Source organism: Hyalella azteca, unplaced genomic scaffold (assembly GCF_000764305.2).
Source record: "Hyalella azteca isolate HAZT.00-mixed unplaced genomic scaffold, Hazt_2.0.2 contig4315, whole genome shotgun sequence".
NCBI classification, from domain to species: Eukaryota; Metazoa; Arthropoda; class Malacostraca; order Amphipoda; family Hyalellidae; genus Hyalella; species Hyalella azteca.
In genome coordinates, this window is record NW_025934535.1 from 90062 (window position 1) to 234240 (window position 144179).

At 36.9% G+C, this 144179-nt stretch overlaps 2 protein-coding genes across 3 annotated transcripts; one reads left to right on the plus strand and one right to left on the minus strand.

Annotated features, from left to right (window-relative positions):
• Positions 1-1049: 1049 nt before the first annotated feature.
• Positions 1050-10540, minus strand: LOC108678091. Of its 2 annotated transcripts, XM_018166434.1 has the most exons (5): positions 10486-10540; positions 5278-5339; positions 2549-3896; positions 2036-2157; positions 1050-1847 (listed from the first exon to the last, which is right to left on the minus strand). In XM_018166434.1, the coding sequence occupies exons 3-5, from the start codon at positions 3884-3886 to the stop codon at positions 1526-1528; spliced, it is 1782 nt and encodes a 593-aa protein (XP_018021923.1). In that variant the 5' UTR covers positions 3887-3896; positions 5278-5339; positions 10486-10540; the 3' UTR covers positions 1050-1525. The 2 variants fall into 2 exon arrangements, with proteins under 2 accessions (XP_018021923.1, XP_018021924.1); XM_018166435.2 differs by lacking the exon at positions 10486-10540 and having other exon boundaries at positions 5278-5574.
• A 29354-nt stretch (positions 10541-39894) lies between these two features.
• On the plus strand, positions 39895-120281 carry LOC108678093 (agrin). The gene is made up of 32 exons (XM_047879959.1): positions 39895-41044; positions 41546-41581; positions 50316-50552; positions 52869-52977; positions 58351-58430; positions 59939-60154; positions 63002-63214; positions 64504-64598; positions 66011-66125; positions 66526-66747; positions 69183-69557; positions 71812-71970; positions 75028-75155; positions 76462-76603; positions 78413-78556; positions 78941-79198; positions 85332-85561; positions 86007-86195; positions 86427-86565; positions 87052-87187; positions 88375-88628; positions 89390-89524; positions 89824-90067; positions 90448-90612; positions 93707-93838; positions 96244-96362; positions 97052-97133; positions 105110-106186; positions 108171-108354; positions 113443-113590; positions 116889-116965; positions 118232-120281. Exons 1-32 carry the CDS (start codon positions 40201-40203, stop codon positions 118304-118306), a joined length of 6759 nt encoding a protein of 2252 aa, XP_047735915.1. The 5' UTR covers positions 39895-40200; the 3' UTR covers positions 118307-120281.
• Positions 120282-144179: the final 23898 nt, after the last annotated feature.

Below are 144179 nucleotides of genomic sequence, written 5' to 3' on the forward strand. Positions count from 1 at the left end.
ATTCAGTGTTTGGAAGGGAGAGTTCCCGCACGCTGATATGTTGCTCAGCTAACAACTCAAGCTTTGAAGAACTTCCAGCGTAGCTAATTAGTGCTATCAATTCACGAAGAAGTATTTGCATGCTTCTGAAAGGATTTTTTGCACAGCTCTTTCCCGGTTTCCTTTGTCATTATTAAAAAAAGAGCTGAAGATGCCCAGCTAAATATATAAAAAAAACGTTAATTTTCCGGCTCGAAGAACCTTGCAAAGATTACTTCGATACAAGATATAAAAAAGCACGATTGCAATGATCGGTTTTCCTCATATCAAAACTTGACGAGTTATCGGAACTGCACTACGCAGGCGGTAACTATTGCGGTAACTATCTCTTGTCACTCACTTAAGAATAGGATGAAGAACACTTAAGAAATGTTATAAGAACACTGAACAACTTTCTAAAGATCAAATGCTTGATAGGTGTAATAGCGGCTGGTCCCTCAGGCAAGGTCGGCCATTGCAAAAGTTGCGCAAAACTTTCGCCTTTGAGGGTCATCGTCGTTAAGTCTTTGTGCAGCATATCTTCGTGCCTCAACAGATATCAGAAGAGAAAATTTTACTTGGAAAAATATAAATTCCTCGAGTTAGCGATCGTTCATAACACTCGTATGCTAATTACTGGAATAATACAAAAATCTTATCAAAGAACGGAATAGGAAAAAAAATAAAAAAATGACTTCAACCGAAAATAAAAGCACCATTAATCACACCGTAAGGGACAATTGCTAACAGAATTCAAAAGAATTAATATACTCACTTAAAGGCATCGCTAATCTTAGACGGACGACCCGAGGAGATCCTTCAAAAGTTTCAAAATCAAAAAGTTTTGAAGATTAATGCAATCAAGTTGTTAGAATTTCTTGAAGTTGTAGAAATATGCAATAAAAATAGATCATTTCGTGATAAAAGAGTTAAATATCTTAATTATTCTACACTGTTAGTTCACAGGTGTTTGCTAGAAATATTGCCAGATGGAGGTAATTGAAGAGAACATATAATAGATGGACTTTTTATTGCCAAGTGTAATAAAAATAAACAAGACAGAATAAACACATCGCTGAATAAATAAAGAGCAGAAGCAAATAACAAAGGGCTTAGAAGTATTCAACAACAGAGAGGTCAAATAAGCTTTTGCGCATATGAGGATAAATTTTTAAAATAACACAGGCGACTTACGCAGAAGTGTCCTGAGTACTGAAAATGAAGTTACGTATATGCTTCCAAGAGAACAAAAAATTTTTAGAAACAAGACGATTTGGCTTCAAGATATTCAGTCGAGGGTGGTATAATTCGAAATAAAGAGATTTGCTATGATTTTTCTCATCGCGGATGTTCAGGAAAATACCTAATAAATAACATAAATTTAATTAGATCCAAGTCTCTAGTTTTATTGGCAAGGTATGTGCGATTATTTCGAAAGGAATATGATAGAATGCACAGTTTTATAAATCCATGGAAATAAATTCGGCAAAATTTATTACATGCGCAACTATGAGTGGCGATCTGGCGCGTCGCGACCTCCGATGCAATGATTGAGTTTGGCCGCGAGCGCGTCGGAGTGAGGATCTGGCACCACGGCCAGCCATGCCAGGATGTTGGCTATGGTGCGGGCGAGGCACATCCAGCCGTACCAGCCTACACCCCCCGCCTGGTGAACGTCGGGCAGTGGGGCATGGCGGTGAACCAGCAGCGCTGAAGCCCGAGTGGTGGCCAGCGTGACACTTAGCGATGTGAGGTACAGGGCGGCGCTCCATGGCACATGAACGCCGTGCTGCTTAATCAGGCTGCCGGACCCGCTGCACAGGTCGCCTCTGAGGTAAACACGACGGTGAATACTTTAGCGAAATAATAACTAACCGTCTTCACAAGGCTGGTAGTTATGGATAAAGGCAATTCAACAAAGCGACCTCGAATGCAGACAAAGATAAAAAATATTATGAAAAGTTTCACCACACAAATCTCATGACACGCCAGTGGAGGGCAGAGGTAACACGCTTACCGGTCACACGAAGCTACGAAGCAAATGAGAGTTAGGAAGACGATGAGCGAATAAAAGACGTGCGTGAGACGAGGTAGTAATGCCGACGTAACGTCCTGCCATGACTCAGCGATTAGGAATACCTGCAATACATAGGAATACCTGTACTATTAATGAACCTGCATTTATGGCATTAAAAATGCAACTTAGACGTCAGAAAACATGAATGCACGGTAAAAACAGAGGCGGTAGATTAATATAGAATTGAAAAAAATAATGTTTATTGCAATATAAATTCTTTCATGAATGGTTGAGATATGACATCAAGATTAAACTGGTTGACATATGACATCAAGATTAAATTGGTCGACATATGACATCAAGATTAAATTGGTCGACATATGACATCAAGATTAAACTGCATGACTTATGACATCAAGATTAAATTGGTTGACATATGACATTAGATAAAAGACTTAACAAGCGTACACAACATTTGTTCCGTAGTTTTCGGTCGGAGCATTGTAATCTTACCAGGACGCAGTGCGCCAAGCTCACTCCCGCTAGGAGACCTTGCGAGAAAACAGAGAAAGTACGGAAGCTGGTCTGAAGCCTCGCTGCTAAGCTGGCGCGACTTGAGGGCCAATTTGGGTGTAAGCGTTCACAGTGGCCGCTTTCCACAGTAAGACCTGCTTCTGCAGCATACCTCTGCCAGTCCTTGGCGAGGGCAAACCCGCGAACTTTTTCGCAGTAAATTGCACGCACAGTTGATTCAAATTTTTGATTATCCCCCAAGTCTTTTTCAGCGCGTGTATTAGGAAGGACTAAGCTCGGCAGCGGCAATAGGCTGGGGTTTTCTGCCCCAAATTGTCCGTTATCGCACACCTGGTGTCGGATTTCAGAACTGGAATCGACAATATCATCCCTGAGTTTCTGCAGCTGCTCACTGATGTACGAATCAGGAACAGGTCTCACACTGTCTCTTTTTCTAGATTTTCGTCGTTTTTTCTTGGTTTCGCTGCTGGACGGAGAACTCGAGGAAGATTTCGTCGGGGTTTTAGAGAAAATGTCTCTACTACTATTTTTCCGAGAAGTATTACTGTGCTTATTGTTAGGTATTTTTTCAAGAGGGGGAGCGCTAGCCTGAGTGTACGTCTCGTGAGTTTTACCCTCTTCCTTTTCATGGCTAGTAACGTGCTTCACTCTACGGAACTTATGATCATCAGTTTCGTAGCCTTCTTCCCGCGAAACGCTGTCTTCAGTGTAGGCTGTTTCTTGCGAGGACGGGCGGGAACGTTTAGTCATATTAGCAGCACTCAGAATAGAGAAATGTTTAGCCGCGAGAGCATCAGCCAGGATGTTGTCATGTTTGGGGGGTTTGGTTAACAGTTCATCAGGCCGTGCCATATCGGAACTGGAGACATCTTCTGATGACAAATGCTTAGAATTCCTTGAAGAGCTCCTTGTTGTGGGTGCTGGCACTTTACCCGGTTTGGTAGATTTATTCTCTTTGAAAATCTTAGCGTCATTATTAGCACTAGCTCCACGAGCTCGTCTGCCTTCAGCCATTTTCTGCGCGTGTCGTATTTCTGCGCTGGTTTCACGGCTCAGGGCGCTGTTCTTGCGAGCGGCTGACTTAACACGTGACTTGTTATCAGCCGCTCCTACCATTTTATTACCATAAGCGGCTAGAGGTAGTTCACTAGATGAGTTCTTTGCACTAAGTACATTCCTAATGTTTCTCGGAGCTGGAGATGGGGTTTCAACGGCCAAGGTTGTCTCAAAAGACTCCTTAGAGTGCATTTCCCAACGCCGTCTACCAGAGCTGCTGTGAGACGTCGGCCTGGAGTGGTCGTCGTCATCATCAGCCATGATCTAAAACCTGGAACACCAAAACCATTTCAATTGATCTGATCAAATATAAATACTTCTCAAAAGAAAAAAAATGTTATAATAATGCATAGATTGGGCAGGAAAAGAGAAACAATTTTTCAGGTCAATTACAATGCTTAAATAATTTAGGTTTACCTACAAATAATTTAATCATTTTTTGAGGTTCAACAAATTCAGGGAGGAAAATTCACAGTATCATACTTGTTTGATATATGCAAAATCTGGAAGGAACTTAATTCAATTCAAATATTATTCTTCATTCAGTTAGTACCAATTTCAAATTGCCAAAGTGAACCGTTTCTTTATGTTGGACAGTTTCAAATGTTCTGGCCATCCTAGATACTTATTGGTATAATCTGACTCAACAATTTAATGAAAACATCAGAAAAACTGACAATTTTAGATGTAGGGAACACATTCATGTAACAATTTTTTCGTTACTTGAACAGAGTTCCAGTGTGTAAGAACAAAATAATAATCAATCAATGATGAACGAAATAACCAATGATGGCAAAAGAATGATTCTAAAGAAGGACAATTTTCAAGTTTTTGTGTACAAAGGCGCAACTGAGATGATATTAGATAAAAAATAATTGCTAAAATAATGCTAGAAATTTTGTAGTGATGGTCATGGAAAAGTTGCAAGGCTAGAAATTTCTAGGTGCACTCTTGAAAATAACAATGATAGAATAAGCACTACAACATGAGGAGAAATTAGGAAGATAATCAATTATTTCCCTTTAAGGTGAATATAGTAATGGAAATTTTTCAAGCATGGGTTTATGTTATTTATAATTAAATATGTTAATCATAATATAATACTAGTAAATTAATATTTAAAAGACATTCCAAATTCATATTTATGACTTTTTATCAATATTCTTGCTGCACAAAAAAATTAATTACCTACACATAAATTGCCACTGCACCAAGATGCAGCTATAAGGAAGCTTTACAATTCTTTTGTCTTAACTCTAACACAACTGAACCCTATTGATACTTTTACTATGAATATATTCATTTATGTTTATAACATATTGCTGTAATCTATATTCTATAATCTATGACTCATGTCCCATTGATGGCACACTAGTGACTTTCAAGTGCAGGTATTTCCAAAGGCTAATTTTAAGACTCAAGTATCATTTTTCAGTGATCCCTGCTAATTTTATCAACTCATTCATATCAAGTGACATTAAGATTGAAAATTATTTAGAGATTATCACATCCAGGGAATAGGCGACATTATCACATCGGCAACAGGCCACATCAGGCCTACACTGCAACGCCGACATCACTATGTTATGTTAATAGCAATCAAATCCTAAGTTCTTGAAGACCTTTCCTCAATAGCTTGTATAACTAACTACCTTGAACTGCTTGAAGTATAATTGGAATTAATTTTCAATCAGCTCCATCTTCAAGATGTTTTCTGAAATAACAAGGAAGATTAGAATTTCTTCTTCATGAAAAATCTTCTATCCAAAAGCTACATATATATAAGCCTTACTACATTTCACAATTTGCTCAATATAATGGACATTTCTGAGACTATTTTAGAATCCTACTAACTCTTTTAAACTTTTGTTATGTCAACCAAATGTTCTTCAATACTAGAGACTACTTGAAATATTTTGAATAAATTTACTGTAAACTTCTGTATAGTTTTATCTAAAGAACTAGAATTTTAGAGGAGCTTATGCAGCATGCAAGTTGTCTAGGTAGAAATATCCTGCTCTTGTAGCCCAACCCTCTGGCCAATGATTTGTAAATTGTAGTAAATGATTTTGTACCAGTGATGTGCAATGCACATCACTGGAAAAATGGAAAAATTCAGCAAGTTTATTTTAAAATATTTAGAGTTTTGCTTGTTTATTTTTCACTGATAAAAAGCTACCAGTGTAGTGCTGGCCTTTAATCATAGTTTGCAAATGGGGGTTTAGTTTAAGTTTAAGTTAAAGTTTAATTTAGCTAGTAAAAAAATGGCATCATTTATAAAAAAAAGTGGTCTAAGTTACCCCATTTTACGGTACTAATTAAAATTTTGATCAAATTTTCCAGGAAATAATAGGAAAAACAATAGTTTCATGGATGGTTTTTAAACAAATAATGCAAGTGAAATTTAATGAAACTCCTCCATTTCCTATAGATATAAGGCAAAGGACAAGGATAGGACAAATTGTGCATGGCAATAGTCAATGGATAGGGAAAATTCAGCAAGTTTATTCTAAAATATTTAGAGTTTTGCTTGTTTGTTTTTCACTGATAAAAAGCTACCAGTGTAGTGCTGGCCTTTAAAAACAACCTATGCCTATTTGAGTTGTAGAAGGAGCCCACACATTAAAATTTTTTATAAAAGTCACTTGGTCCTGTAACTTTGCCTTAAAGTCATTTGGGAGCTATCACAATGACATGAAATCAAAACATTTACCGCCAGATATCTCTTTCATGTCATAAAACATTTAGAGAGTTTTGAAATTTTTATCTACCTAAATTCTCAGGCATTGTTTTAGCAATTTTTGTTATAATTGCTAGGGAAATGAGCTTTGCCAATTTTTAGAACTATTTTATGTTAGCCCTACATAAACTTTATGTCTAACATTAATTTAAACTATTTTGGCAGTTTAAATCATCAAGACTGTAGCTGGACATGGAAACAAATGCTGAATGTGGTCAGAAGGACAGAAGGAGTACCTTCAAATGGGGTAATAATGGACAGGCAGGGTAATAAGGGACAGTCCAACATATTGTAGAAATGTTGTAGCAGCTAAACTAATCAAAATATTGCAAAACTAAAAATAGTGGCGTAAAGTTCAACATTTTTACTATCTAAGCAGCATAAAGCAAGTTGAGATATCATACATTTATTACCTCTAAAAAATCCCTGTAACAAAGTGTGAAAAGTGAAATTTTGGAAAACTACCTCTGCTGTCTGCAGCAGAAAAAATATTTGTCATATTGAAAAATTTTACTTACATAAAAGTTGCATACTGGTGTTGGCTTGAAAACGTGATTGACAGAATTTGCATATCTCATTCCAAGAAAAAATGGCAGCCATTTTTGCAAAACGGTGTAATAGGGGACATCCCCCGGGGTAATAAGGGACACCACTAAAATTGCATTTACCGTAGAACCTTGGTTAGGAAAGGCTCCAGTTAATGAAAAAATCAATTAACAACAAAAAATTTTTGATTACATTTGCCTTGCTCAGTAAAAAAAATTTCACTTAACAAAAAATTACTGCATCAGTCATCACAAAATTGTGCATAGAATGTCATAGATAGAATTGAGCACTGGGCAACAAAGAATGAAAAGTGAATAACCTAAACAATTATTTATTTCTCCAAAAAATATGATGGTTCTCACTAAAATATTCCTTTCTGTTTCAGGTATGTTTTTTTTATCAATCATTTATGTTATAGTGAAATCACTTGACTCAATAAAAATTGTGTGAAGTTACAAGCCATCCTGTAAGCTTACAGATTTAGAAGAATGCTACATGGCTGCTGATATGAAGCTTGCAGTGGACAAGGTCATTGTCAATGCTCAATGGCATGTCCATGGATACAGTAATATCACATTAATAATACCTACAATAATGTATGGATAAGGTAATATCATATCAATAAAGATAAAAATCACAGTAAAATCAATAAAGTAAAATCACAGGAAATGTCATTTATTCTCCATTTATATCATCTACAAAGGAAGAGGAGGACTTCAGAGTACTGTTAGTAATAGATGAGTACACTCTGCATGCTTCAAACGTTTTAAAATTGTGTTTTATTTCAAGTGTCGCTTATTACCTTTTTTCTAGATTAATTCAGGAGCCTTTTATATTGCATCTAGCACCTTACAAATAGCATATGGAATATTTTTGGAGATGCCATACAATAGCCCTCGCAAAGACCTTTAAAATAAGCCCAAACTCGTTTATGAAATGTTTCATGGTAAGAAGTTATTAACAAAAAACGCTCAAAACCATCCCTTATTAACCTGTTTGATGGTACTAGGTAGGTAACATTTAAAAAGGCATGAAACATGGAAAACTCTAAACAATTTACTAAAACAAGACACAAAACACAAAATGTCACATACAACAATAATTGAAAGGTGATCTGAATCAAAAACTAGCAGTGGTTTCAGTTCAGCACAATTGGTGGCCTGAGTGATAAGCTCTTGGTAAACTTGAAATAAACCTTAATTTTAAAATGTTTGAAGCATGCAGAGGGTACTCGTCCATGAAGAGTACTGTACAAGCATGAAGAGTGTACAGTACTCTGAAGACCTCCTCTTCCTTTGTAGATGATGTAGATGTGGAATAAATGACATTTTCTGTGATTTTTACTTGTTACCACGTTTTTCTTATCTTCATTTTGTGTCTGTCTGTAATCACCTTTGTGTCTGTCTGTCATAAAAAATTCAAACCTTATTTTAGAGCACTTCTGAAGATCCTAGAAACTTAAAATTTGGCATGCATGCTTATGCTGCCTAACAATTTAAGATTTGGTCATCAGAAGTAATAAGTTTTAAAAAAATGGAAAAAATAAAAAAACCTAAAAATTCACGGTTGGGAATTGTATTTTTTTTTTTGTCGAACATCCAGAGTTGCCAACCCTGGAAAATGATTTGAATTGCTAAATTTTTTAAACTAAAAAGTAGAAAATAAATAAATATAAAAACCTTTTTAAAACCATGTTTTTCTGGTGGTTACAAAACTAAAAACAATAAAATAAAACAAATAAAAAAACTTTTAAAAACCACATTTTCTTAATGGACAAAAAGAAAAACATTAACTTTTATATAGCATTACATAACATTCTACATAACTTTAATGTTATGTAAGAGTTAATGTTTTGTTTTTCCGTTAAGAAAACGTGGTTTTTAAAAGTTCATTTGTTTTATTTTTCCTTTATCGATGATATTACCATATCCATACATTACCATATTATTAATGTAATGTTAGTACTGTATCCATGGACATGCCATTGAGCATTCACAATGATCTTGTCCGCTGCAAGCTTTATATAAGCAGCCATATAGCTGTTCTTCTGTACCTATAAGCTTACAGAATGGCTTGTAATTTTGCATCATTTTCATTAAGTCAAGTGAATTCACCATAACAAAAAAATTTAACTTGGTATTCACTCCAAAGAGTGACATAGAGCGCATTTTCTCATCAATGAAAACGTGAAGTCATGGACGGACAGACAGACAAACAGAAGGACATGGCTAGCACAATGGTGCATTTTTTCCATAAATGCAAAAATGCCCTAAAAAGATAGTAAAAAAACATACCTATGTGAAACAGAAAGGAATATTTGAGTAACAACCATAATTTTTTTCAAATAAATCATAGTTTAGGTTAATTACTTTTCATTCTATGTTGGCCAGTGCACAATTCCATATATGACATTCAATGCACAATTTTGTAATGACCAATGAAGCATTAATTTTGTTAAGTTAATTTTTTTTGAGCCAGGTAAATGAAATCAAAATTTTTTGTTGTCAATTGATTTTTTGTCAACTGGAGCCTTTTCTAACCAAGGTTCTACTGTAAAAGCATTTTTAGGGTTGTCCCTTATTGCCCCATTGTACAGAAATGGCTACCATTTTTTTTGGAATGAGCTATGCAAATTCTATCAATCACATTTTTAAGCCAACTCCTATGTTCAACTTTTAAGTCTTTTATTTAAGTAAAAACATATAATACGGCAAATATTTTATTTGCTGCAGACCTTGATAGAGGTATACTTTCAAAATCTCACATTCACATTTTTTATTCAGCCTAATTCAGGGATTTTTTAGAGGTAGTACATGTATGATTTCTTAATTTGCTTTATGATACATAGATAGGAAAAATGTCAAACTTTATGCCACTATTTTTAGTTTTGCAATATTCCAATTAGTTTAGTTGCTACAACATTTCTATGAAATATTGGAGGACTGTCTCCATTTACCCAGCCCCTCTCTTGTTGTCATGTTTGTTGATAATAGCTAAACCAGATATCACAGAAGATTCCTTACAATTTGCATTTTTTGGATACATTGAGAACAGAAGGAAATTTGATAATTTTAATTAGCATTCAAAAAGATATTTGCTTAGTAATCAAACTTTTCTCTGCTACAAACCTACAATGCATTTCTTGCCTAGTTCAAAGATTAATAAATTAAAGTAACTCACATCACTGATCAGTGTGATCACTCAAATGCAACAGGTTCATATAATAAGCACTTGTGATGATTGGACTACCAATTACCATCCATGGCATAACTTAAATAAAGACTTGCATCTTTTGAGTAGAGGGATTTCTTCTAAAGTTGCCTCAGAATGCCTCTCTAGTCGAATCTAAGAAATTTATATGATTTTCATTTGTCTAACAAAATAAAAGTGTGAAACATAGTCTGTCTGAATACAGACTTCTAAATGTCTAATAAGTGTCATGGATACAAAAAACTGAGTTTTTGTGACTGATAATACTATCAACAATTATTACTCCAAATTAAAACAATAAGAGCATCATATTTGTAACAACCTATGTCCTATAACAGTTTATCATTAATGAACTAGAACTCACCTGCCTACAAATCTACAATCGACTACACATTGCGGGTTTACAGCCAAACAAGTTTAAGGATGGTTGCTATGGAGACAAGGTAAACAAACCATTACTGAAGGTCCTGTCTAACTTCTGAATACGCGATAAATATTTTTGCTTTTGGCAATGGCCAATGCATCGATAAACAAGTGTTTAAAGATTAATTGGACATAAAACATAATAAATGATTCCAAATATGTTCTAAAGCATCATGGTAACTTTCAAAATCAAATAAGATTGAAAAAATATAACCAGTAATCATTAAATTCATGCAAAATTATTACTTTGTCCGTTTTTAGCCGATTTAATGGTAATCGCGCAAAAAAAGTTGTCTTTCCTTCTGTAAAAATTATCTGAAAATAAATCTCCAGAGTGGTCGGCAGCTCAAGTCAGGTCAATAAAATAAATATTCATTTGGGGCAAATTCAAACAAGAACCAACACCAGGGGCAACGGCTATAAACTACAGCCTCCCTGATAGCATCGTTGACGCTTCGAGCATGAACACCTTCAGGAACAGAGTAGACAAAGCTATGCAAGAGCATATGTTCAGTCTTGATATGCCTAGCACCTTACGAGCCTTGCAATAAGTCCAGCAGCTATCTCAATCAACCGTCAGTTATGGAAAGATCGAGTTCAAAAGGCCAGATCCCTTGTGAAATCAAGTCACGAAAAGTACAAGAATCGGTAGCAGACAACGGGCCTATTTCCTTAGTGCCGAAACTTCTATTCTATTTGAACTCCAGTCAACCTCCGTTTTAATTAAGCCTCGCACAATTTTACGGCCGGGCTCGCGGCCGGTTCCCAAATTCAATGCTCAATGAATATCTCCCAAACTAATGAACGCAGCTCGATGAAACTTGTTTCACGTTATTCATCAGGACCTAACGGTGATGTTTAGTTTGTAAAAATTTTTCCCATATTGCCTTCGTTCGCGAGTTTTCTTTCATTCGTGATTTAAACAGCCATAGGAGCTTAAATTTGCAGCGATCAAAAAATTTCTTCTGAACTACTGAATAGATATGAACGAAATTTTGTATATAAATACCTAACTTCTCAACAGTGATTTTTAGCTCGTGATAATTTTTTCGATTTTGCCTTCGTTTAATGCAATGCCTCTAATTTCGATTTTGCCTCTTGGTCAATGAAAATTTGAAAATCGACCTCAACCTTTCCAGTTCTCAAAAATAACTTCGAATCATACAACTTTTATGATTTAATCTTCACTCTAACGAAGATGTGATTAATAAGCAATCACATCGCGCCATCCGTTTGGTTTCATCAAAAATTAATATCGCTCATTTTTTGAGTTGAATACTTTAGAACAATATTGTTTGGTTAAATTTAAGAGCAGGTATGCATAAATTGATTAGCTTAAAACTGAGAAAATTAAGATCTTCTACGTACATAGTCTGAATGTACAGCCTGACACGTACATAGCCTGGATGTACAGCTCGCGAAGAGGCCCTGTCCTAGCGTGCGCTGCACCATTAGCAAAAATCATCATTCAAATAAAATGATGAAATAAATAGTGAGACATCGCGCTAATATATTTTGATGTTTATTCCTCAGTTTTGTGTCCACGAGCAAATGATGTTATTGGCATCATCCGTTGGCCATTGTGTTTGTATTCTCCAAAGAGTTCAGATAAAAATCATCCTTCAAATGTCGTTGCAGGTGTAGGATCTCATTTTTCATTGCTGCTAATGTTCCTGACATTTGTTTAGTTGTATTAAGCTCACAAATAGATTACATTTTCTGCACGTGATAACTAAACACAGGTGTTGCTGGTCATCAATTTAAAACAACTAGAGACAGTGAAAGATGACATTTGGCCAATATTACAGGTTGCCACTCGAAGCGAGAAGATGATAACATTAGTGAATCATACAATGTACAGAGTTAGTGGTATTCGTACGGAGGTCTAAAGTTAGAGTCATCAGCTTGTCATCTTCTTGTTGTCCAGCGGTGTAAATAAATAACATCTAGTCTTTGAAATTATTTAAAAATATTCGGGTCTGCTTTCTGGCACACACCAGCCATTGAGGTATACTGCGCTTACTAATGAGGTACGCTGCGCTTACTAATGAGGTATACTGCGTTTACTAATGAGGTATGCAGCGCTTTCTGAGGTATACTGCGCTTACTAATGAGGTATACTGCGCTTACTAATGAGGTATGCGGCGCTCTCTGAGGTAAACTGCGCTTACTAATGGGGTACACTGCGCTTACTAATGAGGCATACTGCGCTTACTAATGGAGGTATACTGTGCTTACTAATGAGGAACACTCCGCTTACTAATGAGGTATACTGTGCTTACTAATGAGATATACTGCGCATACTAATGAGGTATACTGCGCTTACTAATGAGGTATCCTGCGCTTGCTAATGAGGTATACTGCGCTTACTAATGAGGTATACTGCGCATACTAATGAGGTATACTGCGCTTACTAATGAGGTATACTGCGCTTACAAATGAGGTATACACTGCGCTTACCTATTTCTAATATACTATCATGGACATCTATTGTATATTTTAGAAACTTTGCGTGCCAGTTTGAAGCCTAATTCTGATGCAAATTTCATAGTTCAAGCGCTTCTCCAAAAACGTTATGTTGTGTTATTGTTATTTTGACATATCATGTTATTCTCAGTCGTCGGAATTAAGAAAAATCGTAGAGCAGGGTTAAAATTAGTTATTGAAAACAAATCAAATTTATAATTTGATCAAATTATATCATGTTAACAATATAAAATCAGATCATCAGCAACAAACAAAACAAAAGCATATGAAAAACTTGGATCTTTTTCAAGTAAGGGTTAAAGTGAAATTCGTTTCAATTCGTTGTAGTTATTTCGGAAACTAGTGTGTAATAGTGTTGAAAATTGGGCAAATAATTTTTAGAATTGCAATGTTGACGAGTAAGGTTGCCGAAATTTACTATGATCTATTTTATGTATGAGAACCCCAATAGTATGAGAACCCTCTGAGTATGAGAACCCTCTCATAGTATGAGAACCCCAAAATTTAAATTGTTAAATTTAAATGCATTATACATATTGAATTGTGGCTGTCTTGCGCGAGATGGCTTGCCACCATGAGACAACCTTATTGAGTTTACCTGACGAGATGGATATGATATAGTAATATGGATATGATGTAGTAATGTGGATATGATGTCGAAATTTGGACATGATGTAGTAATATGTTTTTCTGGCATTTCGGTGCGGCCAGTTCCCGTACCATTTGCTGTCCACTTTTGTCATTCTTGGCGGTGTATTAGGGCCCGTACCCCAACTCTCTGCGGCTGGTTGTTGGCATCTGGGCACGGCTAGTTCCCGTACCGTTTGCTGTCCATTTTTATCATTCGTGGCGGTGTATTAGGGCCCGTACCCCTACTCTCTGCGGCTGGTTGTTGGCATCTTGGTGAGGCTAGTTCCCGCGCCATTTTCCGTCCATTTTTGTTACTCTCAGTTGTGTATTAGGGCTCATACTCTAGTTTCTCGTTGCTGTTTGTACCCCTGAAGTTGCAATCCTTTTTCCGTGAAGTATTGGACTAAGACGAATAATAAGGACTAAGACGAATAATAAATTGTGCGTCCTTATATGAAAAATCTTTTAAATTACCTGAAGATCACCAGTATACTACGAAAAGTTCCTTGTGTTTATTCCTCCTCTCTCCAACGCAAGGGAATTTAGAACCGGACCAAAGGGCGACTCTTAAGCCCTTGTGTTTAGAATCAGTACGAAATTCTCCACCAAGTCGGTACGATACCCTAAATTACTTCAACTTTGCGGCGGTGTTTACGGTTACACATGGATATGACATATTAATATGGATATGATGTAGTAATATGAATATGATGTAGTAATATGGATATGATGTAGTAATATGGATAGGATGTAGTGATATGGATATGATGTAGTAATATGGATATGATGTAGTAATATGAATATGATGTAGTAATATGTATAGGGCAACATGAGGCAGCGCCCCCCCCCTTTTTTTAACTAAATTTTTGATGAAGTTTTAATTGATACGAGGTGGTTCTTTGTTTCGTTTAAAGGTACAACTAATGAGGAATGTATGATGTGAATTAGACGCCTATAGAATTATTCAATTTTTAATGAAACACTATTTTGTAAAAAGTGTCAAAATGGGCCCATTGCCCCACCCCTGGGGCAATGGGCCCATGGGCTTGGGCAAGGCGCCCACCCTTGGTTCCTTTACCACAACTGCATATTTTTCGTTTAAAAATGATAAAACAACACTTTACAGTTAAAAATAAGAAAAATGTAATAAAAAATATGGCATTCATTCATTTATTAACAACTCAAAATAAATCAAATCCTAAACTTGAAAAAATATACTCATGGCTTAAAAAATCTATCACTGACGTGAAAAAAATATTTCATTGATATAAAATATATATCCTTGACTTGAAAAATGTATCCATGCGAGAAAAAATTTAAAAATTTGTCCTTGACATGAAAAAATGTATCCTTGACTAGAAAAAAATATATGTATTTAGTTGATCAGAAAAAACTTCGTTCCAGTTTCGTCTATAATCCAGATATTATGTGCATAGAATTCGTATCTAATCATAATTTCAACCAACACCATAAAAACTCATCAACTTTTGGCTCATTGGTGTTGACTGAAATCAACTTTTGACAAGGCAAGAGTCAATAACTCGATAAGGGGTCATAAATACGCATAACTAGAAACTAAACCTGCTGCCTTGAGGCGGAAAATCAAAAAATCATGCAATATGAAGTGTAGTTTGTAATTCAAAAAGCTAGTCATAGATTTGAAAAGGTCATTGAGACAAATCTAATGATGTTTAACACAAGACTTCCCCATGGGCGCTTTGCTACGCGATACGCGTGGGCCCGAAGCCCCACTAGGTATCATTTCAATTTATATCGTGTCAACATTTTATTTTAGAAGCTAATAGTCTAAACTTGATCTCAAAATCATCCCTATAAATATTACTTTCAAAATATAATATACAGTAATTTCAAAATGTTCATCTACAGTAATCGAAAACAGTTTTATTTAGCTGCAAAAAAAATGTTATCTGGGCTTAAAACAGTTATTCACAAATAACTTAATAACGCAAACACTTAGCAAAACGTAAATCCGTACACTTCATCCCAGTGAAACTGTCGACCGGCGGTAGAGAACACGGCCCAATATCTGCCATACTTAGCGACAAACCCGCTATGGGCCCATGACCCGCAGTGGGCTCGCTGCCCCATATGTTACCCTATGATGTAGTAATATGGATATGATGTAGTAATATGGATATAATATAGTAACATATAGCGAGATCACGACGCAGCCGAGGACACGCTTGTCAAAGCATTGTATGGACGGGTTCAAGCTAAACGAAAGTTGAATCCAATCAAAAACCGAATAAAATTGTTGACGATATTTTAATGATGAAATATTCGACATAAGGATGACTACACTATCATCTTTCTCGTATATTGTGGCTCATACTACATACTACAGCTATGATTTGCATGAAAGCATGGACACAGGGTTCATTATTCGGTTGGTGATTGCTAGTGATTTTTTCAATGTCGATCGTTTCCTTCTTCCGGGAACTTTTTAGCATATACGTATTTGACTGTGTGCTTCTATATATCTGAAATTTAAAATGGAAATGAACCATCCTCTAGTTCTGCACGCCGAATTCGGTCCCACAATTTAAAGGACAAGTTAATACTGGTGTTCATTCATGTTGATTCCGAACAATGGAAAATTCTAAACAATTGCTTCTAAATGGTAAGAAAAAGTTGAAAATTGCATCACTTGTTTATTAGATAAACGAAAATTTAAACAAACTGCAAAAACGCAACATAACTGTTATATTCAGAACACTTCCGAATTGCTTCTGAAACAAAACATTAGTTTATGCGTCGTTGATCATCCAGTTTGAGGCTGCTGATTGACTAGTCCAATGCAGGAGCCTCGGCCTTCCCGTCATCGTCAGCCGCACCGGGCAATCAGTTAGTTGCGTCGATAAGGCAACCGAACAACCGGTTGTACTGTCAGATCGAAAATATGACATAAGCCTTTGGTTGCAGTTTTATTTATATACACCGAAGCACGGTATAATTTAATTCATGAAACCTATATAATTTTCAGTTATTCGGTACTTGAATGAGATCATTATTTCGCAACATTTCACGTCTGGAAATTGCACAACTTTTGACTGCATAAATTAATACAACACGGATAAGACATCACGGATGGCAGAACAAATTTCCTTATGTTACTCATCCTGATTTCATAGTCTGTGTCGCTTCACTACTACAGTTTTGTTTCAAGTATCGTTCGCCTCAAACTAGACACACCGGAGTTGGTAAAAAGTCAACGGCACTTACTTCACAATATTTCATTGTAGAAGCATAGCACTTAACGAAAGCGGCATCGAATTTAGGGTCATTGTCACAGTTGCCCCACAGCTTCTTCTTTTTGAAGGCAGCCAAGTTGAAATTGTGAGTTGGAAGAGCCAACTGTGGAACGAATGGTGTATTTAGGGCAGCAAATGCGGAACTGCAGAGCTAATTTTTTATGCCAGAACAATAGTATCAACTTGGAAGTAGATATGGACTTGAAGCAAGAAAACACCTTTCATTTTAACAAAATATCTGGGAAGAGTGAAGGAATGTCTTAAAGCGAACTGCAATATTGTTGCATTCGAAATTGTCGAAATAAAATAATGGAAAATAGCGATCTCAAAAAATTTCCTGAATACATTTTTTTAAATCAGTTGCACATTAACAAAAACATTCATGTGCTTATCACCCAGCTCAGTGGACAAATTTCTGCTGATGGCAACCCGTATGGTCGTGTTGTTCGCATGTAGAACATCTATTAATAAATAATATGGGAATGGAATCGCTAGATAGAGAGATTCAGATAGAATCACTGAATATTAACAGCATTGCATAATGAAATTACGAACTCACCAGACCGTTTTCGCGCATCAAGCACCTGCGATACTCGGTCGAGAAAGATGCACAAGTGTCTCTGTTGTACCTCGGAGAAGTCTTTTTGCACTCTGGAGCTGCGGAAAAACGGTGCGTGTTACTTTTTTATTTAAGGAACAACGCAATAAACATCAACAATAGGTATACGAGTAGATTTTTCCAGTAGGGAGAAAAGTTCATCTGGAACGGTTTCCAGATTACTTAGAAAAATTACCCGTGTTTACAATTTATTCACAAAATGTAGTCTTGGTATAGCGGTAGAGATGAGACATCAGAACAGCTACAAAAAAATTACAGCACAGAGTTGCAAGTTGAGCTTTTTTAAATAACATGCGTGTAGGTATTTTTGATGGTTTATACAAAGGGCGGTTCAGTAGCAACCTCCTCTGAAAATAAACCAAACTCGCCCAACAAGCAAATCCGTTGAAAAACTATTCTCCCGCAACATGCTTCTTAAAAATAAACCCAGTGTAGATTTTGTTGAAGTTAAATAAGGTGTTTATTTGACTGCCAAAAGAAGTGCGCTTCTTTTACATTTGAATAACATAATAATGTTAGAACGATCCATCATGCATGAGAACCATTGCTTCCTTTAGCTCTTCTCGAATTGAGCACGAATTCATATAAATATGGGCCGTAAAGGAAATGGTAGGTACATGTTCATAGGTACTTCTTGCTAATTCGATTTTTTTTAAATTCAACCCGAATTAACCGAGATTCTAGAGAGAAAAAACATGATTGATTTCGTTCTCGTCTTCAAATAAATTATAATTTTTATAATTCTTAACAAGGATTGCACAGGGAAATTTTTCGTCTTCGAAATGACGATAAGCTCCAAGAGAAGACGTCTTGCGGGACTCACCAGTTTTCTCGCTGGCCTTGCCGAATATTAAGTCGTTATTGCACTTAGGCTTGTACTCTTCTTGGACGCGGTAATTCTTCAAGGCTTCATTGCATGGGCTGCCACTGTCAATTGATGAATGAAGTTGCAATTAATAAACATAGCATTAGTTCATTTATATATTTCTAGATTCGCCAGACTTTAACGAAGGAGCAAATTCCTTGATAATAATCAAGACCAATGTTTCGTGATGTATCAAGCTTGCTACCGACATCAAATCATATTGTAATTAAATGATTCGATAGAAACAATTCAGTACTGTACACTTATGAAAAGGCAAATTCCCCATCAGCTGTAAATTTCAACGCCTGCGTTTTTGTTTATCGCCTGGAGTCTAAATCTAGAGTAATGGTCAAATAGAACTAATTATTATTACAATTGCACATTTCATGAGTGTCAACAACAAAAATAACTGCAGAACTATATCTACCTTCATATGAAATACTTACGCCAGCGCCGAAAGATGCCACAGCGGCCAGAGCGAGGAGGGCGAGGAAGATTTTTTATAAAAAAATCAAGTGATTTAATCACATGATTTAATCATTTTGATTTAATCATTGCCAACCCTGTATGGGAGTACACTCTGCATGCTTCAAATGTTTTAAAATTGTGTTTTATTTCAAGTGTCCCTTATTACCTTGTTTCCAGATTAATTCAGGAGCCTTTTATATTGCATCTAGCACCTTACAAATAGCATATGGAATATTTTTGGAGATGCCATACGATAGCCCTCGCAAAGACCTTTAAAATGAGCCCAAACTCGTTTATCAAATGTTTCATGGTAAGAAGTTATTAACAAAAAACGCTCAAAACCATCCCTTATTAACCCGTTTGATGGTACTAGGTAGGTAACATTTAGGAAGGCATGAAACATGGAAAACTCTAAACAATTTACTAAAACAAGACACAAAACACAAAATGTCACATAAAACAATAATTGAAAGGTGATCTGATTTAAAAGCTAGTGGTGGTTTTTGAAAGAAAACGTGGTTTTTCAAAGTTTTTTTTATTTGTTTTATTTTTACTTTATCGAAATGATATTACCATATCCATACTTGCCATATGAATATGGTAATTAATGCCGTATTATTAATGTGATATTAGTACTGTTACTAATGTATCCATGGACATGCCATTGAGCATTGACAATGATCTTGTCCGCTGCAAGCTTTATATCAGCAGCCATATAGCTTTTCTTCTGTACCTGTAAGCTTACAGAATGGCTTCTAATTTTGCACCATTTTCATTGGGTCAAGTGAATTCACACTAACAAAAAAAATGTAACTAGGTATTCACTCCAAAGAGTGACAGAGCGCATTTTCTTGTCGATTAAAACGTGAAGTCACAGACGGACAGACAGACAAACGGATGGACATGGCTACTGGCTAGCCAGTGTGGAATTCTAGAGGGATATTAAATTAACTAGTACACATAGCATATTGGAAAGCAGGACCTGAAAGCTTGGAAAGGCCAGGAACTTTACACTTTCAGTCAATTATTTACATAACCTATTCCAGAATTCCAGCTGTGATTGGTTGATGGGATTGTGATTTTTGCCCCTTTTAGCTTTCCAGCTGTGATTGGTTAAAGGAATTGTAGTGTTATCTGCTTTCTAGCTGTGATTGGTTGATGGGGATGCTTTCAAGCTGTGATTGGTTGATGGGGATGCTTTCAAGCTGTGATTGGTTGATGGGGATGCTTTCAAGCTGTGATTGGTTGATGGGGATGCTTTCAAGCTGTGATTGGTTGATGGGGATGCTTTCAAGCTGTGATTGGTTGATGGGGATGCTTTCAAGCTGTGATTGGTTGTGCCGATAAGCCCCGCCCCTAAATATGGTATATGTACTACAGTGCTGGTTTACTAAATACTTAACTTAAACTTGATCATTACAAACAAAAGGCCTGAAATATTTCAAAAAATCCATTAAATAAAATAAAAATGAAAAATATCCACCAAACAAGAGACATCCAAATAATTCTATAACAAACCTGAGGTACTATACAATTTGAAACAGTTTGTCCATTTTCGATCCACCTTTTCATTTATAGTTAGTCACCTGGCAGAGCACTGTATCAAAGGAAAGCTTTTCACCTTGGGTGGAAAGCTTTTTTATAAGTGAACTTCCATTCTTAGAATTCCAGCCTGTGGCTAGCAGTCTAGCACAATGGTCCATTTTTTCCATAAATGCAAAAAATGCGCTAAAAAGATAGTAAAAAACATACCTATGTGAAACAGAAAGAAATATTTGAGTGACAACCATAATTTTTTTAGAAATAAATCATAGTTTAGGTTAATTACTTTTCATTCTATGTTGCCCAGTGCACAATTCTATCTATGACATTCAATGCACAATTTTGTAATGACCAATGAAGCATTAATTTTGTCAAGTTAATTTTTTTTTGAGCAAGGTAAATGTAATCAAAATTTTATGTTGTCAATTGATTTTTTGTCAACTGAAGCCTTTGCTAACCAAGGTTCTACTGTAAATGCATTTTTAGGGGTGTCCCTTATTGCCCCATTGTACAGAAATGGCCACCATTTTTTTTTGGAATGAGCTATGCAAATTCTGTCAATCACATTTTTAAGCCAACTCCTGTGTGCAACTTTCAAGTCTTTTATTTAAGTAAAAACATATAATAAGGCAAATATTTTTTGCTGCAGACCTTGGTAGAGGTACACTTTCAAAATCTCACATTCACATGTTTTATTCAAGGATTTTTTAGAGGTAGTACAGTTACTACACTCAGCTACAGTACATGTATGATTTCTTAATTTACTTTATGAAACATAGATAGGAAAAATGTTGAACTTTATGCCACTATTTTTAGTTTGGCAATATTCCAATTAGTTTAGTTGCTACATTTCTATGAAATATTGGAGGACTGTCAGTGTCTCCATTTACCCAGCCTGTCTCTTATTGTTGTGTTTGTAGGTAATAGCTAAACATGATAACACAGAAGATTCCTTACAATTTGCATTTTTTGGATACATTGAGAACAGAAGGAAATTTGATAATTTTAATTAGCATTCAAAAAGATATTTGCTTAGTAATCAAACTTTTCTCTGCTACAAACCTACAATGCATTTCTTGCCTAGTTCAAAGATTAATAAATTAAAGTAACTCACATCACCCAAATGCAACAGGTTCATATAACAAGCACTTGTGATAATTGGATTTCCATAACTTGAATGAAGACTTGCATCTTTTGAGTAGAGGGATTTCTTCTAAAGTTGCCTCAGAATGCCTCTCTAGTCTAATCTAAGAAATTTATACGATTTCCATTTGTCTAACAAAATAAAAGTGTGAAACAAAGTCTGTCTAAACTCTAATAGGTGTCAGCAACTCATCATACAAAAAACTGAGTTTTTGTGACTGATAATACTATCAACAATTATTACTCCAAATTAAAACATTAAGAGCATCATATTTGTATCAACCTATGTCCTATAACACTAACAGTTTACCTATGCATTAATGAACTAGAACTGCTCTGCTTACAATCGACTACACATTGCGGGTTTACAGCCAAACAAGTTTAAGGATGGTTGCTATGGAGACAAGGTAAACAAACCATTACTGAAGGTCCTGTCTAACTTCTGAATACACGATAAATATTTTTGCTTTAGGCAATGGCCAATGCATCGATAAACAAGTGTTTAAAGATTAATTGGACATAAAACATAATAAATGATTCCAAATATGTTCTAAAGCATCATGGTAACTTTCAAAATCAAATAAGATTGAAAAAATATAACCAGTAATCATTAAATTCATGCAAAATTATTACTTTGTCCGTTTTTAGCCGATTTAATGGTAATCGCGCAAAAAAGTTGTCTTTCCTGCTGTAAAACTTATCTAAAAATAAATCTCCAGAGTGGTCGGCAGCTCAAGTCAGGTCAATAAAATAAATATTCATTTGGGGCAAATTCAAGCAAGAACCAACACCAGGGACCACGGCTATAAAGTACAGCCTCCCTGATAGCATCGTTGACGCTCCGAGTATGAACACCTTCAGGAACAGAGTGGACAAGGCTATGCAGGAGCATATGTTCAGTCTTGATATGCCTAGCACTTTACAAGCCATGCAATAAGCCCAGCAGCTATATCAAACAGCCGTCTGTTATGGAAAGATCGAGTTCGAAAGGCCAGATCCTTTGTGAAATCAAGTCACGAAAATTACAAGAATCGGTAGCAGACCACGGGCCTATTTCCTTAGTGCCGAAACTTCTATTTTATTCTATTTGAACTCCAGTCAACCTCCTTTTTAATTAAGGGGACCGACCTCCTCATACGAAAACTTCTACAGTTATTATCCGATTGTCGTGAAACTTCACATACATACGTAAAATGTAAAAAAAAACATTTTGCTCCTATGAATTTTTCGAAAAAATTTGATAGAAAACGTGAAATTCATAGAAAACGGCTAAAAAGCTAAAAAAAGGGGTACTTCAGAAAATCTATCTCCTCCCACAAATATCATCCCACAACATCGAGACACGTATCATTCGATTCGTAAAGACCATATCTATCGATACGTCATTAACGTAAATATTGGCGTACAGCGATGGCAGTGGTACCATTGGAAAGAGCAGAATTCCAGCTTTCAGATGAGTATAAAAACCGAAAAACGCCAAAATTGAAAATTTTAGGGAGGTCGGTCCCCTTAAGCCTCGCACAATTTTACGGCCGGGCTCGCGGCCGGTTTCCAAATTCAATGCTCAAGGAATATCTCCCAAACTAATGAACGCAGCTCGATGAAACTTGTTTCACGTTATTCATCAGAACCTAACGGTCATGTTCAGTTTGTAAAAAATTTTCCGATATTGCCTTTGTTCACGAGTTTTCTTTTATTCGTGATTTAAACAGCCATGCGAGCTTAAATTTGCAGTGATCAAGAAATTTCTTCTGAACTACTGAATAGATATGAACGAAAATTTGTATATACATACCTAACTTCTCAACAGTGATTTTTAGCTCGTGATAATTTTTTCGATTTTGCCTTCGTTTTATGCAATGACTCTAATTTCGATTTTGCCTCTTGGTCAATGGAAATTTAAAAATCGACCTCAGAAATGCCGGTCGGTTCTCGCGACCGGCATATAACTCGCGAACTAAGGCAAATCGAAAAATAGAGGATTACCAATTAAAGTGCGCTATGAATTCATCAAGACGACGCAATTTTACCTAAGAAATTGAAGTTAGAAACCTGCCCATTGTAGGTTTCCCATTTGTTAATGTTATTATTGTTGTTATTGATGTTGAACCAACAGCCTGATGCATTTCAAACATAATGTGCAATTTTCAATTCAATTCTCGTAATTCAAAATTTTAACTCGCAACTACTCGTAATTATAATTGATTAAATTAATACGGGACTTCAATCATCATTTTTTCNGCTAGCAATAGTGATTAAATTGATACGGGAATTCAACCGTCATTTCTTTCAGTAAATTATGTGTGCTTGATGATTTCAATAATTATTTTGCAATTGTATTTATGATAATTAATTTTAAAAATTAATTATTTTTTAAAATATATAAATAATCGTTGGTAGTCGTGTGAATTTATTGGAATATTTTTGTTAAGTAAAATGTAAAACACACCAAGTTTCCTTTTGAAGCAACCCTAAACTAATTTGATGTTTATGAATAACGCTTAAATACATTTTCAATTGAACATGCAGGACAGGGCTCTCCTAACCTAACCTTTTAAATACCATATTCTCGATCTCGATATTTTAGGCATCCAAATTCGCACAAATAACTTTTGAAAATTAATGCAAATTAACACAAACTAAGTATAGTTACTATATTAGTGTCTGTTGTCTGGAGTGTGAGCCGATATAAATTCAATCCATTCTCATAAACTACTCATGCTTATCAGTCGTTTGAATCTACCTTTCCAGTTCTCAAAAATAACTTCGAATCATACAACTTAATAATCCTTGAGATGTGAGAATCCCGTTTCATCTTGCACAATTTTCTAAAAATCTATTTCCGTCAATTTAGTTTCGTTTTATCTCGTTCCCTCTGATAGCGTTTCCTATGATCTCATTGATGTTCTTCAAATAACATTAATGTTAATTCTAAAAGGTCTCATTTTAACCCAAATTTAGCCTGGATATACTATTTATATCACAATAATTACACTTTGCGGGCGAGATAACCTTCATTTGCTTATAAAATTTACTGCAAACATAGTAAGAATAATATTACAGTTTTTTTGAGCCAACTCCACTCTATTACCCCCTCCCGTTTAGATACGACTGCTGTTCCCTAATTAAAATTAATTTCTTAATTAATTAAGTAATATAGTATTGAATAGTATCTATTCAATATTCAAGTATGTCGCTCATATCACCTATATGTGAATATCGTTACTAGTCAAACTTCCAGGCAATTTACTCGAGTATTGCATGAATATTAGAAAAAGTAATAGAGTTCCTGTGAACAAAATAAAGGATTTACAATTGAAATGCGCTCTGAATTCACCAAAACGACCGCAATTTTACCAAGAGATTAACATTATAAACCTGCCAATTATAGGGCACAGGGGTTTCAAACTGTTATTGATGATGTTATTATTGCTGTCTCTTATACACATCTAGATGTGTATAAGAGACAGCAAGTGTCCCTGTTGTATTGCGGACCACCCTGATTGCACTCGGGAGCTGCAACAAAACGGAGCCTGTTACTTTTTTTATTTATGANAAGATCTTCTACGTACATAGTCTGAATGTACAGCCTGACACGTACATAGCCTGGATGTACAGCTCGCGAAGAGGCCCTGTCCTAGCGTGCGCTGCACCATTAGCAAAAATCATCATTCAAATAAAATGATGAAATAAATAGTGAGACATCGCGCTAATATATTTTGATGTTTATTCCTCAGTTTTGTGTCCACGAGCAAATGATGTTATTGGCATCATCCGTTGGCCATTGTGTTTGTATTCTCCAAAGAGTTCAGATAAAAATCATCCTTCAAATGTCGTTGCAGGTGTAGGATCTCATTTTTCATTGCTGCTAATGTTCCTGACATTTGTTTAGTTGTATTAAGCTCACAAATAGATTACATTTTCTGCACGTGATAACTAAACACAGGTGTTGCTGGTCATCAATTTAAAACAACTAGAGACAGTGAAAGATGACATTTGGCCAAGATTACAGGCCACTCGAAGCGAGAAGATGATAACATTAGCGGATCATACAATGTACAGAGTTAGTGCTATTCGTACGGAGGTCTAAAGTTAGAGTCATAAACTTGTCATCCACTTGTTGTCCAGCGGTGTAAATAAATAACATCTAGTCGTTTAAATTATCTGAAAATAATCTGGTCAGGTTTCGGGCACACACCATACATTGAGGTATACTGCTCTTACTGGTCGTACTTGTTTCACTATAATTTTTAGTCCCATGAACTTATAATAATGTTACAGACAACAGATACCATACATAGTTGTTAGTACATCGAGGGTCTATCACAACCTCCGTCCATCTAGAACCATTCTTTATATGTTTTCACAATCTCATTAATTACAAATAAGTGAATGCTAGCATTGGTGGTAGGCAGAGGTTACGTAAGAAATGGATGGTATCGGAGATGGTAGATCCAGTTGGGCTCATAAATTATATTAGCAATAACTGGATGGTAGCCTTGCTGGTACGCCTAGTTGAGCTAATTAAATATATAAGACAGAAGCAATAAATGGTAGCGTCGGTGGTAGGCTCTGTGGTACTCTTCACGTAGTCCCTTTCTAACAACTATCAAGTTTGAGCTCACCGTATTGTCATACGTGATTATGACACTGGATCTTTGACACGATTTTTGTGTGTTCTTCTCTACTGAATTATCGATTAATAAAATACCACTAGTAGATAATGTGATGGGAATCTCATCGCAAAAGTCAATCGGGCTCGTTTCCAATGTTTGAAGCTCCAATATCCCAACATCCCAGCCCCGCGCTGTTAGAGATTGGTTTTCGAGAATCTATAATATGCGGCAAAGGCCGTAACTATAAGACGCATACGATTCAATTCCTCTATTTTATATTCCAATAATATGTTGTGGACAAGAAAAATTAAAGTTGTTGTTGGTCTGGACCTCGGCTCGTTAGGGCAACAGTCGTCAGCTTAAGCCCCCTGTTCCACTACTACATATTGTTTCGATGAATTTGAAAGGCATGACTTTCAGTCTCAGGTGTCCAAATGTCAGTCAGCCGATCAACAATTAATGCTTGAAAGTCTATATGAATAATTAAGATTTTACCTTAAAATAAAGCCTCCACCGACACTGGAATGTAATCAATCTTCCAGAAACCAAGTAATGTTAGCCCACCAGGAATGCACTTGTTGGCCGCCACAAAATATTATCCGACATTGGAGACCAGAGTAAACAATATTAGGAATTGAATTAAATTGTATACGTTGCTTCTAGACTCTAGATATTGTTTGGTACTGAGAACTTTGATGTTTACTATCAAATTTAGTAGGAACTTACAACATAATAATTCGGGGAAAATGCTCTGAGTTTAAATTATGGCACACCGATAACTGAAAAGCAAACATTGCTGAGTTGCATAAGGACTCACCATGTGCATAAAACCATATGAATTCTCACTTTGGTTGACATTTATCGAAATTCGGGAACCGCCTTGGCTTCGACCAATATATAGTCGGTAGTGTGCAAATTGATTCCGGGTGTACTTGGCTACCCATTCAAAATCAGCTTCTGATCAGAATATCTTTTCCGAATTTACAGTCGCATCAGAGAATGATAAGAGTTGGACGAGCTGAGCCATATGCGAGCCAGTAGTTAGCTGCTCAGAGGCTGATTTTATATTGGAAATTTCCGAACTTTTTGACTGTAAATTTTGATTTATTTTTCTTCATCCCTGTTGTTAGATATGGGCTGGAAAATAAGAGAGGGGGCATGGCAACTATATTGTAAACAGATCGCGTTTCGCCAGTCTGTATTTAAAGCCATACATTCTTTATTCTATATTTTTTGTTTGAGCGTTCCCTTTTAGTTTTCGTTATGTTTATGTACGTTTAATTTCATCTTTGTTTTTCATGTTCATTTCACTTTACTTAATAGGCAGACACCGAATTGAGCTTGGTCTTCGCCCTTCACTGCGTTTTTACTATATACCTTGGCCTCAGGCTTATTAACTTTGATTGAATACTTTAATATATATTCCTGCCTTGATAAGAAGAACCAAGTAGTCCTTTAAACTTATAGTTGCTGATTGCTACGGAAATTGCCTTTTTTCTACTTTCATTTTTGCCCTTCATTTGGCCTTTTGCCTAATAATTGCCTTTTCAAATTATAAACAGCTGGTCGCAAAAAATTTTAGGGTGGGTTAAAGAGCATGAAATTAATTGAAGAGACATTGTGGAATACATTTTTAGGTTCTTCCAACTTGATACTGAATTCAAATTTTGCTATACTTTTTGCTGTTTGTTTCTTTAAAATAGTTGTTTCTCTGGAGGCGACCGCCTGGATCTGTCTTGCTCGCGGACGAGACTACTTAATTTGTTAGCATCTACAGTAAATGTTTGAGGTGTGTTTTCTGATTGATTACTTGTCTATACATGGTTGTATCCATATTGTCGAACCTTAAAAGCTTGTTATAACCATATGGTTGGTGCTTATTTACTACTGGACGCTTTAGTTTTGTTTATTTCTTTTTTACCGTTGTTCTAGGCTGGGTATTCGTCTTATACGACGAAGCTGTACAACTCAAAGACCATGCTCTATTCCTCCCGATTTATGTATACGGAAACGCGTGTTCGAACTCTTCTCTCAAAACTACTACTTTGAGACGTAGTACGCGAATAAAAGTTTGATTTGTATATCGCCTGTGTTTTAAGCCTAACCCTTAAACCCAGAGCCGAAGCGGACATATATAGAGCGGCTGATTTATGTGCTCACCGACTCCTATAGGCGGTACGTAATGTAGAGTCCAGCCCGCCTCTTAACTTTTTAACGGACGGCCATACCTCTTCATCAACTGAATACTCATAATAATCAACTCAAGCAGTGTGCACCGCATTGGATCGACGCTTTCTTTCGTGCAGTTCAGTTAAGAGTCGTTGTTTTGGCAAGACTCGATCCTTTCGTCATAAAAGATCGATGATTATTTGATATATTTTGCTCCGACGCAAATGGAGTGCTGCTGTTCTACAGTGAGTATGGGAATTTAACAGTGGGGTTGCTGTTTAACAATGAGTGCTTAAGTTCAACCATAAGTGTTTGTTTTCTAAATCGCCAACATTAGTTCGTAACTGATTAAATAATGCAGTTCAATATAATGGTAATTTATAGGTTACATTTTCAGCGTAATCAATTTTACAACGTACATAGCTTATAAATCACAAGAAATTCCTTGCCACCGCATATATAGATTCATAATTCTAATCAGTGCTTACCTTCACCATGAGTAATTTATTTGATTGAATGTTGGATTTTTTATTACAATTTTTTGATCGTTTTATTTCGAGCAGCGACTGAACAATTTTATAAAGATGAACACATTAAATATCTATTTATCTCGGACCTTAATCATGATCAATAGAATACATATTACTAATGCATGTCGCAAATTATGTTCAGTCGGCCCTTTGCACCTAAAAATTTTCTGCAACGAGCCTCTTAAAACATTATTCGCTGAATTTTACTTGTAAAGCTCTGCAGAACACCGCAAGCAAACGATGCTTCGTACTTCGTTGTTTACTGAAGACGCTGAAATCTTCGTTGTTTTCACATGTGGCATCCGACAATGGAATGGGAGCGCTTGTGATGTCGGACGCCAGTTGCTAAAAGTCCCCAGCAATTGCTGAAAATGGCGGCTGAATTGCATTCTTTCTGCTATGCAGAGGTTTTATAATGTCATATCTCGTATCGTTTATGGGCCGTGCTTGGAAACTTTCTTCCTGTTTTATTATAATGTTTTTGCACGTAGAAAGAGTTCATAGTTAATTCGGCCTGAAGTATATAGATAGAAGGTTAAATTGATTCCAAACTGCATTGCCTGATGCAGTCTTACAATACTTGTTGATGAAGAGAGCGTGTCATGAATTTAATGCTACTTTGACCATGTCATAATTTGGGATGAATGCAAGCAATATTCCTTTAATTTTGGGGTGTGGTGAGTAAACCTTATTTTCAGGTTTAACAATATTATCATTTAGCTGCAGCCTTGATATCAAATGGTACCGAAGATATAATTTGATATCTTTAAACATCGTTCTACGTGGATTTCATTTCATTAGTTATATTTATTTCATCATTGTAACTCAGGTTGAGTACCTTAATTAATTGTAATCATACGTTCGAGCGTTGGTAACTAGTCTGGCAAACGTTCATCTTGCCAAATCCTTATTCTCTGATGGTTTTAATTTTATAACACCATAAATTTAAATCTTGTGATGTTTCACCACCTTGATGCGAGGAAACATCCATCACATACATCATATTTGTTTGTGTGAAACGCTCTGCATTTCACTCTCACCACGTTAGTTCGAACTCCCTGACACTACAGTTCGCAAGCTGTATAAGTAACAATAAAGCCAACTAACTTCTTAAAAATAGATGACATCTCGCAAGCTCATCTGCATGCAAGAATGCGGCAACGTGAAGCAAGCTTCCAGCTTCATTATGTTGCGGGGAGATCGTCTTAGTATTCAACCCGCAAACCCGTCGCAGAAGCACGCATTATGTAGCCTGGGCTGTGTCCGTTATACGACTCTCTATTCTCGACCGCCCTCACTATATACTGAGACTCAAGTACTTGTTTGGCAGTAATTTAGGCGGCTCTAATCTCGTTTCCAAACTAATATCGCCCTTGTTCCTCATCAGAGAAATTACCGGTCGACTTCAGTGTCATTTACATACTCTGACGCCGCCCCAGACTCAGTTATTAAAGGCAGCCGTGCTGGCTGGCGCTATTCCATTGTCGCAGTGTTTATTTCGTCAGGATTAGAGCATGGAATGCTTAACGGGAAGAGTGCATGAGATTCACAACAGCTAAGAACTAAAATTATTCTCATCTTCTGATGCTGATTCCTAAACTTTGCCCATAGGTATTTATGAGGGTAAGTTTTCTCACTTATGTTATTGTTATGACCTTCCGTAGATTTGTGAATGTCACGAGGGAGATAGAGTATAATGTACATATAAAAATTACGACTTGAATCTACGACTGAAATTAATAAATATTAGAAATTAAGCTATAACCTGTGTGATTAATCGATCCAGCTATTCTTGGGTTATGATTATGTCAGCGAACTGATGGTTAGTAAATAGCGTGTTTGCATGCCTGTGATTATAAGCTCTTGTGCGTAAATCTTTTGGTGGGAGGTGACCGTCACCATAAATTCTGATAAAATGCGACCTTATGGGATCTACTCATGCAAATACGTGCCATTTTCTACGTGAATCTGTGGGTACTATTTATTGTTGACGTGGAAGTTATAAGAAGGAAATGTGGAATGATTTTACGTTCATTGGTACATTGCAAATTAATATTCAATTCAATTAATTCACCGATTCATGGAGACTTAATAAGGTTTTTTTTTCAATCAGCTATAATTAAACCATTTTTGTTATCTCGCAATGATTCAATCAATCTTGATAGCTTATTCAATTCAAAACAGTATGTATATCATGTTTTCGTAGTCAATACAATATATATGTCATGAAATAACTTCAAAGTCATAGTAACTTGTCAAAACTAATAACTTACTATGTTGATTAATCTCTGTGGCAATATGCGATCAAAATTTTATAATCATCGCTTCTTTTATTTATTAAATTTAGCATTTGTTTGATTCGTGGAACATTTGCTGTGCGTCTGAGAGCTTCGGTGTTCTCAGCACAGCAGGATGACGGAGAATTACTGTATTCCCGCCACGTTTTAATGCGATTGTGTTGTCCTGGTTAATGCAACTCGGGGAGTGGTCGGTGTTTTTTTGCACACGTCGCTGGATTGTGATTGAGAAACTATATGATATTTTTTAGCAAATGTTTTGTTTGTGAATAAATACTTTAAATATAATAAAGGTATTATTTATCTTTGTTAGTGCGCTTTGCGAGCTTAAATTCCGAGATTTTTTTCACGATTTATATTCGTTTTGTTCTAATGATATTTTTCATTTAATTGTGCGTATTGGAATTATATAGAGCGTATCAAACTGCTGAACGGATGTAACTTAACTTACATTACAAACTTAACTTATTTTGCTCTGTCTAGACTTAAAAAATGTACTATTGTATGCATTCGATAAATTTACGCGTTCAGAACTATACCATGTCATTTTAATTTTATTCAAGTTTTTATAATATAATGAATACGAAGTTGGTATTTCTGATAGTCATTTTAAACTTTTTCCTCTTGTTACAGGTAAAAGGAAAACTATCAGGAGAGGTGGAGTGCAGATCGTAAGAACATGAGGTTTTGAATTCTTCGCTCTGTGAGTACACATGACTGCCTGAGGAAATAAGTTGTTCCATTGAAAATTCTAATATTCCATTATCCACAATTTTTACAGTGAAATTCCGTTGGAAACATTTCGTTCAAAATGTTTATCAGCAAGGACTTTTAAAAACTTATCGTCTCAAGTTACAAGAAAATTAAACTGAATTAACTTTGGCAACTATGGAATCTTTCGCATTTGGAATCGAAAATACATTTATCAGTTAAAATAAATACCATTTTCTAAATCTTAATTGATAGGTACGTAGACCAAAAATTTCAAATACTGTTTTAAAGAAGCTCAACTGAAGATGGACCAACACATACCAGCCTCGGGCACCAAGAATCATTTCGTCCTCGTCGAACATTTTTAGCCGCAAAACACAAGAGTTTCTGTTCTCCGCTGTTCACGAAGCCATCGCCCAAGTGCCCTCCAGAAATATATTTAGTAATTTAAGTGCAGCAAAATGTCTGCTGTAATTCACCCCACGTTGGCTGAAAAACTAAAATGCTTCTGGTAGTAAAAAGTTTCCTGAAGTGTGTTGTGGGACGAAAGTTTTAGGAATGGTGTTTTCTTGCCAGTTAGAATAGTTTAGCATGATAACATAGATAAAGCTTGAGTTGAAGAAGAGAAAAAGAAAGAGAAAACCAAGGCATCAGTGTTAGTAGAGGCTGTGAGTGAATGTAGGATCGAAACTGCTTCATTTAAGCAGAAATGAATATCTGAGTTGTTGCCCCAATTTAATTATAGCGAGAGATTGTCCGCCGCGTGACGCCACTATATAATAGAAGCAACTCATCAATAAAAAGAATACTCCCTCACCTGTTTTCATATCAGTGTTATTAACCTAAAAATCCGGTCATTTATAGTTTATTTGTCCTGTCTCTTCTGCAATTCTATAATAATTTGGTCTGCCCAGCACTTAATTCCAATTGAAGTTTCTATCCAATCTGGCAGAAGTAAAAACAGTCGCGATAAATCAATCGCGCAAAAATGATATTAAATTTAGCGATAATGAGCCTTCATGTAATACGATACTTCGTATAATTGCTTCATTAGAGTGTATATATGGAATAATTACGCCTGAATTGTGGTATCAGGCCGCGTCTCTGGGTGCCGTCGAGTCCAGCTCTCATTTCAGGCCACATTTTTATTGAGCGACAGAGAATCATTAGTTTCGCAATCAAAAGTCTTCAGGAAAAGGTTTTCAAGTTTATGAGACCTATTGGCTTGTTTTGAAGCGCAATCAGCCAGGTCTTTCTTAGTTTTTCCTCATGATAGGAGGAAGCCATATTAATGGAAGTGGCTGTTTTAATCGGTCTCTTTTTAAAATAAGTGCAAATTTCCATGTTAAATTTATAAGTTCACTTCAGAAATTGTAAGAAATGTGCAATTCAATTAGGTTTATAATCTCTTTGTTTATTGAGTTATAAAGTATCCATCTTCGTGGAAGCTTTGATAATGAACGTGTCTGGTATAGCGTTCACTCTAATTTGAATGTATTTGTTAAGGAACAAGTCTGGTAAATCGATCACTCTGCTACTGTTCGTTCTGATCAGAATTTGTTTGCTCAGAACGTCTGTCATATCGTTCACTCTGATTTGGTTTCGTTTATTAAGAAACTTGCCTGGGTTATCGTTCTCTCCCATTTAAATGTGTTTTTTTTTTTTTTTGTGTGATATATTGTTCCCTGTTTGGATGTCGTATTCACGTTTTCCTTCAGAGTGCTCGATTTTGTTATTGTAATCCCAGTTTCTCGCAAACTTTTCCTTCCAGGTCTTCATGAAGAGTATAGTGATTATTTTGAGGACAGAAACGTCGCTGTTATCGCGTGAATTTATCAACGCGTACAGTGAGGGAAAGTTCCCCTCTGTGCAGCGTTGAAGGAGATTTGAATCAATACGTGTGTCCATGCAGCGAAAGCGAATTTTTTTATTCTTAACTGAACGATTACGTCTTTTCACCCATTCCATTCTATCTTATTTACCGAACCCAACGAATCGTTTGTAGCACAATTGAGTGACATGAAATTACCGATGAGTTAGGCTCTTATGAAGAAGATATCTTTTCACCTTTCTTTCTGTCGTGTCTTCAAGAGTACATAGTTTACTAGATGTGGCACGGTATAATTGATGACATTATTATTTTTTTCTGCATGAGGAACATTAACTTCTGCATATTAACAAATAATTGCCCAATATCACCTTTTAACACTTTATATATTGTTGTATACTACAATAAAATTTTATTGTTCTATTAGTAATGAAGGTAAATATAATTGTCTGAATGATAACATGGAGGCGAACCTATTACCTTTAGCTGCGCTAATTTAAATGCTCATCAATTATACATTGGTGTTGAAAATTGTGATGAAGCGCAAGAAATAAGTTATTCTTTACAAAAACTGATTTAAAGAGACGAGCGTTTGCCCCTCAAGACGAGCTTTACTAGTCGTCAAAGTCAGATTTAAAGGGCTAATGAGCAGACTGATCTTCAAGCCTCATTAGGAAACTACGAAATCGCTTTGTTTTATTCTCTCTGTTGCCAGAGAAAAGCGATACCTCCAGGAGAAAATATTACACGATTTTTGCCGGAGCTGATAAACACTTCAAATAAGCAGTATTAATAACCTTGGCAATCGTGCCGTTCGTGGTTATTCAGCGCAAAGTTATTACGCGGATTTTTTTGTAACTTCCGGATGAAGAAATGAAGAAATGGAAGAGTTTTTTTTATTTCAAGTAGGCAAATCAGTTTCGTAATCGGGAAATTTTGCTGGACGTTTTCATACAGTTTCAATATTCTTAGAGATTGGCACGTAATTTCCAACTTTAATTTAATTCTTCTTATGGCTTTGCGCATGATATGCCAGATATGTAGACACGCATTAAATATCATACAGCAAATTTACCGTGATAATTGGAACAGATAGATAATTGGGACCTGAACATTCATTTGCAGTGACGAGCTGACAGCTGCGCATTGTATTTCCAATTACCTGCTTTATGCTCATCAAAAAATATTTGAACGATTCATTCAATGAAATTTATCAGAATAGTTGCATTGTATCCAATTATGTTTTTTCAATAATATCATCGATTTGCTGCAACAACAATTTAAAATAATATACGAAAAAATTGTTTATCTTTCTGTTATTACACACACGTCGGTGGACAGCAGCATCACTAATTGGGCTAAAAAGTGCGTAATCTTGCATCATAGCCTGACATTAGCGCTCATTTCACACGAAACTATGGATATTATTTAGTCACCCATGGCTCAGGAAACGATTGATCATGAGTAAGATAAGTGTGGTATCGCGTGACCGACGCTAAAGTTCAAAGATAATACATGGGGTAAAATAGCTTCTTAATTGATTACTGTCACGAAATTTATTATGACATGATAATATACTGATCATAAGACGTCTGCTGAGACGCAGTCTTCGTCACGGCATGTAAAAAAATGTCGGATTAAAACATTCGATTTTGAAGTCTGTTTAGACTTGAAAATTGAAGAATTTAATTCAAAAATTACCTTAAAGTATCAATACTAAATACCATTATAATCCAGCAACAAATAGTCATATCACTATTTACATTTCGCCATAAAATGCATTAGGCTTAATTCGAAGTGACAGAATTTTTCTAAATTCAAATTACCATTGCATTTGTAACCAATGACCGATGCATTCATGTTCCGGGCAATATAAAACGACGAAACATGGTCACGTCATACATATTATGGATCAATTCTATTTAATAACTCGTCAATTTCAGGAGCTGCTAGAAGCCTTCACAAACCCACGTCAGACGTTAGTTCCAGACAGCATTATTAGAGCTCATACTTACGCGCTCAGAACTCGTGGACTTACGCGCCCAGAACTCGTCGACTTACGCGCCCAGAACTCGTCGACTTACGCGCCCAGAACTCGTCGACTTACGCGCCCAGAACTCGTCGACTTACTTGCGTGTAGAGCTTTGTACTTGCGTGTAGACCTTTGTACTTGCGTGTAGACCTTTGTACTTGCGTGTAGACTTTTATACTTGCGTGTGAACTTCTGTACTTGCGTGTAGACCTTTGTACTTGCGTGTAGACCTTTGTACTTGCGTGTAGACCTATATACTTGCGTGTTAAATTTGGTACTTGCGTGTAGATCTTGTACTTGCGTGTAGACCTTTGTACTTGCGTGTAAACCTTTTTACTTGCGTGTAGACCTTTGTTTTTGCATGTAGACCTTTGTATTTGCGTGTAGACTTTTGTACTTGCGTGTAGACCTTTGTACTTGCGTGTAGACCTTTATACTTGCGGATGAACCTTTGTACTTGCGTGTAGACCTTTGTACTTGCGTGTAGACCTTTGTACTTGCGTGTAGACCTTTATACTTGCGTGTGAACCTTGGTACTTGCGTGTAGACCTTTGTACTTGCGTGTAGACCTTTGTACTTGCGTGTGAACCTTTGCACTTGCGTGTAGACCTTTGTACTTGCGTGTAGACCTTTAAACATGCGTGTAGACCTTTGTACTTGCGTGTAGACCTTTAAACTTGCGTGTAGACCTTTCTACTTGCGTGTAGACCTTTAAACTTGCGTGTAGACCTTTGTACTTGCGTGTAGACCTCTAAACTTGTGTGTAGACCTTGGCGTGAAGACATTTGCGTGAAGACATTTGCGTGTGCTGAAGTGCGTGTACCGTGGCTCCTCCAGTGCGTCGATTAAGGATAACTGTAATTCCATCATCATGTCATGTCAAGTTTTGCCATCAATTTAATCCCCGAAAATATTGTGTGAAGGCCGGTGAGTATGTCACGATTCCTTCAGTATCAATATTTTCAATTTTCTGATTCCTATTTTCTGTTATTTATTATTAAGTGCTCATTTATGTGTAATTTGTTCACAATTATGTAAGGTTTTTTGTACTCTACCTATATGAATAATTTAACTTTTGTCGTCATTATTTTTGAACAAATCCTAGAGAATAAATAAATAAGCAATTAAATGAAACTACGCAATGTTCAACATCGTTAACTTCTATCATTTACAGCACTAGCACCTGTTTATTGCAGTTGATTGATAGGTTCTTTCGTTCATTAATAATGCATAATCGAAAACTTTCTTCCTTGTTTATATTTCATAATTGCTAATTTAAATAAGTTTCAAATATATTGGCTGTTGTTATTTACGAATTATCTGCACAAGCGCTATATTTCACGGACTAGGATTCCTGCTTCCATTCTGCATTCCTTCATTAAAGAACCGTCGGCATAATATCAGTGCATAAATTTCCCAGGCGAAAAAGGTCAAGTTATGCATGATATGAACCATCTGTTGTGGCCGAGAAAAAGTCGCACCACCTGTAAAACCATTTACTTGTTCCTCCTAAACCCGACAAACTACGAGGTGGCAAGCGGCGTAAAAAGAACCTAACATACTGGGACTCCCGGAGTATGGCACTGAGTTAGGTCCCTGATATTTTGAAATATTATTTATATTTTTCCCAGTTATTTTAGTTACTGCACGAAGTTATATGCCAATCTCCGTCTATGCCTCTCAGGTTAAAATGATTTAACAACATAGAATAAAAAAGTTATTACATTTTTTCAGCTTGGAATAAAATGATCTGGGACAAAGACACATGTTTGAAGATTGTCATTCATTCATTGACGATCTTAAAATTCATAAATTTCTATTAATTCTTCTTTGAACAATGAATTTTATACTACTGTGCCATTTCTGAAATGCTTCCAACATTTCTGAGATGAACAAGCGGGGGTTTAATTATTCATTTGACATTTAATTTTAAAGAACGGCATTAGTTGTCCATTGACATTGCACGAATAAGACTTCCATGTGAGAGATTTTTAATTAGCCATTCATGAAGCAATTTTAATTAATCCTTTAAAAACGTGCCTGGAGACTTTTGATGTCATTAATGAAATATATCATCTCGGATTATACCAAAAATTCGTGAGCTACTGAACGCGCACTTAGAACTTTCTTCTTCGCGAAATGAATCTTTATGTGCTTATGTTTTATTCCCGTGCTTATGGTTGTTGCATATTATATGCAGATATCACTTCGAGCTAAAAGAATTTTTTGTTGTTGTATTTAGCGCATTACAGAAATTATCCGCTTCAGGGGCGAAGACTTTCAGCACTGGTAAATATCATCCTTTGAAATCCTCGTTCACTTTCAGTTTTAGTTAGTTTCAGAAATGATCACTTCGAGGATTATTTTCTAGACTTGCTATTACCTGCACTGTTTACCACTCCCTCAAACGAACACTTTCACAGGGTATAACTTTTATGTGAAAAAAATTAAATATTCGCAGGGGTGATTGTATCCATCAGTGATCACCCTCAATGGTGATAATTTAAATTGTGTGTCACTTTCAGGAATGAGCATTCGGAACAGTGAACACCTCAACGTTTATCATTTCCAATTATGATTACTACCAACGTTTGTAACTTTCTCGGGTAATATTTGATTACCCATTAAGTTCACTTTCATTTGATGTTCACTTTCAACAATAATCGCGTTTAGAAGTGATCACGCTCAACAGAAATCGTTTTATCACTTTCAGCATTGATCTGATCACGTTCACCAACGATCACTTCTTTGCAAAATCAGTGTCAACTACTTGAAAATGATTGCAATCATCAGTAATCACTCTCAGCAAATAACTATATCATTCTATATTTTATACGATACTATATATACCATTATTGATAGCTGTCACCTCTTATCATTCTCATCAATGCGTCGCATTTACATTCAGATTTGCATAGTCTTCTTTTGTGGGCGCCTCATTGAAGGCGTATTGCGCTTCAGGTCGAGATGTTCGTCCTCAAACGAACTCGTGTCTTCAGAATTCGAATAATCTGAGTACTTGAGAGCCACTTTGAGTACCTGGATAACTGAAGCCTGCATCTAATATGGCGTCCGTCTTCCAAATTTTCACAGCTGATAGAACTAGTCTAAATCCAATTTCACAAATTTTTTTTTGTTTTTGACATTTTTCAACGGCACATAAACTAATAAACACACCAGTTCATTTTGAAATCTATCAAAATCTGCCTAATGGCAGATTTTAATCTAATGGCAGATTTTTAATCAATTAATTGTATTGGCTTTTTTGCGTAACCACATAAATGCTGCGAATAAATCAATTGAATGGGGCTAAAGATTTTTGCTAACATTCAATATTATCGGGATGACTTCACGCAATCTTTATTCCAGGATCGCTGAGCATAAGGGCAGGAGTTGTAGGACCGGACATAGACTGCGTATTGCGCTTCAAGTCGAGATGTTCGTCGTCAAACGAACTCGCGCCTTCAGAATTTGAATAATCAGAGTACTTGAGTGCCACTTTGAGTACTGAAGCCTACATCTAATATGGCGTCTTTCAAATATTCACAGCTGATAGAACTAGTCTAAATCCAATTTCACAATTTTTATTGTTTTTGACATTTTTCAACCGCACATAAACTAGAAAGTTCATTTTGGGATCTATCAAAATCTGACTAATGGTAAACTCTCAATGAATTTTATTGGCTTTCTTACGTAACCACATAAATGCTGCGAAAAAATCAATTGAATGGGGCTAAAGATTGTTGCTAAGCATCAATATTAGTGATGTAGAGAAGGAAACTTTGGAATTTTCAGAAATCAGCAGAGAGTTCGTGAGGGTGGCCGTATTATGCACATATTATTGAGGGTGGGTCATACACACATTTATTGACAATTTATAATACTTTTAGTTTCAGCAGACGCTTCAACAACCAACACATTTAGGTATTGAAGGGAATTCATGAATTAAAGATCTAATTTTCTCATATTATATGTCATGTTGCATCTTGAATTTTTATAATCATNTATGAATTAAAGATCTAATTTTCTCATATTATGTCATGTTGCATCTTGAATTCTTATGATCATTTCTCGCATTCATCCAACAGGTATCTTTTTTGACTTGCAGGTTATAAAGCATAAATAGGGGCTAATAAACATATTCGAATATCTTTGAGCATCAGTCGTGATGACCCATGATAATCAACCTCATTTATAAAATGATTTCCATCAAGCCTCTATGGAAATTTAAAGTGTGAGATGGAAACAAACCCCTTATAGTTTTCCTTGTAAATCCTCACTATGCGACGTCCAGTGATCTCCCAGACGTCGTGTAATGTGCCAGGGTATTTCTGCCGCGTTGCAAACCATTATATTGATACCTCGACGACATCCAATAGAACTCCACCGGAAGAAACCCTGTGGATTTTAATGAAGACATCGTCCGTGCGCAACGGTCGTTGGTAGCATGTGTGATGTTTACAACTTGTACGGCCAAGCGCCCTCGAAAGATGCCGAGAGCACGCCTTTGACAATCATTTCCTCACACGTTCAGCTGGACCCGCAAGACTGCCAAGTTTCATTCACTTACCGCAGAAATGGATCGGTCGACTCGGGTCGTCTGTCTTTGCACAGTCAAGAGCAGGCGATTCATGCGTCCACGCTCAGGCCATCTTATGGGCGAAATGACATGCAGCCCATTAAAACGGACCCTAAATACCAGTCGCAGACTCTGGACACAAGGGCCCTCCAGAGGTGCATGGACCCAACAAATTCAGAAACAAAATACATTGATTCCCGGGCTAGGGATTCAAGAACTGTCGATTCAAGAGAAGAAGGCAATGGACTTAGGCTTGGCACTGACCCGACCATATTACAGGACCGATGCGCAACACTTGACCGGCACGGGTTCAACGCGGGTCACCCTTATCATAAATTATCTCATCAAGATCTTCATTACTCGCAGCTGACGCTGACCCAAACCACGCCGCAAGTCATCACTCCGGAAACTATGGTACCTCTTCACTCCCTCACAGACTTGGGCGTAATATCCTACAGCAACTCCACGGAAACATTAAGTGCCTCTAACAAGCATCCTAACGGCGCAGCGCGACCGTACGGAATGCCGTCCTCGGGTTCTTGCAGTCGACTTGCAAAAAGAAGTTCTTCGTCTACCAGCCTCGGACTTGAAGCTGAGGATTCCCATGCCTGCTGCTGCTCGACCTGCGGCTGCTGGAAGATCTTCATCTCTCTCTTCATGTGCCTCGTCATCTTTGGCGCGGTCGTGGTCGCTCTCTACTTCGTCATCAGATGTACGTGCGATTACTGTAACTCAAATTAACCGTAGTCGGCAGTCTCGCCATGATTAGACTTGTATAATTTCTTACATATCGTAGTAATATCGGTCTCTTTCATGCTTTGATCATAATATTACACCTATCTCGCTCTTTCATGGTCTCAAGAATGTAATTTTCATATTCTTCTTTGAGTTTGTGTTCATCCACATGAAAAAAATACAAAGCAAAGTAACGCGGGAAAGTTCACAAGGAACCGGAGTTTATCTTTGAGGTAAAAGGGTAACCCAGATCCACTCGTAACGCTCTTTCAACGTCCGTGGTCAAAAGACTAACAAGTGCGACATAAACCTACGAAATAAACGGTTTTTAATTTACTAATACCATTTTTATTTAACAATAACTCAATCCTTGACTGTTAACTAAAAAAATCTGCGTTTAATATTTCGGTATTGTTCACGTACTGTAATGCCTTTATTTGAGATACTGAAATCAATAAAACATTTCCTTTTTTTTCAGATGCCCCTTACAAAAGCCTACCGATTTCCGAAGAAGGTAAGCTTTTCTCCATGCATTGTGTTTTAAAAGCTTTGAACCTCTCGATTTTTGTTTTCTGAGATGCAGCTTTCATGTACATTTTTGACTTTCCAGCTTTGGCCTAAAGCAAAGACGCCTGCTGTTCTGGATGGAGGCGTGGAAGCTCTTTATTTACCCTGAATGTTTTTTTTAAATAAGCACGAGGTGTTGTCACACAGGAGCAACCCACTCACTTGCTTGATGATGGGGTGAAAAAGTTATCCATCTTGCAGCTATTTGGCATCCCCAAAATAATATTCCTGTGCAGTTTGAAATGAATCTCAATAGTGTTAAGCTTAAAGTGCAGTTTTCTGTTTTACTTTAAAGATTAATTTATAAATTACTCCAAGTGTGTCTGAATGCAGAGCAAGTTTCTTAGCTTAAACGAGATTTTTGGCTTTAACTGAGCTTGTATTTAAACATGAAAGATTACTGAGCGCATGTTTCAACTAAATGCATGCATCTTATGCAAGTTAATCTAAAACCGAATAATTTCTTGTAATTTCCTAACGACGATAACGGATTATAGAATAGAGAACATTTTAAATCCTTTTCGCTAATACTTGCTTTTTAAGGGCGCTGCCTATCTATTTTGTTGATTCTCTTCTGCTTTGTTGATTCGAATCAGACCAAAAAAATTCAATGGCCTTGCTATTTTCTATTTAAACTTAGAAATAAATCACTTATCCGTAAGACGATTGAGCGACTTATCAAATGGAACCCACATTGAGTGATGTTTGCCTCTGAATTTGAAATCATTAGGTGAATATTTTTCTGCAAAACAAGATAAAAACTCCTGTGCCAATAAAAACTATAATCACAATTTATCATTTTTAAACAGATCATCCTGATAAGGCAGGGTAAATCAATAGAATTTCTGGAACCGTTGCAAAGAATATCATTTAGCTGGTGAATTGCATTGGTAGAAAAAAACATGCATCACAAGACATTTATGCTGGTCTACTGTCATTTTGAATTGAATAATGCAGAGCTAAATCTTCTCCCTCTGTTGCCGGTGTCCATAAACCTTAACCAAACCAGACGTTATTCAGTTGTCAGAGGGTATTGACCAACTTTATTTGAATCAATCCCATATTTTACCATGTTGCTTCGAGACTCTTTGGAGTTATAATTATGATATTTTCTATTTTCATTCGCTTCTAGAATTTCTTAACTTAAAATCTGTCTCTATCTTCATTTTTCTTTATGAAAAAAATAACCCAAGGCTTACGTATTTTTAGCAGAAGACTGGAAATAAATATTTTTAGTTTTCAATCCGTGATTTTGTTTAAATTGTAGAGAAAGTAATTTCAACGTACTGATTCAAATTTAAAATTTTTAATATACGTGGTGAAAGGTGCGTTATTTGGGCTTGCTATTTCACACGCAGAGAGAAAGTTCATTTTTGAAATGTACTCGTTTTAAGTATATATCAATAATATTAGTTATAAGTAATAATATTCAAGTTTCAGTAATATTAGTTACAATTTGTTGCTCCTGTTGTGATTGGTTTTGTTTTTACAGTCGGGATTTTGATTCTGCACGCAAATACTAGAAAATACAAGCTTGCAGTGAGTTCTCAAAATCACAATCCAGTTGTATTTAATGTCGATCAAGTAAAAATGTATAACCAAATCAGATTCGTATTCCTAATAAACACGTGAACTCATTGAGTGAATATGTCATTGCTGCCATACAATGATATTTCGATAAATTAACTAAAGTTTTTCATGCAAATCTATATTCCTTCGATACATAATACTTGTTTTAAAAAGGTATGGATGTATCTCAGGATGTAAAAAAAAAACTATTTTCGGAAAAAATCACATCCGTCGTCTTGAAATTTAGTGTAATATAGCTAATTAAAAGGATTGCCATTATTTTTTGGGTGCACAGCACATGTCGCTCGTAATTTAAAATATTTCGAACTCGGTTTCAACTCAGCGTGTAACTTTCCTCTCTTCTCAGCAAGTAAAGTTTGAACTCTAGAACTTTGCAGCTTGGCACACATTGGCAAGTTTTTTAAACTGTTTTTCTTGGAGATTTTCCTAAAGTTTGTCTGAAACAGACACTCCTTTTTCCTTAACTATGAGTTCAGCGAAATTAAATTGAAAATTCGAGCTTACAGATTACCGATAAAACTTGAGTGTCGGGGCATGAAGGAAAGCTCGCTCTCGCTACGCTAGCTGTCTCGCTATATCTGCACCCTGTAAAAACGGGCATTTTTAAAAGGGATATTCAGCAATTTTTCTTCTTCCTGGAATGACATTTTGTAGGCATCTGTACGCCGGTGAACCTACTTGATGTGTTACGATCTCTCTGCCTCCAGAGCCTGGTCGTTAGTTATGTCAATTAATGCAAAGTAAAGCTATTCAGCGAACTTGACTGAGGAGGCAGCGACGCTTCTTACAAGACCGATCAAGCCCACAAGCCCACATCGTGTGCTGAGGGTTCGAGTTCATCAGATTTGACCCAGCAAGTTGCTAAGAGGAACAACTTCAAAGTTGTTTCCAACGTTTAGAGGACTGCGAGAACGCTTTCAGACTTGCATTTTAACCTGCTAATCGTGCTGGCCTTGTGTCTTGATTCTTCAGATCAAATAACTATCGGCCATGGCTTCGCTCACAACCCTTAGTTTCTAAATTATCGTAAAAAATAAATGCAGCAATATCGATTCTCTATCGAGCAAAGAGCAACAATTTCTGTCTTTCGTTTGCCTTTCTGCCTGGCAACAGTCTTTTTGGTTCTCTCCATTCAGATGGCGTCCGCGTCCAAAGGTTTTAGTGGAAACGATGTCTTCTTGATATATAATAAAGTCAGTAAGACAGCTGGGAATAACTTATCTGCTAATTTATATCTTGTGTGCTATCGTTTTTGCATTTTCAAATTCAAAGTCCTCTTTCACAAATCTTTCTTCTTTTTTCGTCACTTATTATTTTCTCCAAAATGAAAAAAAAACTCTGCGTTGATATGTGACTTTTAATCCAAATTCATTATTCACTCACTTATTTATTTCCAATTATTTCTCGAAGAAACTATCTTTCAAAGTATTTGAAACGCTCAAAATGCCTCACATTGAGCTGACTCGATCGCATTATTAAGCGTGCAAGCCTCTCTTAAGAGCTTCCGAAGCGCTTCGATCACTGTTTCCGCAATACACGAGGCAATTTATCGCAGCGCTTCTCAATCGTTTTTCGTCTTGGCCGAAAGTACCGCCCACAACGGTGATCTGTCTGTCACATAAATCAAGTTTCTTACAAGCAACGATGAGACACTTCATTTTTCATGGCTTGGATATTACGGCTAAGAGTTTTGTAGGGATTTTCTGGAATTTTCGTTCTGTTCTGGCACTTTTTGCATTTCGGTTAAAACGCGGGAATCTTCTTAGGTTTAAACGATCTGCGTAGAGAAGGCTACCTTAATTGCATGGTAGTTGAGGGAACGGTTAAATGCTACCAGAATTTTTAATCATTGCAATACTTTTTTTCGAGTCTAATAAAGAGAGCGGAATATTTGTGGTCTTTAATATTCACGTTTCCATAGGTTATTGGGCGCAGAATTTATCCAGATGTCAATGGATTTCTTTAAGCGCATATTATTATTTTTTCAATAGTTCCTACAATATTTTACTTAATTTTGAGGATTCTCAATTTTTTTTACTCGCCAGATTTTTCTACTGATGGCGATCCGTGCTTGAAAATTCATTTTTCTGGGTTTCAATTATTGCATGCATGCATTTCCTCAGAAAGTAAGAAGACCTCGAGACCGTTGCATCAGCGTACAAATTCTGCTATTCAATGACACAACCAAATATTTTGGAAGTCTGGTAAATTTTTCTTGCAAAGAATTAGCTCGCATTCACGAATAAACCAAACAAACGACCAATTTTATCTAATCATCCTGACGAATTCGTGGATAAAATATTCGTTGGCGCGGCATTCGTGCCAACCTCGACACCAATTAGTGCATTTGTGCTGAATTGTCAGCGTAATTGTAAGTGAAATTGTAAATTTTTTACGAAGAAATGTATTATTAAATAAACGGTAAATTTCTCGGATAGGACACAAAAGATGGTTCTATTATTCTCTGCTTCTGAGGCTTTTAATGCAAAATAAAATGTTACCGGGAATTTTAAAGTAAATGTACCGGTGAAAGTCCGGAGTCTAGGCTTTTAGAGATGAAGCGGCTTTTATGGGATGCTGTTGTTGGCTTTTTAGTTAAAAGCGCCAGAAGTAAAAATTGCAGCCTGAGTGTGCTTGTCTAATGGCTTGCTCTCATAATTAGTGACAGCCTAAAATATTATGTAGGCCTCTACATAGCGTCATCTCATTTAGTGACAGCCGGTGAAACTCGTGCTGCGGCACTGGCGCGTGCGAAACTCCTAGTAATATTTGTGAACGGCTTGTCTAACGACTGTAATTAAAATAATGCGACAAAATTGGCCCCCATAAAATAATGAAGACTAACTCCATTATCTGGAGCATGACTATTTTCCGTGAACCTAATTGTGTGGAGGATATTTCCTTGCCACTTCGTGGCATCAACAATCTGCCAGCACGCGACTCGTGCACTTATTGTAGGAGTGATTAAAGTTTGTTCAAGTTTTGATATGGTTAAACTATGGAAATTTACAACTATGTGCTCGGGTAATCATCAGACCGTGAAGAATAAATCAATTACGACTGATTGCAAGCAAAAATCAGTCGTAATACTCGCTCTGGTGAAAGTACACACTCTTTGTTTCAAAGAAGTAATTTTTCGAAACGGGAAAAAAACATCAAGCTAATAATAAACAACATGTGTTTTCACTAATGTGTTTTTGTTTTGGTTTCATATCAAGTCTACATGATTATAAAGGTCTCACTGAAATTGCTAAACAAAATACGTATAGTTTACTTTATTAAATCAGTACCAGCAACGCCTATTGAAAAACTCATCTAACCAGAAAATTTGCCTACCCTCTGGCTGATTGGTTTTGCCAAAGTTTCTGCCTTGAATTTATCCTCAATAATCGAATAAATTATCGATTGCTGTAGCTTAAAAACACAAGCCTCGGGAATTTCCCTCATGGTACTTTCCTCTACCTTTCTTTGTTGTTCCACTTTGCGTGGCTTGCACAAAATAAGCGAGAGTTCCACGAAACAGAATTTCAATTTGTTGGATAGAAATGTTTCTTTTCACTTGTTATTATTGAATCTTCATTAGTGTAATATACATGATTTTTCTATGTTTTAGTGGACTTTTAAAATTTTGTATTCTCCGATCAACTCGAGTATTTATTCTCGTTTATCTATGCGACATCATCCGTGATTTTTTTTCTCAAAACTTCTTCACAAGCGATGCCACAGTTATCGATATTTTCATGAAGCCTTTGAAGTCTTAGGCGTCTTTAAATTCCCTCCCCAGGGTAAAATGCCTGCACTTGGGGTAAGATTATAGCTTGCCGAGCTCAACACTTCTCATAAACAATTACGCCTAAATCGAAGCGAGTCTTGCTGCTCTAGCTGGAGCTTATTTGAGGATGAACTTATTCAGAAATGATTTTCTCCGGTATGAAGGCCATTTGGGCTGAAAGCGCTGCAGTAATGAAAGCTTTTCCTGATTGACTAGTTTTGCAATTGCCAGTTGTTATCTTCCTGGTCAAAATTATGAGCTATTTTTGCTTTATAATTTTTTTTTGTTGTAAAAACGAAAAAGTCTGGATATAAAAACAATAACATTGCCGAATTCGCTTGTATTGATCGCATAAACAATCAATTAATTTAATGCTCAAGATGCTTACAGCAAAAAAATGGGTAAAATAATGATAATTTCAGTTGTTTACCTCAAATTTTTTGTCGTTTCCCTCATAAAATTGTGCTGACGTTACGTACTGCATAAAATCGTAGTTTTGAAATGCGATTAAATACCAGATGAAAAGTAACAATTTTAGCGGAATGCCACAAAATAAAAATAGCAAGATATTCTGGGAAGAGGTCAAGCTTAGCCTTAGCACCCTCATTCTAAGCCTTCCATGCCTAAGTAAGTCATAGCAAGGGTAAGCACTTAGGCAATAGATTGCGCCTGCGTAAGCCTACTTTGCCGAATTAAAGACTGAGTGAAGGTAGATGAGCGATAGCGGTGCGTAAATCTTCCTACACTCTCAGGATATCCAATGTTTCGCCTTGCCTATTCTTTAATCAAGAAAAATTTTCTTCTGCATTTGCGTATTTAAATTTTAACTTCATATTAGAGGCGGCAGTGACAAAGCTCCTGCTTTACCCGGGACGAGGTTTCAAACTGAAATTCGTGCAGTTCATTAAACTTAGAACAGATTGATACTCTGCAGGTTTAGTCTTCATTTAAACTGCAATGGTTGAAAATTATATTATAGACACAGCGTAATACTATTATGGTGTTAATATTATAATATTAAATCTTGGGTGAATTTTACCCCCAATTGAATTGATTGAATCTTTTAGCCTTATTTTCGCCGGTCATTCGCCGACTGTAAATGGCTTTTTTCGGGGCCTGATTGAATATCATGAAATACTAAATTCTAAATTCAAAATCTTGTTGCGATGACATTCCAGACATAATGATTTATAGCACGAAATATTCTTCCAAGTCTCAATTTCCGCGTGATTTGATCAATTTTCTATTCGATTAATTTAATAAAAAATTATAATCTCACATGTGATCTGTTACAATTGCGATTCGAACACGTATGTTACTACTAAATATCTCAAGTTAACTAAATTTCTTATAAGCGAATGAAAATACTTAAAGTCGAGAAAGTATAGCTGCTAAGCGTATTAGCACTTTAAACTCTCTTATTTAATCATTTCATCTTAACTCTAATTATGACACATCCCTTTAATCGCGCAACTCTGCTCCTATTATGTTATTACGCTTCACGTCTCCATGATTTGAACATTTTCCATCACACTATACCTCTGAAATTGAGCCAATGATTAGCACCTTTACCATGGTTCCGCTACTCTGTACTGTACTCGTAATTGTGCCTTTTGTGCCTTTAATCTGCAATGCTTACCTATTACTACTACTCCGGATTTCACCTAGCACAAAATTTGAATTCGCTGAACTCATACAATATTTTAAGGTGCAAAGATTTATTACGATGACGTTGTTCCCGTCATGAACTTCCTCTGTATTCAGAAACAAATGCTAAAAAAAACTTCAATTAATGTGGGCCTGTGAGCACCTCCCAATAATGGCTATTGCTCTACAATTTTGGACAGTAAAACGTCATTCATAGGCCCAATATTTCAAAATTTCGTCAGAAGTCAGACTTTTTTATGCATTTATTCACTAACGCAAATTACTAGACTATATTTCTATGCAATTAGGGCGAATAGTTGATTGTAATAAGTGATATTTTGGCCTCGATTAAAATTTTTATCGACCAATCCTTTAACAAATTTTACTCTAACAACATCGTTTGTGGTTTTTCCTTACTATAAAAATCTTTTATATCATGTCATGTTGCTGCATTAACAGAGTTCCAGTCTTTTGGGAGTCGTGATGTCAGTTCATCAGTGAATAAAACGACCATCACCACACAAAGCTTGTCGGATCCGTTAGAATATTAGGATGAATATCATTGTCTGCCATTGGTCAGCGATATTCCTGCTACGAAGTTTGGCATTAATCCCTCTCATGTTTCGGGAGCTTTAGAGACAAATTGAGAAGAGAAAAATATTCAGTTCAAAGAGACGTGATCCACACAAATGTTTACAGCTTTGATGAATTGAGACTTCAGAGCTCACTGATTTGTCAGAGGAAACAGATATTTTGTTTATCGACGCTTCAAAGTTGTCAGGTTTATAGTAGGGTTTTGAGACTGAAATTTGAATCAAAGGCAGTGTCGACAGTCAGAAATGCTTTCCATATTACAAAAACTTCTTCAGCAGTTTTTTTCCATATTCACAAGATTTCCATTTTACACAATCAAAAAAGAGCTGATTCCATCATTGTTTACTTGTTCTTTCTTAATTTGAAAATTCCATCCAACGTTACCTAACAATGTGAACACAATGATAATGTATGTAATATAATACGCATAATAAGAATATTTACATTTAATGATTACTGAAACGTTGTAAATATTCGTCACTAGTATTTGTCTTTTACAGCTATTGTTTTTCTTTCATGCATATTATTTGACGTTTAATTCGCTTTCTTGTGGTTTTACTCGATCTTTAAATGTTCCATTTTAACATATTTTAGTTGAATAATTTTAAATTAATACCTTTTCACCTTTATTTACTTTTTTTATCTCAAGAAAACAAATTCGTGCACGTGCGAGTGAAAAATTTATTTAATCCAAATTGCACTGAAATCGTCATGTGCTCTTTCTACAAATTTTTCTTTTCCCGGTGCTTTTTGATGGTGAAATTGCATCTAACTATCTAATTTTCTTGCATCAAGAACTTTTCAAATAACAACTAACAAGTTCCTAATTGTGAAAAATTCTCATTAAAAGTTGCCTCGATACTGCATAAGTACCTTTTTTAAGTTTCCTAAACCCCTAAAGTGTTATTCGATGTCTGGCCTGTTTTTTTCTGGATCTAAATCTCATCGGACGCGCCGGCACCTTTGGGCCCGGGGCGAAGCTCCCTCTCGTGGTTTTTTTTCAGCATTTTTTTGCGCTTTGGGTGGCTGAGAAACCTGAGCACGGTGCACAAATGATCGCGATCTCTGTTTTTCCTAGACGCTCGGGATCCTTGCTCGATTCACCCGTGTGAATTCGGGGCCATTTGCGTCCCGACTGGCGAAAATAACCGGCCAACGTGCCGGTGTCCGGACCACTGCGATGCCGAGCCTCCGGACCAAAAACAAGAGCTTTTTTGTGCCTCCGATGGCCAAGATTATGAGACGATGTGCCAGCTGAAGATCGCTTCGTGCCGCCAGCAGAAACAGCTGCTGGTCAAATACAAAGGCAGCTGTGGTGAGTATAACCTGTAATAATTCTTAGAGACATTTTACTTTTTTCTAGACAGTATTTTTTGTTTATACTTTTTATGAATGTAAAGGTTGCAGGTGAAGGCTTGGAATTTCTATGGTTTGGACTGATATTCGTGTTTAAATAATTTCAAACATATTATGCCATTCATTTTATATGTTTGATATTGAATTTTCAGCTGTGTTTCAAAAAATTTATTTATTATGGATAAAAATTAGAAAGGGCATATAAAAATACCTATGCAAATAAATATTTTGATGTGTATATTCGTTATTCCTTAATTTTTTCTGAAAAATTTCCAGTGAAGAAACTATTGCGCGATCTTTTTCTTCCGTTGCTTAAGTTATCCGTTGACTTCATAAAGTTCAAGAGAATTAAAATTCGAAATAATATAACACATTACATAGTTCAAGGCCCTCAAAGTATGATACTTTAATTTAATTTTTTAAACTCTCAATATTTTTCAATATACTTTTTAACCCTACGGGCTTCAGACGACATTTGCATTAACATGTCCATTTCAAGTCGTTCAGATGTGAGTGAATTTCAATATCTGCATCCTTTCCATGGCTTTAAGGCAATACTTGCATTATTCCTGACTAAAAATTCGTCAAAGTTTTGTCCCTGATCGTAGATACCAACGAAAAAAGATCGTCATAGTAGATGCATTTCAAAACACTTATTAGTAACACATCACAAAAGATCAATTAATACATGAAATAAGGCAATGTCCACCCTAAAAAAGCACGGCTCAAGGCTTACTCATTTTTTTGAGAATCTTCAGTCATATTTGACGTCTTGAGAATCTTCAGTCATATTTGACGTCTTGAGAATCTTCAGTCATATTTGACGTCTTGAGAATCTTCAGTCATATTTGACGTCGCGGGGCCAGGCGTTTCCGTTTCGTGGGAATAATAGCAGCCGCTGGAGGATGAATCGAACCTTCCTTAAGTGAAGTAACTCAGTAAATATTGTTCTTCCAAATCGACTCACTGAAAAAACATTAAACCTTAAATTCTTGTTATGGGATGATTTATTTGTAAATTGTATTCTGTCGTCTTTTTCACGCTCAAAAAATGTCTAAATTTTATAAATTTCATTTTGAAGCTTATTTATCAATGGCTCAAAACGGTTTCACTGGATAAATAACCGAGTAAAAATTAAATGTCCCACACAAATAGCCCCGTTTTCAACAAACTTTTACATTATTTTCCTTTTCTAACTTCACACATAATTGATGCCATTATGCAGCATTGTTGAGCTAAAGGCAAATTATGCAACAAACAATGATTATGTACGATTATATTTGAATAAAATAATTTTAATAGAGTCAGGAATGGCCATTCAATCTCGGAAATCAACATCGCGTCTGAGCCAAGCTTTGCGATCCTACTTTCCATTTCCATTTAGAATTACGCCAGAGGGCGTAGAACTTCCCCGACCTCCACTGCCAAGCTCAGAAGCGCTGACGCTTTATGAAGCATTACGCCCATGACGGTCTCTAAGCCGCCGAATTTATGTCCATGTCAAAAATGTCTTTCATAAGTAAAATTTATCAATGTTTTGGTTCGGATTCCCTTCATTGTTGTCAAAAAAAAGCTGTATATAAAATCTGGCATTACGCATCGTAATCTCTTGGAGCGTTTTATTTTTAGCTCATTACTCCTTTTTAAAGGTAGGTTAATTTTCTTAATATCATGAGGAATTTTCTTATAAATAACTGCAGCGTTAATTCAGTCATCTTCTTTCATTATAATTTGTAATTAAAATTAAGATGAAAACCATTTTAGACACCATAAGTAGAAAAACAAACAACTCTTAAAATTTTTTAAATATTACGTTGATTCGACAATTTCTTACAATTAAAAGTTCTGAAATATCATGAGAAGCATTTTAACCTAAAAATCATCTTTGTCGGTACCAATTCAAGACTATATAGATTCATATCCATCCACGAGAAGCAATTATTAATGCTTAAAGTTAAACATACCTGAAAATCATTTCCTCAAGTCGCTTTTGGTCGAGCATCACTACTTCTACTTCTATTCAAGTTTACCTTGATATTTACATTTAACAATAATTTTGAATGTGAGTAAACTTAGGTCCATACTGATCTCTGTAAATTCTATCCGAGCACAATTCTTTCAGAACAAACTCAATCTGAGCATTTTTATTCATTTTCGGCATATTCATGGAGGTTTTTGTAATGAAATATATTTTGTTTGCAATTTTTTACTTCTATCCACATATTTCACATGTTTTTATTTATAATAAAGTTCTTCTGACCATAATTTGCTGCAGACCCCTGCCGGTCTCTGAAGTGTCCGGCCTCGCAAGTTTGTCGCGTCGGCGCAGACCGGCGTCCTATCCGTGAGTCTCGGCTCCTACCCGTGAGTCTCGGCTCCTATCCGTGAGTCTCGGCTCCTACCCGTGAGTCTCGGCTCCTATTCGTGAGTCTCGGCTCTGTTGACTATATGAGTTTTTGACGACAGCTTAGGGCTTGAAGAATCAGTTGTTAATTACTTTTTAATTTGGTCCCATCATTTAATTTATCTCAATTATTTTAAGGATTATGCAAATTCCACGAAACCTGTAGTGAGAAATGTCCCGATAACTATTTCTGTAAATTTGACAAAACCCACAAAAAATGATTACAGAGGAGCGAATATATTACACTTTTAAGTAAATAAAATCATATGTTAGCTGCCACATAGTATTAGTGCTAGGCGCCCATACGACGCTGACTATCCTAGGCCGAATTTCCATTTCTCAGACCTGCCTGACGTCCAAGTGAAGAGCCTCGCATGAGCCTAATTCTATTTCGAGGTTGAAGGGTCATGACATATTCATTCTGTGTAATTAAGAGCGGGCTTTTGATTGATCAAGAGGAATATCCTGCATAGTTTAGTCACTCACCGTCAAAGAGAAAGATTAAGCATCATGTTACACCTCATTATTACTTATAACAGGTAACGTTTCTTAGTTCGCTAGAGCCTTTTTCTTAATGAATTCATTAAAGATCCTAACGTTTGGAACTTTTTTTCGGGTTGAATTATTTCATGTTAAAATGCTCTTCCGTAATTCTAGAATATGAATGATAATCTGGTGCATTCTTTTTTTATTATGAAAGGAATATTCATGAAGGTTATCTTTTCTTGCTTGTTTCCTCGCACATAAAATTATGATTTTGCGGTTATTACAGATATTTTCTTGTAGATGTTCAATAAGATTCTTCATAACCCACATCAGTAAACCAATATCAGTCGTTCCACAATCAAAACCGAATTCGAACAAACTCGAAGACAAGTGGACAAAATTGACTTGTACTATCCCTGCGAATGCCGTCTAAATCTCCCCGGAATCAGTGAAAGCCGAGATTTTATACTCAAACCTTCTACATATTTCTTTTTTGTGAAGACGGAGATTCAATTTGATATTTGAGTTCTGAGCCATATGGAAATATGGCATCGTCCCGCCTAGCGTAATTCTCTGGTAATAAAACGAACTTTAGCAGGCAGCGGGTCCCAGAAACTTCTAGGCAACGGTTTCCTCGAAACTACCAAGGGGCCTCCGGGCTTAGTAAATAGCCATGTTTTGCGGAGAAATTTATTGCAAAGAAATAAGCTGGACGTCACGATATGGCGACCTGGATGTGCACATATAATGTTTGCTGACTTTTGGCTTGGATGATCTTGTTTCCGTGAGAAGAGTATTAGGTTACCCGTACCAATCTTAGCGGTTTCTTTTTTCACTTTGAAGTCACATTAATTAGTGGATTCTATCTGCACTCTAACGTCTTTAATTCTCTCAAATGCGTATAATTTAAATGTTTTAAAGGAGCATCTCGGTCAAAAATCGGATATTTTCCGGTTTTTAGTATCATTTTAAAGGTCCAGAAATTGCGCATTTAAAGAGCTCAAAGCCATGTTTGTGCGTTCATTTGTTAGTTCATGACAGCCGTCGAAGCGAAAGTAAAACCTAAACTTTCAATGATCAAAAGGAGCATCTCGGTCAAAAATCGGATATTTTCCGGTTTTTAGTATCATTTTTAAGGTTCAGAAATTGCGCATTTAAAGAGCTCAAAGCTATTTTTGTGTGTTCATTTGTTCGTTCATGACAGCCGTCGAAGCGAAAGTAAAACCTAAACTTTCAATGATCACAAATTTCAATTTTTTGGCTCTCCTGAAAAAGTTTAAAATTTCAATCTATAAAACCAATCTCCTCCTGTGATTTTCAAGCTATAACATTAAGAGATATACCATTCGATTTAAAAAAAAATATCCAGAGAATAGTCGTAGCTTTTTTCATAATTTCGTTATATTTTGGATATTTTGCAAAAAGGGGGAGGGGCGGTGAAAATCGAAAAATCCCTCCCCCCCACCTACAAAAATATGAATTTTGAAAAAAATCTACGACGAATCGCTAGATATGGTCTTTACGCATCGAATGATATGTATCGCGATGTTGTAGCTTGAAAATCCTAAGAGGAGAAAATCCTTTTATTGAAAATCTTTCTTCTGCAATTTTCTATGAATTTCACATTTTCTTTCATTTATTCGAAAAATTTACATGAACAAAATGTTCATGAGAGAGAGTTCTGTTTTACACAGTGTATCAAGTTTCAAAGTGATCCGTCCCTAAATAAAAAAAGTTTTTTTTTACCGATACGCTCCCCCATCCAGTTTCACTGCGAATTGTGTAATCTCTCTATCGTATAGCGGGATGCTTCAGCCGCGTTTTCAGCAGCGCATTTATGAAATGAAGAGGAAATTAATCATTCTGTTTTCAAAATCAATCGCTTCACAGAACTCACTTCAGTTTTCACACAATCACTTCAGAAAAACAATATGATGCAGATTTAGCTGTGTATATTCAAGATTATAGAATAATTTTTTACAGCAATTATAATTCTACCTCTTGAAGTGTAAATCACATTCTTATTTTAAACACTCTAAAATTCATGGACATATATTGTCAATAACCACTGGATTGTCTACCTTAGGCAACCGTTAAGCATCCGTCAAATCAACCTCAAAATTATTGTACATGATTAACATGAATTATTTTATCTACGTATTTGATCCCATTTTCAGGAACGACTGCCTCATGAAAGTGGAGGGCTGTCGGAATCTCAGGAGTCTGGACATCGTGTATCGCGGAGCCTGCGACGTAGGTTAGTTTTGCTGATTGTTAGTTATGAAAAAAAATGTTTTCCATGAACCTATATGCGGGTTTACTCACATTTAATTATAATTAGCAAAATATGTTCAGAAAATTTCTTGATTACCATTAGAATTTGTGAATCTCCTCGCTTGTTATTTGTGAACGGTATGGGATTGCAGGTATCTCAGCTTCTTAGCGAGCGCTTATTCTTCATGTTAATTTGCTGGGTCTCTTTTGTTTATTAGTAGTCAACGCTATGAAGCTGTTTTTTGTTTAGTTCATTCCTTCCATTTCCTACCATTACCATTTAGCCTTTATGGATACCAATAAAATTTCCACTTCCTTTATTTTGTAAAACATGCTCTTCGTGGAAGAAAAAATATTAGTTACAAATTAATTATCTTACTCCGTTATATGTGGTTAAAGTTATCTCTATTATAAGGCACTCTCCTTGTGCAAAAGTTGTGCGTTGTAGATGTCAAGGGCCTATACTTTCAAAAAAGTTAAGAGATCGTAAGTTCATCAGCCAATCATTGACGGCCTTTCAAGCATAATCCACCAATCATAGACAAGAAAATTCTTCATGAAAAATATAACCCGAGGCTTATGTATTTTTAGCGGAAGACTGTAAATAAATATTTTTAGTTTTCAATCCGTGGTTTTGTTTAAATTGCAGAGAAACTAATTTCAGCGTACCGATTCAAATTTAAAATTTTCAATATGCGTGGTGATAAGCGCGTTATTTGGTCTTGCTATTACATACGTGGACAGAAAGTTCATCTATGAAATATACTTGTTACAAGTATATATCAGTAATATTAGTTGCAAGTAATAATAATCAAGTTTCAGTAGTATTAGTTACAATTTTATACTCCTTTTGGGATTTTTTTTTTTGTTCTTCCTGTCGGGATTTTGATTCTGCACGCTAATACTAGGGAATGCAAGCTTGCGGTGAGTTCTCAAAATAACAATCCAGTTGTATTTAATGGCGTACAAGTAAAAATGAAGAGCCAAATCAAACTTGTCTTCCTAGCTAATAAACACGTGAACAATATGTTATTGCTGCTTTTATGCAATGATATTTCGATAAATTAACTAAAGTTTTTATGCAAATTTAATACTTTTTTTGAAAGCGACATTCACGAGAGGACTGACTGCAAAGCTTGTCGCTTTATATACGTAACATTTAATCCTCGGCACAAACTTTGAACCTCAAACGTTTCGCAGCTCGTCTTCCATAACCCACTTTGTATGAGTATTATGCTTTGGTTCTACACACACACACACATGTTCTGTTTCAATCACTGCCGTGATCCTCTGGACAGAATCATGCGACACTTACTTCTGCCCGTGGTCAGCAGACTGTTTCATGCAAGAGTTTGAGAAGGGTTTACGCCACGTGTTATGCAGATGTCCAGAATACTGTTCCATCTTGCATAATCCTGGCCAACCAAAGCAGTGTGGTGATGATGGCATCACATACGACTCACAATGCCATCTGCGCCGTGCCATATGCCAACAGCAAACACAGATAACAGTCGTGTTCAACGGCTCTTGTGGTGAGTGGCCGGAGTCTTTCTGTCGCCTGTCACATCGCGTGCCCTGTTGTCGCATGGAGGGCTCTAGCGGTCACGATATCCGAGCACTTCATTCGAATTAAACCACGTTTTCTCGACTTTCTTATTGATTTCTTATTCACTTAAATTTCACTATGATTTGCTGCAACAATTTTATTCTTCACCGTTTCAAAAAAAAAACTATTGTGGAGTTATTTTCTTTAGCGTAAAATGTTATAAAAAAAGGACGTTCACATCACCGGTCTTGAATAACCAGATTTGAATGAATCATTTGTGTATTGAATCCTATTGCGATATATATGTACCTGTCTCTTATACACATCTTTTCAATTTTCTGATTCCTATNACCTACAAAAATATGAATTCTGAAAAAAAGCTATTACGAATCGTTAGATATGGTCTTTACGCATCGAATGATATGTATCTCGATGTTGTGGCTTGAAAATCCTAAGAGGAGAAAATCTTTTTATTGAAAATCTTTTTCCTGCAATTTTCTTCATTTTTTTCCTTTTCGAAAAATTTACATGAACAAAATAGTGTTAGAGCTCTGTTTTACACAGTCGTATCAAGTTTCAAAGTGATCCGTCCGTAAATAAAAAAGTTTTTTATACCGAGACGCTCCCCCATCCAGTTTCACAGCCAATTGTGTAATATCTCTATCGTATAGCGGGATGCTTCAGCCGCGTTTTCAGCAGCGCGTTTATGAAATGAAAAGGAAATTAATCATTCAGTTTTCAAAATCAATCACTTCACAGAACTCTCTTCAGTTTTCACACAATCACTTCAGAAAAACAATATGATGCAGATTTAGCTGTGTATATTCAAGATTATCGAATAATTTTATTACGGCAATTATAATTCTACCTCTTGAAGTGTAAATCGCATTCTTATTTTAAACACTCTAAAATTCATGGACATATATTGTCAATAACCACTGGATTGTCTACCTTAGGCAACCGTTAAGCATCCGTCAAATCAACCTCAAAATTATTGTACATGATTAACATGAATTATTTTATCTACGTATTTGATCCCATTTTCAGGAACGACTGCCTCATGAAAGTGGAGGGCTGTCGGAATCTCAGGAGTCTGGACATCGTGTATCGCGGAGCCTGCGACGTAGGTTAGTTTTGCTGATTGTTAGTTATGAAAAAAAATGTTTTCCATGAACCTATATGCGGGTTTACTCACATTTAATTATAATTAGCAAAATATGTTCAGAAAATTTCTTGATTACCATTAGAATTTGTGAATCTCCTCGCTTGTTATTTGTGAACGGTATGGGATTGCAGGTATCTCAGCTTCTTAGCGAGCGATTATTCTTCATGTTAATTTGCTGGGTTTCTTTAGTTTATTAGTAGTCAACGCTATGAAGCTGTTTTTTGTTTAGTTCATTCCTTCCATTTCCTACCATTACCATTTAGCCTTTATGGATACCAATAAAATTTCCACTTCCTTTATTTTGTAAAACATGCTCTTCGTGGAAGAAAAAAATATTAGTTACACATTAATTATCTTATTCCATTATATGTGGTTGAAGTTATCTCTATTATAAGTCACTCTCCTTGTGCAAAAGTTGTGCGTTGTAGATGTCAAGATCCTCAGATCGGTCTGCTCTAGTGCACGCACGCCGCGTTCACAATCGGACCCCAAACCCCAAGGGTAGTGCTTGCCTTCACTTACATTGCTCCTGTGAAATACCCTCCTCTCACGTCGTTCAACCCGGCATGTTATCCTCAATATCTGGAATTAAATCTTAAAGACTGAGCGCCAGCAACAAACACTTCATCTGCTTCATATGCTAGAATATTTCTATTTCGCGACGAGGCTTCTTGTTTAGTCAATGCTAAAGACCAAGAGTTGTAACGTCACTCAACTGGACATGCTCTTGCGTCAACGTTGCATTGAGATTAATGTTTTGGCACAGTAATAACCATACTATATTACATCAGTTTTGGTTAGTCATTACTGCTTGGCAGCGCAAAGAAACAGAATTTTTGAACCAAATAAATGTTTTAATTTCTTAGCCATCAGTTGCCGTATGATAGACCACGCAACATCTGAACCTACCGATCGGCCTAACAAAACGAAAAAAAAACATGTTAAAAGGCACGTTACACCACAACAAGGGGAGTCAACGTTGCCGTGATGGTAATATCAACGCTCTTGATCCTCGGAGACTCAGAGGCAAACAAAATCTCTGGCTCCGCTAGCGCGCTCGCTTGGCCGCGCTCTATTTCGTAAATGAAGATTGCGAGTCTATGGAATAATTTTCTAATATCTGTAAGACGAAAAATTATGATAGAAGGCGTCGCAAATATCTGTAATGAATGATTGAAGATATTTTTTTCCCAGGAAAGAAACTTTCGTTAAAAATTCGACTTTTTACGATACGTTTTTTACTGATTTTCTGTTCAAATTTCCCACAGCAAGTCTTCAAGCGGAAGCCATTAGTTAAATCCTTGTTTGTTCGGCCTTGCACTATCGCAACTTTCACTTAATGAGGTCGTGGAGCGCCTCGCGACCGGCTGATATAGCCATTAAAGGTACCTAACTTGCCTTAAGTAACCTGCTTGTCAATAATCTTTCGGTAATACTGGTAAGTTTAGCCATTATCCTGACGTACTCCAGGCCTGAACCCATGCGACGCCGTGTCGTGCCTAGCGGGGGAGGTTTGCAAGATCGACAGCTTCGGGCTGGCCCGATGCGAGTGCCCACCGCGCTGCGAGCCCGTCGTCATCCCGGTCTGTGGTTCGGACGGCGTCACTTACGACAGTCACTGCGAGCTCCGGAGGGCGGCGTGCATCAGGCAGCTCGACATCACGGTGCAGTTCGTGGGAGTTTGTGGTGAGCATCATACAAGAGGACTTCAATTTGATGGAAATTTTTATTTTGAAGGAGTTTCAAATATTTGAAGAGACTGGAGATTTTTTTGGGAATTTCCTCTATATTTGAAATAAATTTAAATTCAGTTATATTGAGTTTTCTGCCTATAATATTATTCACCTCTCAGATTCAATTGTGTTATGCATCTACTAGAGTATTTTCTGTTGTTTGTGGTCTCCGTCTAATAATATAATTAAACAGCTTTTAATTTTGGAAAATTTTAAAACCCATTAAAAATTAGTTCAAATAACTATTCCCATATGTACGCAAATTATTCTGCTAATCTTTGTCAATGATGTGATTGCAAAATAAGTGGCCAGCCAATTTCTTACCTTTTGACTTCTATAAGATTCTTAAAATAAAATATCAAAATCAAGTATTTTGTCCTTCCATACTCTTCTATATCGTTGACGAACTTCGGACCATCGTAGAAATTACAATAACTCTAGATCTCCCAAAAATTGAAACACAAAGTAATTAAAAATTCAAGACACTCATGAAATTTTTCGGGTTGCTTACGATTACTGCACGGTAGCTCTGCAAGATACGAGACAGCGGCTGGTATAACAACTTTATAAGTGAGCAGACATTAAATTGCACTCATTTCCGTGGTCATCAGCGAACATTCCCTGATATATCTCTCATCCCAGAGAACACAATTCAAGATGTGGGATAAGGGATACTCATGCTCACTAACTTTATGTTTTTTACGGCATCAGGACCTGTGAGCGCAGAGTTTGCTAACGACGATGTTGAAAGTTCCTAATATTATGATATAGATTATTTTTTATTTATGAGTAAATAAATAGTTTTTACACAACATTTTATTGAGTTCATGTACAGTTAATAAATGATCCATATTGCATATATTTATGCAAGTTTGATTGAAGACCAGAGAATGAGTTTCATTTTCTTACTTATGTTGATCCAAATCTCTATTTTAGCCGTTTCGTTATTTGATAATGAAAATTCATACATTTGAAACTATGTCAGTATATTAAAAATGTATCTCAATAATCTCATTTACGATATATCAACGATAAATTATCGTTCGATTTATTGCATGAGTTCTATTTACTGAAAAACAAGTTCATTCTAAAAACCCTTTCTCTGGTTTGTAATGAAATTGTATAAATAAATAAATTCTGTGATCCTAAACAGATATTACTTGGATATTTTCACGACTGTAATGTGCTGTCGATGTAAACTCCATCCCAAGTGCAGCTCCAAATAAATATAAAATCTAGTTATCTCTATCTGAACAAAGCCCAGAAAATCGAATAGTAACAAAATACCCTCTATGTCGGCCAGCGCTTGTTTGCTGATGCTGGTTTTCAAAATCTAAAAATCCGCCCTATTTTGAGAAATAATCTACTGTTTCCGGGAGCTCAGCGATAGCGAATCCTGTTACAATCTGACGATACTTTTATCGTGCCAAGTCCATCCCCGGCTCCGATTTTTGGGGAGGCCTGGGCCTGCTGCAAATCTCAGAATTCAATCAAAACAGTAAAAAGAGGCGTTTATTTAGGATTTCACAGCCTTTTAAAGCCCCAATCTCTCGCTCGTACCTCAATTGTTGCTGAAAAGTTCACTCGTGGCCGGCGCTGGTGTGTAGTGGGAGACCTTCCTTTTATATGGGCCGTCAAAGGCCTTAGAATTGATGCTTTCTGTCCACAAAATTCCCCAACAAAGACCTGTGACTCCACAATAAAAATGGCACTCCCTTTATTAGCTTCCTTCTAAGTTTGAAGGCAAGCTAATGAAAACGCCATCGCTGGGAGCTTTAAAGTCTTCTGGCGGCTTTTTTTTTTTTGAGGATAAGACTTCTCGGAAATTGGATTGGTAACAGTTTCTACCGATTAATGTAAATTTTCTCCTGATATGATTCGCAATGCTGCTTTATGCTCAGAAGATTGTAGATTCAAATTGGATGTTCATCAAAGAATTTTAGTCCAGTACTATTTTATTTTAGACTTAATCCTGAAAATGTAAATCAACTTAATGTACTTAATAAAAAACTGCGTAAATAAAAAATTTTAATTCATGATGTCGTTTCGTGCATTCAGAATTTTCGTGCTCCTGCGTGGTGCTAATATTTATTTTTTTTTTGTTCGAAACGGTTCATGGAAATGATGGAGCGATCTTCAATGTACGAATGTATTCGAGCAATCGCTCTGTGGTGAAAAACTAGCGGGAAAGTAATTATTCAATATCATGTCTACTTAATATTCTACAAATGAGGAGTCGAGGAGTGCACACAGTCTAGCTCACCCTATCGAAGCGTATGTTTTCTATTACTTTTATATCAATGACTCTTTTAAAAATTTCTCCTTATTGGAGATATACTGGGATATTGAGGAGAAGACGATATCGTATGTGCGTTGAATTAAGAACTCGCAGATGTACAACCTATACATTCAAATTGCTAATAATTATTATTTATAGTAGGTTGCAAGCGCCACTAGTCTGTGTTGTGTGTTACATGTAGCAGGTTAACCCGGCGTTGATAACCTGACGTTGCAAGTAAACTAAGCATTGGTCCAGATTGAAATTTTTTATGACGTGACAAATTCCTGTCAGCGTGAATTTATTTTTTATACACGCCCACGGGAGACATCTACAGAGCAGCTTTAAATATTTCTGTTATCTAATTTACAAGCCTCTTGCACACTCATAAACTTTCCCAAATCTGTACAAGTTTTGCACAAATTTACATTATTATTATTACATTATTCACATTTTTATTAGTACATTATTCACACAAATTAATAAATGTAATCTAACACGAAGTGATCCATATTAACGCAGGAGGTGGAGGCGCATGCTCAGGCCATCGATGTCAGCTGGGCGCCGTGTGCGTGGAGCGTCACGGGAAGCCCGTATGCGACTGTCCCCCGTGTCCGGGTCTGCTAGATCCCGTATGCGGGACGGACGGACTCTCCTACAACAACGAGTGTCTGCTGCGCTCAGAGGCGTGCGTCAGACACACAAACATCGGCATCCAGTACCGCGGACGATGTCGTGAGTTTACCGGATAAATGTTCGGCCATTTGTGAACACGGAGAGATAGGGAAGAATGAAAGGGGCTATACATATATCGCTAATCTTATTTTTTAAAGGCCTCCCACACTCACCATTCTAACAAAAAGGAATTAATTTTAATAATATCGCTAATTTCCTAGTCAATTAATATCGCTAATTTCCTAGTCAATTGTGTGTGATTACAGCAATAAATTGCTTTGTAAGCTTGCGGTTTTTATCGTAAACGCAAATATTGATGAATGAAGTGAGATCAGAAAGAGTGATTAGTTGCAATATGCCAAATTTTCCCGCTGAATTTCTGTGAATACATGAAAAATATTAGCCTCAATGGGCAAGTTTTGCCATCCGTACGTTTTTTATAAGCACAGTTACATTATGGTATGAAGAACTTAAAGCGAGTGTGCCCCATGGTCACATGACTAGTAAACAATAGCTTGCAAATACGGCTAGTATAAATGACCGAAATTATAAGATGGAAGCACCAAGCGAATGAAATGCCTATTTAAATTGAATCCTATTGTTCCATAATCATATCTTTTGAATGTCAATATCATTGCTCAGAATCCCACGTTACCGCATAAGTTTAATGTCATGCGGTCAGAGATGCATTTGGCATTCCAATTTAATATTAGAAGATAATTGCTTGTATAAATGATAAGAAAATAGATCATTCTGAGAACTGAAAGCATTTACCTTGTTTAACCTTTCAATATACGTAATCGACTACTTATCAGTGCATTATAAACTTTATACATCGTCAACTAATTTCGTAATTAGTTGACATCGTCATCTAATTATGCATATTGAGATAAACACGAGATTTAAATGTGCAATGATTAATGCGTGCAGAATCGAGAATTATCCAATATAAAATAATTTTATGAGAATTATCCAATATAAATAATAAATAAAGACTCTTCAAACCCAAAAATTTACTCATCCAAAAATTCCTTTTGTTATCACTCAAATACTTTACAAAAATGAGTAACAGAATCAAAACATTTTGATTAATTTTATGCGCGTGCCGAAAATTCCACTCAACTTTGTATACGCGCTATTTTGTGAATATTGTTCAACAATACATTGTATTAAAACAGTTAAGCGCATTACAAAAATGTTTTGTATAAAAACAATGAAGAGTATTACAACAATATTTACCTACTGGCAAGATCTTTTCAATTGACACTGACATGGCTGAGGTACTCAGGGTATCAGATTAGTTTTTTTCCGAACATCGATACAATTGCAATGCCCCGGTGCTCCTACAGGCGGCTGTGAAGAGAAACAGTGTCGCTTCTACGGCCTCTGTGAAGCCACTCCAGAAGGCCATGGCCGATGCATCTGTCCGACCGTCTGTACTGATGTGAGTCTTATGTGTAAATTCAATAATTTTATATTTATTGGATGTAGTTCATTAATTATATACTTCGAGTCTGCTTGCGTTTGAAGCCTGCATCGGAAATATATGGCGAATATACGATTGCTCGTGCCCGCAGTAACTATGGTGTAGCTGAAAACTTCTGAAAAATTATCAAGCTCTAGAGATTCCTTAAATATGAAATTTAGTGATAAAATATTGGTAAAGTTTCAAAACAGAAGGTAAACCATAGAAATGTACATTTAATCTTACTAAGTTGACTCTCAAAATTTATATATTAGATATTACAAATATATTATTGATATATGTAATATCTAATATCTATATATTGATGTAAATTCATTTTCTTCGAGAATGATAAAAAATTGAGTGGCAACGAATATTCGCACAACGAAATACTGCCGTCCGCATTTCGGTTTGTGCCACGATCTGTAACACTCATGTTGGTATCGAGCGCACGTCTGCAATATTGTACCTACATAATAAAGATATTGTTAAATTTATGAGCATGTGTGTCTATAAACAAGTTTTCGTGCAAGGCTACACGTTGAAACAACATGCCAAAATTTCTAAATCTTGATCTTGTATCTGGTATTGATAGGATCCTTAGGTTTCTCAATTAATTTACTCATCTTATGCAACTAAGCATCTTTATCCACCTTGTATACCCACTAAATTATCATTAATTTTCATCTCCCTCGAATTTTTATATCAATGTTAAATGAATGATCAGCTTGAATATTTAATTTTATTACTTTACATTTAATCTTACTAAGTTGACTCTCAAAATTTATATATTAGATATTACAAATATATTATTGATATATGTAATATCTAATATCTATATATTGATGTAAATTCATTTTCTTCGAGAATGATAAAAAATTGAGTGGCAACGAATATTCGCACAACGAAATACTGCCGTCCGCATTTCGGTTTGTGCCACGATCTGTAACACTCATGTTGGTATCGAGCGCACGTCTGCAATATTGTACCTACATAATAAAGATATTGTTAAATTTATGAGCATATTTGCCTACGAAACCAGCTTTCATGTAAGGCTACACGTTAAAACGAAATGCTAAAATTTCAACTCCTGATCTTGTACCCGATATTGACAGGATCTTCAGGTTTCTCAATTAATTTACTCATCTTATGCAACTAAGCATCTTTATCCACCTTGTATACCCACTAAATTATCATTAATTTTCATCTCCCTCGAATTTTTATATCAATGTTAAATGAATGATCAGCTTGAATATTTAATTTTATTACTTTATTTTATTATTATATTTTTTATTATTATTTAATTTATTTTTAGAACCGCTCCTCATATTTTGCGGGTTCATTTTCCTTTTGGTTTGCTAAAAATTTCCAAGTTTTTCTGGCCACGGCAGGTGGAGAGCCAGGTGTGCGGAACGGACGAGCGGACTTACCTGAACGAGTGTCACCTGAAGGTGCAGGCGTGCAGACTGCAGCAGGACATTGCTGTATCGTCGCGCGGCGACTGTGGTTCGTTTCATGATTACCGTCTCATTATACATTATCAACTGGTCAAAATTTTATAATTCCCTTCTGAAAAATGATCATTTACCAAAATATTTGCTTCAACTTTATTTTAGCGCAGAAAAAATTATTCTCACATGCCTGTACAGCCCGTGCCTCAACGAATTATGAAAAAAAAGAGTCATTTCTGTCTGAGAGTCTCCCATCAGTAAAATTTTTTCCTGTATTAAGAGCAACCCGAGTTATTTTTCTTAAGGCTTCCAGGTTTTTATATACTTTCCTTCTAACTCCGTGAACCCAAAAAACTCTTCTGAACGAGCCCCACTTTTCGGGACCACGACCAACAACTTTACTTTTCGGGACCATGACCAACAAATGAGTCTTATTTTTCGTGTTGCTTTATCAGACCTGTGCAAGCACGTGGAATGCAAGTACGGAGCCCATTGTGAGGCTGGCCAATGCCTGTGTCCAACATCGTGTCCAGACACAAAGGAACCCGTGTGCGCTACAAACGGCGTTACTTTCCTCAACGAATGCATGATGCAGAGGATGGCGTGCCAGATTGGACAACCTGCTCTCAGGGTGGCTTTCTTTGGCGAGTGCTCGGAAGCTCGGTCGTCCGGAGTCAGTGAGTTACACTAAAAGGAAAAATCTTTTGCTTCTTTCGTGGGTTTCTTGGTGGTTTCTTTGAGCGTTGTTTGTTGATTAATTTTTTTGTTAGCTTTACTTTGATGGGTGAGGCCTAGAACGTCAAACTATTAATCTAGCGACAACCTGTACAAAAATCCAGCAAAATAAAAGAACTCTAATCGATTTGCTACTTTTTAGTCTGAAAGCTACGCAGCGAACACCGACGGCTGCTTGCATTGAAAATTAAGACAAACATTCATGCAGGTCGTGATGGCCGAAAAAGTGAGTACACAAGAGGCCAGTATTTATGATCTCGTGATATTCAGAGCAATATATTTCGCTCGCAGCGGCCTTCGCGTTGTATATAAAAGTTTTTCCTGCGGTTATTAATGCAACGTCGTGAATAAGATTCATGAGCAGAGTGCCACGGTGTTAAAAGATATAATAGAGACGACACCAATAAACCAAAATGAAGGAACCTGGAAGGAAAGTTTTCTTCTTCTCGGGCAGCATTCTTTTTAAAGCACGCTTTTACGGACGCGATGCCAAGAACCGCTCCTGATATTTTGCGGGCTCATTTTTATTTTGGTTTACTAAAAATTCATACTATTTTTTGATTTAGTCAATGAGCGAAGATGGTGCAGAATTAGTTTTTTTAGCCACTAATTTTCTATCCAAAAATTCAAATTTATAATTTTTATAATTATACAAGTGAACGAAGACGATTCAAAATTAGGGTGTATCCATGCCCATGAAAATTGCCTGTTCATGTAATGCCAAGCAATTTGGCTTTTTCTGTGCTCGGACTCACTTTGCTGTCTGTCGAAGACGTTGGCACACTTTGGAAACGGGTACTGGAAATGGGTACTGGAAATGGGCACTGGAAATGGGTGCTGGAAGTGGGTGCCGGAAATGGGAACTGGAAATGGGTACTGGAAATGGGTACTAGAAATGGGTACTGGAAATGGGTGCTGGAAATGAGTGCTGGAAATGGGTGCTGAAAATGGGTACTGGAAATAAGCGCTGGAAATAGGTGCTGGAAATGGGTACTGGAAATGGGTGCTGGAAATAGGTGCTGGAAATGGGTGCTGGAAATGGGTGTTGGAAATGGGTGCTGAAAATAGGTACTGAAATGGGTACTGAATTTGAACAAACCACGTTTTACTTATTGGTAAGCAGCTAATTTTCAGACGAAATCTCATTCACTCAATCACAGAATCTAGCCAAGAAAAACAATTCTGTCTAAATTAACTTTCCTCAAGTTAAATTTGTAGTTCGTCATTCTTAATATATTAGTGTTTTCTGATATTACTACCAGGAATTGTTCTATATTTACTCACTGCAAATTAATTATTTCGCTCAATAATATGGAAAAATGAGACTAACGTTCAATACTTACAGAATAAACTCGTTGAATTTCAATTTGTGTCTATGTTCGGGGTCTATTAACATGTATCCTAATTTGACATCAACCAGGGCACTGATGTTAATATTAAGTTTATTATTAATATGGGCTGAAATTGCACGACAACACTACCGGTAAGTCTCGGTTCTATATTTCTTTTTATTCGTGTATCCCCTTATATTCAAACACGGGTGGTTAATGGCCAGAGAATTTGTTCATTTAAATTTTCAGGGTCGAGCAATAGTCTTCAGATGACGTTTGTTGATCAAAATGCATGTTTAAGGAAGTAATTTAAATTTATTAACGACGTATAGAAAATAGCAACATTAATTTGCAAGTAATATGAAGCATTTTATACAGAAATTTTGGTGGATATAAGTACATGACACACGTAAAAATAATACAAGAAGAAAATTTTGAACTGTGAAAAAAACTCCGAAACAATCTCAAAGCTTAGAAAAATCGGTAGTTGTAAAATGGATGCTGAAGTCCAATCCGTAGAAATGAGGGCTTCAGCTATCGTCGGTCGGATGATGTAGGGTATCTACATGATGACGATGCTGGTGGGTTCCTCCAGCACAGTGCAAGTGAGTCTGAATCTGACGCTGTCAAGAGTCTCACATATTGAATTCATCGCGGATTTTGAAATGAAGTTGCTCGATTGTAACAGTGCCCTCGCACCTATTGTAGTACTGTTGGTGCTCGTCTTCTGGCCAATAACCACCCGTGTTTAAACAAGCTTATTTTGTCATCTAATACTAACCACTAATAATTTATGTACGCATTTGATCTTGAGACGTATTTTTATCGGAATCTGGTTCCTCAAACACGTTAATTGGAAATTCCATATCCACTCTTGGCCTATCAGGTGCTATTAATAAAATGTTTTCTGTTTCGTATCTTTTTCAATGTCTTTCTCATGATTTCTCAAAACCTTGTCTATGTTTATTAATTCTGCAATGAAAATAGATAGTTTTCTTATAAAAATTCGCCCTTGTAAACCGTAAAAGATCATTACCTGCATTCAGGAATGCAAGAAGGTCGTGCCTACACCTACAACCTAGACGGCACAGCCTACCGCGTCAACGGAAGCAAAACCACTCTTGAAGGCACGATTCTCTTCAGTCCAGTTGAACTGCCACCCCTCATCCTGGACACTCCACCCACACCACCACCTGATCCCTGCATCCTGATGAACTGTGAATTTGGCTCCAAATGCGTTATTCTTGATGACGGCTTACCGAGATGCTCGTGTCCCCTCGACTGTACACAAGAAGAGTTCGTGTCCACGGATCCAGTGTGTGCCAGCGATCTAAAGATGTACTCCAACGAATGTGCCATGAACAGGGAGGCTTGTCAGCGCCAGGTTGAACTACGTCTGCGACCTTTAGAGCTCTGCGAAGGTACTGCGTTCGAGAACCTTATGCTCAGGAAAATGAATGAGTGTATTGTCCAAACAGTAGCACACTTACCTCCATCAGGAGCAAAGAAGGGACAGTGCACTAATACTTTATTTTGTCGGGCCGAACTGGATCTGGCTGACCCGCACTAAGGCAAAAAAGAGCCTCGCTATTTGGACAAATTCGCATTCATTTACCTGATTGTACGATTATATGCACATTATTTATGTGCCATATTTTGTGTCTAGTGTTGTCGTTTGTTCCAAAGCTTTCACTATCGTGCTTTTATTTAGCACTGAATCGCCATAATGAGTTCGTTTCATGATTTCAGCTATCAATATTATAAGTTGTCGTTATTTCATGTAGGCGCTGTTTTGTTCCATAGAATTTCCGTTTTTTGATTGTATTTTAGCTTTTTTCGTTTTATTCTTTTATTTACGCCGGATATTTTTAACAATGATTATTTAATATTTTTTTCCGTCGACTAAAGCAGATTTTGATGGTATTTTCACCTGTAATATTAACGATTTATTACGAATATTTTTTTTGTTAAGGCGATTTTTTATTTCAGTCTACGCAACTGGGAGAATTATTCGCATCAATAAATTACTCTCGCTCACTTACACTCATTTTTTCGGAGCTTAAAGCACATTGTTTTAAAATACACATTTATTTGTTTCAGTCTTTCATTTCGTTTTCTCATTTTTTTATCGATGTTTGTTTTCGAAAATTCTTCTACCTGATATCCTTGTATTATTTATTTTTGCATTCGTATGTTCAGTTTGCACCACTGTATTGATTTTGCATGCTGCCACTGCAATCGCATGACAATTTTGCTTCATTTGTTATTTATGGTTTATTATGAGGATGTAATTTTGTTGGTAATATTCGAGGGTAAGATTGGGGTAACCTATGATTTAAGCTGTTTATGGAAAGTGTGACGATAGGCTCCTTTTGCTAGCTACTAGGATGCATTAAAATAATTGTGTTAATGAGCATGTTTTTTATCTTTGTTTTTCTTATTTTGCACACTTCATTGATAATTAAGCAGTACTAGTCTCAATATTTGTTTCTTCTTCGTAACCAAAATCTTGATGCGTAATCATTTAGCATATCGACACCTTTACAACCATGCAATACTTCTTGTGTCGACTAATTTGTTTGTCAAATTTGTTACATATTTATAATAAATTCTTAGTCATATTGTTCCACATCAGGAGGACGCAAATATACTTCACTCACACACTTACAATACTTTACTCATTGTGTTATATGACATATCTCACGGAGCATTTATATGCTTTGATAATTCATAGCCCAAACTAAATCATGAATTAATTAAATTACTCGTCCATTCACGATTTTAGAGACCGTTATGTCGAAAAAAATAAAGAATTCCCTTCTCAACAAAATTTCAATTCACTTTGATCATACTAATGTGAACAGATCTTAATTATTCATGATAATTAGGTGACTGTGATATTATAGCGCTTGCTAGATGTCATTGTTCAAGTACATTAGTCAAGAAACTAGTAAAATGTGATAAATCTGAGTGGCGGATTGCCACGATAGGTATTTATTTTCATACAAATTGCTGTATTGAATTTATATCAATCACGTTGAATTTTTTCTGGCCTTTGCATAAACACTTAGCCCAAGTTTTGATAAACCTTTAAAATTATTATCAAATGTATTTTTTTTCGTTAGCTTGTAAATTTTACAGGACACGTCTTTATTCGTTAATTTACGTCGTTATTTGATTTCCAGTTTTGATGATGTTTTCATTTTTAGTTTCCTTGTTTTTCGATGTGTTTTCTTATTTTGTTCATCTTTCTAATGTTGCTCAATCTATTGTCGCGAACACATCTGGCTTGAGGAGGCGCTACTATGCACTGTGCACATTACATAAGCATTTCGTTTGTCTTATTTCAAGAACAATTCAACAATATTTCATTGAATTTTACCAAATTTCACTGAATTCTCCGTCAAAATCTTTAAAACTTTATTCATATATGATTTCAGTATAAAATTGTTTTAAATGACCATAAACTCACTTTACTCCAATTTATTTGGTATTTTAAATTGTGTTTCGACGTCTTTTTTGTACTGATCCATCACTTTTTTACTCCTGAGTACAATATGAGGTTTTCCTTTGAATATCTGTGAGATATCGAATATTCAAACGTAGACTTTTCTGTTTCTCCATAGTACTTTTCGAAAAAAATTATAACATATTTGTAATTCATTACCTGCGCAGACTACGAGTTGATACCGTGCAACAACGTCTCGCCTTTGGTGAACCCTGCGACGGGTCGCGATTTCTACTGCGGTGAAGGACCGGACAAAGAGGAGTGTCCAAAGGGGTCGTACTGCCACTGGTCTTTGTCTTTCGCCAAATGCTGTCCTCTCGAGAACAGTGAGTGTTCATTTGCAGGAACCGTGTCGGTGATGAGGGGTGCTAGAAAGGCGCCCGCTCTCTGCTCCGACAGCTCCCCAAATGATGATGGTCTTGCAAGAAATTAGCATAAATTTCGAGATTGAGTGCTAGTGGAAGGGAGACTGTGTAGGTCGTACGTATGGCAGGTGCCTGAGGGAAAGACCTCATCAAACCAATGAGGCTGCCCCTGAGACCAAACTATTCCATAGATGCGAATGGAGTCTTTCAAGACCCTGAAATTACCGAAACGTTTGTGGGAGCTGCTATTTATTTTACGCCTCGAGAAGTGCCCGTGCAAGGGCTTTTTCGGTGAGGTTTACGACCTTGAAATGAAGTTCGTCTTCATTACCGGGAAATCTTTGTGCAACCGGCTCGTATTTTCAACCCGAAGAAAAGTCGAATGTTATTGCACTCCCCCTTTATTGCTGGAGTTTTATTGTCGTCATATCTTAATATTATATTCGTGAATTACTTAGCAATATAGTTATTTCTTCATTTAAAGGTATATTAATAAGGGACTAATCCAAAATCTTAAAATTCTATGTTGATTTGGTATATAATTTGTGACAAAAAGTAAATCAATAATTTAGAACATTCACCCAGATTCAAGTAGGCATCTAATTGGAAGCATACCTGGAAGTATAATATATTGGCGTCCTATTACAACTTTCATGTTTTGTACTGTTCTTGGGCTCTTCAAATCCATAAACTATCTGGTACATATTTTTTCCATTGACTAATGAAGGTTTCCATATTACAAAAACTGGAAAACAATGGAGTACGGTCCTTTTCTGTGCGTCCGGTTCAAGTCTAAATTGCTGGATAAAATACGAGCGAAAAACAAGTATATGTTCGAATAACGCACAAATGGTTTAGAGCTTGAACCTATAGATTTAGGCTCCTGTCTTAGATGTTGCACCCTCTTCCACCAGCATTCGGATCCGAGGCTGTAGAAACACCAATAGTTCTAGTTTCCGTTAAAGTTGTAGTAATGAGTTATATATAGGCATAGGATTAAGTTGGTTCTAAGAATAAATATAGTTATTGATATCTTTATGGCAATAAACTTCAAGGAATAGGTGTAGTTATAGTTATTGTTACAACAATAAATTTAAAGTTATTGTTTTCGTTGTAGGCAATTGTATTGTGTTTTTTTGCGGATGAAAGGGTCTTTTATGATTACTGGAACAGCAGCACGCACCACTCGACCATGAACCCGGACATATAACAACCCACATGGCTCTCCTCCACGACCAAGGGCGTATGCCAGTCCCAGGGCAGGCCTCATGCTCGTAGTAGGTGACAGACGCCTGATGTCAGGACGGCAAACGTCGTATGACAGGACGACAGACGTCGTATGACAGGACGACAGACGTCGTATGACAGGACGACAGACGTCGGATGACAGGACGACAGACGTCGGATGACAGGACAACAGACGTCGGATGGCAGGACGACAGACGTCGTATGACAGGACGACAGACGTCGTATGACAGGACGACAGACGTCGGATGACAGGACGACAGACGTCGTACGTCGGATGACAGGACGACACACGTCGGATGATAGGACGACAAACGTCGGATGACAGGACGACACACGTCGGATGACAGGACGACAAACGTTGGATGACAGGACGGCAGACGTCGTATGACAGGACGACAGACGTTGGATGACAGGATAACAGACATTGGATGACAGGACGGCAGACGTCGGATGACAGGATAACAGACATTGGATGACAGGACGACAGACGTCGGATGACAGGACGACATACGTCAAGCAAAGTGATGCCAAGTCCGAGGCTCAAATGTGAACGGTTAAACTTGAATAAGAAGAGTAATATGTTTTAACATATGTGAACAGGTTGTTGGCTGGCAGAAAACGTAGAGAGACCATATGAATCGTCACGACTAAGCGCATGATCAAAGTATATCGTGCTGCTTCCATTAAGTGTCCTTTATATGCATAATAATTTACTTAGGTAACAATTTCAAGATTAAATGTAGTCGAATATGTTTACTTAAACTAAGGTTTCTAAATATTAGGAAGCGGGCAAAACCGTGACCGGTGAGCCGACTTCAGAGACACAAATGAAGACAGAGTGCGACCAGCAGAGGTTCCGTCTTATGAGCATAGGGTGCATCGTTTTAGACACCATATAAATATTTCTATCTTGGACATATTAGTGACATGGTTGATCTTTATTAATATCACTTTATGGAGCATGTTCTTATTATTAGGAATTAAGGAAGACCTCAATACGAATAACACTATCAGGAGCATGTTATCTTCATGGTTAATGAAGGTCTCCATACGGATCTCACTATCTCGACCTTGTTCTTCTTGTGGTTTATGGAGGTTTCCGTCGATGCGGATATCGCCTCATCCATTTCATGGGTTTACTTGGTTCAATTAATCCCCTATTCGCAGTCGCCGGAGGCTCGGACGTTCTCATTCATCCCTCTGATGACCGCTTGTTATTTCTTCCAGGGATCGAGTGCCACTATGAATGATGATGTGGTTTCTTGGACCGAGTTTCCTCAATCTCTAAAATGTTTATAATTATCTTTTGAACATGTGCATTAAGATATAAGGAATTGGTGGATAGTTTTAAGTAATAATAATGATTTTAAAAGGAAATGCCCGCAAATCTCACAATTTTGTTGATCAGTAATTCAAACGGAAACACTCGAAAATTCATGTAAAAAAAAATTTATTGAAAGTAATTTATTTTTGACTGGAGTCTCTGCAAAAATATTATAACTATACACGATTCTTGCAAATTGGCTCCAATTATGTACCTGGGAGATTTTATTCAATCGTTAGCTTCGAGACTCGCAAGAATTTGCCTAACCATCATTGAGAGTTAAATGCAGAATTATATTGACTTTCTTTCTCGTACCATAGTACTGAGTTTCTATCCAACGCTAAAATGATTTTATTTAACATAGAAATTTCAAAATTCCGTATTAATTTCCATTGACATTTCCTCGACAATTTATAGCAAGATAATTTTGTCGGTTTCCACGACAGACACAGCAACCGACTACCCTGAGGAGACCGGCTGCCGGGCCTCCAAGTTTCAGTGTTGCCCGGACGGAGTAACTGAGGCCCGGGGAGAGAACTTCGCTGGATGTCCGTCCATTTGTCAGTGCCACAAGGTGGGGTGCGGAAGCTTCAGCGCACAATGCAGAACAAATCGGGCTGTACTTTGGCTCCTAAGGGAGCGTGTGGGGCAGAGGGGTTACTTTTATTGTGGTGTTTGTTGCTCGTGAGCGATGGCATATCAGGGCATGAAGGATAGCGAGGATATTTCTAGCCGTATTCTGTGGGAGCAATTATGGAAATTTAAACGACAGTTATAAATCCCAAAAGTTACCTTTAACTGAAATATAAAACCTGTTATCACTGACGCATTTTTACCTTTTCAAAATGAAATGATCTGCTACTTTATTGCCTATTGGGATACTTCGAGGTACAAGAATAATGCGAATACTTCAGTTTCGACACATTGTGGGACGCCAAAAACGGCTGCTGCACATCGTAAATAATATATCAGTTCATGTTGAGTACATACTGAAACAAACTGCAACATTGTAAAATAAGGAATATATACCTATTATTTTTTAACCCTTTCAATCAACTTTACCAGCCAACTTTATAAATTAACCATCCATGTAGTAATCATCGTCAACAATTCGATTATCTCTGATGTTGCGATCACCACAGCAATTCTTTTCAAATGGCTGCCGCCAGCCACCCTATAGGCGGCCTTGCCGTCAACAGCGACAAATGGCCTAGGAGCTGCGAGAGTCGTTTTCGAGGGCCTAATGGTTCTGTGTTATGCAATTTAGCTTGAATGTTTTCGCGCCGAAGACAAATACGTCAAGTTCTAATTTCTGAACGGATGAATATTTGTGTTTTGTTTCATGATCTTAAATCTAGTTGTGTAAATATGACTAATTGAGCCTGTTATGAAAAATCCTGTTATAGAAGTTTGCTGATTATTGTTGTTCAGACCAAGTTTTCACCATTTCCGTTTAATAACTTTTGATATTTTCCTTGAAAATTCTATTGTCTCGCGTGCCTATGATGATCCTTTCCGTAGCTAGATCAAAACTTTTACGAAAAAAAATTGTTTTTTGACTAACTTTTTCAATTCCGAGCAACTTATCTTAATTATTTATAATCTATTATAATATAAACGATATCCACTCTTACAAACAGCGCACCAAATCAGTAGGTAACTGTGTGCATTAAACGCGGGCAACCCCGCTAGCTCTAACATCGCTTTGATTCACGTTTTTGAACAATTTTTATACCTGTGGACCATTGCATATGCAGTATAGTTGGTTAATTTCCGCGACAAAATTCCTTGCTGAGTTGTACAAAGAAGCTAAACTCTAATAAATTTTGTGCATAAATTTTCTGTCAATCTAATACCTGGACGATTTGATCTCCTGACAGCTTGGAGCTCACGAGGATACCTGCGATCCTGTGACCAATCAATGTCACTGCAAGCCTGGGGTCGGCGGCACCAAGTGTGACCGCTGCGAGCCTGGCTTCTGGGGTCTACCGTTGATACAGCGCGGCAGTGATGGATGCTTGCGTGAGTTTAGGCTTCACTATTAGGATGTGATGGTTCAGGGGGACCTGCCAGTCGAAGGAATATGGTATTGCGAGTTTGATGGTTCGGGAGGACCTGCCAGTCGAAGGAATAAAGTGGCGAGAGCGTGATGGTTCAGGGTGACCTGCCAGTCGAAGGAATATGGTATTGCGAGTTTGATGGTTCAGGGGGCCTGCCAGTCGAAGGAATGTGGTATTGAAAGTTTGATGGTTCAGGGTGACGTGCTAGTAGAAGGAATATGGCGTGATGGTTCAGGAGGACCTGCCAGTCGAAGGAATATGGTGTTGAGAGTTTGATGGTTCACGGGGACCTGCCAGTCGAAGGAATATGGTATTGAGAGCGCGATGGTTCAGGGTGACCTGTCAGTCGAAGGAATATAGCATTGAGAGAGTTTGATGGTTCAGGATGATGTGCCGATTTAGACTTGGAAGGTAGATGGTATTGCAGCCGCGATGGTTCGTGGTGATGAGCCAGTGTTGACATTGAGGGAAGCAAGGATCGGGGGTAATTGATGACGTGTTGCCATCGAGGGGGAAGACAATGGTGGTTGTGGCTTCTGGAACCGAAATAGGTTAGCCGTTTTATTATTCAGTAATTTGGTCTTTCTGTAAAACGTTTTACTAAATTTACCACCAGTATTCCCCCTAAAATATTTATATGACAAGGATAACACTCTGTCGTCGAGATTTCGAAGCCATCTAGGGCAAATTATGCCAGTGAAAAAAACTTAAAATTATATAAGGTTGGAGCTGTCTCGGCAATAACGCAACAAGAGTTATTCAAGCTTATTTTTAGTCATGCATTAATGAAGTCTAATGGCATTTTTTGATACCGTAAGCTCCATAATCAGCATGAAATTTCTGCAAGCCCGAAAATAAGTCAGTTGCGGGATATTATTCATACTCAATCCACGGGATCTCATCAATCACTTTAATGATTTGGCTTCTCCTTCTTCGTATGATAAATTGAGAGCTTAATTGCGCCTTTCATGCCGAGCTTCTTTTTATCGAGCGATCTTAGATCGTTAGCCGAAACATATGTATGCAGATTTTTTTTCATCTTTACTTTTTGGTTTTAACAGCATTGTAGGGAACACGAATAACGAACTTTCTTTCCCTGCTCTACCTTTGTTTTTATGGGCTATAAAAATTCTTTAGCTCGTCACACGTCCTAACGAGTCTGAAAATCTGAAAACTTTTCCTTTGTGTGATTTTGCTAAGAAATAAAAAACAAAATGTTTTGCAATGTAGTGTAAAAATTGATGCATTTACGCACACACGACGGGAAAGTTGGCTTTATTTACTTTTTTGATAATTTACAATGTCGTATAGTTCATTCATTACTGAAACTATTTTATCCTTGCTTTTCTGCAAGCCTTTCAACACGTTTAAAATATCGCATGAACTTCAGTACTCAATTTACTTGACAAAAGCCCATCTCAAGTATTCCCCATATACTAATTGGGCCGACCCAGCATATACAAGTATTCCTTCAACGCGCGGGAAGTTGGCTGAAAGTTTGTTCAATTACCATACACATATTCCCTGTTTAAAGTAATTTATCATGTTTTCTCTTACGCGATAACCATACACATATTCATCGTTCAAATTTGTGTCACATTTTATCGTACAAGAGATAACCATACACATATTCAGCTTTCAAATTTGTGTAACATTTTATCGCACAAGAGATAACCATCCACACATTCTGCTTGCAAGTGTATTTCCCACTTTATTACACCATCAATAAATACTGCATTTTTCATCGCAAAAGTTTTTGCTTGCTCACCAGCGTGCGGATGTTCGCTGTTCGGTTCCGTGCGCGACGACTGCGAACAGATGACCGGACAGTGCGTGTGCAAGCCAGGCATCGGCGGGAAGAAATGCAACATGTGCCCTGACGGACTTGTTCTTGGGCCCAAGGGATGTCAGCCAGGTACTCATTATATGTTATTTCAATAACTAACAGCATAATTTTAAATAATTTGATAATAATAAATAATTAATAATAAATTCATTTTAAAATAGCCAATTTTTATTTCCTCAGGCTGGTTAGTATTGTATATTGTCGTTTTAAAAACCCTCGGACAAAGCATACCATTACATATTATTAAATTTATTTTCGCGCTCAATTGCTTATGAAACTTTTGTCTTACGAGTACGACCAACTTGTTTCACCATTTTCACTACAATTGTGCACCAAAAGCCTGTTTTTCTAAATTGAATAGAAGCATTTATTTAGTCTATTACAAACGCATTGATAATATTTTTTCCAGAAAACACTCTCTTTCTCACGCATTTCCACCTGTCATTTCCACAGCAAGTGTCCACGCAACAACTGCCCCGAACAGCTGCGATGAGCTGCAGTGCTACTTCGGTGCCCACTGCCACCAGCAGCTGCCTGGAGGCCTCGTCGAATGCGTCTGTGACGCCCAGTGCCCCGCAGACTCGAGCAACGTCACGCCCGTCTGTGGCTCGGACGGCGAGACGTACGGCTCCGAGTGCCACCTCAAGCTCTTCGCCTGCCGCTACCAGAAAGACGTCGTCGCTCAGGGACTTGGACCTTGCAACCTGCCTGGTGAGTAGCGGTGTGCTGGACGTCGTTTTTAGCGCATTTTCTCATTTATGGAAAAAATGCACTATTGTGCTCGCCATATCCGTCCGTCCGTCCGTCCGTCAGTCCGTCCGTCCATCCGTCCGTCCGTGACTTCACGTTTTCGTCGACGAAAAAATGCGCTCTGTCACTCACTGCAGTGAGTACTGAGTTATATTTTTTTACCTTCGTATGCTTGCACTCTCGTGTTCCTGTAAATTCGGTTTCGGGATTTCTTTGTTTATGTCGATATTTTTTCTTCATATACTGTTTTGCCCTGTTCATATATACGACTCATTTGCACTTATATTCCAGTTTTTTATGTTTTCTTTGATAGAATTTTATTTATGTGGCTTTATATTCAATGTGTTTTTTTTTCAACAATGAAGAGTGGCTCATTTCAAATAATCTGTGTGCAATGTTTGCTCTCAAGCATGGGCCTAATGTTTTAGCTTTTTTAAATACCTTCGAGTCCAAATAAACGTTACCCTTATAATAAATGAACGAGAACAAAATGTACTAAAAACTTTATACCGCTAATATAACCCAAGCACATCCTCTACGTTAGTGGCTTAGAATTAATGAGTATCAACTCGTTAAGTTGATTAGTCTTTATTTTGAGTCAACCATATCATACTGTTAAATTTAACTGATGAGGCTATATGATCTTTTGGCTTTGATTGTTACATTAGATTTTAGCTCCTGCATGCTGCTGCATTTTCTCGGTATCACAGTGGCCTCAATCTAATCTCTGTAAGCAAACAATTTTCTGATTGATTCTCTAAGAGCATTTTCAATACTTGAGACAATGCACCAATAATCTATTCATTCGTTAATATTCCAACCATACTCATAAAAATGCACGCCAATTTCATTCGCTCCTATTGATACAATCAAATAGAATTTGATTATGAGGCTCGAATACTCGTTCCAACATCAAAGTCTTTATATTTTTTTCTTTTGCTTGGGCCCTCTTTCGTAGATATTCCTTCAGCAATCCGCACTGTTTCTTAGTTTTCAATGATCGCAGCTTCCGCACTCCGTTTACCCTGCACAGGCATTCACTTGCCACCTTGATAGCACTCAGTCATGCCATAGCCGTATACGGCAAATATAAAGTGGTCTTATCTACTGGTCTTCGCATCGTCAAAAGCTGACTTCAGCTCATCGAAGAAGAACTCCATATCGAATCTTCAAGAAGAATTTCACCCGTCCTGAATGCATTTAGACGGGCGTCTTCTGGGACATCGTGCAGCCGCGTCCAGTAACCGTTTCATGTCGTCGAAACGGCTTTGTTTACACACAACCATACATGATGTGTGTGGCATCCTCATCATATCAACCGTCAAAAATTATGACATCATCGTTGATGAAATATTGACCCTCTTTTTTGTGGAGCCCTTTTACGGACCAGCGAAAATCACAGCAGCAAATGCACTTCACAAACATCGATGCGTGATGGCAGACACTTGTTCACTGAATATTTGGAGACACTTGGAGAGCAGAGCAATATTTGGGTCTAAAATAAACAGAGTGCTTGCTGACAAGTAGAAACAAAATATCTAGTATTGAAGATTCAACGAAATTTCAGCCTTCATAAAGGAATAAAATTTGATATCTCGTTTCTGTTCATTCATCGTAATTGCTGATGAAAATATTCAGGACAGAGTATACAGTATATACAAGGAAACAATTTATTGAAAAAGATACGGTGACCTACTCCTATAAGAATATCCAGAGAGTCGGTCAAACTGCTTCTGTACACTATATATAAAGGTTGCCCTATGAAATCGTTGGAACACAAAAGATTATAAGCTGTACAAAGATTCGTTATTCAATCATGTTATTTATTTTAACATATTGAGGGAAGATGGCAATAGAATTTTATTTATTAATTTATTACTAATTTAATTCAGATCAGTCAAAAAATGCCATTTTCGATTTTCACCTCCGTTTCTTATGGTATTCTACGTCCAGATATACATACCCACTCTTTTCTAAAAAATTTACTCTTCATAATGATCTTTGCGTTTTATATTTAAATATCTTTTCTAATTTCGAGGATTGCAGACTTTAGTTCTATTGTCTCCGGGTGCATGAATTTCTTTCTGGTTTATTATTTCATCAGTAAAATATATTTTAAAGTTTGTCTATCTACATTCTAACACCAATTAAATCATTGAACTACCTCTTCCATACATTTTTTTAATTCATAAGATTTATTCATCAAGTTTAACAAAAGATTGTTCACGATCTTAAATTTTGATTACCGAATACAATAATTTTTTTCTGAAATAATTACAATTTTTCTTTTTCTTCAAAATGATGATCATATGCCCAGAAAATTCACCCTTCATTTTGAAATTTGATTTCAGTTACAAATTTTTTCAAGTCTCTTCCAAACAATATAGCACCGACCATAACTTAAATATTCGTTTACATTCTTACTTATACTTATACTTATACTTATCGTTTACTTATACTTATCGTTTACATTCTTACTTAATTCTCAGCCCATCTATACACTCACATTTAAAATTAAATCGTACACCTTGCTCAATCTTGAATAATAATGTAATTGCTTGGGTCACAATGGTAATAATCAATTTCATTGAATTGCGCATAAACAAACCTATTTGTAATGACACTTTTTTATTTGTACCATACTTGAGATTCAAGGCCATTCAAAACGAATGTCCAAATTTATATTTATTATTTAATTTGTATTTATTTTTCTCATGAATGATGAACTACACAATACTGAATTGAGGCTTCACTTAACCGCACTTATTTGGTTGGTTAAAAAACAGCAAGTATGAGCCTTTTCAATTCTACGTATTCGTTATTTTTTTTAGATTCGTGCTTTTTTGTCAATCAAATGATTTTATTTATATTTATTATGATGAATCGTCCAACTATCACCTGTCCCACGACATGTTTTCTATCCTATTGTTTTTTTATTTATTTCATATTCGTTTAACTTTATTTCTTGGCTTGATTAGAAAAGATTGATCATGTACATGGTGATAAAAAGGCCGCCGCTACTAACCGATCAGATGACGTGACCGAAAATCCCCTTCTTGGTCGCTCCACAGCGGCGCTATCGACCGAACCCCATCGGGAGGAAGCGGCCAAGTCGACACGCCACCTTCTTCCTCATCATATGAGACCTGCCGACGTGACCAGCGATACAACGAATCTTGAATCACTTCGAGAAAATGAAGCAAGCCCTGAGAACACAAGGCAGGCAGACAGCACAAGCCGCAGCGCGAACGTTCAACACCAGAAGAATTTTATGAATAAATCAGTGGACTTTGTTGTTAAACCAGGTATTTATACAAAGATTAACCATGATCTGTGGCCAAAAATTAGTCACGAAAGTACAGTTAGTTCCGATTGGACGGGAAGTGTGGCTAATCATAACTGGATGGACGACCGTAATGTTGCCAATGTGCACTCGGAAGACAGTCAAGATGCCTCCGACTTCCACTGGACGGACACCGAAGATACCGTGGATACGCAGTGGCAGGACGCGGAGACCAGTTTCCCTTGGACGAATACCGGTCTCAGCACTTCTAGCATGATGGCCACGGCGAGTTCCGAGAACAGCATTCTTCGTGCAACTCAAACTTCTTATTCGACGACGAAAAAGTTCGGCGCATCGTGCACAACGCACCTTGACTGCCCCCTGGCGCGATCCGAGTGCATCGAGGGCATTTGTTCCTGCCAAGAAGGCTCCTCCTGGAGTCAGGATTTACAGCTTTGTGAGGGTAAGTTCCTAAACCCCCTACCATTCACTCCCAGTAAATTTGTCCGTGTTTTGTGGTAGTTCTCTGCGTACCTTATTTTTAATAGCTTTCATAAGTGTGCACGCCTTATATTTATTTTATACCGCTAATTTTATTTATCTGAGGATGATAACTAGATAAGATGAACAGCAAAACAATGATACCACACCATTCATTGGAGACACTTCACCGTAAAATAATCTGATCGTGTCTAATAATTATTTTTTTTTTATTTTTTAGTTTGTGAAAACTTGTTGCACTCTGCACTAATAAAAATTGTGTGGATTTCTGCTTTTAGTTGACATATTACGGCTGTGGCATTTACCGGTATCTTTTGATGATGCTCGGCGTGTTTTCAGGCTCATCCACAAATATTTTAACACCTTTGTTGAAAATTTCTTCAATTTGCCTTTATTCAATATTCGCGGGCTCTTTTGTCTTCATTAAATCTTTAGGCAAATTCGAATTTCTCGCTGTAATTTTCCATCAATAATCAATTAGGATTTTAAGAGAATCTTCTAAATAATTATTATACATAAATTTTGTTCAAAACTAAATCAAACATCATCGTTTTGTGGATTGAACTCTACCTCAGTCTTGATGGAACTCTCCCTAAAATTCTGACTAGAGATAGACGGACATTTTCATATGTTATTTTCGAAACGGTGCTCAAACCATAGCTTGTATACTTCGAATTAAAAGAAGGAATTCAGATCTCTTAAATACAAGTAATTTTCTTTTTTTTTAGAGAAGAAATTTTTATATAAAGGGTTCATATCGCATTCCTGGAGAGGTATTATTCAAATAAGTATTTCAATAATTACCGCATTTATAGCAATGTCAAGCCCTAAATGCCAGTAAGTTTATGTTTTCAAGCCATTGAAATATTCTGATTATTTAAAGGGATTTAGGCGTATTTTTGCAGTAAAAATGTTATCAAATATTCATATTTTAATTTCTATATTGTTTGTGAAAGTCAGAATGCTGTTGAAAAGTTGAGTTGTTGTGCTACGCTCATGGAGGAAAGGCTGACTTTTTACTGTGGGCCTATTAAAAGAATACCGATTTTTGGGCCGCCTAATTTATTGTCTGGGTTTCCAAGGGCCTATTTTTCCTTGTTCTGTTTTCTTCGCGTGGCCGTGACAATAAAGAATGCTTCGTTGCCTTAAGTTAGGCTTCACAAATAGCAGGCAGGAGGTCTAAGTAACTCCTACAGTTTTTTAACTTTACTCGTAGAATTATCAAATCAATACATAATAAATTAATTTTTCCTTGTTATAACTGCAGAAATTATCCTCACTACTTTTAAGTAAAAGATTTTTCTAGGCAGTTATTTAAATTTCTACATTCAAATATTCATATTCCATATCGTGATCACAATTAGACTTTGCGATAAAGAGTGATTATTCACATTCTTGGATATGAATTTCGAAGAAGCGAATCATCATTATATTAATATTTTATTCCGTTAGCCTGATACTGAAGATTTGAAATATTTAAGTTTCTAGGAAGATTCTTCGAAATTTTATATGCGGAACAACGAAACTCGATCTGTTCCTTTCGTAAGCTCAAAGGCAATGAACTATAATTTCGAGTCGCTCTTTCATTAATCGAATTGGGACAAAGGAATACTTATCAGGGGGAAAACTAAATAAAAAAGCAATTTCAGGCTAGCATCGCAAAACAGATCTCGAAGCTCATTGGTCGAGGCACAACGTATCTTCGTGACAAGAACCTAGCAAGGTTCTATGATTAATCAAATTATGTTACCAGTGAACTGTCGTGATTAATAGTGAAACACTCAATTAAAGAAGTAAATTCATTCCCAATTCATTGGGGGTTCAGTTACCGAAAAAACGCTAGATTTCGTCAGGCAAATGGGATTTTCGTTAATAAAAGTACAAATTAAAGCAAGGAAACATTAGATTAAAAAACGTAACTGAAAAGATAAATTTTATTAATTTATCCAATTAATCATAGCCTAACACTAGAAATATTGTGTTTCCAAATTAACTAAAAATTAACCTAATGGATTTTCTACATTGGTCGTCGGGTAGTTGTCGAAATTATAAGTTGAAAAATTACGTCAGGAGGCCATTAAGTATTTTTCGCAATGTCATTTTCCGAAAGTTAATTCATGAAGCTGAAACTCTGAAGCAGCCTTGTTGCATTCAATTCCTGAAAATTCTATCCAAGCAACATCCGCTGGAAAATTTTCTGCAAGAAACTCTTATCTTTCGTTTTTCTTGGTGCCATCTTAAGCATACTCGCTGTCATTTCCTTCTAGCTGCCATTACCTTCAAGCAGACCACTGTCTTTGTGTCACGCAGAAAACGCCCCCGGTCACGAAGCTGCCACGGAGAACCCGTGTTCACGTTCCCCATGTCATGAAGGTGCCACTTGCGTGCCCCAACCGAAGGGGAGCTTCACCTGCGACTGCCCTCCCCATCGATCTGGTCCCCTTTGTGGGGAACACCACAGCGCCCCCTACCAGACCCCTTCCTTTCAAGGCAACTCATTCCTCGAGATCAAGAAGATCAAAGCGTACAATAAAGTTCAGGTGCTGATCATAACAATCCTGCATGCATCCTTGACGATAATTGGATAAAAATTGAGCTCAAAGGTGGAGCTCAAGAGACGGGCTGATTATTGTAATCAATTTACATATGTTGTAATTGCAGCTAGTTACAATAATTTTCCAATAGTTTAGAAGTTATTAGATTAATAAAAAATTATTTATTATTCGTCTAATGATTAAGCTCCGTCTCTTAGACTTTTTCATGAAACTTTAGCGAAATGAATTGAAAAACTCTGCGTGTTTTCACTGGTATCTCATTTATTATTCTAGTCGGTGGGTCTGTTAAAGTCACCTTTAATGGGCTCCAAGTGTTTCTAGTGTTTAAATAAAGATTATCTAACCAATTTAGCCTTAAGTATTAATTTTTATCGTGAGCGTCGAGACCATTTTTTGCTAATATAAGACGGCATGTGTCGCAATGTTCCAGATTGAGTTGGAGTTTCGGTCGTTCACGTCTAGCGGGCTGCTGTTGTACACGCAGCAGCAGGAGGACGGAGAGGGCGACTTCTTGTCACTTGCGGTGGTCGACGGTTTTGTCGAATTTCGATTCAATTTGGGGTCCGGGACTGCAATTATCAGGAGTCATCACAAAATCTCGTCTAAAAGATTTCACAGAGTGTGTGATTCTGTTTAAAGTTTAATATGAATATTAGCATTTGAATACAGTGAGAATTTTACCATACCAAATTTATGTGTACTAAATCAAGAATGAAAGTAATTTGTCGAATGAACAACAACGAGGCTTAAATTAGACAGTGTTTGATCTTATATGTAGTTGCAGAAATTGTGCTTTGTATAATATCAATTGTGTGAAAAATTACTATATATAAAATTTTTCTCGCATTAGGTGGTAGCAAAACGATACCAGAGAGATGGCGTGCTGCAGCTGGACGGTGCAGAAGACGTCTCGGGCAAAGCCCCCGGCCACCTCAAGTCGCTGGATCTCAGAGGCTCTACGTTCCTTGGATACGTTAAGGGGGACTCAAGCAAGTATGTTAATGTTCTAATATTTGCTTTAACTAATATTTGCACTAATGAACGGCAATAATTTTACCTTATTTCACAATTGTATTTTTTGTTCGTCTTTTTGTGTGTGTTTTTTTTTTTGAGCGAAGCATGGAACCTAAATAAGTGACTATTTGCAGGCGTATGCATGCTCATGTCTGGATATTACCAGGCTGTTGAACTTAATTCCTATTAGGAGAGTAGTAAGGCGAACCATATCTATAAGGAGAGGGTTAATCAAAAAATTTAGTAATTCTTATTCAGTAGGTGTACATTTTTTCCAAAAATAAATATCTCATCAGAATATCAAAATATACGGTGAACGAGAGTGCCATGCTGAGTGCGGGTTGCTTCTGATCTCTCTTTAATTTGAGTGCTTTATTTTCAAAATTATATCTAGAATTTAAATGAAATTCTGTATGACGATGTTCCGGAAAACGGGCTTAATAAATCGCATTAGGTGGTAGCAAAACGATACCAGAGAGATGGCGTGCTGCAGCTGGACGGTGCAGAAGACGTCTCGGGCAAAGCCCCCGGCCACCTCAAGTCGCTGGATCTCAGAGGCTCTACGTTCCTTGGATACGTTAAGGGGGACTCAAGCAAGTATGTTAATGTTCTAATATTTGCTTTAACTAATATTTGCACTAATGAACGGCAATAATTTTACCTTATTTCACAATTGTATTTTTTGTTCGTCTTTTTGTGTGTGTTTTTTTTTTTGAGCGAAGCATGGAACCTAAATAAGTGACTATTTGCAGGCGTATGCATGCTCATGTCTGGATATTACCAGGCTGTTGAACTTAATTCCTATTAGGAGAGTAGTAAGGCGAACCATATCTATAAGGAGAGGGTTAATCAAAAAATTTAGTAATTCTTATTCAGTAGGTGTACATTTTTTCCAAAAAATAAATATCTCATGAGAATATCAAAATATTCGGTGAATGATAGTACCGTGATGAGTGCGGGTTGCTTCCGATCTCTCTTTAATTTGAGTGCTTTATTTTCAAAATTATATCTAGAATTTAAATGAAATTCTGTATGACGATGTTCCGGAAAACGGGCTTAATAAATTTCAGCAACTACCTATTCGTCTCAGACGTTAAAAGTTAAGCTCAGGTTAGAAAATTTTAAATAATTCTTAAAATAAGGCCACACACACAAAATTTTTTCCTTTCTTGTCAATGCTGGAGTTCAGGAAAGAAAGTTTGTGTTCGCAATTTTGTATTTGATCCGTGTTGAAGTTCTGAAAAGTAAATGTCCTCTTTAAAATTCCTTATAATATGGGACAACTTGGGCACCCAATAAGGATTAGTCGTTTGCAATTTTGGCCTTGATGGATATTAGTAAGATAATAGTGAGGCTTTGTAAAGCTAATAGGGTGAGGGTCAATTTATTTTTCATTTAATGGTTTTAATTTCCCCATAAGTGTTGGAAATTAAATAACCTCTTCAACATTACTAAGAATAGGAAACAATGCGAGTACCAACGAAGGATTGATTGAATGTTTTTTTCCTAGATTTACATTGAAGTGTTGAAATTAAAATACCTCTTCAACATTCCTTATAAGTAGGGATAACGTGAGCACCAATGAAGAATTGATCACTTGTTATTTTGTCCGTGATAATATTAGGATAATATGTGCAGTATTATTATTTTGTCCGTGATATGTTAGGATAATAGTGATTTTGCAGTGCTTGAAAAGGGATATTTAATTTAAAAATTCTCCCATAAAAATGTTTTTTCATTTAGTGGTTTCAAATTCCCGAGAATTTAAGTATTGAAAACTACAGGCCTTCTTCAACATTCCCTAGAATATGGGATAACGTGGGCACCAACGAAGGATTGGTTGGCTGCATTCGCTCCCTCCGCATCAACGGTCGTCCCATAGACCTGATCTGGCCAGGGTCTAGTCAGATCATCCAAGGCTCGCTGGTATCAGACTGCGTCTCGAGTCCCTGTTACAGTTTGCCTTGTTTGAACAGAGGCTCCTGCCGACCAACGGATACCACGAGCTTCAAATGCCACTGCCGAGAAGGCTATCGAGGTAAATTGAGTCAAATTTGAGGGTCAGAAGACTTACATGAGCAAATACTTTCCAGGTTAATTGCTGATGACAAATTTGTTTTAGACAATCAAGATTGCAATGTTGATCTTGTAACGCAAAATGAATTGGAATTTTCTTAAATAATTTATAAAATTTCTAAAAACTCTCATTGCTAGTGGAAATAGTTTTTTGAGCTATTAAAATCATGATCAACGTAGCTTTCCTGATAATAGAAATCTATTCTTTGTTCACTGTTCAGATATTTGTCGATATTTATCAACACTTCGAGGCGCCTGCTTACTTATATTCCAGAACATTTTTGGTCAAAACAAATTCCTTCCGAAAGCTAGGACGAAACTTAAAAAATTCTTGCTTGAATAACAGCTCGAAAAGATTTCTAAGAGAGTGGTAGAGATTTTTTATAGACGAACAAACTTCAGATGTTACGCCAAAAGTTGCAAGCGACAAACTTATAAGTTATTCATTCCAGAGTCTCAAAGTCTGCCTTCTTTGGTTATCCCTCTTGTATGTCACGAACCGTTTTTCCTAAATATTTAATTCAGGTTTGATTTCATAAACACAAAACCTAGAAGATTTTGGCTACTTCTCTTATCAAATTAGGAGGTATATAAGGAATAACCTTCGGTCCTTCAAGTCAAAAACAAATAAGAAAGAAAGACACTTATTATTTTATTTGATAATTGATTTCATTGCAAGGCAAAAGCTTTAATTTACTATTATTCGTGTTGTGTTCACCACAGGAGATGTTTGCGAGGAACGAGAAGACCCTTGCGCTTCTCAGCCCTGCCACGGTGAAGCCACTTGCGTCCCTCTGCCAGACTCTGGTTTCAGGTGCCTGTGTCCACCTTCAAGATCAGGCGAATTTTGCGAAGTTGGTGAGTGAACTTTGAATAGAAAAAATAATGATACACAATTTATTGAGCCACTGAAATTATTTCCAGGAGACTTCTGGCAGGAATTCACTTTAGTTAAAATTAAAGTAATTTCCAATAAAAATTTCTATATTCTTTAAACGATGACGGTAGCATGCTCCATATTTAACGTTTGCAGTTTCCACTGAAATTTTCTTTCCGAAAATAACTCTAGCAGGCGTACCTCATGAAAGTAAACTCATTACTAGCGACTTTCAAGGAATAATTAACCTGCCTCAATAATGGCCGCTCGGCCCTGACAGTGGACAGGACGTTGCGTGAGGTTGTCATCCCGGAGTTCGAAGGAGATTCTTATCTGGAGCTGCCAACGCTCGACAACGTCGGGACGGCGTTCGCAATCGAAGTTTGGTTCTTGACGCGGTCCCCTGAAGGTTTGCTGCTATACAACGGACAGGGCAGCGGCTCCGGAGATTTTGTGTCCATCAACCTCAAGAAAGGACACGTTGAGTTCAAATATAACCTTGGCTCCGGAATATCCACATTAAGGTGGGTTATTAAATTAATTTTAACTTATTAGAACAAAATTATGTTTTATTTAGTCGGTAATGGTTTTTAACCAACCGTCAACAACCGTGATGTTATGAGAGATTTTTCCAATAAACTATTACATATTTGCAATATTATTAATAGGAATTCAAAATTGTTGTGAAATGAAAAAAAGTAATAAATTTTTAGTCGTTTATGATTACAACCAAAATAATATGCAGTGCCAATTTCGTTCATTGATCTGGTGGGAAATTCAAGTTTCCTCTTAAATTTCATCGCCATACTTTCATAGTCTCTTTATAATGCAAGATTCAAAGTATTTTGCTCGCCTACCCAAATTTGACACCTGCCACTCACGGTGGATGTTGCATCCTCTGCAGGAGTTCAGAAGCTGTAGAGCTGGACACGTGGCACGTGGTCCGCGTGCGCCGTAAAAAGAGAAGAGGAACGTTACGCCTCGACCGCGGCAAGCCCGTGAGAGGCAAGTCCGGCGCCAAGATGATACAACTTAACCTCGATCAGAAGCTTTATTTGGGAGGCTTAGTGTGAGTCTTAAGTAGAGATATATTAATTTGTTATACCGATTTTAATCCTTTTTTGTATTGTGATTACTGTCCAAAGACTGAATTTCATCCAATTTCAACGTCGACTTACAAGTTCGGGGCAGCAAGCGATGCATTGCTAAGCCTAACCAAGTCCCTAACTGATCAGATTGAATTAAATATCGTTAGAACAAACAGAAAGCCATTAAAGGTCCGGCCGACCATTCTGCTGATGTGATATTCTATTTGTATTACAGGCTATCGCTGCACCAACTTCTGTTCAGAACATCCCAGCTACGAGTTGCTTTTATTAAATACATTATGAATCCCGTCGGTTTCGCTAAATTATGCATTACCATTCTGCTCGCGCGCGAATAAAAAGTTTAGTGTTTGATGCCGCGTTCACGTGAGCCTGAAATGAAGTTTCACGGTTGAAAAGCATTGATGCTGGGAAAATTTATTCCGGAATATTTTAGATTCATTGGGCATTTGGGAATACAATTCATAGATTAGGTACGTATTACAAGTGGTCTGTTAGTGACTAATGAAATATTAGAAGCTTCATCGATGCGAAATTAAAGCTAAGTTGTATTTCAATGCGCTGGCGGAATTAACGCAAAAGCATAGAAATAAATCCTCGCATTTATGCGTGATTTCAGTTGCCAGAAGAGAACGGAACTGGTATCTCCTTTTGTCCCACGCAACAATCCATTTAACCAAATGAACTTTTTGAGTAAATCTAATGAGATGTAAAAAAATTCCCGAGAGAAAAAATATGTGTACGTAGTTTACGAATGTCTTCCCTCTCTGGAATTCTCACCAATTTATTGAAGCGAGTCACACTTAAATTATTTACATTCAAAAGCCATGTAGCTTTAAGTAGAATAAATTACGGGTCTCTGCTCTAAAGCTCGTAATTAATTGTGGACTGAGATGCGAGAAATTCTGTAAGTCCGATTTTTTCCTGCAAGTGAAAAATAAATAACAGAGAGTTATTTTTCATCGTTTCCACTAATTCTACCGACAATATTCGGCTTAGGCTAGCAGAACTTTCGAAGCACAAATGCATAGGCCAATTTGATTCTCATAAATAAAAAAACATTTTTACCATGCTTCTCGGCAACAATTTTAGGACATTTATTGAAACGTTCGTTTTCTGAAATAATTTCCCCCTTAAGAAACAATGGAAATATAAATAATTTCTTCCCAGCCCTTCTTGACTTGCTATTATTTGAAAGATACAGGCTATTTAGGTACATTATGTTTCTTAAGTGGCAGTTATAAATGGAGCTAAATATAAATAAAAACAGTAAATAAAGAATTTGAACATAAGAAAACAATTACTAGACATAAGAAGACACTGCTTTGGCAATGATAGGATATTGTGAGTGGATAGAAAGGTTGGGGTGAGGAGAGTGATTATCTCACTCCACAAGAATGAGCATCATGTCGTCTCGGAAGCTGGGTAACGTGCCCGCGGTCATGACGCATTAGTTCTTCGGTAACTGAAATTTTGTTCCTTAGCAGAGGCAAATTTTCATCGAAATTCTTCGTCGGTTACCGATCTTTTCGTTAACCGAGGCCTTCGCTAACCGAGATTCTACTGTATTTTTAAAATCATTGCACTGCATATCTTTGATCTTTAAAAAAGATGTCTAGAATCACTGTCTTACAAACATGCGAAAGATAGCCTGTTTTTTCACGCGTGCTTTACGACGATGGGACCAAATGTCTAATGAGTTATTGCCTCATTTTTTCAAATGATTGAAATGTTTCATCACTTGCGACGTAGACTATACACTCACATTAGCCAGTTTAGTTTATTACCCAAAATTTTATATCCTCGATTTGTGCTCTAAACCAAAACTGTGGCCTTATAGAAGCTCTTTAACAGTGTAGTTTATTATGTCATTTCAAGGTTGGTTCATGATAAGCAATTTCCTAAAATCCTCAGTATTCGAGTGCAGTTTTTATAGCTTTGTCTATTATGAAGAAATTAAGTGAATTCTTCTCATATGATAATCGAATTAGTATGGATCTTAAAATAACGATCTATTGCTATTAAAATATTTTTAATTATATAATTATATTTTTACATATAAATCGAAATTCAGTAGTATGAAATCTCTTGCGAGATTGCATCTAAAATGTTCACTCCTAATCCTTAACGTTACGATTCTTAAACGAAAGTGACAGCTGCAGTGGGCATAATGCTACATGAAACTGACGTGTTTAAAGCATTCAAATGAAGTACTCGCAGCGCTTGTCAAGATTCGACCCTGTTAGATTTATGCCTTCATCACGAGGCTGCCAAGTCGAGAAGGATAGCCTCATTTCCCCAGACAGTGGTGCTTGTGATGCCGCGCTGAATATGCTTTGTCTCGTAGGAATATTACAGTTACTCTGATACATTCAAACGCGCCTAGATCATCAGTTAAGCCATCACTTTTGTCTCGCAAATCTCGGTCTAAATCGTGCGGCAGTTCCCCTAAAAGTGGCGACAGTTAAGCCATAGAATTATTGAATGTAACACAAATGACGCATCTTTTACTGGAATTGCAGTATACGGACGAAACTATTACTAGATGTTCGTCGAGTTGTTTCACTCTCATGGCTCATGTTATTTAAAGGAATATTGTGGTAAAAGTTAATTTTATTCGTGACTGAATAAGACATTGACAGTAAAGTTATTGAATAATTTTTATTAATATATTTCACTGAAACTTCAATGCTTTTAGTTATAATTTTGTATTTTTACTTCCCCGAAATATTGTGGTGATAGAAACACAAATCTATCAGTAATACATTAGATATGGCCAAAAAATTCCTATCCAGTCGATTCAAAAGGTCTCTTCTTGTTGCGGTACATATGTTCAACCAAGTTTTCATGCAAGTATTCTACTCTAATACGAATACTTGAAAAATTGAATTATTTGTAAACTGACAAATTTACTGTCAAATTAAGCAGTTGATTTCATAGGAACTTTTAGGCCGCAGAGAAACTTTCCTGATCCTGGACATTTTTTGCGGTGTCAGTTGTCAAGAAGCTCCAAATACAAAGAATTAGTGGCTTCTTGCGCGTGTTTTTGTTGTACAGGAACTACTCGAGCGCCCATCCGGACTCCGGAGTGGCGCTTGGTCTGACGGGGGCGATACAGCGACTCGTCGTCAACAGGCAAGAGATGGATGACCTGCCGAAGCGAGCAACCGCCGGCAAAGGAGTAAAAAAGTGAGCCGCTATTTTTAAACAAAATTATTTTGAATATTTGATTCTCAAAGTCAAATATCAATATTTTGTTTCCAATAACCGATTAATTTCTGGTCTTGAACTCCTATTAAAACTTACTCTTTGCCTCATTTAATTTTTGTGACGGCTGAAGAGGCTGCAACCTAAACATCTGACGTGAACCTAACCTTTCCCTTGATATTTAATTTCATCCACCATTATAGATATTTTTATTGAAGCTCGGAGTTACATTAATCCTGCAATAATATTCTTTTTACAGGCCATAATGTGTGCTATTTTAACAAGCTTATTTGACTGCCACGAATCGGAGTCGAATCCGTGCGATAAATACATAATTGACATTGTCACAGTATGGATAAAAAAATATAACTCAGTACTCACTGCAGTGAGTGACAGCGAGCGCATTTTCTCGTCGACGAAAACTTGAGGTCACGGACGGACGGACAGACGGACGGACGGACAGACGGACATGGCGAGCACAATAGTGCATTTTTTCCATAAATGAGAAATGCGCTAAAAAGCATCAGCGATCGGAAGATATAAATTTTTTCGGGAAATTGGAATGAGCCTTGCTAATTGCGAGAAAATTTCGTGTATGTTTTTGAATACATTCATTATATTTTTATTGTTTTTCACCGATGTACATTGTTTTAACTGCTCTCTGGATATCCAGAAGGATTATTTCCTGAGAAACCAAGGCATTTCTTGAGGTCATTTCATCTGCAGATATAATAGCCCATGTGACTGAAACTACTTTAAGGAATTATCATCCTTAAAATCTTGAGTCGCCACTAATATCCAAATTAGATTTCTGTCCAAACGTCACTCGAAAAATTACGAGAAATATGGTTTAAACTGAGCACGAAAAGCAGAGGCTTAATCCAAACGCAGGCGGGGCAAAAGACTTCCTCGCATTGCAACGCATAAATTTGCATGTTTTTATCCTGAAGAAGACGGATGTGTCCTAAAACTAGATCCCTTATAACGGTGTCATCCTAACTCCTGCTCGTCCTTTCCCATGAGTCTGGTGGCTTATTACGCTGCTTGGGCAACCTGACAGTCGATGTCTACGACTCATCTTAGCCTTAGCGGACGGCCGATGTCTACGGCCCATCTTTGCTTTAGCGGACGGTCAATGTCTACGGCCCATCTTTAATTGCTTTAGCGGACAGCCGATATCTACAACTTATCTTTGCTTTAGCGGAGGGTAGATGCCTACGGCTTGTCTGCTTTACCGGGCAGTTGATGTCTGCAGTTTATCTTTGCTTCAGTAGGCGGTCGATGTCTACGGTTTATCCTTGTCTGATAATATACAGTAGGTAGCTTCATTTCATTAAACTATGTCAAGCTGAAATCCGATCTTTACCCTCACTATTTCTTAAAGTTTAACAGCATAGCCGCATGGTTCCAAATTTTCTGGCTCGTGATCGATTCCTGTGCTTCGAAGAAACCTAATTTTAGTCATTCCTTCAATACCTATACAATATTTCAATATTGATATCGCATATCATTAGCCAATAAATACAGAACTACTATCAACTTTGTTCAATGTTCAAAAACTTTCCCCCCAACCCATTTTCTCAGCTATTTGTCCATCATTCGTTCGACACATAAAAGTAATGAGTGAGTTTATTCCTTTGAGCAAAGTCATAGAGATTTATTTAATCTTGAGGAGACGAAGTTTGTATCCTGTGCAGGCTTGAGGAACAGGACAGCAGCGAGCAGCTTTAAGTTCGTAAATGTAAAGTCTATCACGGCGGGGCGGGCGCATTACCTAGATTACGTTGCGTGCTCCCGAAAGAGAAACTTTTATGCAAATCACATTCCCGCCAATGAGATCAGAATGGGTGCGTGGAACAGGAAAACCTAGTGACAAATGAAGCCACTTCGTTCCAAAACAACCACTTTTATTATTGCTAGAGCCGCAGCAATGTGGCATTAAAATTAGAAAATCACGCTCTGTACTATTGAGTTATTTTGCTGAAAATTTATAGCGGATGGGATGTGAATTAATGAATCAATTTTTTCAAAATATTCGAATAAATTTCTGAGCGTTACACCACGTCTCCCCAATGCTTCAACATAAATAGAAAGCTAATTGTATTATTTTATTCGTAGTTAAACTCTTACGTTAATTATTGTGGCTTATTTACATAAAAATATCGAAATCATCGCCAAAGTAAACGCGTCGTTCGTATCACACTCAACGTACGTCGAACATTCGAGTCACGCGCATGGAATCATCATGATGCAATAAGTTTCGTACATTCGTGTAGCACACTGATACATAATCAAGTAAGTTTACTTTTGTATTCGTGTAGCATGGCACTCGTGCATACTTGCATCGAGCATTTCTGTTTTTATTATTGACATTATTTTTGGTGCAGGTACCGTGGGCCTCCCTGTCTGCCCCAGCTGTGCCATAACGGAGGCGTTTGCCAGCCTTTCCTGAGCAGATTCGTTTGCAAGTGCCCCGTGGCTTTTGCCGGAGATTTCTGCGAGAAAAGTGAGTTTTGTGACTTGTATATCTCTGTATATTTGTGATCTAAATTTGTATTTGTATTGGTGAAGTAATCTCATGTAAATGTGGGTAGATAAATTGCTGAGGCAGACTTGCCTCGTAGGCGTTTTGCCAGTAAACCTTGTCAGGAAATTGTTGAGATTCGGTAACTATTCTTTTTCCAAGCCTCCTTTTCTAGTACGCGACTTTCGTCTGTAGCTTTACTCATAATAATTACGATGCAGATTTCTCGCGTGCCTTTTATAATTGTGTCATACTTTCTGTTATAATTACTAATTTATTAAGATAACTTCTCTTCCGAAGGAAAACAAGTTTATTTAATGCACATTGTTAAAGTTGCGCGAAATAAATTCCATTATGCTTAAGATTTATAGATGCGAGCAACGTTGTAGGGCAATGCGGCCAAATTCAAACTGGTTTTCTAGCTACCTTTTGAACTTAAGATCATAACTTAAAGAGCAAACTAATTTATAAAAGATATTAAATTAACGAATTTTATTTAAGACTTCATTTTATTTTCGTATTGATGAGAAAAAAATGTTTGACTGTATATTTCAAGAAAATTGCATATGTGATTTCTCCAATTTATTGATTACGCTATGCCCAATTGTATAGAAAACTTTTATTCAACCGTGGATAGTTTTGAACTTCAATTGACATGTTTACACCTACAGAAATAGGAGAAGTCAGCCAGTCGAAGCCTGTAAGCTTTGACGGCCAAACCTTCCTGCAATTCCGCGACGTAACCAAGACGATGTAAGTACGCTACATTTTAATTCCTTTTTAATTTAAGATAATGTGAGTCAAGAAACCAAAAGACTCCAATTAATTTCCGGCACCGCAGAATTTCAACATTGAAACTCAAGGAACATGCCTTCTGCTTTCGACGTAACGTTCCAGACAACGAATGATACGTGACATTCCAACCTTTTACTTTTCTGCTGTCGCATTTGTAAGGTTTATTTCAAAATTTAATATGATTTTTTACTTTTTTACCTAAATTGAGAAATTCATTGAGTATAGATGACAGATAGTTAGATGATGCAACGCAGAGACTGTGCTTAATTTCAATAACATCATGACATCGGAATGCATATAATTGTGCCTAGTAGTGAAAATCGAGGAAATATTAGTAAATTTCCGGCATAACGACAAATCCCCACAAATCGGCCTTCAAACGGTGAATTGTGCATCAAAAAATATAGTCGAATCCTGCCAGTTGAAAAATTAATGTTGGAACTCCAAAATGTGTAAAGCTTCACATCCGGATATGTAAAGGTATTTTAGCGGAATGTCTAAGTAGTCTGCAAGCACATTGTGATGGAAAATTATCATATCTTCTCAAATTGAGAAAATTTCGTGCGAAATGCAAAACAAGTAAATAAAATGGCCCAAAATAATGGTGATTTCATTCATTGAGTAAAATTGCAATTCAATAACGAGTCTTTGTTGCATATTTTAAAAAGGTTTTAAGAGAGAGAGTCTAAAGTGAGCACAGTTTTCAAGAGCTGTAAAGTTGCCGGCTGGTTGACCGTTTAAAGAAACGAGACAACCGTGGCACATGAAGCTCGAGAGCCCAACGCGCGGCAGCATTTGATGGCATAGAAGCACTGCTCTTACAGTAAATACTTCAAGTCAGTGATACATGCATACTTAAGTATGTATCACTGTCCTACATTCATACAAAACTACATACATTTACATTCATACGTGGATTGTAAGCGTTACATATACTTGCAGTTCAAGCTGCGATTAAACAATTTGTTCGGAAATTATGCAGTATGTTAGCACTAATGCTGCGATTAAATAATATGTTAGGAAAGAAATTAGTGTTGTTAGCACAATTTAAAAAAGAAGTCGCGAAGCAAGCCATCTAAAAACATTTGATAACTAAATATTTGTTTTGAGAGCAACTTTTTGTTCATTGATAACCCCGGATATATTTTTCTTATTCAAAGGTCGTCTTACAAACGCAATTTCCATTAGAACGCCGCACTCGTATAAAAAACTGTCCCAAACATATTGTTTAATCTTCAAATTTTTATTATATTTCATTCGAGAGTTTAAATTTACATTTCAGATTACTTTTCAACCATTCATTATGGAAGAAATAAACAGCTGTTTTCCATAATCAAAGTTGTGGGGGTTTGGCAGGGCTATTGCACAATCAACCTACCCAACGAACAATAACATTTCGAATTTGGAAATTGTTCACTATTATACGTATATAAAATGTCATTCTACTGTGAAATGTACTGTATTGCAAGCCTCTGTTGCCAAGAAAGAATAAGAGAACCTGGCACGAAACCATAGTGGCGTGGGAAACTCACTTTCATTTTGGCTTCATAAGAATGACTTCTATAAATTTTGATTCCTAATTCTCTTGGTGAAATTTGTTCGGAAATTATGCAGTATATTAGCACAATTTAAAAAAAAGTCTCGAAACAAGCCATCTAAAAACATTTGATAACTAAATATTTGTTTTGAGAGCAACTTTTTGTTCACCGATAATCGCAGATATATTTTTCTGACGCAAAGGTCGTCTTACAAACGCAGTTTCCATTGGAACGCCGCACACATAAAAAAAATTGCCCCCAAAGAATTTGCCTATTCTTTAAATTTTCATTAATATTCATTTGAGAGTTTAGCTCTAAATTTCAGATTACTTTTCTACCGTCATATTACGTTCATTATAGAATAAATACACAATTGTTTTTTATCATCACAGTGGTCGGGATTTGGCAGAACTATTTCATAGTTCTGCCAAACTAGTTGATTATTTCATAGTGCTCTGAGAACCATAACCGGTTGCCACAACACAACTGCCGAACAACATCTCCACTCCGAATGTCAAATGCTCACTGTTCAACAACATACGGACCTCCTCTCAGCCCAGTACCTTCTGCGGAGTCACCTCCCTCAACACGCCTGCCATCAAATCACAAAACCGCACCCCCAACCCTGCAACATAAGCGATACTCTTTTCACCAAATACATAAATGCCGTTCAACCTTCACTTCCAGCCACTATTAACAGTGCCACCCTCAAAGCAGCTAGCAGCCCTCTCCACTCCAACGCTGCCCGAGCTGCCATAGACTCGTACCACCCACCAGTTCTGCTCAACGGCTGGCCTCCTCCGCTCCCAACAATAGATAAATCTGAACAAACACTTCAAATATCCGCAAGACGAATGCTAGCACAGCTTCGCTCCGGCCATTGCATACTTCTGAACAGTTACGAAAACCAGAATTCATAACAACATCAATAACCTGTGCAACTACTGCCACCTCTCCCCGGATGATGTGCCCCTCCTCTTCAACTGCCCTAACAACCCAACTCCACTCAGCGCCACAGACCTTTGGAGGGACCCAGCTGCGGTCGTGCGTTGGCTCCAGCCACGGCTGGACCAGTGACGCCGGGATCGGGCGCGGTGCAACAACAACTATTTCATAGTCAACCTACCTAACGCACAATAACATTTCGAATTTGAAAATTGTTCACAATTCTAATTTTCAAAATGTCGTTTTACTTTAAATATACGGAATTGCCAGCCACTGTTGTCAAGAAGGAAAAAAATAACCAGGCACGAGACCATAGTGCGAAGGAGTGGAAAACCGCGTTTTCATTTTTCCTTCGTAAGAATTACTTCTATAAATTTTGATTCCTAATTCTCTTGGTGAGAATTGTGCTGCTAGATGGCCTTAATATGATCAAATCCTAAGATTTGGTATCCTTCGCGATCCTGTAGAATAAATTTATGTATTCTTATGATCCGAAAAAAGTTAACATAGATGACCAGGATCATCGTATCCACATGCGAGGAAATAACAAATGCACACTCAAAGGAATGAGTGAGACATTGTACAAATAGTCGAGAACCTTTATCCTTGTGTGAGTCAATCTGGCCCAGTTTAGCCCGACAAAAAGGTGTGTCAGTGCAACGGGCAAAAAGTTTGTCAATATTTGGACAATAAAACTCCTTAATTTTTCTCAATACATCATTGGCTTGTGACCTAAAATGACCAATATGAACAGAACCGTTGTGACTCTAAAAAAACTTGTAATGTATTTTAAAATGCGGTGGCACGGAACTTATTGCTGCCACGTCAGCATTTCGACCCTGGCACGCTTTGGACTCGGCGTTCCAAGACCGCGTCGTATATTGGCTACCCTGCTTTAGAGTTGGATTTGTTCAATCAAACAAATTCGCTTTTAAAAAAAGTATTTTATTTGCTGGGAAGGTGTAGGTTATTTTACGTAAAAAGGGTATCCGAGAAGCACAATTATTATAAATAAAAACTCCCGGTACAGAAAAATGTTGTTTCTGTACTTTATTAAATTTTCACTAATGAGAATTTTCGCTTGTGCATGAATCTTAACGCAAAAAGGTGAACTGATCATAAATAACATTCAATAACCTTAAATACGTATTAAATAAAACTTTTTTGAAAAATGTAAACCATTATCAACCGCAAACAAATCCCAAACATAAAGAAATTATGTTGATTGTTTCATACATTCTCGATCCTAAAACACAAATTCGTCTCAAATCCGCATTAGTTTTGCATAATCGCCCAAGGAGACTGATGTGAGCTTCAGATTAATTAAGGTGTCTCGCAATAAATAGCTACGATGCATCATCAGTTTCTGAGATCACCGCCAATTTCAATTAAATCGTCGCTCGTGTTGGAAATTCAGAAGCAATATTTTACGACCAGATTCATGGTCATCCATTGAGCATTATTGCCGAGCTGTAATCTCATCTAGCTCGCTGTCTGAGTTCAGTATGCACGCGTCAATTATTCAAATCGGTTTTCTTCGATGTAATTAGCTTCTGTGTCGTCCGAGGCAACGCGTTTATTAATAAAGCGACCTCAATATTAGGAGGTCGCTTTATTAATAAACAGGGTCTTTGTTGATAGTACCTGGTGTTTTTGTAACTGTGAGTAATGAGATGCGTTGGATTCGATGGATCGGGATAATTAAAAATAATCGTATCACGGGCCTGGAAATTCAATCAATAAATTTTTTTCTTGACAAATGCTAAGCTCTACCCTCGATTATCTAAGCGTTTTGCCGTATTGCACAAATGCTTAGGAAAATCCTTTTATTTTCTATTATAAGATAGAAATATACTAAATTAATTGAAGTTCTACTGTTCACGTGAAATCTGTGCTCAATATCTGTTTTCATAAATTTATGAACTCTAATGTCATTCTTGCTGGCAAAGTTCTTACCTTAAGAGCCTTATGTATCTTATTTCTCCGTGTTATTTTTCTTGCCCTAACTGATGGTCGGCATCGATAGTGAGGTGTAGCTCACGGTTATTGCCACTGCAAGCTTCGTTTGAATGTTCGAGGAACGCTAGCAAACTTGTGCTACCGTCTAGCTGGCTTTAGAGGCATGTCGTTAGAGCGCACATAAAATACAGGCTTTTGAGTACGGTGCCTCAAGAGGGCTCTTATTACGCTTCGAAAACTGCCGAACTTTTAAGTATTAGATTCGATATATACCAGGTAAGATTTGTGCGCAAACTGATCTCATAGAAACTTTGTGATTCAAGTTGTGGAATAAAGTATTGACTGACGAAATTTGTGACACAATGCCTAGAAAACATTCGGAAATAATTGTTATTAGTTGAAAATAAAAGAAGGCCCTACAAATAATTTGCGTTCCTCATAAAATTGTTACCTTTGAATTTAAAATATCCAAAAATTTATCATGTAATGCGTTTTTTGACGTTAAATGAAGTCAGATATTTGCAATACGACTGAACTTCAAACGAGCTGGAGGCAGGTAAGGCCTCCCACTAGTCTTTTGAGCGACATTTCTGACTGCTGGATCGTAGCCAACATGAGTTTTTAATCAACTCTAATGGTTCAAAGGATATCTCGAGCGTCAAAAAAACATTCTCTATTTTGAGATCCTTCTCGAAGAGTTACTTGCATTCTTTTTCCGTTCTAATTGAATAAATATCAGGACGTGTTGGTGTGTCTTGTTGAAGCCTCTCTCTGTAGCCTGGATACCATCATAGAATGTCGTCTGCTTTTTCGAGGAACACGTAGCGTCACAATAATTCATAATTCATGTTCTGCCCGCGCATCAGAAATTCCTTTAAATTCATTATTTCATTTTTTATAACATTTTACATGAATTTATACATCCGTTCTATTAAGTTTTTATTGAAATTTCAGAATAAAGTTTTCGATTATTTGGCAGACAATTTTCGTAGACCATGCATTTATTTTTCTTACATATGTTATACACTTTTCAAACGCTTTCTGTTTATTATTTATTCTATAGACATTCTCCACACATTCTATAGACATGTTCCGTGCATATCACTAAAGTCTTTTATGCATTTCCTTTTTTATAATACATTTTCCAGTAGGCCCCCCATAAACTTTCCGTACATACGTAGTCCAAATACTTCCAATACAAATGTCATATACCCAGATACAATTAAACTTATACCAACCAATTTCCATTCAATTTATTTTCCTTCTTGTTTTCCATTAATTTTATAAGGAATAGATCTCTCATTATCATTTATTCTATTCGAAGCCTAGCACAAGGAATAAATGCTGGTTATTCGAGCGCATATGTTTACAGAACATCGTATTGGAATGACATCGCTACTGAAATTATAGGTTTTGCCGATATTATCAAAGGCCATCTTAGGAATTTGACTTCGGTTGTAAAATTAAGGTTTCGCCCTTTTCCATTAATATGCGTTTATTAAATTCCGTTTAACCATATTTTCGCGAAAACAACTGTTCACTGAGACACATTAATTGAAATTTTGTCATTTACATAGAGACTTCATTTATATTTCAGGTGTTTCTTCGCGTGTCTCTCTTATTCTTCATACAATATTAGTTACGCCGAATTTTTAAATTTATCCATATGTGATAATATCATGCGCCTCGTTCTGCTCACCTTTGTGCACTATAAGGTTATTACAATAATGCAGCTGCGCACAAAGAGATCCTTTCAGGGGGAGACTGCCGGAAATAGACAAAATCGAAGTATATATTAATCGCAAAGGGGGGTTGCTTTAGTATATAATCTGGCGCACAGTTTTTACAGCTATGTAATTTCAGAGGGCGCCAGGATATATTGATTTACTGTTAAGACTTAGATTAGTACGAAATAGATAAATTGTTTATGGGATCTGCAGTCTATAGACGCGTGTCAAATTAAAGATATTGGTTTTTTCGCAAAATCCACTTGCTCTCTGTGGATTCTCCTGACCACTCTACAGTGGGTCATCCTGACCCATTAATTTATCTCTGAGTGTACGTTCTTAATGAATTTCGCGAAAACAACCGTTCATTGAGACACATTAATTGAAATTTTGTCATTTACATAGAGACTTCATTTATATTTCAGGTGTTTCTTCGCGTGTCTTTCTTATTCTTCATACAATATTAGTTGCGCCGAGTTTTTTAATTATCCATAGGAGATAATATCATGCGCCTCGTTCTGCTCACCGTTGTGCACTATAAGGTTATTACAATAATTCAGCTGCGTACAAAGAGATCCTTTCAGGGGGAGACTGCCGGAAATAGACAAAATCGAAGTATTAATCACAAAGGGGGTTGCTTTAGTATATACACTGGCGCACAGTTTTTCCATCTATGTAATTTCAGAGCGCGTCGGCAGGATCATCTTGATGTACTGCTAAGACTTAGATTAGTACGAACTAAATAAATTGTTTATGGGATTTGCAGTCTATTGACGTTTGTCAAATTAGTGAAATTTGCATTTTTGCAAAATCCACTTGCTCTCTGTGGATTCTCGTGACCACTCTACAGTGGGTCATCCTGACCCATTAATTTATCTCTGAGTGTACGTTCTTAACTAATAAAATATTTAAAAAATTGTGATCTTTACTTTTAAAACATTCAGATTATTGTTTAGCTTTAAATTAGTAATTATCGGCTGTATTTCATGACATTGCGGTCCACTTTTGGAAGACTGCAATTTGGATAGGGTGGGAGCTTTGGCCCCCCGGGCACCTCCGGAGTTTATAATAGCAGGTTCTTCAGTAAGTTCTATGAGGGTCTGCAGTTACTGTACATTTTCCGGGCGTTTGTGTATCAGCGCTGGGCGTTCAGTGAAGGTTTCGGTAGACCTCTGCTGACACGAAGCTCAGAATAATTCACTTAACTGATTGTGTTTTCGTTTCTCTTCCTCTTCGGTTATTCATAATTACTGCGGCTCATACATTCTTAAATCAAATCCTAGATTCAATAGATTCTAAGGTACGAAAACGATACCCTATATGTCCGTTTTTTGTTTTTTCAACTCTATTTATAATGTATTTTTAGCTATGGTTACAATCTATTTGAAGACATTTTTAATGGCCGTCTTAAAAATGTTTGACTCATACAGGAATGCAAGATGCTTACAGTTTTGGTCCTCTAGCATAAAATACGATCGAATAACGAGTGCCATTCTCGCTTTCTCTAAAATCGCGCACAAGATCTGGACGCTTGAAAACAGATTATTACAATAACATTTTATGTCTTTTTGCCTGAAAATAATTTATAATTTTAGCCTCTCTTTAACACGTGTATTCTCCGTACCTTCCTCTCATGCTTCCATCCGACGCAATTCCCATTGGACGACGTGGCCGCTCGACCGCTCACAATTCTCCGCGTTATCAATTGAACGGCAACGATCTCACTCCAATTCCCGACGGATGCCAAATCGGTGCCTGGGAACAGTTTGCAAAGCTTAATCTTCGGTAATGAGAGCATCGACTTGAATCAATGGAATTTACCTGTTCTCTGGTCTGATTTGAATTTGGACTACCCAACTGAATTGAAAAGTAGCGATGATCTTGATGAAATGGTTTTCTTGGACTTGGAGGATTACGACTCCGGTAATGGCTTCAATTTTGAGCTCTATGGTCCTGGTAATGAAGCCATATCCACACACGGAGAAGTACGGCATTCCAAGAATTTTATCCGTGGCAGGAATTCAACGGGAAATGAGGAGATACTCGCAGCGAAGAAAGGCAAACCGAGTGCTAATGATGTCTCAATATCTGTTCAAAAAATGGACGGAAAAAAACTATTGAAGATAAACCCAGATTTGCAAACAGTACGAGACCCAATGCTTTTAGATGCTCCTCGAAATTTATCCCTCCAAAGATTTTCAGCTATTGGATCGATGGATATAACAAATAGAATTTTACCACACCGAGCTCGAATTCATCACAGCCACAGGAAGCTGCGTCGACTGTTGGCTTCAGAAAATATTGCAGATGAGCTTATAGATTTAATCGAGATGTCCAATATCACGCGGCGTCGCACAAAGGAGGAACTTAAGCCCCAACCGCGCATCTCTGTTGATGAACCTAAGCCCCAAATTCCTCACACGACCAGCGCGAATAAGCCAGAACCACGTCACACAAATGAAACACCGAAGCTCCCACTCCTTCAGCAAAAAGATAGCCATAATAAAAATCAACTGCGCTACACGAATGAGACACCGGAAACAGAACTACATGACACAAAAACTACTCATAACTCGGAACAACCAAGCTCCGTCGGGAAACAAAAGCCGCAATTGCGTCACACAAAAGATACTCTCACCGCATCACAACGTCACACTACTTCTGCATCTGAGCCAAAAATGCGTCACGCGGAATACACTCCCAACGCTCAACGTTACACTATTAAGGCCCCTAAGTCACAATCGCGTCGCAAACAGGCGATTCACTACGGTGACCAACTGCAAAAAGACGACGACTCTCAAGAGCTCGTCATCGTCGACAGGCAGGAAGAAAAGGAGACGAGGTACGGCATTCGTCACACTTTGCTCAGTAAATGCACTGCTGCCGTATTGATTTATAGCTTTGATTCCATTTGTAGTTTTTCCCAGCGCCCAGCTTACCATTGTTGTTTATTTGCTCACGTCGCACCGATTTATGTACGCAATTTACCTGTATTTATTTTCTGTTGGTAGTTTGCTCATTGTTTTCTTGTTATTTTAATATGCAAGTTTGCTGTCTTCCTTGTTGGTGTGTATTTGATTAGATATACTTTTGCGGTTCAAGTTTTTTTCATTGTGTGGGTTTATTCAATTTCTTCACGCCTTTTTGCATCGTTTTTGCCTATATTAGCTGAATTCATATTTCTTATGACGAAGTAATAAAAATTGAAATACTGTGCTTTCATTATAATTATTTTAATTTCGCTACATTGAATAGAGACTCCATGAGAACATTGTAAGCTGTATTTATTTATAAATTTTCCCTGACAAATTCCTAACTTCAATTGCTTCACTTCCATGCGCCATTCATAGCGTCAATTCACCGTTTTTCATCAAATCCCAAACAAATAACCTCTTGAATATAACTTACTGCAATTTGGAGAAAAAGCATGTCACTTCTGAATAAGAAATTTAATTTCCTGAGCTTGGCGTCAATGAGATTATCTTTATAAAATCGAGGGCGATTTATAGGTGAACGACGAATCACCTGCGAATGGCCGGCACCAATTCGGCCGTAATTCCAAAGAGTGAAGAAAAGCAATCTGAGAATGAGTAGCTGACGGTATTCCTTCAAATCAGAGGCTATGAAACTTTTTCGTCTTAAGAGTCTCCACATCATATTCAACGTCATGTAATGAAGCTCTAATCCATTAGCGACTCGACAAAGTCATCTTACCACCAGGCAAATGATGTTAAAACATCGTTGACTATGACTCGATTTCATTTCTGCTGATTCAATCAACGTTGATTCATCACCAGAAAACTGGTTGGTTTCTCATAGCTGGGAGTTCATCTTCAGAAGGAGAGTTCATCACAATAATTCACTCGCACCAATTTTCCGGATCCGAGTTCTCCCCATGCGAAGGGGGTTAGAAATTAACCCTCTCCTATCGCATTCATATTGTATGAATAGCGTTCAAATTTAATGCGAAACTTCATACTCAAGTTTGCTTTATTTATTTTCGCATTTATACTGAGCTTCCCGAATCCTGTAGGAGAAATGAAATTACGTTTTTTCGACGTTGTGTATGTGATTGTTTTTTGAATGTTTGAGTGATGCATTTGATCTTTTTTTCATAGATTCTGCATTCACCTCAATTTTAGTTTCATTTTTTTAGTTTTCATTAGAAGTGTATGGTATCAGTATGTATCAGTACGTGACCGTGCAATTGTATAATTTTGTATTCATGTAACGTATGCTATAAAATTAAGTTTTTAAATCGGTTTTTCTAATATTACTTATCAATGTGAACGATTTATGTAATTTCTTCATTTAAAATTGTTAAAACGTTAGGTGTATAACCATCAGGCAGTCAGTTTAGCCCACATCATTTCATTTCATACTAATATGAAAAACATGTATTCCTGTGTCAATGCCAACTACTTTCTCACGGGTATTTGCTAACATCATATAGCATTTTTATCTGTACTCTCAGCCCGCAAGAGCATCTCACCACCAACCATTTCCAAGTTATTATCTATGCCCAATCGTTTTCTTAACTATACCCTATCATTTTCTTATAGTTTTCTTCACTATACCCTACTGTTTTCTTATCGTTCCCTCATCTACACCCTCAGGGCGCAAGAGTGTCACATTACCAACCAGTTCCAAGTTCTTACCTAAACCCTATTGTTTTCTTATCGTTTTCTTAAAAATATACCCTATCGTTTTCTTAACTATACCCTATCGTTTTCTAAACTATACCGTATCGCTTTCTTAACTATACCCTATCGTTTTCTTAACTATACCCTATTATTTCCTAATCGTTTCCTCATGTACACCCTCAGGGCGCAAGAGCGTCTCACCACCAACCACTTTCAAGTGAAGTTCCGTACCACCGCCACGCGCGGTCTGCTCGTCTGGAGCGGCCGTACGCTGGCGCGCGATCACCTCGCGCTCGCCCTCGCCGACGGCTTTCTCAACCTCAGCCTTAACCTTGGCGGCAGCAACACGCTACAAGTTCAGTCCCAGGTACATGTCGACCATTGCATTTATTTATAAAGTTATATTTATGAGAATTTCTTTAGAATGTAAATTGGAAAACAACAAAAAATCTTTGTTGTTTTTTTTTCAATAAGAAACAATCTTTTTCGGGTAGTAAAATCAGACGTACCGAATGAAAAAAAAAATCGAATAACAACAGCTGTGTGAAAAAAGTACAAATAAATCTATCCAGTAACGGCGTTGTAAAAAAGTTTAGTTCACTTTCGTTGTGATCCTTGCATTTAAATCCTCAATATGATTCTTTGCGTAAATATAAATTGAAAAAAAGTCAAGTCACAAATTCAAGTTGTGATACAACATAATTAGTCAAGCCCTATTGAAAATCTATTAGGTGGTCATCGTGTGGCGGGCAGTCATCCGTGATTAATTAAATTCCTGTTTCTGATGAAGGAATTCTAATCCTTTTCTTCAGTGGACATTCTTAGGCGTTTACAATGAAGTTATTAAAATGTTCGTGTAATATTGACGTAATTTTAATGATGATGATGCCTTTGAGAAGAGTTATTCTTTCATTTTCAATACGAAGCCCCAATGAGAATTTGGTCTCACTCCTCATCGGTTTCAATAGTAATTTCAGAGTAATTCCTGATGTCTCGTTAAAAGGCGAGGAAATACGATAATTCTTCCGAAACTTACTTTCGTTATATCTGTGCATCCTTACTTACTATCCATGCAACAGTATTGCAAGACGTGAAGTTTCACACTTGCAATCAATATTCCCATGATCACTTTGTTGCTTCAAAAAGCGCCTTATCTTCGTGGCATAAATCTTACAGTAAAATTGAGCGCGGTTCACATCAATGAATCGTCATTTTCCCCTTAATTTATTGAGCTTTTCAGGCGGAGGACCAGCTATCAAATTTTGAAATTGGCTTATAAATCTCTATTTTATTGGGCAAATTAGCGCCCATTCGGCCTTGCGTCTGTCATTCAGAATCTATCTTTAAATTAAGAAACGGATATTGCATAGCAGCCTGCTGCAGTAGAGAAATAACATTGCACGACTGTTGCGGAAAAATTCTGTTATTTTAGTTGAAAAAATAATCATATACGTTCGAACATTTATGAACCTCATGGCACTGAGAGAGTTCTACCCTATTTTCTTAATACCCTTAAACTATATCACATTTTTCGCAATGGCTTTCAGTTCTCAAGACTGTGGCGTCTGAGCCTTTGTGATCTCCTTAACAAGCACGTTAATATTGTAAAATGTATTTTTAACTTCCATCTTATATGTACATCAAACATCGACTTTGCTATTCGTATCTAATGTTCTAATTAATACAGTGTTTTTCAGTAGATAAAAACACACATTTTTGTAATGTAGCAATCACTAGTATTAGTGAATGTAATGCAATTAATGGCACGCGGGAAGATCTGCCTCTTAGGCAACGAGAAATCCTGACCATGAGTGAAATATTTCATGCCTAGTTTGAAAAAAAGTTACAAAAACTAAACGATATCTCGGATTCGTATTCGGAAAGTTAAATTCTTGATCGGCTCTGGAACGGTGATAATAAACTTAGTTCCAACATCAAATTGAATTTACCGCAAAAACTCGCCCATTTCTAGCACGAGATAAAAACATTTACGGTACCGCAACTTTCCAGAAAATTGAAATATTTCATCCGTCAATCATTCATTACGAGACGAACAATTCTATATTGGCCTCGAAGATCGAACAATTTTACTCACACGCACAAGGATATATCGTCCATTTAGTCCAAGCCCACATTCACCGCAGCTCTCGCCTTTGATGTTTACATGGACGCTGTATTTGGCGCGTCCGGGAATATCGCTTTTGTTCTAGGGCGAGATCGCGACGCTCGCGGTTTGCACGTGGGAGTCGAATCCCTTCATCGGAAATGCATCGATGCAGAGTCAAAATTTACCTTCCTTTTGCCTGTGTTCTTAGTTTTTAATCACTGAAACATGCGTGTATTTTCCCGCAGCGCATCAATACACGACCCGTATTATGCCAAAGCACAAAATTCCTTCCTTTGTCCTCGGTTGCTGCGAAATCCGTTTCGGATTTCATAAAGCAGCGTTCATCGATTTGACTCATGCTAACGTTTTTTTTATTATATGTTCTCGTGGTACATTTTCACTCTTGTTGTGTTGATAATGATTAGTTATGAACTGTTAAATCGAATCGTACGGCTAGTATTAATCTAGAAATTTGTTATTACATCACTTTTGTTAGCATAAAACATGAACTATAGCAGGTTATACGAGCACTCCATTTACTTATTCTTTCGAAAATATTTAATAGGAGAATTTATTGCAAAAATTAAATTCATATTTGAAGTTCAGGGAACTATACATGTATTCACATGTATTCAAGGTTATACCTGTTGTCATCGTCATGTAAATACGTGTCCATATTAGCAACACGACGGCAGCACTTAAATTCCAATGACGACAAATTGATAAGTTGGAATCCGCAAATGCGGGGTGAGCCGGAATCAGAAAATATTTTTTTTTCAGGAATTCACCGCTGACTTACAATGACGTACAAAGTCTGGCGGGAATTATCCATTTTCTGCGTTAGGGAATTCTGCGTTGGCCAATAGTTTGAAACGTTAAAATCAAATCTGTCTTCTTGGATGACATGTTTGGATTTTAAGTTGTATCTTGAAATCTCGGTAAACAATTTCAAAAGGTTAATTGAAATACTTTGTAAATAATTATGGCTTTAATCAACTATCAACAAATCAAAAGATTAGACTTCTTCATTTAATTAACATATCTTAGTCCGAAATTCATCTGGAGTACGAGCACGTACTCAAGGACTCACGAGCACGTTCATTTCTTGACTATATTCATGGGTTGAACAATTATATAATTTATTACTACTCCAGTTTTATAATACATATTCCCATTTGCAGTCGAGAATACTTGAGTGTACCTCACATAAATTAAATGTTAATCTTGTAGGGATCACAGGAAAATTTCAATTTCACGAATGTGTAGAGACATTTTTTTTAATTATGGTCTGCATGGCCTTTTTTTAACTTTTATTATAATTAATTTATTTTTATTTAATTACTTGTCTTTCTTTAACCCCTTTGACGCAAGCATGTTTCTGCTCCCCATTTTGATTACCATCAATTGATTTCTCCCTAATGCTATAAATAAATCAACTCGTTAAAAAAGATCTTTTATTCATTTGTAGTTGCTAATTATCTTGTTCGATGCTCTTTTCCACATCGCAGGAGCTAGTTTTGCTTTTTCTAGGAAGAGCTTCTATCACTTTTGCAAAGAAGAAGATATCGTTGATTGTATCGAGAAGATGAGGTTTTTAGAACATTAAAAGAGTTTATTTTGTTCGGTAAAAGCGTAGTTTTCAGTGACTGAAAAATCGAGGAAAGCGCCACCTTTGATAATGTGAAGACAGAAAATTATATTCTTCCATACCCTGGGCGAACCTAAAGGAAGTTATATGCATGATTTTAAGCCACTGCTTAATGTAAAGCATCCTAGAGAATTAAGTACTTCTGTAAATTCGTTGTATTTTAGTTAAAATTCAAGTGACGCAGCAAATTACTGAAAATGTAAATTAAACTAGTCCCCCGTAAGCAAAATTCATGGGAACAAAAAATACACAAAATTCACCGGAAATCTTCATGTCGCTTTGCCATATGGACAGAAAATGAGGTAATGACTACAAAACGCCCCCATGTCACCGGCGAGTCCTTCCGAAAAATTACCAAACGTTGCCGCCATTCTTAATGGCAGTCATGGCGGTCCATTAGGAGACAATGGCGCGCAATTTCGGCTGCACTGAAAATCTTGTGCTATTTTCGATGTTGTATTTGCGTTACACTTGCCTGCGCGACTTAATTTTTGCCTTAATTCAGTTTTTTACTTCGTCAAAAACTCCCATACATGAACACGAGCAGTTTTACTCCCAAATATACCGTTGGGAGGAAAATCCTGTAAATTGAGATTCCTCTTGCCACAATTTCTATTTATATTCTAATGCAACGCATTGAATAGGCTCCTAATCGGTGACACTGAGATATGCCGACAGCTATAACGACCCAAGAGCTCGACCGTCATCGCTATCAATCAGTGATTGACCGATATACTTTCTGAGAATTAATGTCTATTTATATGTATTATCTTTCCTAAATATTCAAGGGAGATCTTCATGTATGATGCGTTGGTGTTATGTCGAGTTCAACTCTTGCCATCACTCTAAAGTCAACTTCAATCGTCACCGCTGTCGTTGTCATATGAATTCGCAATTATGACAGGGGAAAATTAAGTTCTTCCTTTTGCTTCGATTTCATTTGGAAAATTGAATAGTGACGCAGTCATAAATTTTTAACTATCACTTGATAAAGTTTATTGTTGAGTTATTTTAAATATTTAACTGTATTTTCATGAAGTTTAGTAAATTAATGAAATTGGATGATTAGAATACTTTACCTATATTTCAAGTTGATGAAACAATAATAAGGTTCAAATTAAAATTATATTTCTTTCACTTTTGTAACTCCAAACTTTTTTAATTTAGCCTATCTTTGCGATTCTATTTCTTCTGTAATTGAAATCAAGTAACTTTAATTTCAGCCTCACAATATTTAAAAATGTAATATTTCTCCCTCTTATTATTTTATACATTTATTTTGGACAGGCTGGCAAAACTGCATTGTTCACAATTTCTTGGTTGTATTTTTGAGCGGTCGCTATCATAAATATCGCAATAAATATCCGAATGCACTCTAATAAATATGTATTACAACGAAGTTTAGGTTTCATCTTTGCAGACTCGTAGGTTTTGTTAGTTTTCAAAGCATTTTAATTGGGTTAAATGTTAGGTAATCCTCAAAAGCCATTCAACTCAATTAAGGAAACTGCTAAAGGAAACACTTGAAACTGCTGGAAATTGAAACTGACAATTAAGATGCACTACCATGTTATCTTGATTGTATTTTATATTATTTGTGTTGGTGGTGACCCATCAGGTAAACATGTCAGCCAGTAAGTGTATTAACCTTTAAGTAGCATAAAAATGAATGTATTTAATATGCTTGGTGTTGGTATCAGGTGGATGTATCAGACGGGGAGTGGCACAGTGCCGTGGTGCACCGGCGCCGGCGGTTGGCAGTGCTGAGAGTGGACAGCGAGTCGCCGGTACGCGGTGTGGCAGAGCGGGGCAGCGAAGAGCTAAACTCCGACGACACACTCTGGCTCGGTGCGTAACTCTTAAATGGCTTTTATAAACCAGTAAATTAATAAATCGATTCTGTAGTTAATTAATGAAATTAATAATTTATATTTATTTAAACCAATAATAATTTTTCAAGAATTAATAAATTCATAGTTCAATAATTTTTTAATTTTAATAATTGTCATTCAAACTGCAGTTTTCCTCGTGTCATCAAATATATAAATGTTCTAGATTTAATTTTAATGACAACTGTTATTATTATTGCATCACGTGAATTAAAAATTATGTCGTAGAGAATTGCGATTTTCAAATATTTACGACGTCGGAAATCTTCTAGTCTGTCCTTGTAAATGCGCTTTGCCTGGGTACAAAAACCCAGCAAAGGCCAAAGATCGGGAGAAAAAAAAAAAATCGTAAAATTATTATAGTACTTTGATTTATTTTGGAAAAATAAATTATTTATATGTTCCTAATTTTTTAATAGGAATCCAATTAAAATAACATTTTTTCATGAACCTGATCATTAATTACATCGACTTTGCAATGAATTCAAATATGATAAAGCTAACGTGGTTCTATTTTCACCTCAACGTCTCATCAAATTCGATAAAGAATCATTATTTTTTCATCGAATCCAGATAATTATTTGGCGTGTCTGAAAAATACTAGGTGCCGTAGATAGCAAAGAAATGCAGATTTAAGTAGTTCTTCATAACGGTTCGCTGCCGTCCACTCAACGCTAATAAAAGGAGCTGGGATTGCGCTATCACAAGAAGAGCCTTGCAATGCAACCTGCTCAGTGAAGCTCGGTCATATGCACGCGATGCTGTAGTTAATTTATGCTTACATGAGGCGGATTTTGTGCAGCTGTTATAAGTAATCGTGGCCATGTCTTGAATGCTGTACTTAATTTACGCTTACATGAGGCGGATTTTATGCAGCTCTTATAAGTAATCGTGGCCATGTCTTGAATGATGTACTTAAGTTATGCTTATATGAGGCGGATTTTGTGCAGCTGTTATGAGTAATCGTGGCCATGTCTTGAATGCTGTACTTAATTTTACGCTCACATGAGGTGGATTTTGTGCAGCTCTCACAAGTAATCGTGAACTTGTTTTTAAGGCTACTGTCAATCTACGCTTAAATTTACGCATTTCGTTCTCAGTTATTGTGAGTATTCGTTTCCATATAATGCTTTGTTAACCTACGCTTACACGAGGATGATTTTTTTCAACTTAATCAATTACTCGCGGTCTTGTCTTAGATAAAATTCATGCGGTTCGAAAAGGGCAATCATATTTCTTCACAATATCTTACCGCTATGCATACGGGAAAATATAGCTAAATTAAATAGTAAAACTGTAGTTATTTGAAAATAAACACTCATCCTAGGAGTCACAACATACTGTTAGGAAAACACGAATTTCATTTATTTCAGCGGTGCCTGCGAGTGTATCAATAATTTGGCTGCTCCAAATTATTGAATGAAACAAAGAAGGATGGCGACTGGTCGTTGAAAATATGTTACTGATAATACGGTTTCTATTTCCTGAAGGAACATGCCCTTCATCAATAATTAATGTTTCTGCAAGCAGAATTGTTTGTGTTTGTTTTGCTCCCGAGATGTGCATGTGATTAAGATCGCCTGCCATTCATGGGGAGAGGTCGCTTGATGATCCTCGTGTTTGATCAATTGACCTGATCTGAAAATAATACAAACTGTCTAATCAGCTGCATAATTTATTAGTTTGTGGTTGTTATAATAATTCGTTAATAAATCACAATTTCGATTGTCTTCAATTCCTATGAAATTATAGCAACATGTTAGTAGCTTTGCTGACTATTCACACCAACAATTCCAGTGCCAAGCGAGACTTTCTAACAGAATTTTCTGTCTTCATTCGCGCAGCTCAAGAGCTTTGGCTTTCTGGCAACAAAGCAGTTTTTTTAACCGCAATGTAGATTCAACCACTTGAACTCCCCCACACCGCTCCAACTTTCCTGAATATTCAACGTCCATCATTGGTCATATTTTTTGTTCATGTTGTAATACCAGAGAAAGGTTCAGTGAAGCGGCAGCCAAAAACTGGTCATAGCAAATACGACCGAAACGTTTATCTAACAGGCACTAGTTTAGAAAAAGTTTGTTACATCAGACCAGACGCATTGGCAAACGTTAAGCAGGGCTGACTTGCAGATGCGTGCAAGCAAAGGAACAAGAGCGAAATTTTTAGTGAATTGTTTCTATGTTTGTACGAGCTTAGTTAGAACTTCTCTTAGCAGCTAGATACATCAAAGCTATGTTTCCGTTGAAAACTTATACATTATTTTACCCGATACACACAGTCTCTAAATTCGCAATTAATTTTCGTTGGCAATTCTCACGAGGTTGTTATTCTGGAGACTTGCTAAACTTTAATATACAAAATACTCTTGATCAGATGATGATATAAGCTTAGGATGACTTAATCAGTTAGGATGTTTTCTATCTCCTTTACATTCATCATAATTTTATGGTAAAAAGTTAAAACTTATAGAGGCACTATTAGAAGTTGTCCCGCTATTCAATATTATGCAAGGTTAAAATAAAAATATCAGATTTAGATAGATTAAAATTCAAATCACTGTAAATGTAAATATATATATTCCTCTTTAACCCAAGGTTTTTTCGGAATTTCCATTGCAAACAGCAGAATAAAAATATAGTCCTGAAAATCCTCCGACGAAATACCACTCTGTCGCATATCCTTTCCTTCAGACCGGCTACCGGTCGAGGATCTGTTGTGTCCACTGCGCTCAGTGCAACCAAGCTTTGCGTTTTCTTGTTGTCGCTTCGTTGAATGTACTTTCGTCGTTTCGTCATTTTGGCTGGCTGTATGACCAACAAGGGAAACATGTTGTCGATATTCGGCTTAGTCGGGGTCGATGAAGACCAAGAATTTTTTTACCCTATCAATTTAAAAGCCGATTACTTCTTTAACATGCAAGTCATGGCCCGAAACGCTTGCATTCTCTCGCTCACGAAGAGTTTTTAGCGTATTTTCTTATATATGGAAAAAAGGCGCTATTGTGCTCGTCATGTCCGTCCGTCCGTCTGTCTGTCGGTCTGTCCGTCCGTGACTTCTCGGACGGACGAGAAAATTCGCCCTCTGTCACTCACTGCAATGAGTACTGAGTTATATTTTTTTCTTTAAAGAGTGTTTCCTGTAGCAACTGACAATTTTATTACAGACATGGTCATAGGGCTCTTTCATTTATATTTACCGATCCTAGTTGGCACTTATCCGCAATATACGTAATTTTCGTTGGTTTTTACCTGCAGGTGGAAGTCCCAACTTGCCGGAAGGCCTACCCAGTGCTTTCTACCACGGCTTCAAAGGCTGTATCGATCAGCTGCAGGTTTGTACACCTAGTAATCTTACACAAATATAAATATATATTATGAATAAATATATATACATATAAATATTTATTATAAAGTGTCAAATAAAGAAAAAAATATCATCAAACTTTCAGCACTCAGAAAGATGAAGTAAGAAGTATCCTTCAAATGTTAGAGCAAGAAATCTCATATTGTCAACTGAATACTGAAATCTGAGGATCAAAAGCCGTGGACTTGTTCCACTCCTTCTTGTATCATCAGTCATATTAATGCCCAACGCATTTCTGGCAAATACAGCAGGACCATCAATAAAGAGATCGGTGCAGCCTTGCTATGCCTTCTACTTAGTTATTAGTAGGATGGCTAGAGCAGCTTACTCTCCTTACAAGCGAATGATCACGGCCTGATAACCCAGCGTTCCTTTTTTGTGCCACATATTATCTGTGTCGTATTTTCTTTTGGGTCTGAGAAAGTCATACGAGAAAAACATTAATTGTAATATAATAGCTTGTTGCTTTCATAAGAGAGTTTCAATGCTTGTAAATAAATTATGTTTTATTGTTTAGTTCACTATTTATGCTTATACGATGATATCAACTGCAATTTTTTCCGTGAAATATCTTAACCTTTGAAATACTATTTTGTTTTGCAGAAAAAAATTAACATGAATTCGTTTTTTACTGTACAGCGCTTAAGCTGCATGCACATAACCTTGCTAAAATAACTTTTTAGAATCTCGACATCTTTAAGAAGAATATTTTATATCAATATATACTAGCAATCTTCATCACTTTTAACTATGCTTGCACTATATGCTAATAATATTCAGGAATAGTCGCTCTATCTGTTTATTTACAGGTGCTAGATTACTGAAGAATAGTAGCTCTGTTTGTTTATAGGTGCTGTAATACTAAAGAATAGAAGCTTTTAACACCCTATTATTATTATTTAACACCCTATTATTTATTGGCGCAATTATATTATATAGAAAAAGTAGTTTCGCACACCTGATCTGCTTACACATGCAATGCCATTGATAAATAATTAGGTTACCACCATATCTGTTTGTTTGCATCTGCGATACTATTGCTAAACAGTTTTTATAATGTCATGGCTAAATACTTGGGCTACCGCAGTATCTGTTTGTTTACATGTACGATTCCATTGCCTAACAACTTTTTATCACCATGGCTAAATACTTAGGCTATCGCAGTACCTGTTTGTTTACATCTGCGATACTATTGCTAAACAGTTTTTTTATCACCATGTCTGTTTGTTCACAGGTGCACAACAGAGACGTAGACTTGTCCTCCCACGTGGGCGCCGAGAAGATCCAGTTCTGTGATAGCATGAGATAGCAGCGATAACGATCTGTAGCCACGTTTACCAATTACAATTTATAAGTAGTTTGTAAGTGGCCACTCAATACCGACGGTTGGCCACTCAATGCCGATGATTGGCCAAGGCCATTCATATGGCCAAGAATGTAAGACCATGACAGGGTTTTAGCTGTATGATTTGTTAATACCTCATTGCAATTTTTCGCTCGTTCATCTTTTTCTTTTCGCTTACCGATGCGTGGGCACCGAAAATTTAGATATCGATTTATCGGTTTGGCCACAGGCAAGACTGGTATACTTTTTAGGTTAAAGAAAATCTCTTTGATAACATGCGTATCGATACGCGTTTTGGCGCAGTGAGATTATTCATAAACGTTCGTCTGGTCGACATCTGTTTGCCAGAAAAAAACGAAATTCGTATTCACGATACAGACTTTAATAAATTATACCTAAGCGTATTATTAATCATTGTTATTGTATGAAAAAAAGAAATAGATATTTTACCCGTGAGCCAGAAAGTTGCTATTGCATCTAGAATAATTTTGTAATATTTGCATGTATATAAGTTGAACTTTATGCTCGTGAATTGGCAAATTGCTCATATATTTATCAGTCGTGATGAATGGGGAGATAGAAAACGCAAATAATTGTTATTATTCAGCAATAAACTTGATTGAAATGTAGTTTTTGAATCGTATGGAATGTCTGCATTGATTTATTCTTCCACTATTTCAGCGTGAATGGTACAATGTTATTTAGAAATTTACGTACGAATCTCAGGGAAGTTGGACACTCGTAAGTACTGATAATTGTGAGGACCCACGATGATCGTAAATCTAAGTTTGCTTCATTATATCATTGGTTTAGCTACAAACCCAAAAATTGATTCGCTGATCGTTTTTCGTTGCTAAAATTATTTTTTACATCTGCAATAACACAGCAAAATTCGAACTCGTGCAGCCATTCAGAACTCAAACATTTAACACGAGCTGCCAATCAGGGCTCTCGCTCTTAACTACAGTGACCAATTAAAACTCTGGCTTTAAGCCATTTTAAGCCAATCCCAGGAGACACCTCTGCGCCATACGAATAACGATCTGAACAAGCATGCAGTGTTCGGCATCTAAAATATGCATTTTAGCATACACTTGTAGCATACACAATATGCATAAATAAAATAAATATGCATACACATGTAGCCTTTGAGGTATTGCTTAAAATTTATTTGAGGCACGCAACATGAAAAAAATCTGGTTCATTTACTAAGTAATTGCAGTCACTATGAGTGGCATTGCCCGCCACTTTTGAAGTACCGTAGTGCATTTCACGTAAGTGCGGCATTTAAAAAGAGATGTGGCAAGCGCAAATACATAACTTATATTATTGTTTTAATAATAAAATTCACTGTTTCACTAAAATTCATTTGGTTTTTAGGTTATATATACACGGGGATAATAAATAGGACAGAACATCGCATAAACTTGGTGATTTTGCTCATCAAAAGGGCGTTTCAGTGCTACGTCTGCTCTCTGCTCATGTCATGGCTAAGAAGCTAGGTCATTATTCAACAGTTAGACCCATTTACTTTTATGAGTGATGCGAGCCTCGACCACTGCTCATGCAGCCTATGTCCTCGTGTTGGCCTTCTATCGCGCATGCAAGTTCTTTACTCGCTGTGCGTACGTGTTGTGCATATAATGCATTAGTATTTCCCATATGTTTACAGGTGAACATATCCTTCAATTATTGCTTTTATGTTTGTCCAAGTTCCCGGGCGAAACGTTCTATTACAGTTCTAATTTATTCTTATAATTTCTTGTTCATTTTGAACCCTATTCTGCTTTCAAACCTGAAATTTTAACTCTGAATTAGACTTACTCACCCGGAATTGTTCTATCTAATTTTATTGCCTCAGAATGGGGCATGCATCTCACCTAATTCGCCTCTTAATTAATTAAAACAGTTTTGCATCAAGTTTGTTTTTATATTCTAAAAATACGGCGAAAATTATGCTAATAAATGCAATGATTTACCTAATTTGAATTCAATATATTTTTTCCATTGAACGCAACGATGTAACGCTGAATGTTAGTGCGTGATGCCAGAATTGTTTTATTTTAACGAAGTAAAAAAATTTTATGGATTCTAAATCTTACTTGCAGTGAAGCTTTCTCATCTTATCTCATCTCTCATTGCTTTCTAGTTATTTTGTGATTTTTCGGGTCATGAATTAAGCGCAAAAAACACTTCGTAAAATTTATGTCACAATCTTATCCACTTCTAATTCAGTCAAAATGAATACTTTTCGAGATTTATGACTCACTGCCGACAAGCTGGAACTCCTTTGAGACGAGACACTTTGAGAATTTTATGGTCTGGTGTTGATGGAACGGCGCTCGTCAAAGAGCAAGTGTTCGTAAAGAAACCATTACCTATTGTACGAAGTGCCATCCTCAGCTAACGCGCGTCGTTACTTTACGTACTCTTGATTATTATCCCAATTGGTGTAGCTCATTCTTAAGAGTTTCAGAACAAGGAATTGCATCGCTCAAAAATATGGCAATTATATAAGCGCGTAAAATGTACAAGAACTTTATAGTGCAAGAAAATAATGCGTGTCAACACACCATAAATGATGACTAGAAATGGTGAGTTTTATGATGATTTTGCGAATAATGTGCTCGTTATTACAAATATTTTACATGCTTCCTGGCAAATGATGTTTATTATTGACGAAAGACCTCTATGGATATTTATCTGGCCTTAAAATGTATCTTTTTTATTCTCTTTCTTAAAAGATAAAAAGATGATATTTTATCTAATGGAAGAAAATCATATAATTGTTAAATATAATGTCTAAGTTGAATTGTATTAGCATTTTCAGTTTCCATATATATCTATTTATAAACAAAATTACAAAACTATCTATTCTCGAGAGTGGATTGTAAATGACTGAACGTTGATTGCATTAGAAAACTCACGAAAAAATTATTAATGTTACTCAATACCATAATATAATATTTAGTAGTTCTATAAATATTAAACCCAAGAATTATTTAATAATAAAGCCCTGTAATTATGTAAAATATTGTTTGTGTGTTTGCACTCGTTTTTAGCAAAATACAGAAAATATACAGAGTCTCTGTTCTTTCATTGCCTTTATTAGTATTATAAATATTTATTTAGTATATATAAATAATATATAAATTATTATTTAGTAATTATTTCATATTTTCATTTATAATTTGAGCTGTTAAAATATCGAATTCAATATCACTTGTTTAGAAAATTATGGCTGGCAGTTTGCTATGATTATGCGTCCTCGTATGAATAAGAATTGCTCGAAATTTGAATAGAAGGCACCTGAAATAAAATGCTGGAGCTCGGTCTTATTGTTCCTAGCAATTAAAACCTGCCGCAGCTCTCAGAAATAAACTGCAATTTGCGAGGTCTGTTTCTTGCACCACATGGAACACTTCAAATATAAATTATGGATTCAAAATGAAAACATTTTCAACGCTGACTAATCTCTAAACTATTATGCTTTGGTAAAATCCTCGTGGTTTAATAATCTGATGCAGTTTATTTAATTTCTCGTTAATGAAAAAATAAATAAAGTGAAAAATATATAAAAAATAGATATTGATGTAAATCTAATCTGCGGGGATTTCGGGGTATTCTTCCTTAAATGATCAAATTTTCTCTAGCAAACTCTAATTCTATTATCCTTCCATTTGTTCAATTCTTAAAATAAATTTCAGTAGGATTACCGAGGATCTACTTGAAACAATAACTATGTATATCAGGTCACGGATTTGAAAATATTTTTTGGGCAGAAATCAAGCGTGAAGCCAATATGGTACCAATAGTGCATTCACTCGGCTCATTTAGTAAATGATCGCAGTCTGTAGTCTGTTAATGAAGCTCCATTCAATGCCGAATTTTAGGCCTTGGCTTCCGCGGACATGTCAGGCGATAGAAATTATATGGAAGCTCTGAGCCCGGAAGACTCCGGGCCTCCGGTAAAAAACGAATTTTATTTAATTGCAACACAACGTAAGCAGCGAAGCTTGAAGATTCCGTTGCCTCTGCCTGGTATTGTAAATTATTGAATTTAGTTCGATGCGAGGCTACGAGAAATCCTATACTAATATATGTTCTACAAGATAAAACATCTACGACGTTTACTCCAGATTCTAGGACTTCCTCACTACATCGTTAGTCCTTCAGGGCGACGCTATACTGGAGCTCGTAATTAATGCTGTCGATCGGTGGCGGCAAGTGAAAATTACGATCATCGTATATAATCAACGTGCGTTCAGTTCGGTAGTTACTTACTGCGTGGATTATCATCCCAATAAATAGAATACACTAATGACAGCAGGTAAAGGTCCAAAAGAATGATTTTATTATTGGGAAAAATCATGCTGTGATGATTTTCTTACCATTGTGAAACTCTGTTGCTGGAATTTCATCTTCAAACTGTCATATATGGATGCAAATCTACAGTGTCTATTACCAGATATTGCTACAAATAATATTTAAAAAATTTCTAAAGCCATATTGTGGTCCAGAATATTTGGTGTATTCTCATTTCATTTAGTGAAGCCTATTATTAAAATTGTACAAGTCTTCTTTTGCCGCAAAATTGTGGCGATAATTAATCAAAATTATTTTCTTCTGACATTTCTAAGAGAATTTTTAATTTTGTCGAGCTAATGATAATATGAAAGAATATTGGAGGCATTTGAGCTCTTCATTACTGAGACGAACTGAGGAACTTGAGTCATCAACACAAAATTAGCATTTCAGAGGCCTCTTGTGACGAGCAAATGACCTGTGTCGCTCACGCTGCAGATTTATATGCATATTCTCTTACCTATAAGCGACAAATATTCACATTATTTGAGTCCCTATCTTTCTATTCATTAGTTAGAATGATATGTATGCGCGTAATGTGTTGCCCTGGTCGTCAAGTTCACTTTATTATAAGTAAAGATGATGTGACTCGATTAAAAAGTTGATCTACAACATGTTCTCACAACCTTAACCGTTGATGTTCACATATGTATCTGGAAATGTGTCTTAGATGCATTACCTATAGTGCGATGTTGATGAATGATTTTAATTACTTGTTGTGCATTCATTCTACTGTGATGCTTAGTGCTGCTGCTCTGATTGTGCTGACATCATAAGTGGGACTTCTTATTATGCTTGTTAGAGCAATTCTGAGTAAGCGCGGCTATACATTTCAGTTGATTTGTTCATTTTTGCATGCCCAAGTTATTTTTGAGTCATTACAATTTTTCTGAATTACAATACAATGCCAAAAGATATTTCAGTTTCATGCCAGTTTATGAACAAATGAGGTGGTGCAGCACGTGCGATAGCAAAGTGTCACTCGCAGCCTCTCTGCTAATTTAGCCCCTGCTTATAATTCTGAACCTGTTCGTCGCTAATTGGGAGGTCCTCATTAAGCTTGCCCTCGCTACCCCTCAATACAGGATTCACCCAAATCCCTACAAGTGCGTGAGCGTTTTACAATTTTTTTGTCCAATTGCAAATCTTTTTTTCTTGTTTATGGCACGCGATCACTTCCCGCTCTTGGGACTGACGAGGCCTCGAGTGATGCAAACGCGGCTGATGAGGACCACGGGAATCAAAAATTGGCGACTTTCACTACACTTTTTGTGCGCCTCACTAGCTAAGCCGCTGAGCCTTCACAAGAAATTTGGCTCGTGGCCCGACCGGCATTTGCGAAGCTGTATTTTTGGACCTGCTTTTGAGAGGGCGTGATTGCATGGAGAGCTTCAGAGCTAGATTGCATCTTTTGAAATTAGAGACGCCCGCAAAAGTTAACCGAGGATCATTGATGAAAAAGTGAGAAGGAGCCAAAAGTCTCGCAGAAATTGCTTGGATTTGAATGGTTTGGAAGGGGCCTTTCAGCAGTGAATGAGATGTTCATGCTTGTGATTCAGTTTATATCCAATTGATGTGTGGACCATTGGACCACGGTTAATTTGCATTGAATGGCTTTCACGGACGATTTTATTTGAGTTTCAGGATGTATATCAGACAAAGAAGCACATCAAAAAAGAAACAGAGGTGTATAATTTGACACTTTCTGACTAAAACTTGGGATTTAATTTTAAAAACTGATGACTTAAATTCATTCTATATTTGAACTCACGGCCATTCATTCTATATTTGAACTCAACGCTTACTTAAACTTTGCAATGAAAAGGTGCATATATCAACTCTGCAATATTTCGCTGCATGTATCCTAACGAAATTTTCAGCCTTTTGATCGTGCGAAATTTAATCACTTAAGAGCAAACGAATTTGCATTTTGGCATTCATCAATTCTAGGCAGACAATTTAGAAATTCTTTGGAAGGTTCTAGAAAAACTTCAGGTGCGTTGTTTTATATCGTGTATAGAACATGGAAATTTAGGTAAGAAAATGAACTTGCACGTTCAAAATAAGAATTAGAGAGTAGAGTTTCCCTTTTAATCAGGTCACGTAGACGTATATTTGAATTTGTCCGATTTATAGTTATAATTCCAATTATTTTTTGGTCAACGTCCTGACATGTGAAACGTGATTTTGATATTAATTTGGATTTTGACGATTTATGAAGGCCGTTTATGCAGGAACTTTTTATGTATCTTACCTTCTTTCGAAATTTCAATCTAAAAAAGAAACATTCTTTTCATTATATTGCTTCGATTTCAAGTCCAATTTTTGAACCACGGGAAAGAAATGATCCTCATAGAATGTCTGCAGGTGACGTCAAAGCTACACCAAAAATTTTATTATTTTCACCGACAACGGAGTGCTACGTGCCAGCTGATGTTTAGGGCACACTTCAAGGTTTCTCATAATTTTTCAACTCTCAAAAATATCTTACGAAATTTTTTGCCACGAAAAATTATCTTGTGAAGTAGAAGCACGTCAGCGGGCGTAGCAGCAAAACTGCAGCAGAATTGTGGCGCGTTTTTCTCGGACGTTATTCCCCAATTGGGTTGGCTCGTCAGGGAAGCAACAGCTCCTGTCAATTATCATTCCCCGCCCTTGTGGGGACGCCCGAGTTTTATACAGAAAATTGACGTCGCGGCTGCTGAAGCCTGCGAAGCCTACGAAGCATATTATCAGTACAAGCCGAACTTTTCTTCATAAACCGTGAGAATTGTGCTAAGGTGTCTTACTATACAGGGTGAACAGAATTAACAGTCTGACCCTTTTAATTTGTTAATAAATAAAAAACTAAGAACGTTATGAAGTTGAAACTTGTTTTATTTATTATGTATTTATTATGTATTATCCACATGCTATTTATTATGTATTTATTATGTATTATCCACATGCTATTTATTATGTATTTATTATGTATTATCCACATGCTATTTATTATATATTTATTATGTATTATCCAAATAGTAAAATACTTCCTTGCACACAAAAGAGCAGGGAGCGGACGTAGCACTGATACGCACTTTTACCGGACCAAACTAGGTCAGGATGACCCACATTAGAATGAAAAGTCGATCGCTATTCATTCCCATTCTCACACAATTCTCTGGATAAGTGTAGCTATACAGTGGATAAAGAGTGATACTTTATTCACTCTTGGAGCCTATTCTTGGATACTATCAATCGAGGCTCGGCAGCGAACAGCGGACAAAAAACCTGGGCAAAGAAAATCCATCATGCGATTGAAAAATGAGTGAAATAAGCAGGTCAATCAGATTTTTTTTCTTAAACTTCGTCTTTCCTAAAAAAATTCTCCCTTAACTTCATGTTTGTCTCTTATTTGATTTGTAAACAATTAGCACGCCGTCATGAGAAATATTTTTAGAGGCCCCGTAACAACAAAATTTAGAGCGGAAGTTTCCCCGCTTAAAATTCACAATATTTTTAACTACGCCTTGTGTGCAAGCCGCTTCTTCGTCAGGCATGTATGACAACGCTCGTCTTACAGGAGAGGGGTCTTGCATTGCTTATTCTGGTCTCTAACTTTTGGTAATTTACATGAAAGTTCTCAAGTAATGCAAATGTGGTAACGCGTTAGAGGCTCCCGTGACACCGATCTCACTCGAAAAGTTTTCAATTAGATTCTAACGAGATTCAAGGGTAGACATTTTTGCAACACCCTGGTAGCCAATACTGTTGCTAATTGCTTTACTCATTAACGTTTGGCCACCACCTCTTAGTCTGCATCGGTGCTATCACCTCTCGGCATCCTGCATTACAGCGGGTATGTAGTATGGCAAGATTTGGGGAGATAGCTCCCCATGGTGTTGCGTCCTGGGAGGAGCTACCCGGTTAGCTAGGACCAACTTTTTTTTTATTAGAGACCCGACTGCCAGATCCCTGTATCTTTTCCTCCTGCTTGGTAGCGACATCGAGCCAAACCCGGCCCCTATCCCCTTAATTGTGCCCCACCTGCACCACACGTATAACATCTTCTTGCCTGGGTGGGGGAACTGTCTTGCCTGGGTGGTGGAACTGTCACTTCGCTTCTCTTAGACATTATACCAGTAACTAGTTTGAGTACGCGAGTCCATCGGTATCCCACTCGCCTGTACGCCCTCCGGCTCATCCGCTGCTACCTGGCCCCTCGCCTGGGCCTCGCTCTTCGCCTCGTCACGTCTCTCCCGCTCGACCACAAGCCAGCACACCACCAATCAGCCATTGAAACCTCAACATCCTATAACAACATTGCTGGTCTATGCACCAAGAACGTCGAACTTAAACAATAGATGAAATCCAACAAAAATTCACATCACCGGCATACAAGAAAGAAAGCTCAATCACTCGCACAAGACATCATACATCCCAAACTACACTGCCATCATACAGAATGGTCAACACGGGGAAGGCGGTGGATTAATAATAGGCGGTCCACCACAATGTAGCCTACCTGAAGAAAACACAGCAAATCAGAACCCTAACACATGTCGATAGGCATACAGAATTACAGGCATTTCACATCCAGACAGGTCACAAAAAGCACATTACCCTCATCAACATATACAGACCTCCAGAACACTAACTGGGTTTACCGGCCCACTACACTCCCACACTCCAAGCATTTAACACAGGCACAAGAACAAATTTCCACTAGACAACACTTACATCCTAGCCATAACATCAGACACCTCACGCTACACGCAACAGCTCAAAAAATTCTTCAGCCATGGGGCCAGACTCATCTGACATCTCCAACACTCATCTCAAGCATCTAGGTCAGCATGGAATCGCCATTCTCAAAAATATAGCTGCTGCTTCATACGCACACTGCATCATACTATTAATCTGGAAAACTGGCAAAATTAAAGCCCTCTTGAAACCGAGCAACCCCCACTGAGGCAGCCTCCTATAGGCACATTCCACTCTTCTGCACATCAGCCAACCAACGTCATGGAGCGCCTCAAAATCTCCATAACCATTCCCCACATTCCCCTCTTACACACGGAGCCCATGACACCACCACCACACTCCTCATCCAAAGTGTGCAAGCATGCATCAACTCCAAGCACAATGTCCACCTCAGCAGACTCCGCTGTGGTCACCATCTTTCACTAGTCACTATACTCCTACAAACACTGCCTGGACAGCACTCACTCATACCTGTGCACCCAGTGTCATGCACTCCCCCACAGCGTCAAGCATCTTCTGCTCCAGTGCCCGAAGCTGGCATAATTAACAACGAAAGCTTGCAGCAAAAGCTTGCAGCATCAACGAAGCTTTACAGCATCAACAACTACAATGCACTTTCGTAAACCCATTCATTTTTCATTCATTTTCCCTAAATGTATGCAGACATGAGACATCAGATTCAAAAATTAAATGAAAAAGGAATTATATCTCCTTTGTATAGCTTTGAAATGGCATTTTATTTCACATATTAAAATTTTTTACATTTCATAACATAGTTAACTTGGGGTGAACGAGTATCGTCTGAATTTACAGGACATTAGTTTGAGACTGAGCGATCGTCGATAGAATTGTTCAGGTAAACCGAGTTATCACTCGACAAGCAGTGAGCACTCTCTTGAGAAACATATCGACGGTTCCACTCTATTGATAGACATAGTGTGAGAAGATGCAATATATTTTTGGGTTAAACAAATTTGGTTCCTCGAAGTGCATTTTATCGCTCGTGGAAACTGAAAATTGTAAATTAAATAAATCAGATTCCCGCTGAGTAGACAAAGTGCTTGTCAGAAGCACGCGTAGTGGATGAACCAACAACCTTCTCACTTACAGCGTCTTCGTTAACATCTTGACTCTGAAGGCACTAACGCCACCTCAACGTCTGCACTAGCAACTCACCTCCGGAGTTGCTTTAAAACCAAGTGGTTCTCAGTCTCATTGAAATCCTTCGTTGGAGACGATTTTACTTTCGATGCCTTAATGATTTTAATAACACAAATCGAAATAACTTCAAAGTTCTGTGATTACATTAATTACATTGTTTTCGTGTCCCTTAACTTGACATTTTTGAGGATCGAAAAGTATGGTCCGCTACCATTGAATTCCTCTGTACGTAAATAAACGACTACAATTGTTTTCGGATATGCCGCCTCGCTCGAAATTTACTTTGGTGTCTTTGACCTGAGCAAGTGCAGGTTTTGACTCAAATCAGTTCTTTTTGCTTGGCTTCAGAGTCCTTTTCTCTGTTAAGAAAACGTCCAGGTGAATGATCTAAGGGTACATATATATTAAATGATTATAGTAATTCAAATCCCCACCGAACGTAGTGAACTGAGACCATCGTATCAACGCCCCAAGGATGTAATGACTTTAAGATTCCAATGCATTTATTTGGCAGAGGAACTCTATGGCTCCAAATTTCTCCTGAGTTCCTTGAAATATTTCAGCACGTATCTTGAGCTCCCTAGCGATATTTCCAGGAGAGGAAGCGGCCGAATTTCCGAGGAGAGGTGTGATGGTTTGCTTCCGCCTTCGTTTGCCGAGTAAAACGCCGGCTTTCACTCAGTATAATTTTGCTTGCTTGTGTCGTCGTTTCCGAAGTAAAACTCACGAATTCCCTCATGACGATTCTAACATTCAATTATTTTTCAGCTACTGCTACTGTTTTTTGCGCATTTTCTCAATTATGGAAAAAATGCACTATTGTGCTCGCCATGTCCGTCCGTCCGTCCGTCTGTCTGTCTGTCCGTCTGTCCGTCCGTCTGTCCGTGACCTCAAGTTTTCGTCGACGAGAAATGTTTGCTTCCGCCTTCGTTTGCCGAGTTAAACGCCGGCTTTCACTCAGTATAATTTTGCTTGCTTGTGTCGTCGTTTCCGAAGTAAAACTCGCGAATTCCCTCATGACGATTCTAACATTCATTTATTTTTCAGCTACTGCTACTATTTTTTAGCGCATTTTCTCATTTATGGAAAAAAATTCACTATTGTGCTCGCCATGTCCGTCTGTCTGTCTGTCTGTCCATCCGTCTGTCCGTTTGTCCGTCCGTCCGTGACCTCAAGTTTTCGTCGACGAGAAAATGCGCTCTCTGCCACTCACTGCAGTGAGTACTGAGTTATATTTTTTCTCTATTCTGTTGCTGTTGCTCGAGTTCAAATGCTATTGCCGTTTCGGAGCACGCAGCATGTGTAGGCAAAAGCACTTGTCGCTTATGTTAGCGTTAGATTTATTCCATAACGGCTGAGGAGAAAATCCTGGAGCTGTGAAAAAAAAAATCTCATGGAGAAAGCCGTGATGGAACCAGCGAATTGAGGCAGGGCTTATAATGGAATAAGCACGATACGCCTGAAACCCTCGTCTCAGTAATTGAAATGCATAACCGATTAGGCAGGTTTTGTTGAAGTGACGTCTTTCTTGTGGCACCGATACTTTTTCAGTTGTCTATGTATATTAATGTCGCACGACGTTCATTTAGACGCTCGATTTTTCAAAATAATGCATATTAAATTAGAGTGAAGAGGTAATAGTTTTATGTTATTGACGTAAGCTTCATTCGATTTGCTTTGGTTATTTTTGTTGATCTAGTTTATAGAGAATAAGTCTCATGGAATACGCTAGCATCATTAATAACAGGAAGCTGTCTCCCGGCATTACTCAATATTTTTCGTTGAATTTATTCAAGGATTTTTACACATTATACGTCCAAGGAGCAATGCATTAAAACGACCAAATAATGATTTATTTTCTTTATTATCCAGCTATAGCATAGGAAGTTTTTATTGCCGTTTTGCAGACTTATATTTTCCAAGCTCATCGCTAAACTTCGTTAATGACGCCAATATCCTGACCTATAGAAGCTAAAGACTCTTCGTAAACGCTAAGCTTTCTTAAGAAACTTAACAAGAATAATTCTAAAATTTAGTGCATGAATTGAGTCTGAAGTCCTTTTAATACAGTCAAAATTTTACATCAACTTTCGACGAGTTTTACCTTCCTTTTAATTAAGTTCGTCACGCAGCCCATTATTGAAAATTATTTTTAAATTATTTAATCGTATTCCGAATGATTATATTTCCTATTAAATGTATGCAATGCTCATGTGTTTATGTAAAATGCTACCTTCTAAAAATAGTTTAAAATTAATTTGAGTTTGCCTATGCAATTCCCGATTTTGTTGGAATGATTTAACGTCAGGTTGGAATTTAATTTAAGCTAAAAGAATGGAGATAACTTGTGTGGCAAAAAGAAATTGAGTTCTTAGATTCAATTTCTGAAATTACACGACACAAAATGATGTCGAGTTTAAAAAGTTTCCTGATCAAATTTAAAGAGTTATCTTCTCCTAAACTTTATGTGCAGCCGCAGAGCCTTTTATTATATTTTGTGTAAATTCAAGAACAAACTTTGAATCTAATTCATAGAAATTTTCATAGCGTAATCATCAACAGCATCAAAATTACATAGGAATATTTTCTAATACGTAAGTACTAAATGAGACTAAGCGTGCACAAATAATTTTTATCTCCTGAGCGTGACACGCAGTTAGCAGAAATATTCGACTATACCAAGCAAAACAGGTCTCCAAAGTTCATAGGAAAAAATCAATACAATAATAAATAAAAAGCATTGACACATCATGCAAAAACATTCATAACCAAAACCTCCATAACACAAATATCGTTCTAAGTGAATCACGGTGCTCGCGCATGGGTGCGAAACGATCTTTTATCTTACTCGATCTTCCAGGAAATTTTTGAGCATTCTTGCCCAAGTTCGCGTCGCTAATCGCGTTAATGCTTCACGAGCGGTGGGCCTTCAAGGAGGAAAGAAGTGCCGGTGTGCGATGAAATAAAGTTACCCGTAAACTTCCCAACTCGTTGTGGTGGAAATTTGCGTTTTTTAATAAACATCGGCATAACTTCGTTCCGTCGACAGAATATCGCGTGGAGGTTTTGTAAGAGTTCCAAACTGCTAGAATAGTGGGCCGGTAAGAAATTAAATTTATATTTCAAACAAGCGATTATTTTGAGTTGGTGTCATCCTCTGGATGAATGCCTGCTACTTTTAAAATGGCTTAATGAATAGAACAAGAATTGTTCATGTCGCTTTTCGAGAATCCTTGCAATGCAGTGTCGATATTCTGGTCAGGTCTTCAAGTATCTGCAGGTTCGAGCAGCGGCAGGCACAGAGGCATCTGTAATTCGAATGAAGGTTATTCTGCACCGGCGTTCATTTTCAAAGCCCGGAATGTAAGTGCGTCGTATCAAATAGCTACGCGTGGCCGCACTCGGTCGCGCTCTACAAACGTTGCGAAAGCCCTGCCCGTGGTACGCAAATTCCAACGGGGTATTAAACCTTGAATTTCCCGGTCCTCCATTCCTAATGAAAAATTCTGTCGTCGGCCACAAAGTAATTCTTGACGTACCTCGTGTCCTTGTCCCTAAGCGATAAAGGCTGCTGACATCAGTTAACCTGAATCTATCGGTTCTTGATACAATATTGGACCGCTTCCACTAAACTTTGTCTGACCGCTTCCACTAAACTTTGATGACACTAAACTAAACATTAATGCCAAGCACTCAAATAATATGAACCTGACAGCATACCAGTAAACAAAATATCCGGGGAAAATAATTTCGCATAGATGCCCAGTTGCAATATTTTCTTAAATATGGCTAAAAAATTGAAAGTATTGCAAAATTGTTATTGCTTAATTTTGCAGTTTATAAAGATGTTCGTTTACAGTTTTATAATTTTCAGCGCTCTCAACGCTCAGATTCGATACTTTGAAAGACTCGTATGCCTTAAATGAATTGGATTCTATTTGCTGCATTAATAGTACGTAATTCGTATTTTGATTGAAAAATATTTCATCACTATAAATTTCCCAGCTGGAAATTGCAAAATAACTAATTGCAGGACCCTTTTTGCACCCAGGACTTCTTGGCAGCAATGACATTCAGTTTACGATATGCGTCAATTCTACACTGTAACAAGCGTCTAAATATTTTCTAGAATAATTTGGCTAAAAAATCCGAACCATATTTTTTAATGGTTATATGCATATATTGATGCGGAACAGCACCTGCTTTGCAGTTTAATCTCTCCGTTATAGGTTTTTAGATGACTGCGCAATCAAATAACGATCGGTTCTTTTAAAAGTTTCGAAGTTTTCATCCAGAGTCCAACTTCCATGGAGGGTAGAATTTTCTTCGTTCGAAAAGTTCATTTAATGAAGCTCTTGTTCAAGTTTTTGTAGGTAACGATGCGCGATGTTTCCAATTTTTAACATCCACTAAATGCGGCCATCATAACTTATGTTTCATTTTTTCATTGAACAACTCTTCACTAAATTTACGGAAAATATTTTCATTGATTATCATAACTTGGATACTTCACAATTAGGGATTCGCTTCTCAAGTGCTCGTAAGAGACAATTAATATGGTTGCCAACTATTCGTCTAATAGCAAATAGAAACTCATAAATCGAATACTAATTCCTTATTTGTGTGATCATTTCAAAAATTTGCATCGCACTGTTATGATGTTAAGTGAACACCGGCACAGATTCTCAGAATATTTCTCAGTTCGATGCGATGAATATTATGAATATCCCCCGATAAACACGAGTATTATTGCGGCGTGGTTCATTTACCCTTCAGTTTGTACTGTTGATATTAGTACATTCGTGTGCACAATCTAAAAATCTGTCCACGAAAAATAATTAAGTTATCAGAAGACGGAGCTGCAGGGCAGCCAGATTGACGAGCTTGAATACACATTGCACCAAATTCATAGCTGTCATTTATCTGCGGCTTCTCACGTATTTACCTCAATGTGGGCTCCAGATGATGAAGTGTGCCTCGTGTCTTGTGTTGAATCTTAGTTGATGATGCGGCTTTGAATATTTTATGGATATCTCTTAATGAATTTAATGAACTGTCATTTATTGAAACATTTGTCTGCGTTAATTCTTTTCATAATCGTTTGAATGAATTACAGAGGCATAAAATAAATAAATAAATGAATAAATAAAGCATAATTTAATAAAGCTTAATAAATAAATAAACCATAATTTTTTTCGTTCGATTTCCCTTCTTAATTCTCTTTCTAGCCCTTGCACAATCTAAAAATCTGTCCACGAAAAATAATTAAGTTATCAGAAGACGGAGCTGCAGGGCAGCCAGATTGACGAGCTTGAATACACATTGCACCAAATTCATAGCTGTCATTTATCTGCGGCTTCTCACGTATTTACCTCAATGTGAGCTCCAGATGATGAAGTGTGCCACGTGTCTTGTGTTGAATCTTAGTTGATGATGTGGCTTTGAATATTTTATGGGTATCTATTAATGAATTTAATGAACTGTCATTTATTGAAGCATTTGTCTGCGTTAATTCTTTTCATCATCGTTTGAATGAATTCCAGAGGCGTAAAATAAATAAATAAATGAATAAATAAAGCATAGTTTAATAAAGCTTAATGAATAAATAAACCATAATTTTTTTCGTTCGATTTCCCTTCTTAATTCTCTTTCTAGCCCACGTTCTTTTTTATTCATACTACTTTTTATTTGTGTAGAATCGACTTCCCCTGACCGTGCATGCAAAAACCTTTCAATATTTGGCAGAATTTACCACCAACAACGAATTATTCTCAATTTTTTCAAGCTTCATTTGCCATCAAAGGGAGAATTCCGAGATGAGCAAATATTTGCCGAAATGTACTGATTTTATTACGCCGATTTGCGTGGAATTCTGCATTGTCTTTGCGCGAAGATCCATCAATCTTCAGTGGAGTGCAATTGCAGTCCTGGGATGCCTGGTGACATGCAGTCTAGTGAGCTGCATTTCAGTTCATGCTCCACTGAAAAATTCCCAGCATGCCTGAATGCTCAAAGTTTGCCTCGGCCAATTGCTCTTGTTTATTTGATGAGGTTGTAGCGTATGCTATTCCTACTGGACTGGCCGTCTGTCTTGCGAGTTTTTTTGTTGTTTTTTTTAGTGGTCCATGCTATTTTGGTGCGAAATTTTGCACCTTTATATAAACTCTTCTTTAAATGCTGTTCGTTCAGTTTTGGTTCGCTGGTTTCTTCAAGCACTGATTTCAACTTTCAACACTTTCAACTTTATACATTGATAGACTGTATTGCAAGAAACTGGTTTCCTAAAGCTCATATGCTTAAATAATCCAGAAGAAAAGAAGAAATCGCTCGGAAATCTTTCACGGATATCGCCTGTTCCGAACCTCCAGAAGGGTTCCCCATTCTTGCTTCTTATCTTGGACGGGCACACGAAGATTTTTTAAGCCGCCTCTGCATATCCAATCCCATGCCAACGAGCAAAACTCCAAGTTGGCGAGGACTGCATTTTCCTGCCTGAACTTGACTGAACATTTTGCTAAATGTTTAAACGAGTTCGGGGAGATGTTCCATCTTGCGTTGCGTTGTCTGCGAGGTTGGCTGATGCAGTCACATGTGTCTTGTTGCAGCAAACTTCCCCTTCCCGTGGCACGTGTCGTGGGCAAGCCTCCCCTTCTTGCGATCTGCAGCATATCAGTGATAACTTTAATGAATTTTTCTAAGGAAGTCTACTGATCGGCATCGAGTAATAGAGGTTCAATATTTTCGAGTTATTGATGAGTATATGAAGCATTCTTACTCATGTGCGATTCGCTCGAAAAATTTTCATCCGTTTTTACACATATTCTTTCGTTTCTTTTCAATTGCCCTCAAAACTTGTATATTATTAGTTGCAATAAGTTTTAATCTTGTACGCATCAAAGAATATTTCTTTTATCCACTTGATTGTTTTCATGTCCCCAAACTTTCGATTAAGCTGGAAGTTTTTTCGAAATCAAACCACAATATGATAACCTGAAAAATTTTGTGGCCTCAATCTTCAAATTTACCATACCGCAAGTTAATATTTTGCTGGATAGTCGCGGGTGGTATATGAATGAATAACAAATTTTGCCCTACGGTGCAAAAAAAAAAATAAATAAAATCGTGATCAGCTGCGAAGATGTTGTCCCTCTCAAAATTCCTAACAGGCAAGCTTCCCTTATCTCCGAAAATTACAAAAGAACAAGTCTCTTTTTAAGGCGGAGATATAGATCTATTTGCTTTTGAAGCGTGTCCAGCTCGTGAATTGTTTTATATGAATCGTGCCTGTTTGCTGAATTACTGAATGGATTTCAACATGTCTAGAAACGAACAAATGACTTAATTTCAGTAATTTGAATATTAATTTGAATTATTAAATAATTTGAGTATTAAACAAATTAACAATTCGTATCAACATAAGTAAATTGAAAGTATGAATGAATTAGATAAATTATTTCATCAGTAAATGAATTTTCTACTATGTAATTGTCGTGTTATACAGGCATTTAAATGTTTAGAAATGAAATACCGAATGTAAGACCTGATTGCTATTAGTAAGGAATCTTTGTTCTTCATTCGCTGTGAAGGTTACTATCTCAAAAACCAAAACATTGCTGAAACATTCAGTGTTCAAGCAAATCCACCGTAAAGATGAGAATTCCGTCGAAGGAGAATGTACCCTAATCGGAATTTATGGGTTGGTCAGCTTCTGAATTATGGCCGCCTCAAGCTTGATTTGAGGGTAAATTAGCGGCTTTATGTCCTCTGTACGCTCTGGTTATACGAGCAAAATAAGCGCCTGATTAGATTCTGATATATTCCGTGACAAACGAGGGGCTATAGTGCAGGGTGCGCGTATTTGGCNGTGTATTTGGCACTTGAGACCTTCGAGACGGACACTGCCGAATCTGATAAGTGCGTTAAAAATTTCTCCTCCCTTCCCCTTATACTATGGTGAAGGGAGACGGCCTTTCAGTACACACATTGCCTCTTGCATTGCCCGATTTTGACCCTACATTCTACCCATTCACCAGCACCAATCATTCTTCCCTATATTCCGGGCAACAAACATCAATCTCACAAACCTGCCGCTCATTTCGGTTATATTACGCAGATTCGGCCCATCGGGCAATCGATTCCCACAAAAGGCTCTTAAATCACAGCCGAATACAGTAAGGTGGCCGATTTGAACCTGATTCACCTCTAGGACGAGTGTTGCAACCGTTAGGCGTCCGAAAGCTGACTCCAAATTTTAACTGGGTAGCGAATACAAAATTTAATTGAGCTCAATTGCAATAGCAGCTCTGTTCAACAAAACTCTGGCCTGACAATCTCAGAGACGTGTTGCAATTTAGATATTTTGAGTAGCGGGCAGTTGATGGCAGACCATTTTTGATGCGGCCTCGAGTGCAGGACGCGAGTAAGGGATCCCTCTTATTGACCGACCCTCATTGGACCATCACTATTTTACGACTCGTAAATTGAGGGGAGAGGAGGCATTGTGGCCGATATTGAGTTACGGACGACCAGGTTCATCGATTGATACCACGCCGGCCAGCTGCTGAAATTAAGGCTGCTGACAAATCTTTTTATCATTCGAGGAGCCATAATATATCATTGTAAAATTGAGCTTTCTTGACACGTTTAAATATCCGTGCTTTGAACCTAATTATAATTCTCCAATTGTCTGATCGAAGAGCAATTCAATTAATATTATTTATTGCTTATATTTATTATTCATGAATAAACGCCACATTTGTGCAAACTTTTATTCCATTCCTGCAGGAGAACAAACCCTCAGGGCGTCACATGAAACGAAACATACTGGTGAGATGAATTTAATTTTGTTAACGTTCGTTCGTTATATTGCCATTTAAATGTGAAACAATATATTAAATTCAGACTTGCATTCATTACATTGAAAGGAAGAAACAATGGTGTAAAATAACCACAGATCACAATTTTCACAAAACCCGGGAATCAACTGTTCATAAGGAGGCCGTTATTTTCCAGGCGTCTCTCTTATGAAGCAAAAACACTGATTACCGATCCGATCGTCAACAATTATTTTTGGCCTTCAGCCACGACTCACCAATATATATGGGCAACCATTCATAATCTAACTGCGGAAACAAGTTTATATTTTAAATGATATGTGAATTAATAAATCCGAAATACGTGTGTCGTAATAAGATACATCGTAACTTGAGAATTACGACCCTTAATGAGACACAAACACTGCAATCAATAGAATAGTCCTGAATCTTATAATCTACTATATAGTGGAAATATCGTAACATTGTTAATGCAACGTACCGCTGATAGCTCTCTCCCTAATGTGTTAATTACTATGCAGGTTTTAATGCCAATGGAATCTGATAGCATAGCAGGTTTAGCCATCGGTTGAAATTCCCCGAACAATCTGGTTTATATAGGAATCCTCGCGAGTGGTATTGCTGTCAATGCATTATATGATCGCCTTGTTATCGCTAATTGCTTGGCGGTGGCGTTGCTGTCAATGCCAAGTATAATATCCTTGTTATCGCTAATTTCTTGGCAAGTGACGGGTGTTACTCTAAATGCATAATATAATCGCCATGTTATCGCTAATTGCTTGACATTGGCATTGCTATTAGTCCAGAATATGATTGTTTATCTATTGTTAATGGCTCGACATTAGCATTGCTGTCAATGAATAATATGATTTCCGTGCTATCGTTACTTGCTTAACAATGACATTACTATCAGTTCAAAATATGATTGCTGTGTTATTGTTAATGGCTCGACGTTAGCATTGCTGTCAGGAATATGATTGCCGTGCTATCTTTAATTGCTTTAAATTGGCATTGCTGCAAGTGCAGAATATGGTTGCCATGTTATCGCTATTTGCTTGACATCGGCGTTGTTGTCAGTGCAAAAAATGATTACCATGCTATTGTTAATTGCTTGACATTGGCCTTACTGTCAGAACAGAATATGATTGCCGTGCTGTCGTCAATTGCTTGACTTTGTCATTTCTGTCAATAAAGAATTTAACCATCAAGTAGTATACGATTCATAATATAATCTTGTACAAGTCTTCGAGTCTCTGCCACGTCAAACACGATGCATAAACTAGCAAGATTATTATGGTATTATGAGTAAATACTTTTGAGAATGAATAGTTAATATTTAGCTAGCGATTATTCAATTATTCATTTGCATACCAGTTTTATTTGCAGCTACTGCATGCTTAATAATTTTAATTTTGAGATTTCTTTAAATTGATCTGCTACTTATTTAGAAAAAATAATTGGGTAATCAATTCATTCTATGCGTCAACAAGGCCGGGACCGGAGTGATCTCTCTCGCTTTATTTTTATGCAACACGCTACGCTGCAGTTCGTGCACTCTGGAGTGCACAGTCATGTAACATGTTTTTAAATGTGGAAGAAAAAACTGAATAACAAACCACACTAATAAGTAAATTTGGGCTAAAACATACAACCACCAGGAACAGGTAGGGTAGGTAATCCTGAACAAAATGGTAGTTCTCCTGGAAATCGTGAACCACATATTGGTTTCTTCCTAATAATTGAAGGCTCCAAACTTTGAACACCTATTTACCTATTTTAAAAAATGACCTATGACTCCAATTCGTGCCCTCACACAAATAATCAAATGCTCTCATGTCCTGCAAGCATCGTTTTGCACTTTCGATAAAATATTATGTTAACTTACGGAATTCAGTATGATCAAGCAGTTCCGGACNACAAGTATGTGAACGCTTCTCACAGGTATGAACGCTTCTCACAAGTTCGAGCGTTTTGCTCATGCCAGCCCACCAATTTTATCTACAATATTCATACACGAATTCGTAAAAATTAGAGCTTTGCATGGTTTTTATCTCAAGAGTTTTGTTCGTACTGAAAAAGGCATACTGGTTTGGAAAGATTGACGAAAATTGTGCTAAATGTAAACGCGTTACAGTTTTGAATAGAAAAGCTGAGTAGCTCTCATAATCGAAGAAACGGATGTTTAGCATAATATATTGCACGTTGACTCTGTAATTAGATGAAAAATTTAATCCTATTTAACTGATACGATTTACATAAAGTTGAACTGAATAAATTAATCAAAAAATTATCATGAATAAATCAATGACAAAAGTGTCTCCACTTTACATATATTAAGATTACTTTCTTGAATAATTTTTACCGATATCCAAATATATAGCAGATGGAATATCATCTTCATCTTTTCTTACCCACAGACAGAACATTGAGCGAATGTAAACAGATATCTGCAAAGAAATTTAATACAGTTTAACTTAAAGTAATTGTATCGTATTCTAGAAGTTTACAAATAGGAGTCTCAGATTACTAATTTGTAACGTGCTTCAGCATTATTCAAATATTAATTTCAGATTGCAGATTTGCCGCGTGTGCTTTACGCTTACTTATATGAGTTTTTTATTGCAGGTTTATTTGGCAATACAAAATCCAATAAATTTTATCTTTAGACAGCAGGTATGTTAAAGGTGAATTTAATACTTGAGAAATTAATTTCATCCAACGAGTTTCCGAGAGCAGAATAACTCACGGAAGGCTAATCGACGAAGGGCTCCTGGGTCTTGAAATTATTTAGACCCTTGAATAATATTAATTATTGATTAAAATAGGAGGATTCTAAATTGTTCAGATTTGTTACGGGTTCACTGGTTTGTTAATTATTATCACGCATCGTTATTGATAGCATTTTTTCGTCAACATCTGCTCAAAATAGTTTAATTCGCACCTATTATACGTATGGACATTATGTGCATACACTGAATTCTTATTCGTATTCATGATACCCATGTTTTATTCTTTATAATAGGTATATAAAAGTCTACAAACTTTCAAAAGTCAAAGACTTTCTTAAAAAAAGCATATTCCAGTCATATTAGATATATTACATTCTTTAAATGAATATTGCAGTCCCAATTATAAGCGTATCGCAGTATTAGCAATAGTCATATTGCAGTCTCCATAATAGTTATATTGAAGCTTCCGCAATTTGCGTATTATGATTCTAATAATTGGTATAATACAGCCTCCATAATAAGTCTTTTACAGTATTCATTACAGGCCTGTTGCAGTCTTCATAATAGTCAAATTGCTATATTCATAATGAGCACATTTGAGCCGTATTCGTGCCATAGGAAGCTCGGGTATTATTTGCATAAGGCGTGTAGTATTAATGGATGTAGGTGGAGGACGCCCATTGTGCTGGCATATGGACCAGCCTGTGAATTAGCATCCAGGACCAGTAGCCGCCATCATCAACATATTGCCACCATCTTCGTCACATTGCGGCCAACATCACCATATTGCCGCCATCATCGCCACATTTTTTCCACCATCGCTACGTTGTCGCCACCATATAGCCACATTGAGAGAACAACAGCCACATTGCCACCATCACATTACACCATCACAACATTTACACCATCACAACAGTTACACCATCACAACATTTACACCATCACAACATTTACACCATCACAACATTTACACCATCACAACATTTACACCATCACAACATTTACACCATCACGACATTGTCAGCACTGCCCCTACATAGCCGACACCTCCATCACATATGAGCCACATTTAGCCGTTCAGTATACTGAGCTTCGTCATGCATAAATTAGGTTAAACAATCGTTCGGTCATTGGATAACAAACTGGCTCTGAAATATTCTTGCTTGAAAGCAAATACCGGAATCCGTTTAAAATCATTAGTTAATGGAGTACAATGTATTCATGGTATTATTTTTATTGTTTCAAATAAACACCAAGTTCGCAGTTGTTGATTCACTCATGCAAACAAATCCGTCAATTTGCAAGGTTTATAATTAGCAGTAATTTATTTATTTTATTTCATGCATGAACTAAAGTCAATTATCCACGCTGAAATAGCAAAATTAGCTTTTTTGTGGAACTCCATTACAGTTATATAACACGAGGTTCAAATCGCACAACTGATGACGATGTTGAATCATTTACTTTAAAATTATCAATTAACATCTTGCATAAAAGCATGAAGAAAGCCAAATAATTTCATTATATCGCGATTAGTTCTTATCCGCATGGAATTTTAAATCGATAGATTATTACGTACCGTTGTCGGTTTTATCGCTAATAAGGTTGTTTTCGCTTACTATATAAATTTGGATATACCCTGCTGATTGTGCTTGAAATTTTTCCGTTTTTTACGTGGGGACGGAGCTGGTCTCCGATGCATGTACGATGGAGATAAGGTGAATTACTTTTTTCGGCTTTCAAATTCTTTATGAACTATAGGTTTATGCAAGCTAATGGATTAATATTAAATGTAACGGATATATTATCGCACAAAATATTATAAATAATGCATAAGAACTTAGCACTGCTGCAACTTATCATAATTCATCACAGACCCTTGAATTCTGAAGAACTTGTAATATTTCAAGGTTGAGATCGCTCCATCGCTGGCTGGGTAAGTTGCAAAAATATGGAGCGCAATTGCCTCTCGACAGAGCTCATCATATTCAAGGATACTCGTACTGATGAAAACAAACTTGAATTTCTCTTGAAAATACGCTCTAAAAGATGAGGCGGTTCTTGTTAATAATTAAAATATCCCTTCTAAATAGGATATCAAAAGCGCTGACTTACATGTCATTACTAAAACACTTGTCTTCTCGGAGATCAAAGTGAATGTAAATTGTAAAAAATCGGTTGAAATTATCTGAACTTTTGGTTAGCAACTTTTATACACTTAAGGAGCTTCATTAGTTGACAATGATAAAAATTTATCTTGAAATGATCTCGTTTAATACTTTCCTAAAATCAATAGCATCTAATCAACTATTTTTCAACACCGGGTGGAGAAAAACGCGGTGTAGAAATCAGCCATAATTTATAGTGAAAGCTCAACAAAAGACAGCCATGGGACTACAAGACTTCAATGGCCCGCAGTCAACTTATATTTTTAGTCCCCAACTTGTGTCTTCTCTGCTGGCCGGCCGTTGACTGGAAGAAGATGTCAGTTCCCTTGAGAAACGTCCCACTAAGTTTCTTTACCGATTGTCATGGGGTAAAGTTTATAACTGTCCGGGCTTGTATCCATGTCGATATTGTTTTTGTTAGAGCCTCTAGGTTTTGTGCAGTCGTTAGCGGGCTCTTCGAGGTTATTGTGGAACTTTGCCCCGAACTTGTCCAGGCTGAGTCTCAGGTACAAAATCCCCCCGGCGACTTCTATGGAAACTTTTCCGAAGAATATCTCAAGATAAGAAAGTTTCTTCCGAATTTTTTTCATAGGTGACAAAGAGCTTTTCGGAACGCTTTGTGAACCTTTATTAGGACGAGCAATGGTATATTGTACCAAGCTTTTTCTTATTAACCTGAAGACATAAATGAACCTACGTTATTACGTACTCACCTGCGGAAAAAATGTTGTAGCGGGCGATGAATCACTACGTTATTTAAGAACTTTATATATTTTCCTAATGCCGCCTAGCGTGAGTTCATGGCAGTGAAAATGACCAAGTTAAAAGGAATTTTCTTGTTGATTAAAATCACATTGTGATGTCCAGCTTCCTCGCTACTATACAGGAATTGTGCATGGTAAATCGCTGCCATAAAATACTAATTGAATTAAATAGCTTCGGCCTTTATTGTAATCTGATCAGCTGATAATTTTAACGCTGACTCTAAATTTCTGGTACATTAAAACCCATGACAAGTATTCATTGCTAAAAAGTAGTGGAACCAATTTGTGGTTTTCCAAAATGTTGCATTCAATAGTGTGTTCACCCATCCGATATTTGCAATTCGGTTGAAACGAATGCTAGTAGATCGAGAAGTAATATTGTCATGATTTTTTTAATAGAAATTTTTTTTATACTCATTTATATCGTTGTCTAATCATAATAATTTAAAACTAAGTTCATACGCCTAATAAATTTCAATCGTTCGTAAAATAGTTTTTATTAGTTAGAGGTGAAAAGAGGCTATGTTATATATTGCGCCTCGGCAATTGGTTTAAGGGGCAATCAAATTCCATTAACCCCCCGACCTTCGGACAGCCATTGTAAATTTAAAAGGCAATTTGGGAGGATGGGGCCTTAAATTCAGTGCTTGCCCTTAACAAATCGTGTGCCGACAGCCGAAGCGTGATCTACGGATATCAAGATAACAGAGAAAAACTTGGTCGACGATTTTTGCTCATATTCAAGGCGATGCTAATAATAAATTGTAAATAAATGTTTGTTATGAACTTAATGAAGGTTTTCGACAATTAAAATAAGTTTCTGACATTTGAATAATACTTGGTTTGTTGACCACGATGTTCAAAGAGGTGGATACTACAAACGAAAGCTATGGGCGAAGTACTTCGGGCGCATAGCAAGATTTTCTTTCAATTTGGGTAATATTTTCTTTTATTTTCTGAAAATACTACTCTATGTGTTCGAGATTTTTTTCAGTTTATTTTAAGAGCTTATTTGCAATATTTCAAACCCCATAACCAATATTTAATTGTAAAAACGCATTCACTTATTTTTT

Bases quoted from the DNA above. Each gene is read 5' to 3' on its own strand.
- LOC108678091 (XM_018166434.1), bottom strand. From the start codon at position 3,886: ATGGCTGATGATGACGACGACCACTCCAGGCCGACGTCTCACAGCAGC. The intron at 2,158-2,548 runs GTAAGATTACAA...TATGTATTGCAG, and splicing joins GCTTGGCGCACTGCGTCCTG to GTATTCCTAATCGCTGAGTC. The intron at 1,848-2,035 runs GTAAGCGTGTTA...TGTTTACCTCAG, and splicing joins TTCGTAGCTTCGTGTGACCG to AGGCGACCTGTGCAGCGGGT.
- LOC108678093 (XM_047879959.1), top strand. From the start codon at position 40,201: ATGTGTGATGTTTACAACTTGTACGGCCAAGCGCCCTCGAAAGATGCC. The intron at 50,553-52,868 runs GTGAGTATAACC...AATTTGCTGCAG, and splicing joins CAAATACAAAGGCAGCTGTG to ACCCCTGCCGGTCTCTGAAG. The intron at 88,629-89,389 runs GTAAATTGAGTC...TGTTCACCACAG, and splicing joins CTGCCGAGAAGGCTATCGAG to GAGATGTTTGCGAGGAACGA.